This window comes from Molossus molossus, unplaced genomic scaffold (genome assembly GCF_014108415.1).
Source record: "Molossus molossus isolate mMolMol1 unplaced genomic scaffold, mMolMol1.p scaffold_m16_p_15, whole genome shotgun sequence".
Classification (NCBI taxonomy): Eukaryota; Metazoa; Chordata; class Mammalia; order Chiroptera; family Molossidae; genus Molossus; species Molossus molossus.
In genome coordinates this window covers 21,481,823-21,626,001 of record NW_023425350.1, presented here as the reverse complement: position 1 = coordinate 21,626,001, position 144,179 = coordinate 21,481,823, and the positions used below count along the sequence as shown (strand labels likewise).

The 144,179-nt window shown below is 43.0% G+C and overlaps 2 protein-coding genes, 1 long non-coding RNA gene, 1 other non-coding gene and 1 pseudogene across 11 annotated transcripts; 3 read left to right on the top strand and 2 right to left on the bottom strand.

The window, feature by feature from the left end:
• The first annotated feature begins 38,111 nt into the window (after window positions 1-38,111).
• FAM98A (family with sequence similarity 98 member A) lies at window positions 38,112-54,913 on the top strand. Its single transcript, XM_036263439.1, has 8 exons — window positions 38,112-38,251; window positions 41,330-41,478; window positions 43,883-44,017; window positions 47,672-47,856; window positions 48,858-48,938; window positions 49,500-49,616; window positions 52,874-53,041; window positions 53,130-54,913. The coding sequence occupies exons 1-8, from the start codon at window positions 38,199-38,201 to the stop codon at window positions 53,790-53,792; spliced, it is 1,551 nt and encodes a 516-aa protein (XP_036119332.1). The 5' UTR covers window positions 38,112-38,198; the 3' UTR covers window positions 53,793-54,913.
• On the bottom strand, window positions 44,934-45,039 carry LOC118631279. Its single transcript, XR_004959768.1, has one exon. It is a non-coding gene; the product is annotated as a U6 spliceosomal RNA (small nuclear RNA).
• Window positions 54,914-57,479: 2,566 nt separating the features above from the next.
• On the top strand, window positions 57,480-70,203 carry LOC118630521. Its single transcript, XR_004959663.1, has 3 exons — window positions 57,480-57,561; window positions 68,901-69,051; window positions 70,108-70,203. It is a non-coding gene; the product is annotated as an uncharacterized LOC118630521 (long non-coding RNA).
• On the bottom strand, window positions 68,367-143,775 carry RASGRP3 (RAS guanyl releasing protein 3). 8 transcript variants are annotated; one of them, XM_036262391.1, is made up of 19 exons: window positions 143,513-143,772; window positions 110,616-110,744; window positions 110,363-110,426; window positions 106,932-107,126; window positions 105,847-105,949; window positions 103,310-103,372; window positions 102,656-102,787; window positions 101,148-101,295; window positions 99,452-99,625; window positions 98,671-98,787; window positions 96,399-96,674; window positions 87,921-87,998; window positions 84,556-84,672; window positions 82,916-83,031; window positions 80,058-80,205; window positions 75,585-75,621; window positions 73,139-73,264; window positions 72,438-72,802; window positions 68,367-69,002 (listed from the first exon to the last, which is right to left on the bottom strand). In XM_036262391.1, exons 4-19 carry the CDS (start codon window positions 106,999-107,001, stop codon window positions 68,994-68,996), a joined length of 2,079 nt encoding a protein of 692 aa, XP_036118284.1. In that variant the 5' UTR covers window positions 107,002-107,126; window positions 110,363-110,426; window positions 110,616-110,744; window positions 143,513-143,772; the 3' UTR covers window positions 68,367-68,993. The 8 variants fall into 8 exon arrangements, with proteins under 8 accessions (XP_036118284.1, XP_036118286.1, XP_036118281.1 ...); XM_036262388.1 differs by lacking the exon at window positions 110,363-110,426 and having other exon boundaries at window positions 68,368-69,002; window positions 143,513-143,760; XM_036262394.1 differs by lacking the exon at window positions 110,363-110,426 and having other exon boundaries at window positions 68,368-69,002; window positions 84,556-84,669; window positions 143,513-143,760.
• On the top strand, window positions 83,207-84,071 carry LOC118631072 (annotated as a pseudogene).
• Window positions 143,776-144,179: the final 404 nt, after the last annotated feature.

Below are 144,179 nucleotides of genomic sequence, written 5' to 3'. Positions count from 1 at the left end.
ATGCAGTGGAAGCTGTCCACCCTGGTGGAGAGGGCTGTTTTTATCACTGCATTGTTCAGAATGCCTGGCACATGGTGATAATGAAAAGCAGGCTGACTTTGGTCCATTTTATTATTGTCTTTAAATTGCCATTATTGCCTTGGATCCAGTAATAAACAAGAAAATGAGGGGGAAATGTGGTTTTTCTGTTAATTCAAGGAGAGGGAAGAATGGAAAGAGAATGCAGTCATCATTAGGAAAGATAATGCCTATTTTACATGTCCTGATGGACAGAAATGCAAGGAATCCTTTCCATAGCAACAGAGGGGGGCCTTTGGTGAGTCCACCCCTCAAGACTCTTGTCCTTTGTTTTTCTGGGTTTCTGGCCTTATGCTTGAGATGACATTCTTTGTCCACTGTCTTCATGACTACATCTGAGATGGGCTGGGGAAAAATGCCTTCCCCAGCACTGCACATCTTTGGCAGCCTAATGCGTCATGTATCCATTCCTAACCCAGTCATTGGTCAGGAAACATGATTTGTAATGACTGGTTTAGTGGAACAAATAGGAGTGTGGGGTGGTGTGTATAATATCCCACAAACTGACTTATCAGAGGGAGAGGGAATGAGAAGTGGGTGATGGGTAGGCCAAAAAGCAAGGGGCCGGGGGTGATGTGTGACTGCTAAAAGTATTCTATGGAGAATATTTTAAGGAACAGATATCTACATGTATATCTTTACATGTAGATACAATGAAAACCAAATGGGGTTTACTCCAGACTGCATAATGTGTTACAATGGACCATATCTAATCAGGAAAGTTATATGTAATCACCCTAGATACTAAAATAGAAATAGATGGATATTTCCTGAATATAATATATATTATATATGTGTCAATATATTTTACATTATACATTGTATATATGTATAAATATGTAAAATAAACATTTTATATAGTATAAAACCATATGTGTATAGTTCTATTTCAATCCCAAAGCCAACATAACAGGACTAAAGGCAACCCTATTAAAGTGAATAATAAAACAAAGATTTCCACAATTGTTCAAGTCAATTCAATTAAACAAAAGAGGGGAAATACAGGATATAAAAATTGGAAAGGAGGTAAAATAATCATTAATTATACATGTATAACTGTGTATCTAAGAAAACCAAAAAAAATAGTAAAACCATTACAAATAATAAAGTAATTCTGTAAGGTGGCTAGTTACAAAACTAATGTACAGTTACTTATCAATAGCTTCACTCGTTCAAATAAGCAATTAGGAGTTAGAATGAAAAGAAAGTCTTCACTGGCAGTGCCCTCGGCTGTTCCCTGGGTCTGTCTCTGCTTCTACAGTGTTTGGACGGAACAGACCCAGCGACGTCCACCCTCCAACCTCTTTTCCAGTCACCACCTTTGGAGCAACCTCACCCATCCTCAGCCTCCAAGACCAGCCAACACCGTTTTTTGACCTTCACTCCTTATTGCGGAACAACCACTAGCTCCCATTGGTCAGAATTATTCCACGGAGGAGGAGGCTGCCAGCAGCCGCCTGGCCACCCTGCCTCTGGCCCCTGCGCCTACCTCTCTGGGGGCTTCTAGCTCCACCCAGCGACGGGCTCCGGGGGCGTGGCCACTGCTTCCCCGGTTGGTGGAGAAGAGCCAGGGCGCTGAGCATCTCTTAAACATGCAAAACCAGCGCGGTGGCCGCGTTCTCTTCCAGGACCCGCTGAGGCCTTCCCAAGATGAGTGGGTGACACTCAGGACGCCATGGACATCGCCATGGCCTTGGAGAGGAAGCTGAACCAGCCCTTGTGGACCTGCAGGCCTGGGTTCTGCCTGCACAGACCTCAGCGCGGTGGCTTCCTGGAGAACCACTTCCTGGAGGAGGAGGGGAAACTCATCAAGAAGGTGGGCGACACCTGACTCACCCGCAGGCTGGCCACCCCAGGCTGGGCTGAGGGAGTGTCTCTTCAAAGGCTCACCCTCAAGCAAGACTAGGAGGCTTTGGAGCCCAGAGGCCTTTGGGGGGACCCTCTGCATCCCCCTGGTGCCTGGCTTTCGCTTGAGCCTCTTTCTCACTGAAACCACTTGCCATTGTTTTAACCACCATGGAGCCCTCGCCCATGCATTTGACCAAGTGGAAACAATAAAGATTTTTGCAGGGGGGGGGGGGGGAACTTCCCTTAAAATAATAGAACATGTTGTATTTGTGGGAACAAATTTAAGAAATACATAAATCTATAGGAAAGAACTATAAAATGTTCACTGAGGTTAAAAAGACTTGAACAAGTGGAAAGATATATCAGATGCTTCACTAGGAATACTATCAGAAGGTGTCAAATCTTTGTAAATTAATCAAAATTTAACATACTACCCATTTTAAATACCAAAATAATTTTTAATTAGACACACAGATTCTAGTTGTCACTGAAAATTAAATGGCATGGAAAAGAGGAGCAATGAGGGTACACTTGCCCTGCCATGCTGGAATATTATGCAGCCATGCAGAAGAGAATTATTATGCAGAAGAGAATGCCAAGGATTTGTAGGTATTCTTCCAAGACATATTGTAAGGAGAGAAAGCAAGGGTCAAAATAACATCATAGTGTGCTACCAGGGGATTACTTATAAACCATCCTTTTATATACAAAAAAGCGCTTAGTAGGGAACTGGGTATCTAGGAAACAAAATGAAATATGACTATGAATAATGAGAATAGGCAAATGATAAGTTAGATGATTCAAGTCCTGAACTGTTGCAATACATATTTGCTTTTCCTTTTTTTTTATTTAATTAACTTATTTATTTTTGTTACAGATGTTTCTCCTTTTCCCCCCACTGATTCCCCCCCTCCTCCTCCCTCCCCGCCCTGTCCCCAGCTTTGTTGTCCATGTCCATTGTTCATGCATACATGCATACAAGTTCTGTGGTTTATCTCTCCCCCCTACTCCCTCTTCTGGGGATTGTCAGTCTGTACCCCACTTCCACATCTCTGGGACTACCCCGTTCCTCAGACTGTTATGTTCAATTTGCTTTTCTTTATTAATATATTATCCTACTTTTCACAGGAGGTTTTATTTTTTTCCCTACCTCCCTGAATATTTAATTTATTCATTTTGATTTTTCCAAGCTATACAATTTGATACTATACATTTTCTTCTGTGTGCAACTTTTTTAAAAGTTTTTTTCTTTATTGATTTTTAGGGAGAGGAAGAAAGAGGGAGAGAGAGATAGAAACATCAATGAGAGAGAACATCGATTGGCTGCCTCCTGCATTCCCCACACTGGGGATCAGGCCCACAACCTGGACATGTGCCGTGACCAGGAATCTAACTGGCGACCTCTTGGTGCATGGGTCGATGCTCAGTCACAGAGCCTCACCAGCTGGGCATCTGTGTGCAACTTTTGATATACTCCTTATTTTTTTACATAGTCCCTAACTTTTGATGTTAGTTTTCTCTAAGTAAACTATAATAGCTGTGTGATTTTCTCTTTGACCCAAGTTCAGAGACTTACTGCGTGACATAAAATTATTATAATTTAACCTTCTCTTTGAACTAACAATAAAGTGCTGTTTGTCCCTGCAGATGCAAGTCTGAGGGATGCAATAGTGTATATAAGCCCTAACCGCTGAACTTCACTTTTTGAAAAAGTTTCTAATTGCCACTGATTTTTCATCATCTGCATCTGTCTCATAAAGTCAGTTTTGATATATATGGGGCAGAATCTCTAGGGTAGTATACCATGGCTGGTTTTCTGCAAAATGAATTATTAAATCAAAGAACAAAACACTCATATCCTGAGTAATGACCACGTCCCCAGGCAATCCTCCTCATTGCTGTGGTTACCAGTGTCTTTGACCTGACAGCAGTATTATAAACACATCTATTATTTATAAGTCATTCACACAATGAACTGTAAATGGTTCTTTTTCACAGGCCCTTAGTTTGTTTTTGTTTTTTTAATCTCCATGACATTTAGCTCATTGATGGGGTGCAAAGAAGAAGCATCCCTAACCATTCCAGGAATGCATGGGGAGCGTTCTATGTGAACACTTGCTCCTGAAGTTTTTTATTATTTTATCCTCAGAGGATGATTTTTCACAGAGATGACACTTGAACAAAATTTCCCCAAATCCCCCTTTATGGATAATTTTTAACATGACTCCATAGACAAGAAACAGATTTAGATTTTATTTCTAATATTACCTTGGCAAGATAGGCTGGGATCCTGAATAAATCTCTTTTCAGACAGCACTTCAGAGTCCAAATAATACTCTGACATATTGGTTAAATGAATAAGTTAACACTGACAGGAATATAGATAAATAATGATAGATAGATAGATAGATAGATAGATAGATAGATAGATAGATAGATAGATAGATAGATAGATAGATAATTGCCAGACACCTGCAGGGCTTCCTTGAAATAGGCTCTGAAATTGTTTATCAACACAATAGCTCTGCAATCCTCAGATCAGCCTGTGCCTCTCAACTCTTGTTGGAGTTCCAAAAATACTGCTTTCTCTATCAATATATTAGCTCATTCTCCTTAAATGCCAGCTAAACATGTGGTTATAATTTCCAACTATTGTAATTTTTAATTTGTAAAAGGGCATTCTTGCCTCCCCCTCATCCTGGCCCTGTTGCTGGGGTCAAGGGGTCATTGGGTGTAGTTCAGGACTGTAAAGTGGACATTAAGATATTTCCCACCCTGTAATCATAGTCTAGTGAGGCCCATTCATGCCAGTTGCTCTTTATTGAAATACATAAAATTAGCACATGGAAAAATAGTCCAATCTTTTCAAAGCCCTTTAGTTATTTTCAAGTCTCATTAACAAGGCCCAACATAGCCAGCCACTGTTTATCATACATCCAAGAATTAAAAATGATATCTTAGCCTTGGCCGGTTTGGTTCAGTGGTTAGAGTGTCGGCCTGTGGTCCAGAGAGACCCGGGTTCTGTTCCTGCTAAGGGCGCGTACCTCAGATGCAGTTTGTCCTCCGCCCTGGTTGGGTCATGCAGGTGGCAGCCACCCGATGTGTCCCTTTCACGTCGATGTCTCTCTCTCTCTCTCTCTCTCTCTCTCCCTCCCTCCCTCCCTCCCTCCCTCTCTGTCTGAACAAAAAATGGAAAAAAAAAAATGTCCTTGGGTGAGGATAAAAAAAAAAAAATGATATCTTAGAAAGAAAAAAAAAAAACAGAAGAATGCATTCTGCTGATAATTTCTTAATGGTTAGATCTAATATTCAAATATAGGTTTTGTTTTGAAATAGTAAAACCTCATAAGAAAATAAACAAATGGTCAAACAAAATAAAAACCTATGTAGTTCAGAAAACAGCATTTCTTCATGAGCCAGTTCAAAAAGTAGCCAGTTTCTACGCAATTACTTTTTTCCACAGAACTAGGAATATGTTCTGGTCTTACTGGAGAATATCTGAGGGCAACTGGATACGATGTTTTCTCTACCTGTCTTGTGATGCTGTTAATAATAACTATCATTCATTCAGCTTGCACTTTTTTCTTTCTTCGAACAAATATACTTAACAATGTACCTTTGCCATCTCTCACCTGTGGATGAAAAAAGGAGCCACATACTAACCCTGACAAGCTCAGAGGAGGCCTGCATGGTGGCCTTACAGACTCAGAGACCGAAAGTAACCACACAGGATGGTCTGAAATTAAAACTTCTTAACTAAAATCCGCTCATGGTACACAGTCATGTCCTAGGCCAGTAACTTCCTTGACAAAGGTCAATCTTTTTACCTTATCTGAACCTGTCTATTTTCTTTTTTTGCATCTAAGAAAACATACCTGTAGAATGTCTGAGTATTCCCTTTTTTCCAGACCCCTCAGGGCACAATCTCCCACCAGAATAGAGACCACAGATATTCCTTTGACTATTTACCTTCCCCAGAGATTTCCTGCTTTGCTTTCTCCCGCCGTCTACCCAATCACCAATGTATTTTATCTAACCCCCTTACATCTTTGCTTTTGATCCTGATGTATGAAATAAGTGGTAAAACTGTCATTTTCTGGAGCATTTTCTCAATCTGTTTTCTCATCACAAGAAAAAACCCTTTTGTCACTATGTACAGTGATAAATCTTTTTCCTTTTTTTAATTGAATTTGTTGGGGTGACACTGGTTAACAAAATTATACAGGTTTCAGGCACACAATTCTACAACACATCATCTGTACACTGTATTGTGTGTTCACCACCCCAAGTCTCTGTCCATCACCATGTATCCCCACTATACCCTCCTCCACCTTCTTCACCCCTCTCTGGCCCCCACAATTACCACACGATTATATATGTACATTAATTTTTTTCTTTTCTTTTTTTTTTATCCTTACCTGAGGACATTTTTCCATTTTTTGTTCAGATAGAGTGGGAGAGAGAGAGAGAGAGAAACATCGACATGAAAGGGACACATCGAGTGGCCGCCACCTGCACGACCCAACCAGGGCCAGGGACAAACTGCAACCGAGGTATGTGCCCTTAGCGGGAACCGAACCCGGGTCTCTCTAACCGCTGAGCCAAACTGGTCAGGGCAATTTTTATCTTTTCTTTTACTCATCCCTCTACCCCCACCACACGGTCCTCCTCCCCCTCCCCCCCCCATAGCTGTCAAGCTGCTCTCTACCTAAGAGTCTATAACTTTTTAGTAGAAGGTTTGTCTTTGCCTTAAGCAAGCCCTGTCCAGTGTTGCTTGTACCTAGATTGACAGGCCTTTGAAATGAACTGTCACCTCCCTCAGGCAAGCACTTAATAACCATCCTGTAATTCAACCCCCACCTTGCTTTCTCCCGCCTCCTGCCAGCTTCCTTACTTCCCTCCTTAATTCCAAATGTATAAACGAAGCTGTAAAACTGTAATTCTCCAGAGCATTTGAGATCCTGCTTCCCAGCACAGGTCATCAGTTTCACTCAAATAAACTCTTATAAACATTCTCTGTGGGTTTGGACGTTCTGACATAGACAATAGGATAACTTACATCGCGCCACACTTTTTCCTGATAGATCGGTATCAGTCCCTTACTCTAGGTTAATACAAATTCAATATGACATATAATTAATTTTAGACATTTTAGCTAATAACCCACATCTAATAACCCACTCAAATATGCATCGGAATGCCGAAGAGTGAAAGTGACCATAGTGTAGGTACAACACTGAACCCATTCTAATTTCTCATTCATTTTAAAGCAAGTCATTTGCACACTTTAATAATTTATTAATAGAAATTAATTTCTTGTGACATGCTTCACAGCTAATTGTGATACATCTCTCTGTCAACACTGTAGTTAGGAACCACTCATGTGGCATATAGTAGGTACTCAAATTTTAATGTTATTTGATGAAAGTTATAGTTTTGCTTAAATTAAAATGAATCTTCAAATTGAATGGATGAGGAAGGAAGGAAGGAAGGAAGGAGGAAATAAGTCACTGTCATCAAAGCAATGGCTCAGCAGCCACAGGGACTGGAAGTTTGGGAACCCCTGAGGCAGCCCATCACACTGTTACAAATGTACTTCTTAAGCTGAACCAAAGCTTTTCTCCCTGAAGCTCCTACCACCCAGTGGTGCATGCTCTACTCTGCAGGCTCACAGAACTCACTCCTGCTCCTATGTGACATCCTAGACATAGCTAAAAACATCACACTCTCTCTCCTGGCTAACCATGGAAAGTTCTTTCAACACTTGCTCCCACACTGTGGTTTTTCAGTCTCCTCTCCTCTACTTTTCTTGTCCTCGTCTCCTTTCTTCGATGTTTCTCCTACATCTGGCCCCCCACTGAAGGTGCTGGCTTCCACAGCCTTGACTATGCCAACCTAAATAAAGATATAAACCGAGGCAAGCTTAACTACCAGAAATTGAGTTTGTTCAGGAATAGGGGAGGAATTACAATTCTGGAAATGTATGCTGTAGCAAGTTACAGGAGTCTTTTCAGAATTGGGGGTAGGCTGCATTTACGGGGGAAGTCCAGAGTCGAACCAGTAAGTGCATGGGCTTGAGGCTGGGAAGAGGTTCTTGGCAGACATTCACTGGTTTGGAGATGAATCTTGTTCTTCTGTAAATCAGGCATTTATGGGAAATCCGTCTCTCAGTTCTTTAAATTCCATTCTTCTGAGTGTGCATATGTGAGATTCCCCATTTCACAGCCTTGGGTTCCATTTTAGATTGAAACTCATTCGCAAATACTCAGAGTGGCCTTGTCATGCTGTTGGGCCAAAAAACTCATGTTCTCTTTTGTGCTTTGGTCCTTGCTATTGCTGCTCTCAGCCTACAGCGGTGATTTTCCACCTGTGTTCCTGGAAACCCTAGGACCAAGAGTCAGGAGTGAAAACTTCCCACATCCCTGCCTCAGCTAGAGCAACTAACTACACTCCTATCCAACTCTACATGAACGTTCACTTGAAAACATGGCTCTGGGAAAAAAAAATGATTTGGATTTTTGAATAGCAATGACCTAGAACAGAGGTGGAATAGAACAAGGATGTTCGGAAAACAGCAAGAACTCAGGGGTCAAAAAATCTATTCAGGTAAGAACACCTTGTCCCAGGAGCTCAGCTTCTTCTGAGCAATGTATCAACTTGAGAGGACTATAACACTTGCATTCAGAGACTGTTTCCACTGTTCTCTTTTCTCCAGTTTTATTGAGATATAACTGACATACAGCAGTGTATAAGTTTAAGTTGTACAGCATAATTATTTGACTTACATCTATCATGAAATGACTACAACAATAAGTTTACTTAACATCCATAATTTCATATAGATACGAAAAAAGAGAAAAAAAATTATCCTTGTGATGAGAACTCTTAGGATCTACTCTTTAACAACCTTCATGCATACCACAGAGCAATGTTAATTATAGTTATCATGTTGTACATTATATCCCTAACTTCTATTCTTCCTTTTATTTTTTATTTATTGATGAGAGAGAGAAACATTGATTTGTTGTTTCATTTATTTATGCATTCATTGGTTGATTCTTATATGTGCCCTGTCCAGGGATCAAACCTACAACCTCGGTGTGTCAGGACAATGCTCTAAGCAACTGACTAAGTCGGCCAGTGTCCTAACCTATTTTCAATAACAGGCAAGCTCATCCTCCCCACTAGTGAGCTCCTGCCTGGCACAACTGGGTGTAGCCAGTATAACCTCTCAGAAACTCCTTCTCTTTAACCTGACCCCTTCTCCTTTCTGCCCATCCACTTCTTTCTTTAATCATTACAGCCTTAGGACATCAGATTCCGGTCAGCATCAAATTGCCTTAAGAACCAAGCCCCAGATAATATCTTTTTTTTTTTTGTTAATGTTTTTATTGAATTTTTAGAAGGAGAAAAGGAGAGGGAAAGAGAGAGAAACATCAGTGTGAGAGAAAAACATTGATAAGCTGCCTCCCATATGCACCTTGACCAGGGACCAAACCCACAACCCAGGCAAGTGCCCTGACCAGGAATCAAACCTGCAACCTTTTTGTGCATGGGACAGCGCTCAACCTACTTAACCACACGGGCCAGGGATAAAGATTACATCTAGACTTCAGTTGTGTTTCAGCCCTAGGCCAATGAAAGCATAAAACCCTACTGACACACCCTCATGAAACCAGACAGAACAATGCTCTGGCTGACATCAGGGTCAGATGCAATGATTACTCCCTCCCCTGGTCCCATCCAATCAGGAGAGCCCATGACCCCACTCCTTCCATCATGACTAATGATTATTCTGCTATATAACTCACCTCCTGGAAGTCATCAGGTAGTCAGGTATTTGAGCACTAGCTTACCTGTAACTCTGGACTTGGCACCATTTCCTCAACTAATAAACCATTATTTTCTTGGCTGCAAACTTCTGTTGGCATTGGATTGAGCTTTGATGTGCACAGGCAAATGCACCCTAATCCACTTGGCTGGCATTAGGGCATAGAAAGGGCAATTCCATGGTATATGGGAAGGGTATTTCCACAAACAAGGGTTTGAGTCAGGGAAATGAGAAAACAGGGAGCAGAACAGACTTCAAACTACTCTCCTGCTTGTATCCTCAACCTCCTGACCCCTTGACTTTTCTTTCCTTTAAGTTGTACTTACTAGGTCAGATATATTGCATTTGGGGACCTCATTTTTTCATTAAAAAATGAAAAAACTTTTAACCTTGTTCCATTTGAAAATAAAGGAAAGCCTTATTTTAAATGAAGTTGGGCCCAGCCAGTGTGGCTCAGTGGTTGAGCGTCAACCCATGCACCAAGAGGTCACCAGTTCGATTCCCAGTCGGGGCACATGCCCAGGTTGTGGGCCCAGTCCTTAGTGGGGGGCATGCAGGAGGTGGCCAATCAATGTTCTCTCTCATCCATGTTTCTATCTCTCCCTCTCCCTTCCTGTCTCTCTAAAATCAAAGAAAAATTAATTAATTAATTAATTTAAAAAATGAAGTTGGGAGGCCAGAAGGGGGAGCCCTCAAGCTCCATCAGGTAGAGTCAATTAGACACCCCCAGGAAGAATGGTCAATTAACACCTCCAGAGGAAGACACTCCTTGTGAGTTGATTCTACTGTACTCTGCAGAAGGAAGATTTCCTGCCTTGCCCAGCAACTCAGCCAATGAGAAACCATCACCACCCTGAACTTTTGCACTTGCCTTCAAAACAACTCCTCCCAACTTCCTTCTTTTCCTCAATAAAGTTCTTCTCCTTTGATTGTTGCACTTGCCTAAAGTCATGGCTATAGTATGCTTGTCCCAAAATTAAATTCTCTGCTATATCTGAATAAACCCATGATAACTGGCTGTTTTATTTTTTAGGATAACAACTTGGAGTTTACACTCCCGTAGATGAGCTTATGGGCTAGCTTTTCTTTCCTTTTCCTTCCAGTTTTGAAGTAGTAGATTACAGTCCGTCTGTCAGCTTCCTCGCCTCCATTCACTCCTCAGCCTTCAGCAACTGTCCATCCCCTCCATTGCCCCCTAACTCATAAGACAGATAATCACTTCCTGGCCACCAAATCCACTCACACAGTACTCAGGAAAGGCCACGATACTTTTCTGTTTCAGTGTTGTTTATTTAGCCTTGTTTCGGAATTAGATAATACTGTCCATTTTCTTTCCCTCTAGAAATTCTCGCTTCCCAGAGTTCCTGAAATACTTTGTTCTGTTTAGTGCTTTTCAGTCCCTGATGCTTGATCCTCTTCCTTTCTCCCCACTCCAGGATTTCACCCCCCTCTGTCTCCTGCCCATAAGTCTCCTCGACTACAAATTCACTTCCTGTCTTGATCATCATATTTATTCCCTCAGATGTTACCACTATTATGACATTACTGGCTTCAAAATCAATATCATTCACTCAAGCAACTCCAAAGTCCAAAGCCATTTGTTTACCTGTCCACTAAATACCTACCTAAGTGTCCGACTGGCACAGCTAGCCCAACACCTCCAAACAGCATCTCTTCTACCGCCCTGAACTGCTCTTCTCCACATTCATATTATGTTGAAATAATACCATCCTCAGTTATCTACGTTGTAAAATGGGAGGAGGCCTTCACAGCTGTTACCCCCTCCCCACCAACCCCACATCAGGCAGTGAAATAGCACAGGAAAAACTCTCCATTTACTCTTTAGATGGCATTTATTCTTTTGAAGAATATGGGCCGAATGCCATTTCGTACACTTTTGCTTAGCATTCTGTTAGCTGGAATGGTATTTCAGAACCTTGGTTTTAACAGCTGTTGATGAAACACAAATTATATAACCACGGAATTAAATATGTAAATCAAATTTAAAAACCTATGTTTTACATCTTCTAACAGAGAAAAAGAATCATAGGCCAAACAGATGCTTTTCTTAAGACAGGGTTTGATTCTCTCCCATTTCTACTGAGTCTGATATAAATATCAGCATCCTTTATAATCAGTACTATTGATAGAAACCTAATAAGAAAACAGGGGAGGGGTATATTTAGCATTTATTTACTAAACTGTATTAAGAACAAGGACTATACATAGACCAGTCTCTGTAGATAGAGGCCATGAGCCATCTGCTGAATGAAACTGGAACAGAATCACAAACTCTCCTTGCATCTCTTTTAGACTATGATGGGAAATCCATCATAGCTAGAAGCAAAACTTTACAAATCCCTTTTCATTTCTTTGTCTTCCTAATTCTGTTATTCCCTGCCCCCAGGCTTTTCTCTCCACCCAATGAGCTAGGTGTGCCCCCTCCAAACCTCATTCTACCCCCAGCTAGCTCTTCGCCTCTCTCTACCCAACTCTTCCCTCTCCTCTAGCCTTTCTGGTTTGCTCTTTCTCTACGTTCCCCAAGTAGGAGTAATCCTAGAAGCCCAGAATCAGGCTGACAAAGACATAACTCTCCTTAGAAACTAAAGGTAGGAGGGTGTCTGTGTGAGCAAAGACATGGTTACCTTTAGCTAAAGAGTGAGAGAAGACTGAGAACGCTCATTCTCTACTAATAAACCTTGTTTCCACCACATTCATTTATGGCATGTAGCTGAATTATAACATCCTTCCCATCTGCCAATGAGTCCTAAGTCTGGAGGGAGGGAAAGAAAATTGGGTTCAGTGTATGTCTCCTCCATAAAAGTAATCTGCCTCTGTCATAGTTCTTGCACAGCTTTGCAGAGCTGTGGATACGCTGAGGAAACCCACCCGCATTTCCACCCACAATCAGACTGGAGGACAAGTTCCAGACCTACCCCCAGCAAAACAAACATTTAACCAGAGCGAATTATAAAAATGCAACCATATAAAATCTTCGGAAATTATTCTAAGGGCATACAGCAAATGAAGAAACATTAATTCAAAAAAATCTACTAAATCTTGGCAAGCACAGTGAGAGTCTGGTGTTAGAACCATGACCTGCTTCCCCAGCTCAGCAGGAGGACAGTTACAGGCTGGGTGGGAGGGGCCGGGTATATAGGGTTGTGCCCCAGTTCCTGCCCAGAGGCTATGCCATCCTCGGTGCCTGGGGCAAGGGTGCTGCCAGCACTGCCTGCTCCCTGTGGCAGAGGCCGGTGCCAGGTGAGTGCAGCTGAGAGGCTGCGGCTCCCTCCCTGCACCCACTCCCTCTCAGAGGGTGGAGGCTCCACCCCAAGCACAGCAGGCTGAGAATCCTGGGGTCCCCATCCCCCTCATCCACTCACAGGGTTGCAGTTCTGTGTCGGGAGAAACCATGCACTGCCCCTCTGGCACACAGCTCATGGGGGGCGGGGTGCACACTGAGAGAAGGCGACTGCCCTTAGCCCCAGCTTTGGACCAGTGACTCAGATTTGTCCGGCTGCAGAGAGACCACGGACAGATTACAAGCGAAATGTTAGTGTCTATTAAGACATTTCCCTGGGCTCTTAATTTCCCTAAGGAAGAATCCTCCCATTTCCTTTCTGAGGTACATCCACCTGTTCCAGTATTCTGGGGTCACGGGGTCTCCACCCTGTCTTAGAGCGTGTTTCCAGAGACCAAACGAGTTTCTGTGTGTGCAGGGGTGTTGCCCCTCTTCAGATTTTCCCCGCACCCCACCTTTATGGAGCCTGGTGTCTCTAAATTCTGACACTCCCACCTTGTGTGTGAGAGGATTCCCCTCCTCGACAGGAACGGCCCTCTCTCTGGTGCCTAGGCACCAGGCTCTTCGCTCGGGGGGTCAGGTGTCTACTCACTTTCCTGATTTATTGTCCCATTTTCCGGCAGATGAAGTAGCCTGGCCACTTCCCACCTGTCTCCTCTGCCAAGGAGGCCGGACAGCGAGGAGGCTGCCTCCCCACAGCCCAGCACCGGGCTCCCTGAGGGCCGCAGTTCTCACCTAGGAGATAGAGGCCGATCCTGAACCGGCTGCGGGAGGGTCCTCGCCCACCTCCCCTCCTTCCTGGAGCTGCAGGGCTCGTCCAGGACTCAGCACAGGTGCCTCACGCTGGCGTATAACAGGACTGGAGAAATCATGGTGAAAACACACACACAAAAAATTGTAATTACTTAGAGGCCGCTGAGATCACTAAAAATCCCAGAAATAGACACAAGTCATGAAACAACACCAGGGCCCTGGTTTGCAGAAATGTCCCGGTTTCCTAGAGCAGCCGAGAGAAACACGCAGGGCTTGGCTTGGGGGGGTTGCTGCGTTGCCCTGGCCTCTCCGCCTACATCCTCCTCTCTCCGTGGCTCTACTTGAGTGAATGATTTCTGTTGAAAAAAGAAATACATATATATGCGCAAGCTCCCAGTTTGTCCTTTCTTTTCCTCAGGATTTTTAGAAGGATAGGCATACCACTGTGACCCCAGGACACTGCCCCGAGGGACAGTGCCCCTTCTTCCCCTACATCTGCTTCTGAATCAGGACTTGCTGTTCCAAAAATGGATCCATACCTCCCCACCTCCCTTGGCCCCAGCACATTAGTGAGAAATTGATATTTATTAATGATTTCTTGAAGAAGCCTGGAAGCTGGGTTTACATTGAACACCTGTGGTCCGCTCGCCTCACACGTGTCCGCTCGCCTCACACGTATCCGCTCGCCTCACACGTATCCGCTCCCTCACACGTATCCGCTCCCTCACACGTATCCGCTCGCCTCACACGTATCCGCTCCCTCACACGTGTCCGCTCCCTCACACGTATCCGCTCCCTCACACGTATCCGCTCCCTCACACGTATCCGCTCCCTCACACGTATCCGCTCGCCTCACACGTGTCCGCTCCCTCACACGTATCCGCTCCCTCACACGTATCCGCTCGCCTCACACGTATCCGCTCCCTCACACGTGTCCGCTCCCTCACACGTATCCGCTCCCTCACACGTATCCGCTCCCTCACACGTATCCGCTCCCTCACACGTATCCGCTCGCCTCACACGTGTCCGCTCGCCTCACACGTATCCGCTCCCTCACACGTATCCGCTCCCTCACACGTATCCGCTCGCCTCACACGTATCCGCTCGCCTCACACGTGTCCGCTCGCCTCACACGTGTCCGCTCCCTCACACGTGTCCGCTCGCCTCACACGTGTCCGCTCCCCTCACACGTATCCGCTCCCTCACACGTGTCCGCTCGCCTCACACGTGTCCGCTCCCCTCACACGTATCCGCTCGCCTCACACGTATCCGCTCGCCTCACACGTGTCCGCTCCCCTCACACGTATCCGCTCCCTCACACGTGTCCGCTCCCTCACACGTGTCCGCTCGCCTCACACGTATCCGCTCCCTCACACGTATCCACTCACCCCTTGACCCAGAGGCCGTCTGTGGGGCATCTCCTTGGACAGGGGCTTCCGAGTGGGGCATCCACAGGAACTCTCTCTCACGCCACAGCCATGCATTTTGTTGTGGAATTTGCGTCTCTCGTGTTCCCTCCTCGTATGCTGCGCTTGCTGGGCTGCTCCGTCCTCGTTTCTTCCCCGCAGTTGCAGCTGCTGCTTCCTTCCTGACTCCGTCTCCTTCCCCCTTTCACACGCGCCCTCCTCTCCTCGCGGTGGAGGGGCGAGGGGCACGGCTGCGAGCACTAGGGAGCCGGCCGAAGGGCACGGGGCAGCCGCGCTGGAGGCGGGGTGCGGGGTGCTGGGTCGCAGGCTCCCAGGAGGCAGGGCGAGACTGGGTTCGGGGTGCAGGTGATTCGCTGAAGGGACGCGCTCGGGAAAGGCAAGCGGCGGAGCCGTGAACAGGAAAGAGCGAGCCAGCGAGGATGGGTCTCAGGCAGAGACGGACTCGGCCTCATCCGCAGGCAGAGGGCTCTGAGGCAGAAATCGCACCCAAGAGCAGTCTACTCTGAGGCCCTCTGAGTGAGAATCAGTCCTTGGCATCGGCTCTTCCCCAGTGGGGGTGTAGGGCTGAGTCCCAGGACAGTACTCTGCCAGGGCAGTCCTCTAGGGGCAGTAGTGAGCGCTGAGCAGTCGAGGGGGGGGATGTAGGGCTGAGTCCCAGGACAGTACTCTGCCAGGGCAGTCCTCTAGGGGCAGTAGTGAGCGCTGAGCAGTCGAGGGGGGGAGGTGTAGGGCTGAGTCCCAGGACAAGACTCTGCCAGGGCAGTCCTCTAGGGGCAGTAGTGAGCGCTGAGCAGTCGAGGGGGGGGATGTAGGGCTGAGTCCCAGGACAGCACTCTGCCAGGGCAGTCCTCTAGGGGCAGTAGTGAGCGCTGAGCAGTCGAGGGGGGGAGGTGTAGGGCTGAGTCCCAGGACAAGACTCTGCCAGGGCAGTCCTCTAGGGGCAGTAGTGAGCGCTGAGCAGTCGAGGGGGGGGATGTAGGGCTGAGTCCCAGGACAGTACTCTGCCAGGGCAGTCCTCTAGGGGCAGTACTGAGCGCTGAGCAGTCGAGGGGGGGAGGTGTAGTGCTGAGTCCCAGGACAAGACTCTGCCAGGGCAGTCCTCTAGGGGCAGTAGTGAGCGCTGAGCAGTCGAGGGGGGGGGGATGTAGGGCCGAGTCCCAGGACAGCACTCTGCCAGGGCAGTCCTCTAGGGGCAGTAGTGAGCGCTGAGCAGTCGAGGGGGGAGGTGTAGGGCTGAGTCCCAGGACAGTACTCTGCCAGGGCAGTCCTCTAGGGGCAGTAGTGAGCGCTGAGCAGTCGAGGGGGGGAGATGTAGGGCTGAGTCCCAGGACAGTACTCTGCCAGGGCAGTCCTCTAGGGGCAGTACTGAGCGCTGAGCAGTCGAGGGGGGGGGATATAGGGCTGAGTCCCAGGACAGTACTCTGCCAGGGCAGTCCTCTAGGGGCAGTAGTGAGCGCTGAGCAGTCGAGGGGGGGGGGGATGTAGGGCTGAGTCCCAGGACAGTACTCTGCCAGGGCAGTTCTCTAGGGGCAGTAGTGAGCGCTGAGCAGTCGAGGGGGGGAGGTGTAGGGCTGAGTCCCAGGACAAGACTCTGCCAGGGCAGTCCTCTAGGGGCAGTAGTGAGCGCTGAGCAGTCGAGGGGGGGGATGTAGGGCTGAGTCCCAGGACAGTACTCTGCCAGGGCAGTCCTCTAGGGGCAGTACTGAGCGCTGAGCAGTCGAGGGGGGGAGGTGTAGGGCTGAGTCCCAGGACAAGACTCTGCCAGGGCAGTCCTCTAGGGGCAGTAGTGAGCGCTGAGCAGTCGAGGGGGGGGGGATGTAGGGCTGAGTCCCAGGACAGTACTCTGCCAGGGCAGTCCTCTAGGGGCAGTAGTGAGCGCTGAGCAGTCGAGGGGGGGGGGATGTAGGGCCGAGTCCCAGGACAGCACTCTGCCAGGGCAGTCCTCTAGGGGCAGTAGTGAGCGCTGAGCAGTCGAGGGGGGGAGGTGTAGGGCTGAGTCCCAGGACAGTACTCTGCCAGGGCAGTCCTCTAGGGGCAGTAGTGAGCGCTGAGCAGTCGAGTGGGGGGATGTAGGGCTGAGTCCCAGGACAGTACTCTGCCAGGGCAGTCCTCTAGGGGGCAGTAGTGAGCGCTGAGCAGTCGAGGGGGGGGGATGTAGGGCTGAGTCCCAGGACAGCACTCTGCCAGGGCAGTCCTCTAGGGGCAGTAGTGAGCGCTGAGCAGTCGAGGGGGGGGGGGTGTAGGGCTGAGTCCCAGGACAGTACTCTGCCAGGGCAGTCCTCTAGGGGCAGTAGTGAGCACTGAGCAGTCGAGGGGGGGGGGATGTAGGGCTGAGTCCCAGGACAGTACTCTGCCAGGGCAGTCCTCTAGGGGGAAGTAGTGAGCGCTGAGCAGTCGAGGGGGGGTGGGTGTAGGGCTGAGTCCCAGGACAGTACTCTGCCAGGGCAGTCCTCTAGGGGCAGTAGTGAGCGCTGAGCAGTCGAGGGGGGGAGGTGTAGGGCTGAGTCCCAGGACAAGACTCTGCCAGGGCAGTCCTCTAGGGGCAGTAGTGAGCGCTGAGCAGTCGAGGGGGGGGGATGTAGGGCTGAGTCCCAGGACAGTACTCTGCCAGGGCAATCCTCTAGGGGCAGTAGTGAGCACTGAGCAGTCGACACTGGGGGGCGGGGGGGGGGGGGGGCAGTAAAGCGGGTCTGGCTGGGGCTCAGCACAGTCCGCTCCAGAAACCGACATTGATGGAGGCAGCTCTGCCTCTTTCGGTGATTACATGGCAGGCACTGTGCTCAAAAATATCCTTGCATTTTCTCATTTAATCCTCACAACAGTACAGAGGAAGAGGTAATCTTTTCCTCCTTTTGCTAATGTAGACTCTAAAGCTCAGAAACATGAAATAACATATGAGGTTACAGACAGTAAGAGACAGACCCTGGATTAAGATCTTAGCTGATTTACTCTAATGTCCCAGCTGTGAACCATTGTTTGGTCCTTATAATAACTCTATGAGATAAAAATGATATACCTAACTTACAAAGAAGTTTGATTTAATTCCATTAACGTACCTGTGCTTATGTACCTTGTACACAGTAGGCACTGATGACTGGCAGAGAAATAGGTTATCAAACAATGTGATAGAAAGATGCTCAATGTCATTAGCCATTAGGGAAATGCAAATCAAACCATATGAGCTACCGCCTCACACCCACTAACAGCTAAAATTTAAAAAGCACAGACAATAACAAGTGTTGGTGAGGATGTAGAGAAATTGGAATCCTCCTACACTACTGAAAGGATTGTAAGATGGTGCAGCCACTTGGGAACACAGATTGGCGGTTCCCCAAAATGTTAAACACGAAGTTACATATCAGAAATTCTACTCCGAGTTTTATACCCAAGAGAAATGAAAATATATGTCCACACAAAAAAATGTGTCCACAAATGTGCTTAATAGCATCCTTCATAATAGTCAAAAAGTGGAAACAACTCAAAGGTCCATCAGCTGATGAATGGATAGACAAAATGAGGTGAATGAAGAATTAATACATGCTACAACATGGATAAACCCTAAAAACATTATGCTTAGTGAAGAAGTCAGTCACAAAAGATACAACACTTGATTCCATTTACATAAGATGCCCAGAATAAACAAGTCCATAGAGGCAGAAAATAGATTAATGGTTGCCTAGAGCTGGTGAGGTAGGGGTGATACTACGGATGAATTACTTTTTGGGGGGGAGGTAATAAAATGTTCTAAAATTAGATAGTGGCAATAGTTACCCAACTCAGTGAATATACTAAAAATTATTGAACTTCCCTGGCTGGTTTGAGTCAGTGGTTAGAGCATCAGCCTGCGGTCCAGGAAGACCCGGGTTCGGTTCCCGCTAAGGGCATGTACCTCGGTTGCAGTTTGTCCCCGGCCCTGGTTGGGTTGTGTGGGTGGCAACCACTCAATGTGTCCCTTTCATGTCGATGTTTCTCTCTTTCTCTCTCTCCCTCCCACTCTATCTGAACAAAAAACAGAAAAATGTCCTCGGGTGAGGATAAAAATAAATAAATAAATAATTTTTTAAATTTTAAAAATAAAAATTATTGAACTGCATACTTTAAATGGGTGACCTCTGTGAATGAAAATTATACTTCAATAAAGCTATTTTAAATAATAAAACCATGATAGAAAAATGCACAAGTTTCTAAAGAAAATATCGATGAGGTGTATGGTGGGTGTCAGTAAGGATGATTTCAGCTGCAAATGACATAAAACCCAATTTAAGCTGGACGCAACAATAAGGGGGCTTATTACCTATATATCAAGGAGTCAGAAGGATGTTCCAGGGTGGTTAAGTTGACAACTCAGTGTCATCTTCAGGATTCCAACTGTTTCTCTCTTTCTGTTCTTCCTTCCTCAGACTATTGGCCTTTGCCCTCAGGCCTGTCCCTTCATGATCACAAGGTGGCTGCCACAGCTCCACATGTCACTTCCTGACCAGCCACATCCATGGACTAGAAGAAAGAATAATCCTTTTGGCTCCCTTTTTAAGAGTGAGATACACTTTCCCAGCAGACATTCCCTCATGTGTTGGTAATCTGATTGCATCACTTGATTATTCCTAAAAAAGTCACTGGTAAGGGGAACAGAATTATTACTAGTGGCTTAAACCAGTCAAGATTCAAACCCTGTGTACAAAAAGAGGCCCAGCTATCCATGATGCTAAAAAAAAAAAAAAAAAGCAGACTGTCATTCAGTGGAAAGAACGGAGGCTATGTGGAAGCAACCAACATCTGCCACCTGTGAAACGGGAAGCGATCCTGGTTAAGGCAACCCCCAGCTAAAGTCTGATGTGCTAGCAGAGATCTGGCAGATGGGGTGGGCCCAGGAAGGGATGCCTTGAAGCGCAGGCAGGGAGGCTTAGCGTTTGAGGAAAAGGAGACAGAGCAAGCAAAACCATGAAGGCCAGGAAGAGAATGGAAAACTCCGAGCCATTCACTGAAGTATAAAATGACAAAAGATGAGGTCGTGAGCCAGCAAGTAACAAGGTTTGTCTGTCTATAAGCAAAAGTTTATGAAAGTAGAAGAAAGAGGTCAAGCCTGCTTTGAATTTCTCTGTCAGAGAGGTTCAATAAATGACCAATGCTTCTCTAAGAAATCAAAATTAAAGTGGAAAAAATAAAACCAGCTCACAAGTTTAGATAGTAGCTTTACACTAATGCTTCTGTTCTTCCAAAGCGTTCTCTCTTTCCCGCGCCCCTCCCCCTCCCTCTCCCTCCCCACACCATCTCTCTCTTTTAGGCTTCGAAGGTCTGAAAGTCTGAACCAGACCAGACCTTCTGTACTTTGGGCAGTCTGTATTTACTGAGCTACCCACTTCCTGGAGTGGTTTGGGTGGAATGAGGCTCCTGCCATAAGAGATCCCATTGCAGGTGAACCTTTTGTCCCTAAAGCATTTTTGATGTAAGGTTCCCTGGCACGGCTATATATTCTTTAGCTCTGAATGCGTGCTTTAGGCTGGGAAATGAAGATGGCTTAGAGAAATGCAGAAGGAGAGATGAAGGGACCTGTCAGTGAAACTGAAGCCCATTTCCAGTGGGCATCCTTTGGACTCATGGTGCTCCTACAGAATACAGTTACTTATCTAAAAATTCATGAACTCAGGGGTGGTCTCCACTGCCCGCTCCCCCCAGAATGATGTAGTCTAATGAGCTGTGACTGGGATCCCACTCCTGACCTGGGGGGTATCTCTAACCAACTGTAGCACTGGTTCCCACTGAGTCTCATTGTGGCCTCATCACCTTCTGGGATCTTCACAGAGCCAAAAACTATTTGCCAGACTTGGTATAAAGGAGAAAATTAACTTTCTGTCCTATACTAGTCGAGTTTAGGCAGTGCCATCTGCAGGGATAGAGAGACAAGAGGGTGAGCATCAGCCATGCTATAATACGAGCCTCCCTGGTAAAGAAACTCCATTTACTGATGCAAAGGACGAGTGGTAACATAGCACCAGGCTGGGGGAGCTCTCTTCTGGTAGAGTGACTGGGAACCACTGCTTTTGACAATAGTGAGGATGACCCATCTTTGTCTTCTATGCCAAAAATGCCACTTCTGCCATAGTAGTAAGATGCTAAAACTAATTAAAATAGTACCCCAGGTCACTCCAGGTAACAATGCAATTGCATTTGAAAAATGGGGAAAGAAAGATATAAAAAAATTATTTCCAGGTTCCCCTCAAGAGAAAACATATAATCACTGAAAATTTCTAATTTAATAAAGAGAAAAAGCAATTGAAAGCATGTTTACAGCTCATATCCTGCCAAAGAGAACGAACTACTATGCACTTTAAAACTCTCCTTTCAGTGGGGGATTAGGTGCAATAAAGCCGAGCACATTTTGTCTCAACCAGGAAATAAAATGATCATCTGTTTATGTATCATTTATTTCACACAGAGGGCTCTGATTTTACAGAGCTATGAAGGAAGATAAAACCCATAAAACATACTCTACACTTTTATAGCTTAAAGATATGTGTCTCATACGGTGAGCCAACTATTTACAAACAAGCCTATCTCATTATCTTATTTTTTTCAGAGTAATTTTTTTTCCCCAAAATATGATTGATTTCCAGGGTAAATGAAGGTCAAATTCCAGTAAACCTTTAGGTATCTGAGCATAATCACTGTAATCAGAATTCCCCTTTTAGGAGGAAGATGTTCTTGGCACAGTCGTCTAATGCTGGGTGGAGGCTACCCTGAACTGACAGTAGAAACAAATTCTCCCCTACTCACCGACAGGGGAGGGAAGCATGGGACCAAAGGTCATAATTGGGAGTGAGAGGTGTTTTTTCCCAATTATACAAAACATTTCTTCTGGAATCAGCACTCATGTTAGGGGATAATTTGCTGAATCTTTGATCTTTTACCCTTTGGATTCTGTCAGTTTCATTCACCAGAGATTTATTTAATAATAAATCTATAATCCAGGCACAGGAGAGACAATGAGGTCCCACAAGGACCTTATTATCTGGGAGGGAAAGAGACAAGCAAACAGATGACTCCAATAGTCTGTTATGAGTAAAACAGATGGATAAGCCATGGTAGAGGAAGTGGATGAGGTCAACCCTGCTGGAGACAGGTGGGTGGTGGAGATACTTCAACAGAGTTGAAATGAGACAGTATGACTGTTATATACTAACATTTTATATCTGTTAACGAGGCTGTAAAAAAATATAGGCTACCTAAGTAAAAAAATGATGACTGTTTTCTTACAAAATCATATAGGAAAGTATTACCTACAAGAAACTATACACCTTGACCCAATTGTCATCATAGTCAGGTCTCTCATTCCTCCTTCTTTCCCTTCTCAGGATTCCTACCCTGGGGAGGATGGAGATCAGAATGTGATTACAATGATGAGGAAGGAGTAAACGTGTCAAGTATAAAGGAGAAAAGAAGCAAACTATATTCTCCCTTTCCTGACTTCCGATTTACCATCCTCCACAGCCTAAACTGGACAAAGAAAGATTTATCTTTAAATCAAGATTAGACATTTAACTGCGACATGGGACTGGAAAGCATCTTTGGTTATCTGAAAATGATGAGGAAAGTTATGGGAATGGCCTTAAATTTCATTCAAGGGCAAAGAAAAACTAGCCCCACAGAATAATAAAAGGAGACTAAAAAATAAAAATAAAACTGCTTCATGATTGAACTCCAAAGCGGTGCTCATTCAACATAAGAACTACAGCTGAAGTCCAAGAAAGGGAGGCAGGGAGGGGGGGACGGAAGGAAAAAAGAATGAAGGGGAGAAAGAGGAAGAAAAGAAAATTAGGAGAAAAGAGTTGAAAACCACAGTAAAGGAAAACTTCTAAAAAGTAGCATAAAAAGGAAAGTCAAATGGAAGGAGAAAAAAGATAAGAAAATTAGAGAATCAATCTAAGAATTCCAATATCCAACTAATAGGATTTCAAAATTAAAAGCAAGTGGGAGCCCTATGATTCAGCAATTCCACTTCTGGGTATATACTCCAAAAGAACTGAAAGCAGAAACTTGAGATATTTGTATACCCAGGTTCACAGCAGCATTATTCAAATGAGCCAAAAGATGGAGCAACCCGTGTCCATTGACAGGTTGATGGGTAAGCAAAATATGATACATACATACAATGGAATATTAGTAAGCCTTAAAATCAAATATTATTAAGCCACTTTTGCCTAAGAATTGTTTCCAGCTAAGGATAGTTAAAAAGAAGTAGATACAGCCCTGGCCGGTTTGGCTCAGCGGTTAGAGCATTGGCCCGTGGACCAGAGAGTCCTGGGTTAGGTTCCCACTAAGGGCATGTACCTCCCCCGCCTCGGGTTGGGGACGTGTGGGTAGCAACCACTCGATGTGTCTCTCTCACGTCGATGTTTCTCTCTCTCTCTCTTCCCCCTCTCTCCCTCCTGCTCTAACTGAAGATAAGTACAAAAATGTCCTCAGGTGAGGAGGAGGAGGAGGAGGAGAAGAAGATACAAGGAAAGTTCTCTGCCCTTCCCTTATTTGCCTAAAGACAGGACATACATTTGTAAAAACAGGACATAAATTTCTACGGGGAAGGACAGAAGTTAATCAATAGAGACAACTGTAGACTGCACTAGAGTAATCTACATAACAAGCCTTCCTAAAACTAGTCTTTATCTTCATTAATTTCCCCATATATTTGTCTTCCCACAATAATTTGCCACCCTAGAAAGTCAAAGTCCTTTTCTTTATTTCTTCCTTCTTTCCTCCCTCCCTCCCTCCCTCCCTCCCTCCCTCCCTCCCTCCCTTCCTTCCTTCCTTCCTTCCTTCCTTCCTTCCTTCCCTCCTTCCTTTCTCCTTACTGGAGGACATCTTTGCATTTATCTTCAGATAGAGCAGGAGGGAGGAAGAGAGAGAGAGAAACATCAATGTGAGAGAGACACATTGACTGGCTGACACCCACGCTTTGGGGTCGGGGACGAACTGTAACCGAGGTACATGCCCTTAGTAGGAACCGAACCTGGGGCTCTCTGGTCCACAGGCCGACGCTCTAATCGCTGAGCCAAACCGGCCAGGGCAAAGTCCTTTTCCTTTGTCTTGTCACTTACCTAAAAATGTATTGTTCTTTTTTTAAAAATATGTTTTTATTGATTTCAGAGAGAGGGAGAGAGAGATAGAAACATTGCTTGGCTGCCCCCGCATGCACCCCACTGGGGATTGATCCCACAGTGCTGGCATATGCCCTGCCTGGGAATCTAACCAATGACCTCCTTGTGCATGGAACAATGTTCCGATAGAACATTACCCTGATATGCCAAGGTTGCAGGTTTGATCCCTGATCAGGCAACAAACAAGAATCAACCAATGAATGAATAAATAAGTGGAACAACAGTCTGGCCGGTGTGGCTCAGTGGTTGAGCATCAACCCATGCACCAAGAGGTCACTGGTTTGATTCCCGGCCAGGGCACATGCCCAGGTTGTGGGCCAAATCCCCAGTGGGGGGCATGCAGGAGGTGGCCAATTGATGTTCTCTGTCATCGATGTTTCTATCTCTCCTTCTCCCTTCCTCTCTCTTGAACATCAATAAAGAAACAAAATTAAAAAAAAAAAAAAAAAAAGGAAGAAGAAGTCATGCCCTGGCTGGTTTGGCTCAGAAGTTAGAACATCGGCCCGCGGACCAGAGAGTCCTGGGTTCAGTGTCCGCTAAGGGCATGAACCTCGGTTACAGTTTGTCCCGGGGCCCTGGTTGGGGTTGTGTGGGTGGCAGCCACTCAATGTGTCTCTCTCTCATTGAAGTTTCTCTCTCTCTCTTCTTCCCTCTCTCCCTCCCACTCTATCTGAAGATAAATGCAAAAACGTCCTCAGGTGAGGATAAAAATAACAGAAGTCATTGACTATGAGATTATGAATGTCATTTCTGAAATAAAATTCCCATAAAACTAATGACAGTTTCAAAGCACATCTTGGATCTACAGAATTGTTTCATCTAAAACTTTCTTATGTGGCAAAGCCACATAACAGATCGTCTTATCTGAAAATAAATAAATACACACAGAGGCACTACTAACTGTCCTTCAGTGTTCTAACAAAGAACAGAGCCAGTTCAGTCCTTCCTAGACTAATAGCAAAGCTTCCTCCTTTGAGAGAAACAGATCTGAGTAAGTTCTTTCATAGCTGTAAACTAATTTTCTGATGACTTTATGGACAGAGCTGATGAGGACCTATACCTTCAATGCCATGATGCAGAAAACACATCTACTGAGAGGCAGAGGAGAGAGAACTTGATTCAAATGCAGACCATGAGAAGGTCCGAGTGTCGGAGGAGCTGCTTTGATACCCTGCAGACTGTGGGAGCAGATGCTGATACTGGCTCAGGAGAGTCGGCAAGGAAACATAAGTATAAAAGCGCAGTTATGCAAGACTGTTTGGAGGCCTCATGGTAGCAGAGAGAAGGGTCTTCAAAGCAGATCTACCAAGATAAGGCACCAAAGAAAAGTCTGAATTATAAGGGTCATCAGCTACAGAAGAAGCTGGAGACCTTGACATCGTTAGCAACCACTCTGACTAGGTCTTTCCCCTGTGTAACATATTTACTGGTGAATTTATAGTCATTATTCCCGATTCTTCCGATTAGGATTACATGGAAACTCTAACCCACCAGCTTGTCCTCCAGAAATCACCACCATAACATAAAAAAACAAGAGTGTACCTGTTCAGGCCAATTTAAAAATAAATCGCCATCTGCCACCTGCAGAAAAACCTCATTGGCCACAGAACCAAGAGACTATTCTAAAGCCATTTTTGAGTACCTAGGGCAGCAAAAGATAAAAACCGGCTCTCCCCATGGGCTCCGGGGCTCACAGTTATTAAAACAAAATACAAATGTTTCCACTTCATTAGAGTTTAGTCTACCCATCTTTTGTCTTTTCTAGATTCATGGGCACAGAATTAACTGGAAAATTATACTTTCTCTAAATTGTATCTTTTAGATTAAAAAAAATATATATATATATAGTACATCCAGTCCTCAGCAGAGACTAGAATGAGCCTATCTGGTGAGCCATCAAGTAGATAAAAACTTGTCAAGCAGGAAAGAATATTGTGGGTTGTTAGTGACTACAAACTAAAAACCGAAGAGTAGGAAAATTAAAAGCAAGAAACTAGACTTTCATCGTGTAAGTTAACTGCATTTTCATTTCCTATACCAAAGTGCCACCTAGGCCCCCAGCCCCCCTTCCCTCCCATGGCAGGAAGCACCACGGAGCTGGCCAATGAGAAACACTCGTCAAGGTCCACAGAGGTAAGACTTTATTCCTGCTACTGGCTGAGGTTTCACACTAAAGGGAATTCCAAGATCACAGAGCTCCTTTATTCCAGATCCATGGGGGCCCTGGCCGGATAGCTCATTTGGTTAGAGTGTCATCCCCATACACCAAGGTTGCAAGTTCGATCTCTGGTCAGGGCACATACAAGAAGCAACCAACAGATGCATAAATAAATGAAACAACAAATCTCAATCTCCCTCTCATCAATAAATTGAATTAAAAAAAAAAAGCTGTCTTAGAAAAAAGATCCATTGGAAGGAACATATGTTTGGGATTAAAATCAAGTAGGGTTGACTTTCTGGGGAGATTAGAAGATATTTCAGTTAACTAAAGTTTCTTAAAATCAATTATACTTTTCTTCAAAAGGAATAGGAAACTATCCTTTGTATATTTCTAAAATTTGTTATATTTTATAATGTTCAAATGATTTGGTCCTTCTTGAAGAGGATCAAGACATGCCACCCCAAAATATGCCACTGTGGCATAAAAATTATTGAGCTGAAGGTTGAGTTTCTAAAATCCCTCCTCCTCCTATGTAAGTTAATTGCAGAGACTCCCAAAAGAATTCAATTGTCATAATTTCCTTCCATGGGAGCAACTTGAATCTTCTTGGAGACTGGCACTCTAGATGTAGGTATCACATCCCAATAGACACTCCATACTATCATATCTCCCACCTATTCTCTTAGGAGCCCATTTATCTTTCCAAAGAAGTCGTGCATCTTCCATAAATGTCTTTTCTCCCACCCCTCTTCTAAGAAGTCATTTGTTTTCCCACTGCCTTTCTCCCCTTTCCTTCACCGTTTAAGAGAGTATACATGCCCCAAAGTCTAACCACCCCTTTGAGTTTTTCATCACTAAGAACTCCTATGTGTATTCATATTGCACTTGTGAGTAAACTGTGTTTGTTTTTTTCTCTTGCTGATGTGTCTTTTGTCAGTTTAATTTGCAGGCCCGGAGATTCTGAACATGAAAGGACAGAGGAAAAGTTTATTATCCCCTACATTTTTCAGACAGAGGTCCAATTCATTTGGGGATACACTCAGGGATTTCTTCTCAACAACATGAACTATGCAGATTTAAAAACTCCTGTCTCCTCTTGCATGCCCTGAAATCCGTCTCTGTCCTGTTTGGGCAGCACATGGCCTTGAATAGGTGTTTAGAGTTTCAGATGAGGAAAAGTTTTAAATTATGGCAGTTCTTTGAGGCACAACTTATCTAAGGGCAGACTGCCATATATATACATATATTTATATTTATATATATTTTTTTTTATTTGTTTTCATTCCTTACCCAAGAATATGAGAAAGAAAGAGTCACTGATGTGAGAGAAACATCGATCAGTTTGCCTCTCAGTTGCCTCCCATACTCCCCCCAACCAGGGATCAAACTTGCAACCCAGGTCTGTGCCCTGACAGGGAATCAAACTCGCAGCCTTTTGGTGTATGGGAGGACAGTCCAATCAACTGAGCCACCCAGCCAGGGCTGGGGGCAGATTGTCTTAAGTGAGCTATCATTTGAATGGTAGCTCTTTTCATATTGCAAGTAAAAGGCGGGCATGCAGCATGTAACCGAATCCAAGGACCCCCACCTAAGACTCTTTTGTATGTAGTCCTCAGGAGGAGAGGTTGAGCACTTTGCCCAAGACGCCTGGGTGGAGAGATACTTGAAGCCCCACAGTGATCTGGGTAGATCAGGGTGGTTTAGATAATAGTTCACTAGAAGGAAAAGACATCAAGATCCCTATAGTGGAATCACTACAGGGGAATCGGGAGTCTGGGCTGGTGGTCCAGGCTCAACTAAGAGGCAAAGTGTGGAAACTGACCCTGGTACTGAGTGGGGCTGAGTCTGGAGCCCCTCTGGATCCACTGAGGCACAGTATCATGATGTGGGAGAAACAGCTGAGCATGTCAATGAAAGCTTGGAGCCCAAGCCAGGACACCAAGCTTTGAAAGGATCTCTGCCAGGAAGGGCATCAGTGAAGGAATGGACAAGTGTTAATCCGCCAAATTATACGTTTCTCTTTGAAGGGTCTTTTTGCAGGACATGGCATTATTTTCTGAGGTCTTTGGAATATTATAATTTCCCTTTGTTTCCAAGGACAGATTTATATTAGCAGGAAACAAGTTAGCAATAATTATAAATATTCACAGAAACCTCTATATTGCACAGAAAAACAAGATTGAGAGTCTAATGAATGTTTCCAATGCTTTATCACGTTAGATTATTTGACCGCTTTGATGGCACAGAATGTTCTCTCTTCCCCAGAAGCTTCAGGACAGAGAGAACCTCTCTTTCTCTTCTTTTTGAATCTCTTCATTAATAGAAAGCCTTGCATTCACTAGAATTATAAGCAAAAAGCAGGCTATAGATATCAATTGTAGAAATGGATAGTCTTATTAATAGTGAAATAAAGAGACTATAGCATTAATTTTTTTGTTTCTGTTTTTACTTTTTTTTACTAGGTTGGAAATTTTAAGATTCCTTTTAGTGACATACAAGTCAGAAAAGCCATAAGATGTGTACATCACTTCTAAGCATTTTGAAAGAGAAAAATCATAGGCAAAATGAGATAGAACCTCTCCTAGAATTTTATTTCATTGATCCTACCCAAGTTTATCTTTGTTTGTTCTTTTATTTTTTTATTTTATTTTATTTTATTTTATTTTTTATTTTTATTTTTATTTTTTTTATCCTCACCCGAGGACATTTTCCCATTTTTTGTTCAGGTAGAGTGGGAGGGAGAGAGAGGAACAGAGAGAGAGAGAAACATCGATGCGAAAGGAACACATCCAGTGGTTGCCACCCGCACGACCGACCAGGGCCGGGGACAAACTGCAACCGAAGTACGCGCCCTTAGCGGGAACCGAACCCGGGTCTCTCCGGACCGCAGGCCAACGCTCTAACCGCTGAGCCAAACCGGCCAGGGCTGTTCTTTTATTTTTATATGAAGGAAGAAAGTATAAGAAGAGTGAGTTGTGAATACAATGTACCTTTATAAGCTCTGCATGTCTAGATAACTTAACTGAAGCTCTCTGAGCTGTTGCTTCATCCATAAAGATGAGAAAATGCCTCTACTCTTCAGGTTTTCTGAGTGGCTTTGTTATAATGTGTCAGCAAGATAACCAGAGACGCACAGCCAAATTGTAAAGGAGCCCTTTACTGTCGCCTGCGGGCTGCAGAGGGCACAGTCTCCCCTCAGATCAGCAGCCTTGATTCTTCTTGTCCCTCCAATTTTAAAGACAGAAGCCCCATCTTCCTTTTTCCCCCCTCCCTCCGAGGACCTGTACAATAGTGGGTGTGACAGCGATTACAGAAGTCAGAATTAGCATTATTCACCAGGCCCAGGAGTACCTGCAAATGTCTGCAATTACCGATACTGGAAACTGCAAATGCCTCCCAACACGTGGGGCAACTATAATCTTAGGCAAAACTCCTTTACTTCTAGGGGTGATTAACCTATTATTGGAAAAATATCAAGGAAGGCCCATTGATGATAAAAATGGAGTTGTTTAGTCGCCTTAGCCAAGGGGCCTACATAAGAATGGAATCTAGTCGCCTCGGGGCCCAGGTCAGCTTCTTCACTTCTCTCCTAACTTCCTGGCTACATCTCAGCTTCCCTCCATGCATCCTCTTCACCACTGTCCCTATGGCCAACGGGCTCAGTCTTTGTTCTCCGGTTTCCCAAGGCCAAATTCACAAAGGGGGAAAATGCTCAGTCCAGCTCATCTTTTCCAGTGAGGCTATAGATGTGGGGGGACATTATTCTTAAGTCATGTATTCTCATCTCATACAGTCAACTGCAGCTGCTGTGGGAGACACAAGATCATTTTGTTGTTGTTGGCTTAGCATGGGCAGAGAATATTCCAGCTGATGGGAAGGTGAGGAGGGCAGGCATATTCAATAGCTGAGAGCTAACAATACATTATTCTAAAACTCTGATTCATTAAAATATTTTAGCACTTGGATATTTGGGGGGGAAATGTTATGACTTTCAGCACTAAACAAACTCTGAGGTATCTTTTTTGTAACAGTGAAATAAAAGAAATGAAGCTCCATAAAATCAAATGAAAAGAAAAAGTCAAGGAAATTCAAACAATTTTGAGAATTTTAATCACTTCAGAATACTATAGTTTAAGGTTTCAAAGATAATATGATCATGGAACAAATAAACCACCACAACACTTATTGGAATAGATTTATATACACACACACACATACATATACACATATACATAGGTGTGTGTATGTGTGTGTGTGTATATATATATATATATATATATCCAGCACCAAACACTATTCCCTAATTTATAAATAATAATTGGGTTCCTCCAGTAAACAGCTAGAGAGAGGAGCACAGGAGTAGCTCAGGTCCTGGATCTTTATTAAATATGATGATACATAGTGCATACTCAGTAAATATTTGTTAAACACATTAATGAATCAATGCTTTGGTTTTCTTTTACTTTGGCAGAGTGAAGCAATTAGGCAGTTTTAACTAAAATGGACCCTAATGAAGAATGTTAAGAAGGTAAAAAAGGATGGGTTAAAATGCAAACAGAGGAGGGGGCTTTAACTAGGAAAGGACTGGCCATGGGGAGGAGAGGTAACAGGCATACAGTGAGCAAAGATGGGAGCTGTGCCCTGGTTTGAGTTTTTCTTGGTATGAATGAATTCACTAAAGAATGTTACTTCTGGGAAGAAAGCAGATGCTCGGGTTCCTTAGCAAGGCAATTTTCAGGAACCCGGGGCCCAGTCTCAAGGCATCTAGACAGAGACACCTAGGCCTTCTGGGGGACTGGCATGAATCCGGCAGTATCCCATCTAGCAAATAGCAGGGAGCTCCAAAAGTTGGGCCAGAGTATTTCAAAATGTCTCCACATGTCCAAAACTCATCTGACCATCTTCCTCCACAAATCTGGCTTTTCCTCATGGCTCTCTGCAGCAAGTGGACGGCATCGCCCTCCATTCAATCCCACAAAGGTCATCCCAGGTAGTCAACCCCCAATATTGCTCAACCATCCTATCCATATGTGACCATGATGCTGTGCAAGTTAGTCAATGGCAAAAAGTGATCCAGAAGAATACTTAGATTCTAAATGTAAAAAAAGATTAAACTCAAACTTAGTGATCTTCTAGTATGTATTTTTAAAATGAAAGAAAAGTTCATGTGTATGCTATGCAGTGTTTTGCTTTCCCCAAAATCTATTATTATATTGATAGAGTATCTTACAATAAACTATACCTCACAATCAAAGAAGTATTTTCGCACACAGGTCGGAGACTTACCGGGAAAGACACAGCCACCGGCTGGGATTTCCGGGAGGCACACCACCATGCCAAGGTCTACCCATTCCAAAATAGAATTACCTGTTTCCCTGATGCCAGACCTCATGGGGACTCCTTAACCTTGCCATCCAGGGTAAGCGAGTCACCTGGGAGACCTAATTTCCACATTGGACCCCTGGATCTTCCCGGCACAGGGCCGCAAGGGGTCTGACTCAACGACCTTCCCTTCTCTGCACCAGGAGTGCAGTGCTGGTAACTAGTAGCGCCAAAAAGATGCTGGGCTGGGACGGCCCGTTCACACAGGCCTAGAGGTCCTGAAGCCGGTGCCTAGGAGGCAAACTGCGCATGCGCACGCCACTGGGCCTCAGGGTCAGGGGGTGGCCCCTGGGACACTTCCGGGTTTGGGCCCGGAGGGGATACTCCGGTCCTAGGCAGGACCACCCGGGGCACCCGGGGCAGCCATAGCCCTGCCTGTTCAATTCATAAAGAAGGGAATTTGCAAGCACAGACAACAAAAACCCATGTGCTCTAAACTGAGAATCACGGAAATGGGTTCAGGTGGGACAGCAGCAGTGTTCATGGCCTGGGGCAGGACAGGTCACACAAATCAGGAAATCTCTTTCCTAAGTAAATATACTGCCCAGGACACATCCGCCCGGTGGACAGTCGCAGATTGTTCCTCTTCAGACAGTCCTCACGGGTGACACTCAGGTAGGAATCCGGTCTGTTCCCGCACAGCTCCTGAGATGGCTGCTAGTGCAGATGCTGTTCCCATACTACTGACATTGTCATCCAGATTTTCCGCTTCCAAGGTCACAATAATAAAGCAGGCGAAGAGCCCTGGCCGGTTTGGCTCAGCGGTTAGAGCATCAGCCTGCGGTCCAGAGAGACCCGGGTTCGGTTCCCGCTAAGGGCATGTACCTCGGTTGCAGTTTGTCCCCGGCCCTGGTCGGTCGTGTGGGTGGCGGCCACTCAGTGTGTCCCTTTCACGTCGATGTTTCTCTCTCTCTCTCTCTCTGTTCCTCTCTCTCCCTCCCACTCTACCTGAACAAAAAATGGAAAAATGTCCTCGGGTGAGGATAAAAAAAATTTAAAATAAAAAAATGGAAAAATGTCCTCGGGTGAGATAAATAAATAAATAAATAAAGTAGGCAAAGAAAATAAGGAAAACCTCTCCTCTCTCCCTGCCCCTTCATGTCTTTTTTTTTCCTCACCGGAGGGCAGTTTTGCATTTATCTTTAGATACAGCAGGAGGGAGGAAGTGAGAGAGAGGAACATCAATGTGAGAGAGACACATTGAGTGGCTGCCACCCACACGACCCCAACCAGGCCGGGGACAAACTTAAACCGAGGTACATGCCCTTAGTGGGAACTGAACCAAGACCCTGGTCTGCTGGCCAACACTCTAACCCTTGAGTCAAACCGGCCAGGGCCCACTCATGTCTTTAAGCCATTAAACAAGGCCTCTTGAGGTGTAAATTGTCTGTCATCCCCCTATAATAGTTTAAAAAAAAAAACAATCCTTGCAGTTTACCCTCTCTTTTCCTGCTTTAGGAATTAGGCCCTGTTTTCCTTTGAGCTAAATCAGAAGTCCACTTAAATGTCACTGCCCCAGAATATGCTGGTCAATATCTCTGAAAGTTTGTACAGTCATGATCTCTGCTTATAGTGAATTCTTTACCCAGTCTAGCTGAGTGCCTGGAAGTCAGTTTTTCACTGCTCAAGGATGCTTAAGGCGAGCCTTCAGCTTCAGGTATTTGCAGTATTTGCTCATAGGAACCCAAACATCTTCCCCATTAACCTCCGCAGATGTGTCTAAGTCCTTAGTGGGTGGCCATCACCTAGGTTCTTGTGTTTGGAGCTTCCTGTACTTATCTGCAAAATGAGGCTGGGTAAGCCATAGGGCGAAATGCTCAAGCTGGAACATATGAAAACTTCCTCAATCACTGTTTTTCAGAATGCTGCTCACAGCCTTAGTGACGCAGATTAATTTAGTGGCTGCCAACCAGCATTTTTAAATAAATGATCTAGAGTTTAAAAACAAATGAACAAAAACACAGCACAAAGTAAATTGCAATGGTCTCTATACCAGTAGCCTCAGCTATTACCTGGGGACTTATTAGAAATGCAAATTTGGCCCTGGTCGGTTTGGCTCAGCGGTTAGAGCGTCCGTCCGCCTGTGGTCCGGAGAGGCCCGGGTTCAGTTCCCGCTAAGGGCATGTACCTCGGTTGCAGTTTGTACCCGGCCCTTGTTGGTTGTGCGGGTGGCAGCCACTCGATGTGTCCCTTTCACATCGATGTTTCCCTCTCTCTCTCTTCCTCTCTCTCCCTCCCACTCTGTACAAAAAATGGAAAAATGTCCTCAGATGAGGATTAAAATAAATAAATAAATAAATAAAGAAAGAAAGAAAGAAAGAAAGAAATGCAAATTTGAACCCTGAACAGTTTGGTTCAGTGGATAAAGTGTTGGCCCTTGGACCAAAGAGTCGCGGGTTTGATTCCCGGTAAAGGGCACGTGCCTGGGTTTCAAGTTCGAGCCCTGACCGACCCCAGGTGGGGTCGTTCCGGAGGCAACCAATCTATGTGTCTCTCTCACATCCATGTTTCTCCCTCTCTCCCTCCCTTCCATTCTGTCTAAAACTCAATGGGAAAATATCCTCAGGAGAGGAGTAACAAAAAAAATAAAGAAATACAAATTTGAGCCCAGTCCCAAGTGAATTGAAACCTCTAGGGGTGGGGCCTGACAATCTGGGATTTAAAAAGCCTGCAGGTGATTGTGAAACACACAATTTGAAAACACTGGGCTCTATATAATTTAGCGTTTCTTAATCCCAGGAGAGATTTGAGAATTGAGAAAATTATTTCAGTGACTCTTTTTCTCACTCCTCTCAAGTATTTGATAGCTGGCATTTCACATACATAGGAGAGAGGCTAATTATTACAGACAATGGATGCGTTAGGGCACTAGGGCCTTAACTGTCTCCTGGAAGTGTTAAGAAGGGCTGGGCTAGAATGATGTTCCAAGGTTCTTTTCAGAGTCAAATTTAAGTGACTACCCAAATTCTCCAAAAGAAAGTAGTCCAACACAGGATTTGAATATACTTGTTTCTGCTTAACATATATTTTCTTCTTTTCTATTGTGTTTGTAAACAATGACCCTATTATGATAATAAAGAAATTAAGTAGCCCTGGCCAGTTTGGCTCAGTGGTAAGAGCGCTGGCCTGCAGTCTGGAGAGACCCGGGTTCAGTTCCCGCTAAGGGCACGTACAGTTTGTCCCGCTAAGGGTTGCCGTTTGTCCCCGGCCCTGATTGGGTCGTATGGGTGGCAACCATTCGATGTGTCCCGTCGATGTTTCTCTCTTTCTCTCTCCCTCCCACTCTATCTGAACAAAATACCGAAAAGTCCTCGGGTGAGGATAAAAAAAAAAGAAAAGAAATTAAGTATTAAGTATATGACTGTTATCAAGGATTGGAAACTAAGATTTGCAGAAGACATTCAAAATCAGTCTAATCATAATGGTCATATTGACAAGCTCTCCCTAGAATGATTTACAGCTTTTATTCTGCTCAAGTCTTTTTTTGTTCAAGGCACACTCCCAATCAGTAGCATCTCTCATCACACAATGCTGTGATTATTGTGGGGACCTTTGGAGGTAGAGAGCTTGAGAAGTGTCCCACAGGATTCTAACTCCCCACCAAAAAGGATCACTGCACTAGGATAAGAGACAAAGTTGCTAATAACAATCTAAATCAGCACAGAACATATCATCCTACCAAAATAGCCTAGTTTTAAATAGGCATTGACTGAGTTCCAGGATGATCCAAGAGCTCAGAGCATAATTCACTGTTGTATACTTATTCATTCCCTGCAAAGAATCGCTCTATTCTTTCAGAAGAAGGCAACGTCTGGTCAGGAGAAAGGGAAACCTTTATTGTCAATCAACTAATCAACATTTTTTTATGCCTATTGTACATGCATGCATGGTTTTATAGCAACTGGATAGAAAAGGTCAGAACATTTAGAAATCAACACAAAATTATAACACTAATAAATATTAAATTATGGAGGGCTTATTATAAAACCATCTGAGGTGATTTCAAGAAAAAGAGATCCCTCAACTGAACTCCAGGAAGGAAGACTTAAGACTCATCAGAGACAGGGCCCAGGACCCTGAATTTAAGAAAATTAATTTTAACAGTAGTCAGGAAACACATACTTTATGGAACAGGGAAGCCAAGCCAAGCCTTGAGCATGGGCTGGAATGTAAGCAAAGCAGCTGAGAGAGCAGAGGGCATCTGTGGACTTGCAGGAGAAGGAATGTTATCTGGGACAAGGTGCTAAGGAACACTGGCAGGTAGAGAATGCCTGCTTAAGGCAGTTAGAGAAGGCTTTCCCCAGGCTTCAAGACTGGGCAGGAGGAATCTGACAGAAGAATGAGGAAAAGGGGATTCCAGGGGAAAAAAAACCAACTTGCGTAAAAGTATACAGAGGAATAGAAGGGCAAGGTGTATTAAATGACTAGAAGTTCCATGTGACTAGAGAAGGGGATCAGGATATCCACTCCAAACTAAACCGCTTCGGCATATGGACTATTTCCTTCTTTTTTGGGTGTGGTTGGCAAATGGCACTAATTGGGCTTCTGTTATCTGTCTCCTTTGGTGTGGCTGGTAAATGGCACTAATTTGGCTTTCTGTTATCTGTCTCCTTTGGTGTGGTTGGCAAATGGGACTAATGTGGGTTTCTATTATCTGTCTCCCTAAGTAGGCTGATTTAAGCTATTTACCCTCTCTAGTTGGGGAGAAGTGAAAAACACTACTCTTAAATGTCCTTGGTTTAGGGAAGATAGGATTTACCAGGTGGCTGCAAACTGCTGTTTAACTGTCGTAGTTTCCCTACTCCACTTGTCCTAGAACTTTCCTAACTTCTCACTATCCTATAACATTATGACCCAGCGATCCACTTCTGGGAATATATCCAAAGAAACCTGAAACCCTAATTCAAAAGACTATATGCACCCCTATGTTCATTGCAGCACTATATACAATAGCCAAGATTTGGAAGCAGCCCAAGTGCCCATCCACTGATGGTACATTTACACAATGAAATACTACTCAGCTGTAAAAAAGAAAGAAATCTTACCCTTTGTGACAGCATGAATGGACCTGCAGAGTATTATGCTATGTGAAATAATCCAGTCAGAGAAAGACAAGTGGAATCTAATGACCAAAATAAACTAACAAACAAAATGGAAACAAACTCATTGACAGAGAACACAAAAATGTTTAAGAACTACAAAATAAAATCTACTGGTACCAATTAGAAAACTCTTTAATTAAATGCCTACACAATGCAACATTAAGCCAATTCATGGTTAAATATAATTTTCTAAATATGCCATCACTCTGAATACTATTTTTTTTACTTTTCAATCATTTCTATGCATATACCCAACCAACAACTGTCAAGAAATCATGAAAAAGCCATAGTGAATTGAATGTTACATCCAGCCAAATAGTGTCAAAAGAAACTGCAGTACAGCAAAAATAAATAAATAAATAAATTTATTCACTGTCTAAACTACGTGGGTTTAAATACACTCTATTCTTTTAGATATGGAGTGAAGCCCTCCTCTGCCCCACCCTTTGAACTATGATTCTTAGTCTGCGAAGGGCTTAAGAAGTGAGAGAATGCAAAAGGGAGAATGCAACAACTTTTTGAATACGCCCCTGGCAAAGGAAAGTTAACTCCTCCTTAATCCTGAAATACAGCTACTGCACCACAAGAAAATCAATACGCATTCATCTGCCGTTCTCGGCCCTGGTCCCGTTACCCCTCCGAAAGCTACGAATTTTCCCTTTCTCCATGACCCACAGCAAGGCTACAACTCGCAGGCAGGGTGCAGACGATCCCGGGCGCCACTCCCCGGAATCCAGACTGCTGCACAGGCCAACACCCACCCGCATCTAGAGACCCCCTGGCTCCTCCCCCGCCCGCCTCGCCCCAGCTTCGCACTTGCGTACACCAAATTCAGAGAGGTTAGAACGCTGCCCCCCTCGCCCGCCCCTTGCCTGTCCCCACGCCCAGCTGCCACGCAGCCAGTCCTCCTGCCCTTCTTTGGGATTCCAGCTTCACTATTCAGTAATACGCATGTGCAAGACTGTGCTGCCTGGCAATCCCTCAGCCGGCGGGGAAGGAGCGATAGGCGGGACCAAGTTTCTTGCGCACGCTCGGGACATGCGCAGTGCGGAGGCTGAGGCGCCAGACGTCGATTTGGAGGTTCCGGAGAGGCAGCGCATGCGCTAGTGTACGCGTTGCCGGCGAAGAGGGGAGCCTGACGACTCGGAAATTTGAATACCACTAGCATGGAGTGCGACCTCGTGGAGACTGACATCTTGGAGTCGCTGGAAGATCTAGGGTAAGAGTACCAGAGCCCGGGTCTCCCAGCCCCCACACTGCCGGCCCCCCGGGCACACCTCGTAAGTCCCAGGCGGAGACACCTGCCTCTCCACGCCGCACCCCGTGGCTCCTGGCTGTCGCCTCCCTAAGGCTCCGGGACCCCAATGCCACGTCCACTGTCTGCCGTACCGGGTCAGGGCTCTCCAAATGCGAATCCCTAGGCCTGCCCTGTGCTCCTTGCAGCCGAGTTAGCCGCAGTGTTTGTCAGTCATGCGTGTCATTGTCTGGGCACCGGTCCTCGCCAACCCCCTCTCTGAGCTTCTCGCCTTGCTCCCGATCCTCCTCTGTACCCCCTCGCTGCAGAGGTTGCCAAAGTTGATTCTGATTTCCTACTTGGCCTCCAAACTTCCTGTCTTGAGCCCCTGCTCCTACCCAACCCCACTTGTCTCAAGAAATCTCCTTTGCCCAGTCATCTCTGCATGCACCCAGGCTTCCCAAAGCCACATGTCTGCGCGCTGCATCCGTTCCGCGAGCTAGCTCACTTGTGCACCTAACCTGTCACCACCTCCGTGGGAAACACTGGCAGTTTCTCTCGACTCGGACACTCCTTGGAGCCATTATTAGCCCTTACTTACCCTTAGGGTCGTCTTCACCCACCAAATCCCGGCATGTTTGTTGTGCCTTTTGTCTCCCCTCCTGACAGTTAAACTAACCATAATTCATCTTATCTAGAAGTTGGAAATCAGTCGTCTTATCTCACTAGGTCACCCAGATCAGAGTATTCCATTAAAACTTGAAAACTTAGAACCTCTTAGTGGTTTGAGAAACAAATCGTATAATTAAATATTTGTCCAAAAAAAAAAAAAAAAGTACAGGTTTAGCTATTGTGTTTATAAAGAAACAAGTCCTTTATTACACCTTCCCCTAGGCTTTTGAATAACATGGAAACATTTGAGGGAAACCTTTCTTTAAGAAAGGACACTCTGAGGGTTCTCAAAGTCAGCTTGTCCTGGTATTAATTTTTAGGAAAGGAAGAGGCAGTGCTTATCACCTTTCCTTGCCAAAGTGAATTACCATTGTTCTTTTTTAACTTGCTGTGAATTTTCATGAATATTCCAGACTTTAGGGGGCTTATTTCTTTGAATAGAGCATAAGTAAAAGTGGTTCAGCAAAATGGACTCTTTTGGGTAGACATCTCAGATGAAATTGCTTGCTTACACATGAGGCTTTTCATTCAATAACTATTTTTGAGGAACACTTGTTTTATGGCAGTGTTAGGCTGAGCACTAACAGGTGCAAAGTGAGGTGGAAGAGAAGTTCACACTGTAGGAATATGCTGTGAGATTTGAGGAAGGTCCCTTTACTGCAAAAGGAAATGAAGTCCTAGAAGCTTCTTAGAAGTGATGCTTAAGATTAGTGTTGAAACAGCAGTAGGGTGAGAGGACAAGGTACACCTTATTTAAATGTAGTCATTCTGCATGGGTAGAGGTGACCTAACAGTTAGTGATGGATGCTGTGTCTTCCCTTTATTGTTCCTTTACCCTCTTTTAACCGTACTTTTTTTCTCTTGGGTACTGTAAGAGTAATTGTTACTGCAATAATTGTAATCAAATAATTAGTTAAGATGGGTTGTAATGTAAAACATGGGGTTTTCTGAAAACTTCGCTATAAATTCTAACCATACTACTTTGGTGGCACTCAATCATTAAAATTTAGTCTTAATTGATGTACACTTTTAAAGGGTTCACTGAGAAATATTAGAATCAGATGACTACCTTTTATTTCTAATTTGGTACACGGTAGGAATTCAATAACCACTTGTAAAATAAAAGAGCGAAATCTATTTTTTTTTTTTTTTTTATCCTCACCCGAGGATATTTTTCCATTTTTTGTACAGATAGAGTGGGAGGGAGAGAGAGAGAGAGAAACATCGACGTGAAGGGACACATCGAGTGGCTGCCACCCGCACGACCAACCAGGGCCGGGGACAAACTGCAACCGAAGTACATGCCCTTAGTGGGAACCGAACCGGGGTCTCTCCAGACCGCAGGCCGACGCTCTAACCGCTGAGCCAAACTGGCCAGGGCAAAAGAGCGAAATCTAAATGTGTAACACAGGAGAGATTTCTAAACCTAGTCTCTTTATTCCAGTATCTAATATGTGGTCTTAAATCTAGATGCCAGAGATATATAACCTCATTTTTCGTGTAACACTTTTTCCATTCACTTCAATGTATATACATATAATTATATTTTAAAAGGATCAAGCAATAAAATTTCTCTAACATCTCTATACCACTAAACATCAAATTATCTTAGTCATATTTAACATATCTTTAATAGCAGACTTTTTATTAATATTTCATTTAAAAGAAGATAAAGTAATCTCCTGAAGAATATATGTTTTAAAATTACTTTGAGAATGACAAAATCTTTAATTATAGCTATATCCTAGTTTGTGGTTTATTATTACTATTGCCTTTTAGGAATGTTTGATAATTTTTAAAAATTATATTTGAATCACTTTCAAAGGATTAGATTAAAGTTGTACTGGTTCACCCAAACATCAGCTTGCCAGCAATTATTAAATTAAACATGACATTTCTCTGGTACTAGTAGGTCTTACTAGTCTTAACTGTCATTAAATAATAGAAAAAGGAAATAAATGATTAATTGGAAAGCTTTTGCTTTTAAAGAAAGTCATAAAAAACCTAACTTAATTGATTTCTGGAAAAATATCAAGATAATCTAAGTTTTATTTCTGAAGTAGTATTAATCTGGCTTTAATACTGAATTCAGTTAAAGAAAGACAATAAATCTTTGTACAGTAGGAGCTTTCAGTAAGTGTATATAGAGGTTGACGTAAATATTTACCTATATTTTGAAGGGATGAAATGCAGTTACCATTTAGCTTATTTTTCTAATGGTTTAGTATAGTTCTAATTTTTTATTTATATTTGCAAGTTTAGAAATTGGTCATCATAACTTATCTTTATTAAACTATTGCTCAGTTATACAAATAATACATAAGTATATTGTCTGTAATATATTAGGTGTGATTTTATATTCTTCTGAAGTGTGGTTTCTTAACTCGCCAGTTACAAGGGTCCATTGTTAGAAGATGGCGCTCTGTCTCAGGCAGTCTCTGCTGGAGCCAATTCCCCTGAGTTTACCAAACTCTGTGCTTGGCTGGTGTCTGAATTAAGAGTGCTCTGTAAACTGGAGGAAAATGTGCAAGCAACTAACAGTAAGTAAACATTCCGTTTTAGGTGCAAAATAAAAAAATAAAATTTGGGTATTATCAGCGGAACTAAAGTTAAAACTTAAATTGCTCTGTAAATAAGAAATATGTAAAGCAACCGAACACTTTACCTCCATTGTCTTTAGAGAAAGGCGATTCAGAAGTTGAAAAACCAAAATATAGTCATGCAACAGTTAAACATTTGTGGAAATTGAAAAGACCCTGTTATTCAGACATGGAAAAATGGAGACAAATAGAACATGTATGAACTTTCCATTCTTTGTAAAACTTGACTTGTGAGATCTTAAATTGGTGGCTAGCACTAGGAATTAGGGTATTTTTCTTTTTTGGACTACCAGATTCTAGAAGTACATATGGCATGTAAAGTAAATGCATTGTAATTGTTATATGTAAGGAGAAAGAGAACACTTTATTAAGAAGTTTTCTGTATCATAAGAATTTATCACTAGATATACCACCACCAGATCCAACACGGTCAGATTTATGGCATTTAGAGCTGTTTTATATTTGCCAATTTTGTTATTGTTTTAGCAATAACAACTATTGTTTTGTTGATTTTGCAAGAAATGGGGGGATTGGAACCTGACACTCCACCACCTGGTTCCCTCCTACTATAGGTAAACCTATAATAGGAGACAAAGAAAAATGCCCACCTGTAACCCACCCTGAAGGAGAACTATACACATAATCCCATTTTCTTTTTCACAGAATTCCATTGTGAAGCACTCATGCTTGCATGTTTGGTATATTTAATGTTTATGTTAATTGCACCCAATTCTAATTTCTAAGGAGAGTATAGTACATCAGTAATAATAGCAGCAGCTTGTATTTATTGAGCACTTAATTATGTTCAAAGTACTTTACTGGTTAACTCATTTAAACCTCAGGGCAGTCCTAGGAGGCAGGTCACTTGATACATTAAATAAGCAAACACAATGGGGTTAAATACATCACCTGAGGTTATACAACCAGTGAGTGATAAAGGCAGGATTCAACCCCAGCAGTCACATTTGGGAGCCAGAGCTCTTAGCATTCATTGCCTTTGAGCATATTTCAGAGGTCGTAAGAACTTTTGAATAAACACCTGTGCTAGGTGGTGACTGTTTTTAACCTGGAACCCCTTTGTTCATTTGAAAACATTTTATAGATGCCAGTACATAAAACGTAAAAGTTTAGCTATTGTAAGTTGAAGTTGGAAGGGAGTACTTTCAGCACAACTCTCTCCTCATCCTCCCAGCTGCCTCTACAGGAGTTCTGTGGAACTCTGGTGCTCACAGAACACAGTTTGCAAAACACTGACAATACAGTCTTCCTGTTTTATAGATGAGAAAAAGGTCAAGGGTCTGTCCAAGGTTGTTAGTTAATTTTTGTCCCTCTGTGATATTGAATAGAGCCATCAGAATAGTAAAGAAAAAAGAGCATTGGTTTTCCTTGGTTCACCCAGTGAACTCTGTCCTTCGCATGTTAATGGGAATACAGAACTACAAGTCATGTTCAGTACCTACAAAGTTGGAAGCTAGAAATATCTGGCACAGACGAAACAACTGGATATTAGTAGTAATGAAGTGCTTCACATTGTGGATCACAGGGGAGATCATTAGTGCGATAGTACTTGGGAAGGTTTCATCAAGGAGCAACACCACTGGACTTGGATGGATAGGTGGGATTTGATAGAGGAGGGGAGGAGAGAGGGCATATCCATGACGGGGAATGACTGACATGAAGGCTCAGAAGTGGAAATTAGGCTGACCCAGGACAGCGATGAGACTGACCTGGCACAAATAGAGGGAATATTTGTGCAAGTGGTAGGTAACTACTTCAAACATAATGATTTCCTGGGAAGGGCCAAAGCAGAGAGGCTGTGAAGATGCCTTGGCTGGTGTTGCTCAGTGGTTAGAGTGCCGGCCCGCCCACCGAAGGGTCTTGGATTTGATTCCCTGTCAAGAGCACGTACCTGGGTTGCAGGCTCATGCCCAGGCCAGATCAGGGTGCTTGCAGGAGGCAACCAATCAACATTTCTCTCTCACATCCATGTCTCTCCCCCGCTCCCCTTTTCCCTCTCCCCCTCCTCCCCTCCCTTCCACTCTCTAAAAAAAAGAATCAGTGGAAAAAATATCCTTGGGTGAGCATTAGCAACAACAACAACAACAGAAGAATCTTTAAAGACAGAAAAATTAGACTAGGTGAGGTAGAAATTAGAAAGCCATTAAAGATTCTCAAATAAGAGAATAACCTAATGAAGGTAAGAAACAAAATTGTCAGTGGCGTGAGAAAGAATGAATCAGAAGAAAAAGGAACTTACGTTAGGAAAATCTTAACTTTCAGTGTGTGTGTGTTAATGGGAGAAACAGTCATTTTTATTAAGTAAGATTATTTTAATTCTTAAAAGGCCCAAATGAAGCTGAAGAATTCCAGCTTGAGGTGAGTGGGCTGCTAGGGGAGATGAACTGTCCCTATCTTTCACTGACTTCTGGGGATGTGACCAAGCGCCTTCTGGTTCAGAAGAACTGCCTCCTTTTGCTCAGTAAGTTCATGGCTACTAGAATGTAGCTATTATTTCCTATTTATGTTTTCTATGACTAATAAACTAGTTGTTGTTATTTTGTTTCGCTATGGATTTAATTCAGAATACTACTTATTTTAAAGAAAGCTTGATTACATTTCCAGCTTAGAAGCTCTTGGTGGGTCTGTGTACTGGTAGCAGAATTGTGTTGTGATTGCTCCTCTTATCATTTCACTGGTGGTACTCAGGCCGCTGTGCTCCACCTCTGTGACCACAGGTAGTGCTGGAGCCTTTTTCTCGTGTGATCACTGGACCGTAGCATTCGAGGCTGGAAGCACCTTTTAAAATAGGTGCTGGGAAAATAGTGTGGGATAATGAAGTTTGGGTTTTGTTTTTTCTAATTTAAAGTATTTTTGTCTTGTTGATGTTTCTTTGTGGTTGGTTGGTGTTTTTTTGTGGTTGGGTAATTGTTTAGGGGTGTTGGTTTTGTTTGTAAAGGTAAAATTTTCTGCAATAATATTTGCTTTGTTCCTGTACTAACTGATCATTGTGGGAAATAAATTATTATAAAAAGTTCTTTCCTTCCATGTTTTTCTATACTAACTACTGTTTCTCTCTTCACACTGAAAAACAGTAAGTAGATTCACAAATTTTGTTTGCTCCAATTAACTCAACCTATAGTCTTAACTCAGAATTTCTTTAGCCTTCTGAGACACATTTAGATTAAGCTTTGGTTAACTGAATAGTATAATTTTTATTATGACGAACACAAATCAGAGGATTTTAAAAATATTTGTCTTTACAATCGTACCATGGTTTCTAGAAACTGCTACAACTCTAATTTTGAAGGTTTAATTTAAAAATAATGTGTTCATGGCCATTATACTTAGGTAGTAATTATTCCAGAATCACTTTCTTTCTTTCTTTCTTTATTTTTTTAAATATGGAACACCTCACGAATTGGTATGTCATCCTGCACACGGACCATGCTAGTCCTTTCTGTATTGGTCCCGTTTTAGTGTATGTCCTGTCAAAGCGAGCACCAGAATCACTTTCTTAATTTCTCCTTTGTCAAATGATTGTTACTGGGGGGATATGCCCAGTAGCAGGATTAGATACTACGTTAGATACTGATATCACTGCATATATTTCTTGTGCAAGCATTCAGTAACCTTCAGATCGTGTGATTTCTGTAACGGGCTCAGCCACAGTGTGCTCAGTGATTCCTCCTTGGCGGCACTGTTTATCTTTACCAACACCTAATATTTGGCACTTAGAATGTGTTATCTTACATAGGAAGACAACAGCTGTGTGGAAAGGTTAGTAATAACCCTGAAGAGCAAATTCTTCCTTAGAGCTCAGAGTTTGCCTTTTTAGTGCTGATTCTTATCAAAACCACTCTGAATATAAATCTTTATAACATACCTTTAATTCTTTCTTCTTTATTAAGCACTGCACAGAACATGACTATTTTGGATTCAGGGTCAGTATTAATAGACTGTTTTAATGTGCTGTCACCTCAAAAGCTTTTCAAGAATATCCAACTATTTGCTCCTCAACTAAATGACTGCTATCTAAAGTTTACTCTGCTCTTTAGTTCTTCACACACTCACACATACACACTACTCACTTTCTCTTTACCTTGGCTGTTCCCCCTTTTCTACAATACTCCCCTTGATTTATTTCCTCTCTTCCATGCTAATGTTTATGTACATGTACTCATTCTCTACTTGCTCCGTCTGAATATTTCTCGTCTTCCCAAGTATCAGTTGTCAGATCTTGATGCTGTAATTTTACTTCTTCCAGCATCCTTACCTTACTGATTTGAATCTTTTATTACACTGTGTTATGAGGGGGAAAACATAAACCAGCCTCATTGAATTGTTCATAAAATAAAAGTCTTCCATTGAGTGGCTGCAAAACTCTCGTGTGTCAGGTTAAGAACTATTTTAGCTGTCATTGGGCTTTTTGGTTGTCAGAACATTTCCTTTAGGTAAAATAAGTCCTATTTAAGTTTCTAATAGATGAAGAACTATTCATCTTTTTATGTATTTATTCTTTCTTCCTCACTCAACTGTCAGTAGAGGTAATGTTTTTTGTTTGTTTTGTATTAAATAACCAGTCAGTGCCTTTCCCAGTACTTGGAATACATCAGCTACAGTTAATGCTTTTTGATGGTAATTGTATTGGTGAACTAATTTTGTGAATACCTGAGCCACGTTGTCCTAAATTTAGGGAACAAATTTATTAAATCATATAATATATGATTTTTCTAGAACAAGGGTTGGCAAACTCTTTCAAGGGCCAGATTATAAATATTTTTAGCTTCATGGCCCGTAAGGTCTCTGTCACAACTCTTAACTCTTCTGCTGTAGTGTGTAAGCAGTCATAGACGATAAGGAAGTAGATGACTGTGGCAGTGTTCCAATAAAACTTCGTTTATAAAAACAGTGATTATTTTCATGACAGTGCGGTTTTACTGGTTTGATCTTTTAACTTGTACAGTATGGAACACGTTCAGATTTTATCAAACCCATTTAGCATGACCTTTCCAGAAACTTAGCTGTATTTATTGTTCTAGAATAGGAATTGGCAGTGTTTCAGAAATGATCTGCCAAAATTATAATCCCTATACTTCTAGCATTACACCTTGGATATAGGAAATGAGATATTCAGGCTGATCATTCTTTTGTGCTTCTAAACTTAAGAGCCCAGAAAATGTCTTTTTTCAAAATTATCTTTCTAGTATCATCAGGGGGTTCTCACTTTGTCACATACCTGAAATCCTGAGATCCAAATGATTACTAATCATCTTTTATAAAAATGTAAATGCCCTTGGGAAGGTTAAAGGAATAAGATTGAATATTTATATCTTCACTTTAATTACCTGAAGCAGATTGCAGCCCTCATTATACCTGACTGAAATCAACACAGACAAGATGATACTGATACAAAAGGACTCTGCCAGGAAATCATTTGCAAGTTTTCTTGTTTTCTCGAGAGGGAACGAGAATGAAGACAGTAGGGGGAAGGGAATACTGAGAAGAAATATAGATGGAAGACCGGGGCTTATTTTGAACAGCCAGAGGGTACATTAGGCTACTGGAGACCATAAGAAAGGAACTTTTGGGAGGTTAGTGCCTTCCCCCTTCTCTTGTAAGTTAAAGTTGGACTACTTAAAAATGTTGTTTCACTCCAGTTCTAAACAGATTTCTTAAGTATTGGAAGGTAAGAGGAACAGATAGTTACATCACTGGTGCATGTCAGTGGTAAAAAGTTAAAAAAAAATAACCTTTTTAACTGTCAATGAAAAATTGCCAACTGCCACCTTTTGCACATTTGTCAACAGATGCCAACCCCTGTTCTGTAGGTTCCTTAATAGTGGAATACAAGAATCCAGATTTTTAGATGTGATCTACCTTGATCTTTTGGTTTCAAAGAAGACTCGCTTATTTTTAAATCAATTTTTAAATATATATTGGTTAAATACCTGAATTACAGAACCAGTTTATATGCTATATCATTTGAGGTAAAAATGGTTTTTCTTCCTTGTTTTTATCCATTCTTGCAGCTTTAAAAGTTACATATCATTAGGTCTATAGAGTTGTGACTCCAGACTTATGACTATTAACTGTAGCTGTATCTCATTTTGAAATCTTATTTTGTTTACTTCAGCATACCTCATCTCAGAACTAGAAGCTTCCAGAATGCTCTGTGTGAATACTCCTCCAAAAAAAGCTCAAGAAGGAGGCGGTAGTGAGGTCTTTCAAGAGTTGAAAGGCATATGTATTGCTCTAGGAATGTCCAAACCTCCAGCCAATATAACTATGTTCCAATTCTTCAGCGGGATTGAAAAAAAAGTAAGACCTTTAGTACCAGATTGTAGTGTATTAAAGGCATAGTCCTACATTTGTTTGAAATGAAGCAAGTTTATTTCTCTTAATGGGAACCTGATGTGCATATTATTAAGTAATTGTTACTAAATGAGTTTTGGGTTTTAAATCCTAGATGCCTTAAAGAGAAATTAGTATTTTAGTGTTTCTTTTAACATGTTAGCATGTTTCTTTTTCAAAAAGGAAACTTTACACTTTGATTTATAAACTGAAATAAGCTAGATATAATGTAAAAAGAATTAAGTCCTTATAAAAATGACTTATTGAACTTTAATGCAATTAATTTTTAAAGTCTATCAGTAAATGTTACCACCCTTCTCCCCATTGACTGGACAGAAAAGGATGTTAATGTTCTTGGTTTCTAATCCACTCACTTTGAGTTTTAGAAGTTTTGATTGACAAATTAGATTTCTTGACTGCTAACATAAATCTAGTATGTGAAAATAATTTATGCCACACATTATCTACAATGAAGAGATTTTTTATAATTTATTAGGAACAAGCAATTTTAATAAAAAAAATTAATGAATAAAAGAGAATGATATTTGTTATAGCAGAGTTACTCTCTGCATATCTGCTGGACTCTCTAAGAATTGGTACATTTGCATTGTGGGGCAGAGGGACACCGTGATGCACAAATCTGGCTGAACTCTACAGGGGAGCAGCAGTGTATCCATAGTTCCTATTTTCTGTGTGTTCATTCATCCATTCAGGAGATACCCATTAAGTGCCTACCATTCGCAGGCACTGTCGTAGGTGCAGTGAAGGGATCATGCTTCCATAGGCACATGAGGAGTGGGCCAGTGAGTGTCTTTATTGTGTGGGTCTTGTACATTTCAAAACATCCTCCACCTTTGCCTCTGTCAGGAATCTTCTTTTGATGGCAAGATATGATGGGACTTGGGAAGATGAGGAGGATATGTGTTACTTTTAGTTTGTTTATTCATTCATTTATGTTTTTGTGTCAGTTAAAGGAAACATTAGCAAAAGTTCCACCTAATCATGTGGGAAAGCCTTTATTGAAGAAGTCAATGGGACCCGCCCACTGGGTGAGTAGCGATCATCTGGAGTAAATTTGCAAGGAACCATCCATCTCTTTTATGATATTTATATCGACCCTTACAGTGGTGCTTTTTAAGTTATATTTTCTAATACGTAGTTTCCTAGGTAGACATCCTTAGAATCACTTTTGTGAATCTTAAGATTTATGCAGCATAATTTTATTTGTATAAGATTAGAAACACTTATCTCATAATCGTAAATATTTCACACAGCTGATTAAAATAAATAGAAGTTCAGTATGATGCATGTTTCTAATTGCCAAATGGGTTGCCTTCGAGCCAAAAACGTCATTGGGCTGAGCTTCACACAATGGATTATGGGAAAGCTAAATGAGAATTTTGTACTTTACATATTTTTATTATGTTTTGAGACATTATTTTGCATATCATTTCCTTAATCTATTATGGCTTCTATTATTATATTTATTAAATATATTTTATGCTAAGTGCTGGGCATCACTTATGAATGAAACAGGTAAAGTTTCTGCCCTTTTGGGACAGGGGTCAAGCAGACTTAAATTCTAACTCCTTAAAAAAATTTTGTTTCAGGAAAAGATAGAAGCAATTAACCAAGCCATAACCAATGAATATGAAGTTCGGAGAAAGCTGCTAATAAAACGTTTGGATGTCACTGTCCAGTCTTTTGGTTGGTCTGACCGAGCTAAGGTACACTTTGAATAATTTAAAAGAACAGAGTATTTATAGACTTGATCCTTAAGCATTCCTACTACAGTTTAGATGTAGAGGAGACTATAAGAGAAATGAAATACATAGGAAACATACACAAACCTTTCTTTAGTGAGTTGCTGAGTAGGAATTCTTTCAGCTATTTAGTAATAATGAAAACATTTATTTTTCAATTTTTTAATATTGTTCAAGAAAACAGTATGTTACAGACCCTACTGGAAGTACCCATTTGTGAGAGAAATGAAGAGAGTATCTGAAAATTACTAAAATAATAAAATTTTAAATTATTTTACTATAGTTTAAGCTAACAATTTCTTAGACTTAGAAGGACCAATATTATTATCTATAGAATTGGACAATAAGATTTATTTCAGCTTAAACGAGATAATCCAGGTAAAGGTCTTGGTCATTCAACAGGTATTTATTAAATACCTATTATGTAATCAGTAAGTGGGAATTAATGGGCACACTTGATTAATTTGACTGTCTTAGAACCCTGAAATGGAACTAAATCATGAATTTATATGGAGGTTGGTCCAGATGTTAGTATGAAATAGTGCATTCATTTTTGAAAATAGATTTTTCTCTGTATTTTAGTGAATTGACTCAGAAAATGTTTTTGTTTAGTTCTCCAACAATCTTGCTAATATGTTAGTTTCACAGACATCTTTAAACCTTAGTGAAGTCCTATTTGCTACTAAATTGTTGGATAGATATCTATTGGGATACAATATTGTGATGTTGGAAAGGGATCTTAGAGAACAGTCTTTTAACTCCACTCATTTTGCAACTAAAAAAATGGCAAACTAGATAAATGGGAGACTTTACATAATATCTCACAGCTAGTCAATAGCAGGAGTAAATTGACTGCTGTTTAGGAAATACGAATCTTTTCTTTCTTTTTTTTTTAATTTTTTTCTTTATTGGTTTTTTTAGAGAGAGATGGAAGCATTGATGAGAGAGAACATTGATTGGCCGCCTCCTGCATGCCTCTCACTGGGGTTTGGCCCACAGTCTGGGCATGTGCCCTGACTGGGAATCAAACCGGCTACCTCTTGGTACGTGGGTCGACGCTCAACCACTGAGCCACACTGGCTGGGCTACAAGTCCTTTCTTAAAGTATCTTTGATAAAAACAATCATTTCACTCTCAACATAGTAGATATAATTAAAAACCAATTACCTACAACTTTCAGCTAGAAAAACATAATGATTGATGAAAGTGCACTGACCAAGTCATTAACACTGTGGTTCTGGTCTTGACACACCATTAATGGACTTTAGAACTGGCACTCTAATACTCTGGGCTTCTGTTTACTCTCCTCATTTTTGACATCTTTAAAGTGCCATGTTTAACCTAGATGAATTTAAGATTCTGCTGAACTATAATATACAATGATTATGTGAAGTATATAAATATATTGAGGATAAAGAAAAACTATACAGCCCTGGCCGGTTTGGCTCAGCGGTTGGAGCGTCGGCCTGCGGTCCTGAGAGACCCGGGTTCGGTTCCCGCTAAGGGCACGTGCCTCGGTTGCAGTTTGTCCCCGGCCCTGGTCGGTTGTGCGGGTGGCGGCCACTCGATGTGTTCCTTTCACATCGATGTTTCTCTCTCTCTCTCTGTTCCTCTTTCTCCCTCCCACTCTACCTGAACAAAAAATGGAAAAATGTCCTCGGGTGAGGATAAAAAAGAAAAAGAAAAACTATACAAATTCCTTAACTTGAACAAATCTACTTTTTCATTTAATGGAATTTATGTACTGATAACCTCACTTTGAAACTTCATTTTAAATTACTTTATAGAAATTACTTTCATATGCACAGAGCAAACTTTTCATGTATAAAATTTATGCACTTATATCTCACTTTGAAATTGCATTTTAAGTCAGTTTCATTTGAAACATACGAAACCATTTTCTCAAAGGTGTTTGTTTCCATTCAACAAACATGGAGCACTTATTTAGATATAATAATGACTGTAAGAAAAATACATATAAGACATATTCAGGAAATATTCACCAAACTATGGAATGACAATCTTTTTATTCTTTTTATTATTAAATAAATTTTTTTAAAAAGTTAGCCCTGGCCAGTTTGACTCAGTGGTTAGAGTGTCAGCCCATGGACCGGAACGTCCCGGGTTTGGTTGCAGTTTGTCCTGGGCCCCAGTTGGGGTCTTGTGGGTGGCAACCACTTGATGTGTCTCTCTCACATTGATGTTTCTCTCTCTCTCTTCCTCCTTCTCTCCCTCTTGCTCTATCTGAAGATAAATGCAAAAGCGTCCTCAACTGAGGATAAAAAAAAGTCATAGATCATCCCATTGTCTTAACCACAATAGCTGTTTTCATTTTTAGTATCTTTGTTTATATATGTAATCATAGTAAATGTACCTTTTTATATTCTGTTTTGTCACATAATGTAATCAAACATTTACCATCAATATTTGAGTACCTATATATAACCAAAAGACTTACCAAATATTTTTGTTCTTGTAATTGTAGCTGTTGCTTTTTAAATTTAGTTGATAGGGGACTGTTGCTCTTTCCCAAAATATAGATTATTTTAATTTGCATTTATTGATTTCCATCTGGAAAAAATTTATCTAGGTCACCATTTTTTGAACTTATATTCTCTTGTGTGAACTTTCTCTTTATATTTTTTATATTTTGTGGTCTTGTGTTTGAAATAGAACTAAATGACTTGACCAAGTTATCTATTTCTCAGTGATTTGTCTTTCTTGTTAGAGTTAACCATAATCAATAACTTAGACTTCTACTAAATGGTTATGGTAGACCTTTGGTTCCTATTTATTATTTATATTAGAGGAAACTACTAAATGGGATCACTTTTGTACGAAATGTATCATGTTGTCATATTAACAACATAATTAGTACAAATTAGTCACAGCTAACATTTTTTTATCTCATAATAAGCAAAGATGGGAAAATTAAAATGCAAATCTTTTACCTTTTTTAGCACCACAGTCCAAAAGGGCCCCTTTACCCCCCTGGATAACCCCTCTCCTTTATCCCCAAAACATGCACAATCATTTATTGCAGTTGTGTAATATGGTTCTTGACTAGGTTGGAGCAATGGTGAGTATATAACTTTTTCATTCCCATCTAGAGCCTAGTAAATATTATCAGACATTTTGGAAATCTTTAACTTATTTGATAATGAGTGTTTCTATGTCATTTTGAAAACTGACATTTGTCTTTGAACACCTTCTTTCAACAGAGTCAAACAGAGAAATTAGCAAAGGTTTACCAACCAAAACGTTCAGTCTTATCTTCTAAAAGTACTATTTCTGTTGCTCATCTTTTGGCTGCAAGACAAGACTTGTCAAAGATTTTAAGCACAAGCAGTGGCTCTATAAGAGAAAAGACTGCCTGTGCCATCAATAAGGTGATTAGAGTACCTTTAACTTTCTTTCAAACACATTTATATCTGTTTACAAAATAAAATGGTTTAAAATGTCTTTCTTATCCCATAGGTGTTGATGGGCAGGGTGCCTGACAGAGGCGGTAGACCCAATGAGATTGAGCCTCCACCCCCAGAGATGCCACCATGGCAGAAGAGGCAAGATGGTCCCCAGCAGCAAGCAGGAGGCCGAGGAGGAGGGAGAGGTGGTTATGAACATTCCTCATACGGAGGACGAGGAGGTCATGAACAAGGAGGAGGGAGAGGTGGACGTGGTGGCTATGACCACGGTGGCCGAGGGGGAGGAAGAGGAAATAAGCATCAAGGAGGCTGGACAGATGGAGGGAGTGGAGGAGGAGGAGGTGGCTACCAAGATGGTTATCGAGATTCGGGCTTCCAGCCAGGTGGCTATCATGGTGGCCACAGTGGTGGTTATCAAGGCGGTGGTTATAGTGGCTTCCAAACATCCACTTACACAGGAAGTGGATACCAGGGTGGTGGATACCAGCAGGACAATAGATACCAAGAGGGCGGGCACCATGGTGATCGAGGCAGTGGTCGCGGAGGGAGAGGTGGAAGGGGAGGCAGAGGTGGAAGGGGAGGCCAGGGAGGAGGTTGGGGAGGACGGGGGAGCCAGAATTATCACCAAGGGGGACAGTTTGAACAGCACTTCCAGCATGGAGGTTATCAGTATAATCACTCTGGGTTTGGACAGGGAAGACATTATACTAGTTGAGGCTACAGAACCTTACTTTTTGCTAGAGCTCAAGTAATAGAAACTTAGTTTAAGAATCCTCAATCCAGTGTGGATTTTGAATGTGAGACCACAGGTGGCGGGCAGATTCTTGCCTGGCCCAAGCATTTGTAGGTCTTCATTCAATTCTGTTCGTTTTTTTAATGGACTTACATAATGCTGTTTATTTGAGAAACACATACAACATCTCTCCTTTGTATGAAGAATTTTTTTAAAGGTAATTAAAATTGCCTTTAATTGACCAGTAGACTAATTCCACAGTCGGAACACACATACTTTTTTTGAAGAAATTACTTGAATAAGTAGTTTTCATGTTTTCAATATACAGTTTTGAAAATGAGGATTCTCCTAGATTTTTTTAGATTTACAACTAGGAAAGCTTCCTCATATTAACAACTCATTTATATGTGTTTTCTTTATACTATTCTAATGTCTATTTTCCGAGCACAGTTTCTGTCCTGATTGGCTTTTTATTTGGAGAGGTTGTGCCACATTTGCTTCACGATAGAACTTTTAGGTCAGTTCCTATTAAATGAGCTCTTCTGCAGATAGCACATTCGGTAGCCTTATCCTCTTGATGGAATGTTATACCACAAGCTGAACTCTGAAAACCTTGAACACGGCCAAAATCCATCAAGATTATAAAAGCAACCTAAGTTGTGAATCTATAGTACATGTAGGTGTTTAGTTAAGTATAGTGATTCAAACTGACCTGCATTCATTCAAAACAAGTTCCTCCTTCAACCCTATTTTTACTTGAAATCTGCTAGAAGAAACAGCAAACTGAAATTTGTTTTATGCACGAGTTAATACCACTGGCTCAGCAAATACAAGTTAGTTTGCTTTGGGCAGGAGACTCTTTGTAACAGAAGAAATGCACTACAGAGAAAGAGGACAGATTTTTGCTTAGTGCAGGAGGCCCTTTATTATTGCTGCAGAAAACAAAAGCCTGGCTGAGTTGATGTTTTACATTCTTCTTTACTGAATTCTACATGATGCTTCTTGCTGGGTTTTTGTATACTTAAACATTGTCAAGCTGTGAAAGAAAATGGCTGGAGGTGTGCTTTGTGTGAAAGGTGAGCAATAAAGTATCTGTAAGTTCTCCCTGGTTTCGAGTTTTATTTTAGCGACTTTTTAAATGGAATTGTTCTGTATAATTGCTTCAAGCTTATGAGCTAAGGCCTGTGTCATGCCCCCACCCCCTGCCCCAATGATACTTGAGTGTTCCCTTAAAATGTAATTTGTAGTGAAAGATAACCTTTCCCTTAGAACCTTAAATAAATAAATAGCTGTTTCCAAATTTACCCTTTACTGTTATAGCTAAAACACGTCATTACTCATGTGGCCACTGGGTGTAGCTGTTGCTACACAATTTATTAGGCAAAGGTAAATTATGGCCCCAGTCTTTTAGGGATTTTGTTTTCTGTCCTTTCTCCATTCTTCCTAAGAACATGGGACATTTTTCTTAAAAGAAATAGATCAAAAACATAAATTTATATTTGTAAAAAATAGTATTTCCTTTTTCTACTAAATTGGGGTTTTTAGAATAAGGAATTGAGCCGTCTTACCATTAAAAATATTCTATTTACTGTTGAGTTAAGCACATTTGGATAGCTAAAACCATTTGAATGCCTCCCTTGATCATTTTGTTCATTTGACCTGTTAGTTAGATTTTTCAGCTAGCACTTACCTTTCTAAAATGTTCAAACTTGAAGATAATTTTTAAAACTTATCAAACCATTAAAGATTTTAAGTTCTGTCTTGAAAGTTTTGAGTTTTGGTCTCTGTGCTGTTATAATGTTTACTACGTATAGGAGTTTCTTATTAAACATAAAACTGCCCAGGTTTATCTTAAAATACTTTCATGTTAGCATTTGCTTTCATCTGTTTTGTAGCCTCAGACCCTGCAATATACCTAATGACCATGTTGCATTATTTTGACATATAATAAGGATTTCTGTGGTTAACAGATTGCTCTTCAAATATAAGCATGTAAGAAAGTAATAGATTTCTGCATGATGACTCTAAAATTTATATCTTCATTTTCTGCTTCAAACTAGAATTTTCACATTATGAAGCCATAAAAGAATTGTCTTTTAGTTTCTCTGTGACATAGATTATCTTCTTTAGAAATAGAATGTTTCAAACCACCAGTTAGTTTTGTTAAAGTAATAAATGTATTAGATTTTTAAAATAGAATATGTCTGTTGATCTTACATTCTTAACCTTAACTTGTAGTAAATAATAATGTACAGAGGTAGGGTATGTGGGAATTTCTTAGAGAAACAACATTATTAGGAGGAAGTTTTTGACCTGACATCTTAAGATACTGTCTCTCACACAGACAGACTGAAACAAACAGGACCCTTTGTTAGTGCTTTGTTTCCTCCCTGTGGCGGGAACTAGAACAGGATGTCAACACTATGAAGATTGCCAATGTTATGCCACTATCATTTTAATTTCTTGCTCTAGATCCAAAGACCAAACGATGTCTAACTGTGTGGGCACAGAATAAAGTCAATTCCTGCTGAGGGAAAGCATCTGAAATCATTAACTATTTCCCCACTGCCCAGTTCACTTATACACATTCTTATACTGAGATTCTTTTATTACTTTTTTTAGGTTGTGCTCTTCTTTCTGGATACTTTACGTATGTATCCTTTTGAAACGTATTTGTGGTCGACATAGCTTTTACATTATTTTTTTAAATATGTTTGTATTGATTTTATTTATTTTTTTTATCCTCATCCAAGAACATTTTTCCATTTTTTGTTCAGATAGAATGGGAGGGAGGGAGAGGAAGAGAGAGAGAGAGAGAAACATCGACGTGAAAGGAACACATCGAGTGGCTGCCACCCGCACGACCAACCAGGGCCGGGGACAAACTGCAACCGAGGTATATGCCCTTAGCGGGAACCGAACCCGGGTCTCTCTGGACCGCAGGCTGATGCTCTAACCACTGAGCCAAACCGGCCAGGGCTGTTTTTATTGATTTTAGAGAGGAAGGAAGGGAGAGAGTGAGAGAGAAACATGTCTCCTGTACACCCCCCGACTGGGAGGTCAGACCCACAGCCTGGGTGTGTGCCCTGGCCGGGAATCAAACCAGCACCCTTTCGGTGCGTGGGACAGTGCTCAACCAGCTGAGCTGAGAATGTGTTTTAAACGTGTGTACATAATCACATTTTCCTTAAATAATTTGTACTTTATTAATTTGTTTTTCTAACAGAAAAAGCCTTTTGTTTAGGTTTACCTAAATAGAAAAATGACAGTCATCACAGAAGAACGTTCTTTTTTTTTTTTTTTTTTATCCTCACCAGAGGACATTTTTTTTTTTCCATTTTTTGTTCAGGTAGAGTGGGAGGGAGAGAGAGGAACAGAGAGAGAGAGAGAGAGAAACATCGATGTGAAGGGACACATCGAGTGGCTGCCACCCACACAACCGACCAGGGCCGGGGACAAACTGCAACCGAGGTACATGCCCTTAGCGGGAACCGAACCCGGGTCTCTCAGGACCGCAGGCCGACGCTCTAACCGCTGAGCCAAACCGGCCAGGGCCAGAAGAACGTTCTGTAAAGCTTTTCCCCCGTGCTTTCCTTGTTTCTCTTGTGATTCTGATCACTAGAAATGTTTGTTTTGTTGTGCAGCTGTGCCTTCCTACATGTCCAGTCACTGGCTGAAGCAGGTGTGCATGGCAGTGTTTGAACTCATTTATTCGCCCCGGGTACTTTCAGTCTCCTGCAAAATTATGTTGGTAAGACACATTGCGTAAACCTAACTGTTGGCATGAGAACATCCCCACTAAATTATTCCCTGCCCACTATATATAAATGAAAAAGCCTGGAATTGGAGGGGAAATCGTGAGAAAAAGAGTTTTACAATGACCAGTATTTGGTTAAATTGTATTATACTTTCTTCAAGAAAAAGGCCTGCAGTTCAGTTCCATAAACACTTGGGTGCCTGCTACAGTCCAGGCGCTGTGCTGGGCATTTGAGGCACAAAGACAAATTAGAAAGTCCCTGCCTTGGAAAATGTCCAGTGGCAGAGCCAGAAACATAATTGTAGCATAATATAAAAAAATGTAAGCTGCCAGGGTATTAGGACGGCAGCGTTCAGTACTGCTCACCTGCGGTGGAAATTGGCAGGAAAGCTGGCAAGGGCACGGGCTGGCTAGGTAATAGAGGGCTCTGCATACCCTTCTAAATGTAGTCTTAGACCAGGGTCATGTACTTTGGTATGCCAAGGCATGGACGCATTTGGATTCTGTATAAATCATTGACTAATGAGTACAAAATAGATTTAAGGCAGGGGGCAAAGATTGGAATGAAAAGCATAGGGTTTAACCTAATGTATAATAATAGGGATGGAGAGGGGACAAATTTGGAAAATATTTAAGAGGTAAAACTACGGACTTACTGGTTGGCATAAGAATAAGACATTTAGTATGACTCCTGGTTTCTTTGTTTTGTAATTGAGTGGGTGACCATACCATTAATTGTAACCAAAATTAGGAAAAGGGGGAAAGGGTTGGGGGGATGAATGATTTCAGTCTTATCAAAAGGTATTTTAATCTATACCTCTAGCAATCACTGCATCAATGCTCTTTCTTATGAGGTACTTATGAGATGGTTGAGATCGGCTTTTCTGGGGAAAGGTATGAAAAGTACTGTCAAGTCCTCTGAGCAGATACATTTACTCCCAGTTATGCATAGCACCCAGCACAATCGAGACCTTAGCTAACACCATCTCTAATGTCTCCTCAGGCCTTGGGCCCTTTCTCAATAGATAACAGTTCAGGCGGGGTAGAAGGCCAATCACAAGTCAGCTACGCTAATGAACTACAGAGAAATCAGTTTCATTCTAACAACCTCCATTATCAGAAACTAATGAAAAAAAAAATCAAATGAAACAAAGTCAATCCCAACCTAAAAGGATGAGGGAGGGCTATTTTATAATCTTATTTATAATGATGATGAAGTAGAATGGTTTCAAGTCGTGGAACTGTTCTCTATGGTCTGTAAAGTGAGGGTACTAATTCCCACCTTGATAGAGTAGCTGTACAGATCAAGTGTGATAATCTGTAAAATGCCTACCACAACGTATAGTACATAATATGCTCTCACTTTCGTTGTTATCCATACAGGTAACTACTACTCAGCAACACCTTAAACAGGACCTTAGGAGAGTATGTTCCCTTCCTAATTCAAGTTTGGAACAAATGTTCCAAAGTGCATAGCACTCCGTACAACTTCAAAACAGCCTAAAATACCCTGATTGCCCACAGTTTGTCAAGGAGGCAAAGGGAATGAGTTGAAGATTAGGAGACTCACTGATCATTGGCTCATGTAACAGAATTCTTTCTATACCTCATTTGAATATTCCCTCTAGTTGGGCACCCCCCCCCCAAAAAAAAAACAACACAGTAAATAAGGTAGGATGATGCCTGGGTTTAGCATCGTGTTTTTATTCAAGTAGAATAAGCAATGATACACAAAGTCATTGCAAGAGATATGGTGCTTGGATGGATGGCTTTAAACCAGGGCATCAATTCCCAGATTCTTCCATAAGTACTCTTTCCCCAGATTAGCTGAGAAAATTTTACACAACAAAACACCACAAATTAATCTCACATCATCCTCTTGTGAGATGCCCCAGGGTGTAAAATCCTGAATGTGTCAAACAGACAAGTCCAAATACTGGTTCAAGGCAGCCTCCTTTAACATCTATTCAAAGCATTCTCGCCCTTTAAATCTCCTTATGTAAAAAATTGGCCTAAGGAGAGTCTGAGTTCAGAGCAACCAAAACCGTATATCTTAGTTGTACAACTCCTTTAAATACAACTCTTTTACAACAACTAAATCTATGAAAATACATTGGATAAAACAGATCAAATGTTAAATGACTTCTTTCAGATCCAGGGGTCTTTATGCAGTAAAGTGGTTAAAACTTATCAGATCATGTTATGAGATATTCCAGTCACAGTTGCTGCCCACTTCATTTTACAGCAAATAATAAACCTTTCTACATTTATGATAACATATTTTGTACATAAATTTAAAAGTGTAGTTGAGCAGAAGGGCTTAAAGAACACTAATTGGTAAATGTCTCAGGTGTGTCTGAGGGACATACATTATTTATCCACTGTCCTAGACCACAGATCTCTGCATATTGTACACCAGACAATGCCCTTTCGAAGATATAACCTCTCCTACCTTGTGAGTGTAAAGTCATCTTGGCTATAGGAAAAAATAAGAGCTATAGGGAAATTACTGGAAAAAGGACTGACTATATTAGGAGTTTTAAAATACTGGTTCTCACCCTAGCCGGTGTGGCTCAGTTGGTTGGGTGTCATCCCTCGCACTGGGAGGTTGCTGGTTCAATTCCCAGTCAAGGGCACATGCCTGGGTTGTGGGCTTGGGACATGCAGGAGGCAGCCAATCAGTAATGCACTCTCACATCGATGTTTCTCTCCCTCTCCCTTTCCCCTCCTCTCTCTCTCTAAATCAATAAAAACATAATTTTTTTAAAAAGAGAAAAACATAATTACTAAGAAAAGTCATCCAAAACATGGAAATAAGGCAAAAGATGACTGCATGTCCTTTGGCTGTGATTCTAGAGCAGCATCTCAAAGCTTGCTCAAGGCTCGGGATTTTCTAGAGCAGTGGTTTTCAGGGGCAGACCCACAGCAGCAGAAGCACCAGCACCATCTGACAACTTGTTAGAAATGCAAGTTCTCGTACGGAGGGCCCTGGAGAGTATTATGCTGAGCGAAATAAGCCAGTCAGAGAAAGACAAGTACCCCATGCTCTCACTTATGTGTGGAATCTGATGAACAAAATAAACTGACGAACAAAATAGATCCAGAGACATGGAAGCAGGGAACAGACCGATGAATCTCGGAGGGGAGAGGGAGGGGAATGGGATGAGATAAACTAAAGAACTTATATATACATAACCAATGGACACAGACAGTGGTGTGGTGAAGGTATTGGGGGGGGGCGGAGTGGGGTGGAGGAGGTCAATGGGAGAACAAAGAGAGACCTCTGTAATACTTTCAACAATAAAAATAAATTTTTTAAAAAGCAAGAGAAAAAAGAAATGCACGTTCTCAGCAGCTCCCGCCCCGCCACCCCACCCCACCCCCAGCCTACAAAATCACAAACTGTGGATAGGGCCCATCAATCTGTTTGTGAAAGACCTCCAGATGGTTCTGATGCATGGGCAGCGGTTCTTATTCAGGGGTAATTTTTCTCCACAGAGGACATTTGAAAATGTCTCAAGGCATTTTTGGTTGTCACAACGTAAGCAAGAAGAGAAAATGCTAGCTGACATCTTCCTCTGGTGGGCAGAGGCCAAGGATGCTGTTAAATCCCTGTAATGCATAGGACAGCTCCCACCCCTCCCCAACAGATCACTATCTGGACCTAAATGTCAATAGTGCAGAGATCACTTAATATACAATTTATTATGGATTAGGGCTCGATTGCTAACTTGAAGAAAACTTGATAGATGCTAGTGTTTTTATCTGGTAGATAGATAAAGTATTTCTGTGTAGTAGAGTAGATAACCCAAAGGTTATGGTTTGATCCCCCAATGGGATATCGTGTTAGGTATCTACTATGTAACAAAATATCCTAGAAATAGCTTAACACAACAATAAACATTTATTATTACCATGGTTTCTGTGGATTGAATGAATTCGTTTCTTGGAGAAACAGTTTTCATATGCTCTGTAACAGTGTTGCTTGGTTGGTTTGGTTTGGTTTTTTGTGTTTCGTTTGTTTTTGTTTTTTTTGTCTTTAGGTGAGAGGTTTTCTGACATTTGTTTAACTGTCTCTTTTTTCTTTAGTATGTCCTGGGTTTTTGTTTTATCTTAACTCTATTTTAATTTTGAGGTTTCATCCAAAATTTGTGGTAAGTTCATTTAGGGAAGGAGCCGAATAGTGTCTTAAAACAAGGGACATTAGTCTTATGTGCTAAGTTCTACAGGGAAGTTGAGTTAGCCTTTACATTTTGGCGGGATTGACAACGGTAGGAATTTCTTTTTCCCACCAAAAGGACTGGCACTCTACTATCCTAGCGACGAATCACTTCTTACAAATACTCCCTGTGTGTTCTGACTCTTCTGCTTCTCAGAACTGCACCAGGGTCAGGAAGAAGGAGCCTGCCGGCAGCGGGAATATTCATTTGGCTCAGTCAGCAGTTAGAGCGTCGGCCTGCGGTCCAGAGAGAGCCGGGTTCGGTTCCCGCTAAGGGCATGTACCTCGGTTGCAGTTTGTCCCCGGCCCTGGTTGGGTCATGCAGGTGGCAACCAGTTGATGTGTTCCTTTCACGTCGATGTTTCTCTCTCTCTTTTCTCTCTCTCCCTCCCGTTGTATCTGAACAAAAAATGGAAGAATGTCCTCGTGTGAGGATAAAAAAGAAAAGTAAATATTTTTGTTTGAGGTCCAAGTACTGTCTAGACTTCCGCAGGCAGATTTTAGAGGCAGCTGGAGAAAGCTATTTCCTGGTGAGCCTTAAATTCCAAGACGTTTCCTATCATTACCACCTTGAATGGCTGTAAAATAAATGACATACTTTGGATTTTAAAAGTCAACTTTTGCCTGGATAGCGTGGCTCAGTGGTTGATGTCGACCCATGCATCAAGAGGTCACCGGTTCGATTCTTGGTCAAGGCACATGCCCAGGTTGTGGGCCAGGCCCCCAGTGGGGGGCGTGCAGGAGGCAGCCAATCAGTGTTCTCTCTCATCAGTGTTTCTATCTCTTTCTCCCTCTCCCTTCTTCTCTCTCTAAACAGAAAGAAAGAAAAGACTTCTAAAAAAAATTATTTTTTTCTTCTTGTCCCCCTGTAGTAAACTAAGTTCTTTCAAGAGCTAGCCTCTTAATTAGATTTATTTTTGCCCTACTTTTCTCTAAGCTCATTTACGTTTTACCCACTTGGTTTCTTTATTTTGCCTTCCTGTCTTCAACCAGAGTGAGAGCAACTGATGTTAGAAACAGACCAGAACTGGGCTTCTGTGGAGACGGCGGTAGGTAAACACAGTATCGCCTCCTCCCACAACCACATCAGAATTACAACGAAACCACACAACCACCATCATTCAGAACCACCTGACACCGAGCTGAATGGCAGTCCTACAACAACGAATTAAAGCAGCAGCCACATCCAGACTGATAGGAGGGGCGGAGGCGGACGGGCTGGTCCCACACCCACGTGTGGCGGATAAAATCAGGAGGACACCTCGGCTGGGAAGGTCCTCCCTGAGGATTGAGGGGTCCCTGTCCCACACCAGGTGCCCTGCTCAGGGTTCCAGTGCCAGGAAGAGAATCCCCATAACTTCTGGCTGGAAAACCAGCGGGAACTGAGGCTCAGGGAAGCTGAGGCGGCTGGAGCCCCAGGCAGCTCCTTAAAGGGCCCGCGCACGGACTTACTCAGACACGCTCCTTCTGGGCTCCAGTGTTAGGGAGGCAGCTTGAAAGGCACCAGAGATATACTGGGGAAGAACTGAGTTGTTTGGCATCTGGCAAGAGCTGGAAACCCGGACAGACTTGCTGGTGGAGGCCGTTGTTCTTTTGGTGAGCCCTTTCCCCAAGGGGCACCATATCCGGGATTCCAGCAACCTGGCTCACACTGTTTGCTCCGCCCTGGTGATTCCCTGAGGCACCGCCCCACCCAACTTTCAGGCCCACCCAACCTGTTTCCAGTGGCTTTACCATAGGATTGGCCTCTCTTGGCTCCTGCTTCAGATTTTCCGAAATTCTCTTAAACAAGCAGCATCTGGCCTCATACCTCTCGCTAAGTTGCCCCAGGCCAGCACTAGAAGCAGCCAGCCTTGGTTCACCGCTTGGCTTTGCCTGGGCACCTCCAAGCCCAGCACAAGAAGCAGCCATCTGCAGATTACTTTGTAGCTTATGCCTGGTGGCTCTGGGTAGAACACAGGCAGTGGCTGACCCCAAAGCCAGTACACCCAGTGGACAGCTTCTGACCATATTGAAGCACCACCACCCAACCACCTCCACAAACGACACATTAAAGGTGTGGACTCAGTGGGTACCGGAGCCCTGCTGAAGTAAGTCTTGCTCTGTGTGGTGGGCCCGGTACAGCTGATCATCCAAGGTAGTCAGAGGTCGGTGGGCACAACCAGTTCTTGCAGCTGATCAGCCTGAGTAAATCCCTCCCATTAATGTGCCAACAGCAGTCAAGACTCAATTACAACAGAAGGGTATACAGTCCACACTAGGGGTGCACCTTGAGAGCCCAGATGGGGTGATCAGGGAGGCTGTGCCACTGAACCCTCCAGGGCACCTGCTACAACAGGCCACCCTAGGAAGCCTAGGAGACATAGCAGCTCTACCTAATACATAGGAACCAACACAAGGAGGCAGCCAAAATGAAGAGACAAACATGTCCCAAATGAAAGAACAGAACAAAACTATAGGAAAAGAACTAAACAAAATGGAGATAAGCAATCTAACAGATGCAGAGTTCAAAACACTGGTTATAAGGATGCTCAGGGAACTTAGTGAGGACTTCAAGAGCATAAAAAAGGACCAGTCAGAAATGAAGGAAGCACTAACTGAAATAAATAATAATTTGCAGGGAATCAATAGTAGAATAGGTAAGGCCAAGAAGCAAACCATTGCTATGGAATATAAGGAAGCAAAAAACACCCAATCAGAATAGCAAAAAGAAAAAAGAATTTTAAAAAATGAGGATAGTATAAGGAGCATCTGGGACAACTTCAAGTGTACCAACATTCTCATCATGGGGTTGCCAGAAGAAGAAGAGAGCAAGCAAAAAATTGAAAACCTATTTGAAAAAAATCATGACAGAAAACTTCCCTAACTTGGTGAAGGAAACAGACATGTAAGTCTAGGAAACACAGAGTGTCCCAAACAAGGTCCACACCAAGATACATCATCATCAAAATGCCAAACGTTAAAGACAAAGAGAATCTTAAAAGCAGCAAGAGAAAAGCAGTTAGTTACCTACAAGGGAGTTCCCATAAGACTGTCAGATGATTTCTCAAAAGAAACTTTACAGGCCAGAAAGGAGTGGCAAGGAATATTCAAAGTGATGAAAAGCAAGGACCTACAACCTCTATCCTGCAAAGCTATCATTTAGAATCGATGGACATATCAAGAGTTTCCCAGACAAGAAAAAGCTAAAGGAGTTCATCACCACCAAACCAGTATTATATGAAATGTTGAAGGGTCTCCTTGAAGAAGAAGAAGATCAAAAATATGAATGAATAATAAAATGGAAATAAATACATATCTATCAATGATTGACTCTACAAACAAAATGAGCAAGCAAAACAAACAGACTCATAGATACAGAGAACTTCTTGTTGGTTGCCAGATGGGAGGAGAGTTGGGGGGGTGGGCGAAAAAGATGAATGGATTAAGAAGTACAAAGCTGTTGTTAGACTGATGAACCTCAAAGGGAAAGCAGTAAGGGGGTGAAAAGAGATAAACCAAAGAACTTATATGCCTATATGCATAACCAATAGACACAGACAATAGTGGGGGGAAAGAGAAGGCAAGAGGGGGCAGGAGCAGGGAGGAGGGAGTCAATGGGGGAGAAAGAAAACTGATCAGAACTAACTCTACACGCTCATAGTGCCAGGAATAAAAAATTAAAAAAAAAAAAAACTCATTTGAATATTTCTCATTTTTACTTTTTTAAAAAAACAAATCTTGTTTGCCCAGCTGGTGTGACTCAGTGGTTGAGCATTAACCCATGCACCAGGAGGTCTCCAGTTTGATTCCCAGTCAGGACATATGCCCAGGTTGTGGGCCCGATCTCCACTGTGAGGCATGCAGGAGGCAGCCAATCAGTGTTCTCTCTCATTGATGTTTCTATCTCTTGCTCCCTCTCCTTTCTCTCTCTAAAATCAATAAATAAAAATTATTTTCAGAACTAATTAAATCTTATTTGACACAAAACTGAAATGCTACATTAAGAGCTCCCAAAGTACACAGCCATGTGTCACATAGAGCCTGAGATCTTAAAGACAGTTTTAGAGTAGAACCCTGCTTAATTGCAAAATAATATTCACTACCTTAAAAGGTCTTTACAATGTACTTTTGTTGTTGTTGTTCATCTTCACCTGGTTATTTCTTCATTAATTTTTAGATAGAGTGAAAGGAAGGGTGTTGGGGAGAGCAAGAGAGAGACATCGATGTGAGAGAGACACATCAATCAGTTGCCTCCCACACTACCCCAGCAGGGTAGGGGATGGAACCTGCAACCTAGGTATGTGCCCCTGACTGGGAATCGAACCCACCACCCTTTGGTCTGCTGGCCGACGCTCTAACCGCTGAACCAAACTGGCTACAATGTACTTTTACATGTATTATTTGACTTGGTCTTTATAACAACTCTATGAGGTAGTTGAGGAAGGTGGTGAAATCTCTCTTTTTCAAATAAGGACACTGAGGCTCAAATAGATGTACATGATTTTTCCAGGATCTCATGACTCTAGTGGACAAAGATGGAATTTAATTCTGGCTGTGGATTGAATGCCAAAGGTACACTGTGGTAATCTCATCTGACTAAAAGTACCTCCTCAGACATTCTAGAGTCTTGTATATTTTGGCAAAATCAATGTGTTTATTTTAGGAATGGAATACCACACTCCTACCATCAATGACATCTCTCTTCTATAAGAGTCCTGCATTATTAAATAGCAAACCCCTCAGACTTTAGGAGAGACTCTGTTACTACAGAAATCTGGGGCATAATTGCTCCAGGAGGCAGCCACTCAACCTAAATCATTCAAATACCAATTAGGACCACCCTCTGGTTCAGGCAGATTTAAAAAGCATCAACCCAAGTTGTACATCCTTCAATGAACACCTAGTTGCATCATCTAACATACGCTCTCCTGGTACCTAATAATATTCACTACTAAGAGTTTTGTTTTTGCTTTTCACCTAAAAGGTGACCATGATCATCAAAACCACAAAAGGAAGGTCTGGAGGAATATCCTCCTGCTCCATCATGAGTTTGCCTATTTTTATTTGTTTTGCTGATTATGAGAAATTGATAGATTGGAAACATCACAGTCACCATTGGTTGTTAATGATAATCAAAATTATAAAGTTGCTCATTATGAACTCAAATTTCTGCAAATAATCGTAATGTGTGTGTATACATATTTAAATACTTAGACACACATATAGTTTATATATGTATGTACACATATATGTTTATTTTTTTGTTTGTGTTCATTGTTTACTCCAGGTACATTTAATGTCTTTGTCACAGGAAGGCTGTCAATATAAAATTCTTCTTATATGTGAAAACTCAAAAATATCCCATACTGAGTAGCATGATAGAATAGCTCTGAAAAGAAACAGTCCAACATTTATTAACAAGTTTCTTCCTGAATTTTCTTAAATTAAAAAAACAAACAAACACAAGAAAGTTTGCTTGCACTTAAATTGCCATTTTCTGTTTTAATTTTGTTAACATGTCTTTCATTGCATTTATGAATAGGCATAGATAGTATATATACATAGAACCAACACTGGAGGGTGGCCGTTTGTCTTGCTTCCGTGCGGTGAGTGAGTTCTATTACTTGGCATAGTCACCGCTCCCTCAACCAATAGCTTCATTTAATTTTCAGTATCTCTGCAAATGGATCTCGGAATCACACAATTAAGTCAGTTCTAGAAAACTTGGAACTGTATTTTAAGCAACCATCTTGCTTTCATGCCCACGGGCTCTCAGCTCTTGAGGGTAGAGACCAGGCATGGCTTGTCTTTGTGCATCTAGCACAGGGCCTGCCCAGAGCAGGTGCTCAGCAGATGCTTGCTGAGCAGAACTGTCTTCAATGACCTAATGGAAAAGGAGAACGGCATTTCTTGACTGACCTGACTGCTCCAAATAGAAATGAATTCAGCCTTCCATGGAATATATATACACTTAAACTCCCAAGTGTAGACCAGTGTACTTTCGTGAGCACAGTTTCTGGCAGGTAACATGGTAGGTTATTACCCTCATCCACAGGCTCAATCCCATCTCGACTTCTGAACATCTTGAACCAAGTGCTCTCTCCTCTCATCATGTAACAAACAGGTCCACGTGTAGTTATTTTTGGCCAAAGGATGATATTTAAAATATTGATACTCTACATAAGATTTTTAATGAAATGGTGTTCATCAAAGTGGTTTGTGATGATTCGCTTTCTATGGCTCTTCTTTAAGGATGGATGGCAATTTCTTGGGAAGAGCATAAGAGTTCTCTTTCACAACCAAACTTTTTCCTTTTTAACACACAAAATGCTTAGAACTATTTTGAGTTTTTAAAAATTGCTGGTTGTTTCCCATTTCTCTACATGGTTTGTTTTCTTCTAAGTTTTATCCCCAAAGATTTGAATTGATTTTTTAATTGTTATTCACATTTCTTAACAGCAGTCTTTAATAGAAGTCTTGAGAAAGATGGTTAACTCTGCTCAGGTAGAACAGGATAGTTAATTTTCAACTTATAGTATTTATAATTTATGGCAATTATAAATATTAGGAGAGTTTTTATGGCTGTGTCATAGTTTCCTAGAGTTACAGAATTGGTAAGACTTACGTGATATATAAATGTGTGACTTATTACACATCCTAATAGCAACCATGTAATAAACAACAACAATGTAAACAGCTTCTCCTTGCAACAGAGGGTCATTAGAAAAAGTAATGTATTCCAGGATCTGAAGAGTATCCCTTGCCCCTCAAGAAAGTGTTAAGTCCTGGTCCCATCCATAACGCACACAAAAACCCTCAAAAATCAACTTCTCATTAAACATTCCCCCCAAAAAGTTTATAAAAATACAGAAGTAATATTCTCACGAAAAAAGCGAAGTCTGAGTTGAGAGAGGAAGTATCAAGTACATGCACAAAGCTTTCATTTCACCCGTATATGAATGGCTCTCGAGAAAGACACGTGAGAAAACCACCAACTACTTAACACCCGTCTTCTGGCACTAGGGGCAGGGGAGGAGGAAATAAATAGTTCATCAGGTGAATCCTCTGTCCCATAGTCCACTCATGGAGTCCCATGGTGTCACAGGCAGTAAACGTCCAAATATCTTTACAGGTAACTTCCTGAGAGTTGCACTGTTCCTCGGAGTTTCTCATCTTGCTCCTCCTGGATGCCAGCATTATTGCCTTCAGTGTCCCCAGGCTGAAGTCAGCCATCCTGCAATACAAATCAGAACCCGTTGAATGGCTGCGTCTCATTGAACAAAGTAAGTGTTCCTACAACGCTGTTCATTTGAGGGAACATTTCAAATGATCAGTACCTGTACTCTCAAGATTGAGAGGGAATTAAAAGAGCATGTACCCATCCAATACATGAAATCTTAAAGGCTGCCATACAGAGTCCAATAAGGATGCTTCCTATACCCCTCCCCGGAGGGTGCTCCACAAAGCGTTGGTCCCTGAAATACCTCTTGCTGAAGTTTCCCTCTTAGAAGTTCACAATATAAATTAGTATTAGGGCGCTGAGAAGATTTATAAGGGAAAAAGATATATGTCTATACTGGAATATATAGAAAAACATATTTAACTTTGTTTAGTCCAGCATTCCCTAATCCTTCTATATTTGCTAATTATTTTAGTTAGCAGAAGATAATAATAATAATAAAAAAAAGAAAGATTACAAGAAAATATACATATTCTTACTGCCAAGAGAGTAATCTTGACCTGTTCTTGCCATCCAAGGGCTCAGTGATCATTGGTGAAATAATATCCACCACCACAGAAAATGTTCAGACCCTTATATTTTTAAATGAATGTAAATCCTACGACTCCGCTGAAGGAAGAATACAGATTATAAACCCAAAGGCCTTCTTTGTCATTTTACTTATAGGACTCCAAGTATCATCTGAACCTAAGTAGTAAATGTGTAGATAATTGTTCTAAAGCCATTCATCGGTCTTGCCTGGCAGAAAAACTCTTAAATTTGAAAACTCCTTTGTCTGGTCTCACCCACTGGTATAATTTTGTCACATTTTTTTTCTGCTTGCCTTTTCCCTAAACAAGGGTAAATGTCTTCTCATTTGTTGTTGATTTGGATGAGGGTAAAACTGTACACCATATGCATTTTAGACAAGAACATACTGTCTTCTTTCATTAGCACAAATGAAATTAAGTACTAGGGGTCAGTGAGCATCTCTTTGTTTTATGAGATCAGAAAATAAAAAGGGTAAGGGAACACCTGAATATAGAAGTCCAATTTTTAAAGAATAAAGTACATAAAATAAAACACACACACAGAGATCTTTGTTTCTGTTTCCTTGCAGAGAATGAAGATCAGGAAATCTTAGGACGTGGCTGTCCTATGCCTAATAGGCTGTGAATTTTTCCGAGCCCAGAGCAAGGTTTAAGCAACAGAAGTGAGTTCTTAGCTTGTTTCACTATTTGTTGAACAAATACCTGTACTCATCTGAATTTAAAGATGGTCTCAGGTGGGCACCACCTCAGAGCTCTGGTTGGGCATCCTGCCACCCTACCCGTAGCTCTTCTCCTGAGATTTCACTGACAGCCACGCTGTCCGTGGACACAGCCTCTGCAGCTGAAGTGGCACGTGGGGAGACCAGCACAATTTCAGGCATCATCCAAAAATCGACCGCAGCGATTTCTTGCTATTTTTGGATCTCAGATCCCCTTACTACGCTCTCCCCCCAAATGGGCATATGTCCATATATAATTTTACATAAAATATAATGGACTTCCATGAACTCCCTGAAGCCTTTCTTGAGACCCCAAGTTAAGATCCCTTGCCCTAGGGTATCTTCCTCTGTCCCCAAATCATGAAATGGGTCTTACTCACTTTAATAGTCCCAGCTTGAACTATGTCGGGCCATTACAAGAAGTGGTGGATAGGACTGAAAGATTTGCCAAGAAGATTAGTAAGGGAAATATTAAAAATAAAGTTGGCACCCTGGCCGGTTTGGCTCAGTGGTTAGAGCGTCAGCCTACGGTCCAGAGAGACCCGGGTTCAGTTCCTGCTAAGGGCATGTACCTCAGTTGCAGTTTGTCCCTGGCCCTGGTTGGGTCATGCGGGTGGCAGCCACTCGATGTGTCCCTTTCACGTCGATGTTTCTCTCTCTCTCTCTTCCTCTCTCTCCATCCCACTCTGTCTGAACAAAAAATGAAAAAATGTCCTCGGATGAGGATAAAAAAATAATAAAGTTGGTATTGCAAATCTATAGGGACATAGAGTGAGTGAGTTGGTTGCCTAGGGCTGGGGTTGGTGGGGGCGATGGGACGTGACAGCTGATGGGTGCAGAGTTTCTCTTTGGAATGATATAAAAGTTCTCAAGTCAGACTGTAGTGACAGTCGTGCAATGTGGTGAATACACTTAGAACCATTGATGTATACACTTTAAGTGGGTAATTTTATAGTATGTAAATTATATCTGAATAAAGCTGTCTTTAAAAGCTGGTGTTATAAGAAAGGAAAACAATGGCTCTACACGAACTTACAATGAACTTCGTATGACTGAAGATAGGTGTGGCCTCTTTCTTAATTGTCTTCATTGACGAAGGAACTATAGGAATTTTGGTTAAAGGTCACTGGAATTTTTCTCATCATGGGAAACTATGGAGACTGCGTGCGTAGGTCTCCTGAAGAGGTGGAATGTGGAGGACCACCCACAAGACTAAAGAGCACTGGCTTGATCCAATAGGATCTCTGCCTAACCCAATGGCATTGCTTTGAAGCTTAGGAATATGACACCAATTTCCCCAAAATTCTTTTTCTTAATACACTATGAACTGTTGAGCAATAAATTTATCTAAGCCATCTTGAATCCATTTATATTTTCAGCTTGTTCTAACAAATTCCGTATGCTTCCCAATTTGTTTTGGATGATTTGAGTGTAATTTCTGTGTGGAGGCAGAGCCTGGTATAGTGAACCTTGAGGTCCCCATGTCTCTGATTCTCACCACTCCCTGAGGCTGTCTTACCCCTTTTTAAATAGGGGTAAGAGTGTTTACCTCTCCTTTATCTACCATCTTTCACTTCTACTGCCTCCTAATTCTAACTTGGAAACCTAAGCTGACTGTTTGAGTACACTGGTATAATGAATATACACAATAGTCATGGGTCCCCAGGACAGCATTCAGTACACAGACATGGCCACCTTCACTAAGTTTTAGGACTCATCCAGTTTATTTTTCCCCCTTTGTTTTTGTTTTTGTTTTTTTAGAGAGAGAGAGGAAGGGAGAGGGAGAGAAAGATAGAAACATCGATGAGAGAGAATATCGATTGGCCGCCTCCTGCATGCCCCCCACTGGGGATCAGGCCCACAACCTGGGCATGTGCCCTGACTGGGAATTGAACAGGTGACCTCTTGGTGCAGGGGTCGATGTTCAACCACTGAGCCACGCCAGCCGGGCTCATCCCGTTCATTTTTACACATGATGAAACTGAGATGCAAAGAGAAGACACCATTTTGCCCAGGGTCATATAACCAGCCAATGACAAGACTGAAAAAGTGATAGGTCTTGATTCCCAACCATTCTGCTTTCAAAACTACCAGGGTGCCTCCTAGACCTCCCGTAACACTTATCCCCACCCCTGTCAGCTTCTCATCTGATTTTATCTGTGGTTTGACCCAGCACTGACCTCCCCATCCTGTCTGGTCTCATCCACATCTGCTTCATCCTGGTCAGGTTCAAACTCGGTGCCCCGGTCCACAACATCCACGCCGGCCTGTACCCTGGGCTTCTCGTTTTCCCACTTGGCAAAGCCTTTGTCCTTTGCTGCTTTGTCATGGAACTTGGATTTCATTTTGGGAAAGGTGTGAGACCCTGTGTCCTCCCAGCCAGCCTCTGACCACACAGGCTCCGTCTGAGTGGCCTGGCTGGTGGTGGCCCGCTGCAGCCTCACGGAGATCTTGCGAGAGGAGCCTGTGACCAGTGTGATGGCTCTGCTGTCCAGGTCTTGGTGTCCAGCAGCAACACCAGGGAACTCAAATACCTCATCCTGCACTGGAATTGGAAAGATTATCGTGATTATTTGGCATCTGACTGCTTCATAGCAAACCATCCAAGTTGGTGCAAACAACAGGATTCTGACAGGTAAGGTCCCAGCGCAACATACCAGAGGCAGAATAAATGGGCTGCAGGTGATTGCGTGTTAGTGAGACCTGAAAGCAGAGAGAAGTGAGGGGGACTCAGGGCTGAAGCCACTGCTGCTCACCCTGGAGAAAGCCGTGGTGTTGATAATGACTCTGACCAGGTTTAGATCCAGAACCCACCCGCAGCCCAGGTGTGGGCAGGTGAGCAGAGGGAAATCGCCGTAGGAAAGAAAGTAGAAGGCGTTACCTGGGGGCAATGAGGGGCTTCCGGGCAGCGACCCATGACCACTGCCCAAGGAGGGGGCCCTGGCAAATCTCCTGCAGGCCAGAACCAGGAGGTCTTTGCACTGTTTGTGACAGTTGGCTCCACAATCTGAAAAATCCCAAAGTTATCACAAATGATTAGTGGGATCCGAGTGCCTCTGGTGCTGACTGAGCCTCCCGCTGAGCTGTTTGCCCTCCTCTCCCCCATCCTCAAATCTGTATTGCATCTCGGAGCCTGGCTCAGCCCGCAGTGTGCCTAGGAAGGAGCTGAATAGGGCCAGTGGGACACGCCGCCTTCCTGGAATTCCTCAAGTTCTCCTCTATTTGTTCAGATTGTTCTACACAAGTCGTCGGTGTGCGGGGGAGCCAACAAGCAGGGGCGAGGCTGAGTGGCCTTTGCCCCCGAGGAAATGCAAGTCACGGGGGTCTGAGGTTCTTTCCCAGGCCAAGGTGGCTTCCCCACAAAGGGGCCCCCTGAGCCGGGATGAGGGCGAGAAGCCGCAGCTTCGAGTATCCCCCAGGACCAACTACTGACGCTGACCACTTACAGGGAGGGGTCCCTCCATTCAGTATTTGTCTGCATGTTTATTCTCCATTTCCCAAAACCGTTTCCAGGGCAAGTGATTATATCTTCTGCCTCCTTTCTTTGCACAGAAACTAAAAGCAGAGTGGGCATATGCTCAATAAATGTGATCGAGATTTGACGATGGCATTGGAATGGCAGGCAGCAGATTCCGTGAAGTTTCCCGTTAGGGTGGTTTACTTAAAAAAGGAGAATATTAATTGCTACTTGGCATAGAACTTTTTGGCCACTTTGGAAGATAGCTAACAATTATGTCATCTGATGTGAGTCCTACGTGTCCCTTAGATTCACTGAGCAGATAGGATCATTTTTAATTAATTAATTAATTAATTAATTAAATTATTTATTTACGTATTATTTTTAGCCTCACCAGAGGACATTTTTCCATTTTTTGTTCATATAGAGTGGGAGGGAGAGAGAGAGAAACATCGATGTGAAAGGGACACATCGAGTGGCTGCCATCCACACGACCCAACCAGGGCTGGGGACAAACTGCAACCGAGGTACGTGCCCTTAGCGGGAACCAAACCCAGGTCTCTCTGGACTGCAGGCCAATGCTCTAACCACTGAGCAAAACGGCCAGGGCATATAGGATCATTTTAAAGACAATATTTCTTTCTTACTATCAGAGGACCTAATGATTTCCAATACCTATTTTCCTCCAAATGGTCTTGTTTCAAATGGTCTTGTAATGATATCATAGAAAGATCAAGTTGTAATGATACGTTCAGTCTATTTTAGTTTTTTCACTTTCTGTGCCTTTAAGAGAAAATACTGTATGTACAAAGATGATCTAAGAGTTTAACTAATACGCATTTTCCTAAGTGTGTGTGTGTGTGTGTGTGTGTGTGTGTGTGTGTTTTAGGGTACGGGGGACAGAAACCAGGATAGAACTACCGAGCAGTAAGATATTGCAGAGTTTTTGCTACTTGAAAGTAAAAGTCCAAGATACATGAAGACACTCATACAAAGAACTAAAGGGAAGAATCTAGTTTTGAGCCCTAAAAGGTGCTCCCACAGAGATTCGGGAAAGCACTCTGTTCATGCAAAATCAGGGCCGAATACTGAAAGGTGGCTGAAGAAAAAGGCATCACAAGGGACCAACAGGAATCTGAAGGCATCCTGTGATCAAGATGTTTCCTTTTGCAATTTTATTATATTTCTCAAGCGCATGATCAGATTCTTAAAAGAACTCATATAACGAGTCTACATGAAATATTCAACAATCTCTTAAATACCAAGAATGCGAAATAAGCATATGTGCACAAGCAGCACTTACTGGTCCTAAATGCCTAGTAATTTGCATGGGTATGGCTTTCATCACATACGTATTTATTCCGTTGTTTATAGCTTTTAATTGAATGGGGGAGCTCTGCAAATGAATTCATTGAAAGGGACAAAAGTAAGTTTTCAAGTTTCTCTTCTTTTCTCACCATCACCTGTGATTTAGGAGAGAAGGGAATAGCGGTGTGCGAATGGAAAGCAGTGTGTACGTATTGCATGTGTGTGTGTCCTGCCCCTGCAGGATCAAGTTCTCACAACCCAGCATTGTCCCGGAATTCCCACCGTATCCGTGTGCTGGTGAGTGTGAGCAGGACCTCGTAGGGAAGGGGCTGGATGTCTGTAGTTGATAGGGGTGGTGTGCTTCCTCTTCTGACCAGCTTTAACAACCCAGCCTGGGCTCTGCAGAACTCCGGGAGTCCTTTCCTGGACACGTGAACTCTCCAGTGGCCCCAGAGACCCAAGTTCTCCATGATGCCAAGAGTTTTTGTGGTTTCATCAGACACATTGGGTTCTTGTCCCAAATGTCACATTTAAAAATGTTAAGACAGTCACATTGATTTACCTTTGCACTTGTATCCTTGCTTGATTATACCCCAGAGCTGTAACAAAAGACAAAGGGATGTCAGGGAATCTGAGGAAAAATCTGGAAAGAAAACAAGGCCACAGAGGAGGAAGTCCTGGGAAGCGTGGTGACTAGTGGCGCACAAACAGGATGTAGCTGCCCTGACACCCTTCCTGTCAGATAGAAGAGCCGTCCCAGCCCGCTCCAGCTGGGGTGATAACAGGAATGCGGCTTCCCTTTTCTATCTGGGAGCCAAAGGGAGCTGGGATGGGAAACCGACATCGGTGCGTTTATGGGTCCTTAACATCTGCGCTCTCAGCAAAGTTTATGGGGGAGACGTTCTCTGGCTTCGCCTTTCATTTTAATCACACTCTGCTCTCAGTGCCCATTGTGGGAAACGAAGCAACCCAAGCGGTGCACATCCCACGAAAGCATTTATCATTTACTAGGTTCTTTTCCGAGTAGCGTTGGTACTTTGAAAGAACACAGAAGAGGAAAGGATCTAGTATTTATTCATGTATTCATTCTCTGCATGTGCTCAGCCTGTGGCCTGTGCCTGGGCTCGGGGAGGCGGGAGATGCACAAAAGGCTCAGACTCAGCCAACCAAGAAGCGGGACCCAGGAAGTGACAAATGTCCCTGGAGAGATGCGAAGGCCCAGGCAGTTCCGGGCACCATCCTGGTGCTGGTGTCTGTGCCCTCCGGACACACTGAACACTTTGTGAAGAAGGGGCCTTCCCGCATTCTTTCTGATGCCTTTCACACCACTTGCGTGTGGGTGCCAGGGACCCCAGAAACATACAGTGTGGATGAATGAAACAGGCTTCGCTTAAGCTGGGGAAGCTCATTCCAAACCTTTTCATGGTTAGGTTAGGAGACTGATCCCTAGTTAATAAGATAATTTTGAAAGAAGCAGGGCCGGTGGCCTACTGGGGCTGATGAGGTGCCACTCACAATGCACTGCAGGGGAGCGGCGCCCTGAGCGTGGGCATTAAGCCCTACACAAGACAAGAATAAGCAGCCACCAATGTGACGTGGGTCAAGGGCATTACAAAGGCTGCTCCCCAGTGGAGAGGGATTCCTTTGAGCCTGAAAAGCTACTTGGTTCTTCAGACACATTCTGAGGGTGCAAATGCCTCCTGGGCCAGGGCAACCTCTTACCTTGGGGACGAGGAGGGTTATTAAGACAAGGCCTCAGGTGCCGGGAGGAGACCAGACAGCAAAAGGAGTGGGTGGTCGGTAGCGACTTCATGTCAGAGCCTTAAGCACCAGTCAAGATAATTTTGTTTACTTTTTTATAACAGGTAAGTGTGATGATCCAGGAAATTAAGTAATTTGCAAGGTTCCAGATCTGGGAGACTTTGTAGTGATAAGAATATCAGTGGGCCTTTGGCAACAGTAATAACAGTAATAACAATGAGAGCTGAGGTGGACTGAACTACTATGGGAAAAGCAGTTTTAAGCTCTGTATATTAACTCATCCAATGCTCTAATATTCTTATGGGATAGGAAATAAGAATTTCCTCATTTTTACAGATGAAGAGACTGAGCTACCGAGCGGGGAAGTCACTCTGCAAGGTCTCATAGCTAGTAAGTAGGGAACGAAGAACGTGTCACTTGAGAGAAAGACAGGAAGCCGTTGCTCCTGGGTGTTGGGTGTGTGAGCAGAAGCCACTAATTTAGGACAAGAAAGGATAAGGTTTGGGAAGCATCCTAATATCCGGATATGGCACATTATTAGCGTAACTGCAGGAACTGCTGAAAAAGACGCGGTCAAGCCTGAGTCCTCACAGGGGAGGAAGTTGGGACACTGCTTTGGAAGGTTTACTGAATGACCGGGAGACAACGCCGCGCAGGAGGGGCTCTGGTCAGCGCCCCAGCCAAGGACAGCAGAGGGGGGCCTCACGGAGATGTGTGTAGTGCTTCCCACAGGCCTTTGAGTGCAGACCTCAGGCTGCTGTAGCATTTGGAGGATTTATTGTGGTGTAAGGAACACTGGACTGGGACTCAGGAGACCTGGAGATGAGTCACTGACCTGCTGCTAAAGAGCCATACTACCTTAGGGAAGTCACTTAACTTCTCCAGACCTTCAAATGAGGGAATTAGCAAACCTCTTTCAGTTCTGGAATTCTAATTGTAAAATCAGTGTATTTCAAGTAGTGTCTGTTTGTCCTCTGTACCCTTAAAACAGAATTTATTTCAAAAGCAGGTAGTCCGGGTACTGATAAGTGGTTCCCTGCATTCCCCTACAGTGCCTTTCAATGATATAGAATTATATTTACAAATCTCTTTGAAACCAATGGAGTTGTTTTTTTTTTTCTTTATTGCTTTTAGAGAGAGAAGAAGGAAGAAGGAGAGAGAGACAGAAACATTGCTGAGAGAGAACATCAATTGGCCACTTCCCGCATGGCCCCACTGGGGATTAGCCCACAACCTGGGCATGTGCCCTGACCAGGAATCAAACTGGCGACCTCTTGGTGCGTGGGTTCATGCTCAACCACTGAGCCACACCAGCCAGGCAATGGAGTTTTTTTGTTTGTTTGTTTTAATGTTTGTTTGTTTTAATGTTTGTGAGTAAAGAGCCAATGAAATTGTACCAATGATTAAATATGTTTTGAAAAATAAAAAAGGACTATTAAAACTTTGAGTTAATTTCCATTAAACTCCAAAAGTATCAAGGAACACTAAAATACATTACATCTATATCTATCTATATCTATCTATCTATCTATATTTCTGAGGTATGTGACATGCATCTGTCTGATATCATGTGATCATCATAACAATATAACAGGTAAGTATTAACCCCCTTTACACACAGGAAAACAGAGAGACGGTCCATAACTTGGTCAAGAACAAAGAGTTAGTATAAGGGACAGAACTGAGATTCGAAGTCAGGGCTCATCGGGAACCGAGTGCCAGCAAACTGGTTCTGATGAGTTGGGGAGAGTATGGATGCTCCCCAGAAACACTACCTTGTTGCTTCTACAGAACCGGTGCCTCCATGAAAGGCAGAGACATCCAGAAGGACTGGCGAGCAGAGACCAGCTCTGAGCTTTGTAAGGGCCTCAACTCTCACACCACACCAACCACAGACCTCTCAGCCTGACTTTTGGCTGTGCTGTGCCAGGCCTGACAGGTTCACTGGCCCCGCTCTGCAGAAGAGAGCGACAGGTGGCCTCAGCCCACGGCAGTATTTTTCAGGTGGCAACACATGCAGAAATGCCCAGCAGAAGAGAGAAACATGAAGAGGGAGACATCTTTATTTCATGATCCAGCAGGCAGGCAGTGCCGTCCCAGTGGTGAAGCTGATAGAAGAAGCTCTCCTTCCCTGGGGTGGATGGAGAGAGCTTGTTTGCCTGGCCTTGCTCTTGACCACGTCAGCTGCTGTGACCACTTGGGGCCATCGTGGAGGTAATCACTGACTCTTACTTACCCCTTGTCAGAGGGGCGTGTGCTTAAACACAAACTCCTGCCTTGGGGCCCCTCAGAGCTGGGATGGGAAATGTAATTTAGTAGAGTATATACTGCCAGCTGTGAATTACATATGGGTCCACAGCTGGATATGAAGCTAACGTAACCGAGCTCTGGCATCTGGTAGAGGAGCAATAGTCACCTGCTGGGCCACCCTCACCGAGAGTGGGTGTCAACTAGAAGACATCCAGGGCCCAAGAGTCTTTGTTTAATACCAGGACCAAAGCTGACCTTAAGTTGCCAAAGGATGATCAAACGTGGGGAAGTGAAGTGTGCAGTCTTTGTTTGTCACTGTGGTGTAGGCAGAGTACAGGGTTCAGTCAGAACACCTGTGTCTGAGTCCCAGCTCTGGTCACTCTTGTAGGTACTCCTGGGAAACTTGGGTTATCCTCTCTGGACTGCCTGTGTTCATAAGCAAGTGGGGAGAGTAAAATGCCCATGTCACAGCTAGTCCTGAGGGGTAAGTACACTAATGTCTATGGAAGTAGTTCATTACTGTCAAGTGCCGGGTGAATGTTATTTATTATTATATCCATCTTCTCTCTAAAAATATATATTTTTTACTTTTTGAGTTATAAATTATTGAGCCATGCCATGATGAATTTTTGGTGACTGACGCCATATGAAATAAGAACTGGGAGGAACCGGCTAAGATGAATGCTCTCCTTAATTGCACCACTTATGCGTATTCGTGATGAATGCCAGGGCTCATTGGGTGGAATGCTTCCCTGGCAGGGATTAAGTAGAGAAATTGCTCACAGAGTTAACAGGCTGACCAGTCTTCCCTGTTCTGGCAGGCCCTGCATTCCTAGAAAGAACATAACTATACCTGCAGATCTTGCTTTTGTTTTTCATTTAAATTTTGATTTCAGGGAGCCCTCATGCTTTACCGCTGCTCTAAAGCAGTCAAAGGATTCCGTTTAGTGTATCCCTTTCCGACCTTCTCAGAATGCCGCACACATAACTACAGACAAGAGAAGAGAAGAGAAGACCGACTTACAAATCCCGCACAGTGTTCGCAGAAGGTTGGCTTGAGATAGGTCATCTCCTGGAAATTATGGATAAATCCTGGTCCCATTTTACAGTGTAGTTGGGACTTAGCTCTCAGGAAGTAAGCCATCATTTCATCTTTACTAATTAGGCCATCCCTGTGAAGAGAATCAAAGAAGGGAGGGATCTTTGAATACCATATTGCAACGTGGTCGCCACACTTGAATCATTTACCCCCAAACCTTTGTGGTCAAAAGCAGGTGAGGAAGGTTCACTTCTCTGTTACATCTGAAGGGAGGAGAGCACCTCTCATAGGCTTGACGTACCAAAGGCTTTCTTAGCAAGTGGAAGGGGTGTGTGCGTGTGTGTGTGTGTGTGTGTATGTGTGTGTGTGTCCCGTGCACTGCAGCACAGAAAGTCTCCTTTATTACCATATAGGAGATTCCATAAAGACATCTCCTTTCTAGCCCTTGCCTCACAATACATTTGCAAGGATCCAGCTGCTAGATGAAGGCAGGAAACTGATCATTGGACCCCCCATTCTCATAATTATTCAGTCTGATGTCATCCAGGCCACGGCCACGGGTAATCCTCTCTTGGAGTCATCCTGTCTCAGAGGAAGTCATGCTCCCATCCCCCACTTCCAGCCTCCCCAGGTTCTGCTCCCTCTCTTCACCCACTATGCCTCTGTTTACAAATATGCTCAGGGCTTCCCTCCTAACAATGTCTTTCCTCGATCCTGCTGCCATCTCCTGCACTTATCTTTTCTCGTTTTTCTCTTACTCCAAGAGTTTTCAAAAAGAGTCTTCATTAGACATTTTTCCGTTCCTTCTGTTGCTCCTTACTCCCTATAATCAGGATTCTAACCCTGCCATTCTACTGAAACTGTCAAGTGACATCCTCAAGTAGCCTCTTCTCATGCCTGGAGCTTGTTGACCTGCTGGCGGCATGTGACACGGGGACAGGTTTCCTCCCTTTTGACACTATCTCCTCCGTGGACCCGTGTTCCCCTCCCTGGTTTCCCTCTCTTTTCACAACCCTCCTTCTGCGGCTCTTCCGCAGGATCCACGTCTTTCGTTTAGCTTCTACCTGTGGGGAGAGGAGCCACCCAAGTCGCATTCCTCAGGCCCCATGTGGCTCACATGCCTGGGACTCCGGCTTACCCCCCTGGGCGGGAGACGTCCCGTCTACCTCTCCAGCCCTGGCTCCTCCTGAATCTTGGGGCCACATCTTCAGCAACTTGCTAGACTCTCTTCCTGGATGGTCCGCTTTCTCTCTAAATCAACACATCTGACTGTCTGACCAAAGAAATCATGTAAGCCACGAGTACTTCAAACCTTCACTTTTGGGGGGAAAAAATGTTATACATCTGCTGGGCAGTCTCAGTTCCATTTAAAGAAGCAGCAGAGAAAAGAAATGAAGACTGGGAAGTGATTTTAAATTCATGTTCTATGTACTCAAGGAAACAAAGAGAAGAAGTGGGCAGTTTTCAGTAACTTAAATTTTATTTTGTAAAGGAAGTTTATGTTTTTAGTAATTTAACCCATTTAAAAACTATTTTTTGTTCTAGATATACAATAAAGATAAGTTAAGATTTTAAGACACATATAATAAATACCAAGGCTCTCCTTGATATGTTGAATTACTTACAGATTTAATTTTTTAAAATATGTTTTTATTTATTTTTTAGAGAGAGAGGAAGGGAGAAAGAGATAGAAACATGGATGTGGGAGAGAAACATGGATCATCTGCCTCCTGCACACCCCCTACTGGGGATCAAGCCAAAACCCTGGCATGTGCCCTGATTGGGAATTGAACTGGGACCTTTCAGTCCATGGACCATGCACTATCCCCAAGCCACACCAGCTGGGCCAGATTTAATTTTTTTTAAATTCTTATAACCAACAGAAATATTAGAGGTTTTTAATATGATATAATATGAACATTTCACCAATATAAACCCAGCATTTCATTATAGATGATTTTAAAACTCTGAACTAATCTCATACAATTAAAAATTAAGCAAATTATTAATGCCAGACTTTTTTTGGCAATTATTTTTTAATCATTTTTTGAATAAGCTGGGTTTTAGCCTTTAAATGTATTTAATGTCTCAGGAATTATTTGAAGATAAAGAGAAATATATTTTTTGTTTATAAAAACAACCTTTGAGCTATGAAGAAAAAAAAAAAATGCCCAGCTGGTGTGGCTCAGTGGTTGAGCGTCAACCCATGCGCCAAGAGGTCGCCAGTTTGATTCCCGGTCAGGGCACATGCCCAGGTTGTGGGCCGGATCCCCAGTGGGGGGCATGCAGGAGGCAGCCAGTCAATGTTCTCTCTCTTTCTCCCTCTCCATTCCTCTCTCTCTAAAATCAATAAAGAAAAAAAAAAAAAGGAAGCATAGATACTTCTTGCCTATTTGCAGCCATAACCTACTCTAATAATGACCACAAGTAATCCAACAAAAAGAAAGAAAAAATCTTACTTTCTTAGTGAGTTTGAAGATTGCCTGCAGGTTTACTGATGCAGAGGACTGTAGCAGGCCAACTCTAACACTATTTCTCTACCTTTCTCGTTGGAGGTTTTGGGGTTGATGAACTAGCTGAACAGTAGAAAGAATGTGGGAAATGGAGAGCTGAGCTAATTTAAAGTGGGTGTTTATACTTAGCACGGATGATATGATCTGTCCTACGATTCCATCCCACCAGTCATGTTCATGGTCACCAAGAAAAAAATGCAGTGAAGAGTTAGAGTCATCAATGCACTAGGGTGGAAGCTGTCAAGATGTAATTGAACAATTTCCTCACTCTCCTCTGATAGTAGTTTTCTGCTTCAGGACATTACATTAACATACACAATGAAAACTTACTGATCTTTGTCCAGCACACAGAAGGAGTCCAAGAAGGGGAAATTGGCAGCTATACTTTCAAAGTCCTCTTGGGAGATGTACCCATCATGGTCATAGTCATAGTTTCTAAAAACAGACTGCAGAGGAAAGACAAATATTTATTAAATGACCACTAATAAGTCAGGCTCTGAACTTATTACTGGGAAAGCAGAGTTAACTAACATATTCTTCTTTCCATCAAGGAGCTTAGAATCTCATGAGAGATAAGAAAATCAAGAGCCTTTATGGTATAACAAGGTAAGTGCAACGCTAATGATAAACAGCGTTACGGGGTGGGGTGAGGGTGGGGGTGGATTTTAAAAGTTTTCCTGGAGAAAGTGAGGTCTAAACTGAGACCTCGGGGTTGAGCAAGAGTTAGGCTTGGTGGGTTCACAATAGAAAATGGAGCTATAAAAGGTGAAATTATTTCAAAACTTAAAGTATACTTTTAATGTGATTCCAGTAAAAATCCCAACGGGAATTTGTTTTAAATGAACAAACTAATTCTAAAGTTCAAGCAGAAGGGAACACACTGAGAATAGCCTAAAACTGTTTGAGATGTCTTGGTTCCGCAGTCCCCGCAGAAATGCCCGGGGACCACAGATAGCATCCCTGCCACCGAGGGGCAGCAGCCACAGCCCCAGGCTGAGACAGGGTCTGGGCCAGAGTCTGCCAGCGATGAATCGAGGAACGGATGCCACACAGGCCCCACATGCCCGCTGGCAACCGCCGCCGAAACCAGGGAAAAGAAGGCACGGGAGGCTATGTCCAGCCGGGGTCTTTGGCGGGTTACAGGGGTTACAAGGCTCACTGCCCAGAAATCTAAGAATATCCTCTTTGTCATCACAAAATCAGATGTCAGGCCCAGCTTCAGATCCCTACGTAGTTTTGGGGAAAACCAAGATCAAGGATTTATCTCAGCTGGCAGCTGCTGAGAAATTCCAAGTTCAAGGTGAAGCTGGCTCAGACATTCAAGAAAACACGCAGACTCCGGCTGTACGAGAGGAGGTGAGGAGGAAGAGGCTGATGAAGCAGGTGTGTGGAAGTTAAGGTCAGAGAATCGGTCATGTCACAAGCAAGCGTTTCCATTGTCCCCACATTGGCACTGCCACCCCTCTTTCCATATGGAAAACGCTGACAGAGCCTTGTCCTTCGTTAAGTGATGTTTCCTACCTCAATGGCATCGTGCTGTCGTGAGACAGACCCCCAGATGCCTACAGCAAGAGCAGCCGTCCAACGTACAAGACCTGACTGCTCTCAGCTAACCAGTGTACAGAGCGTGTTATAGTGACCCGTGTGGGTTTGAATGAGTCAGTTCCCCAAACAGTCCCTCAAGCTGCAGGGGTCATGACAGAGGTGTCAAGTGCTGGAGAAAGAAAGGAATCCAAAGTATCCAAGGGTGAGAACAAGTGAGAACAGACTGAGGAGAGGGGGAAAGAGGGTCTTTCTCGGAGATTCTGCCCCAGAGGCTAATGCCAGGTAGAGCTAAGAGTCTGCTGAATTGCTCCTACCGGCCGGGGGTCTGTTTCCATGGATTCCTGATTCCTGGGCAACCAAAGGCTATTGTGGAAAGAGAAAGGGGCCTTCTAGTGCTCACTTTTAACACTCCTTCAACCACGTACCTCAACTAATTTCCTTATGTGCTTGTTGATGACTGTGGGGTCCGGCTTTGGCATCACGCCCGATGCCCACTCCAGGGGCACCACAGGCTTGGTGGGTGTAGTCGGGGAGGTAGGCTGCTGACAGAAAACACACACATTTGTCAACTTTACCTGGGGCCTTGAACAATTAGGACCAGGGACACTGAGAAAGACATATACATTTTGTATATTAATATCCCCAGTAAAATCTTTATGTTTAGAGCACTTAAATGTTTTGAAAACAAACATCTTTTGTCAATGGAATCTGATCTGTAACAAAATACATGTTGGAATGGTGCATTTGTTCAGTAGCAATCTAGAGTCTATTATTTTAAATAGGAAACAATAATTGCTCTCCCAGCCCATCCAAAAATCTCAGCCAAGTTCCCCAAATATTACTAACACATCCTTGAACCCCTATATAACAATCCATGCAGATTTTTGTATAATACAAAATATATAGAATACCAGTTACCTAATTCTTTAGTACTTGGTGTTAGTGATAAGTTAGTAGGTGTGTACAGTAGATGGTTACCAGTGGTTGGCCAAGTTTATGTCCTTATATGGCATCTCTCTTAATACACTTAATCACTTCTGACCTTTTGTTGAATCATTAGGTCTCTCTAGCCCTCTTTTGTTAACTTTCTAAATAGGTTCTTCCATGCTCTTGCAAGGCATTTTCACTTAATAATGGGGACAAGATGTTGGCGATAACGCGTAACATGTTTACGCAACACAAGTGAAAAACACAGTCCTATTGGGAGACCAGCCAAGAGTGCTGTTCAATTTACATCCTCTCCCTGGGACCCCCCATAATGTAAATATTTTGGCTGGTGCATGCATGCAAACTTGTATTCACAGGTGTTTTTTGTTTTGTTTTGTTTTTTATACTAAACTGGGAATAAACATTTTTGCAAGAGGAATTGAGAAGTAACTGTACTGATTTAAGCCCCTAAGAATGTTGTGAGGCGGGTGTTGCTGGCATCCTGTGGGCTATAAACAGGACCAAAAATTACCTGCCATCTGGATACAGTCACTCCCACAGACCATTGCTCACACGCACAAACACACCTCTACACATTATGGCTTGTTCTATCAAGCTTTTTATTTTGTTGATCTGATGAAGGATAAACCCATGCTCCCCAAACTGTAGAGCAAGGTACCCTGCCCACAGTACTGTAAAGAACTCAGAGGGGTACCAAAAGATATTTCAAATTTCAAGGGACAGTGATAACCAGTAGTTGTCAAACACCACACAAACTACCAGCTTGAAATAGTTCATGGGTCACCCCTTAGATAGTGCCACATTGCTTTCAATGATATATATTCCCAAAGCAAAAAATAAACGTGGAACAAGAAATAAGGGTGGCAGTAGCCAATCTGATTCCAAGATTTGAGAGACTGTACAGTGTCCAATAGGCACACACATCCATTCATAAGGAATTGTGGTTATGAGTGAAATAAAAAAAAAAATGTTTTTATTTCAATGTCTGTGTAATACATTTTTTCAGGTGGGTACTACATTGTTAAACATAAATATTAAGTTGTTTGGACTTAACTATTCTATAAGTACAACTGTTAAGTATTTTGTTTGACCTTGAGGTCGTGTGAAAACTCTGAGACCCAAAGTAAAACACGAACTAATGAAGCCCCGAGCGTCCCACTCTGGACAGGAAGGCTCGCGGTGTGGGTGTGGGCTCGTGGGGTATCATCCTGACTCCCGCTTGGCTCCGGAGGTCAGCACTGGTCAAACACCAAGCACAGCATAGGATGGCCTTCCATTAGAGAAAAGACCGAAAGGGATTGGGAAATGTGTTTTATAGACTCACAGGATTTTAGCGCTTGGAAGGGGTTGTGGAAGTTTCTGCTCTGACAAGAAGACCTTTCCATGTTTGATGGAAATGTCTTCCCAAATCAGCAAGAGAAAGTATCCCGATAGTAAAGTAAATCAAGAGCACAAATCAGGCAAGTGTGCTAAGCGGTCGAGCCGGCCCCACAGGGGCGCTGGGAAAAGGTCCTGCAGCCTGGGTAGGGAGCGTGAGGCCCAACCCCAGTTCTCCCCCTTACTGAAGACCTGTGCCCACTAGACTGGGTGTACTCAACAGAGTTAGCGAGAAAACATGTACAGGATGCCTGCAAGGCATCCAAAGACCACAGGTAGCAACAGGCACCTGGTCGTGGGGAAAGGAAGGCGGTGGGGGTGGGAGATGGGTGCGCATGCGCAGTACAGCCGACCACACCCGGGCCAGCTGCGCAGCATCAATGCTACGGGATGAGGGAGGGGCTTACAAGTCCCCACCCCCCTTCGCCCTTCAGTCAGGTTGGGTTTTTCTCTAGCTCCCTCTGAGTATGATTACTTTCAGGAATTCGGGTCCCCACTCCTCCCTTGGTCTCTGCGGTATCTTCCCACATGGTTCCGATCTGCGGTGCCCCCAGGGGATGGGGCATTGGGACTGGCAGGAGCTGAAGTGCTGATGAAGCCACCGCACTCACTATTTTAAGGATGGATGCCCAGTCAGCTGACAGAGACTCGTCCACGCCCTCCCAGGGCCAGAGAGCAGCGCTCATAGTCATGCTGCCTCTTTCTGTCTCACTGCAGAATCAACAGTAGGTATTAATAGCTGGACAGACTTCGGGTCTAGACTTGCTGGCAGTGTGCCACAGTTCACTGGTAAGATAAGCATGAGGTCTTCATTAAATAACGCATCTCAGGATATTGGTATAAGAAGCAACCGCAGACACTTCTTCCTCATCCTCATTGTAAATTTCAAATTCAAATTCACCTAGATATTTTTTTATTGGTGCAAAACACACCTAAGGTATAGTCCACTTGCTAAAAGTGATGAATAGTGTTCATTCAGTAATGCATTTTCCTCAGTCTCATTATATAATGTTTCTTTACTAAGAGTCAGCCCTCAATTACATGTGACACTATCCAATGTAATATTAAAATTCTGAGCTGAGTCAATCATTAGTAGAGAAATTCGTGAGTTATGATCAGGGTATTTCAAACTTATTAAATCTAATTTATGTTGAATGAGATTTTTTAAAAGCCTGCAAAGGTCTAAATGATTTTTATCATTAAGATGGGTTATAGCTTGCTTTTTTTGGTCCTATATGTAGATGAGCTCTCCAAGGGGACACAACCCATAGAAGATCAATAGGAACATAGAATAATTGCAAATGACGTTCTTTATAGCCTATGTTAAGAAATCATTGTCAAACTGTCATGGGTAAGATGTTTCATTGCTTAAAGGGAATAATATAGGTTTTTTAATTCTTCAGTCTTTAGATCATAAAGCACCATGGTGTTGGGCACCGATCCTCAGAGAGAAAGCAACACCTACCGATTTAGAATTTCTAGGCTCCAGCACCAGTGACAGTTTATAAATATCATCTTCTGTGTGATAGAGGTCCAGTGAAAGCTACAAGAAATTAAAATGGATAAATAATTATGTTGGCTCATATTTATTCATTTACTTGAATTGCTGAAATGCTTTTCAAACTTAATGTTTAAGTCAATGTCTAATCATTTTGAGTAAGTGCGGAACAGTACAAAGACGGCATGCCGTGGTAGAAAATGAAATCGAAAAGAGAAAAAGTTAAACCTCGCATGGTCATTAGCATCAACAAGAACCATTGACCCAATTCCTCAATAATACTTATTGAGCAGCTTCTAAGTGCTAAGCACTGAGCTGGAGGTAAGGCATCCTTGATGTTAAAAAGCAGGGCCAGATGCATAAAAGAAGACCTGTAAATGTAGTCATTCTGGCAGGTGTGAAATGATTAGGTTTCTATTATTTTAGGGCCTTGTGCTAAGTCCTGGTGATATAAAAAGGTATAAAATCATTCCTGCCCTGACAACTTATTGGAATAAATAGAACCTGAACACACAAAAGTCTTCATATCAACAAAGGCAACACCTGCTAAATGTGAAATAAGTTGTCCCGCCCTAAGTGCTATACAAATTGTTCAGGGAGACGGTATAAAACATGAGGGAGAGGTTTTGGGGGTGGGTGAGTCTGAGTTCAAATGCTGAGCCACTGGTTAACTCTGTGACCTTGAGCCAGTTATTGCCTTCTGATACTCAGTTTTCACATCTGTTAAATGGGCATGATCATAAAAGTCCCCGCTGAATTGAATTTTTATCAAGATCAAATGGAATAATGCATATAAAGTACTTCACACAGGACCTGGGACATAGTAAAATCTAAGAAATGTAATTTAGTGTTGTTGATGTTATTGCTGTTAATATAGCTGTTACTACTAATATTATGATTATGTGTAGGGGCCACCAAAGACAGAAATGATCAAGACTGATTCACACAGGAACTTGTGAATTAGGGCCTACTTGGGAGGACTTGGACAGAGGAAGAGGGAGAGAAAGATCAGGGTAGGCAGGAACAACGAGATCAAGATTGGAGAGCATAAATACAATCCAGAAAACCTAAAACACATGGTCCCATTTACCGGGAACAAAAGAGTCATGAGACTTAAAATAAGCCTGATAATTCTCACTCATGCCCTTCCATGTTAAGACACCCAACTAATCACACCAGGTCATCAACAATGAAGGTAATCAAAGGCCTGTCCTTTCTTTGACCACTGAGGCATGGGAAATTTCCTCTAATATACATTTTTTGTAAAGATAAGGCATAATGTGTATGGGTATGGAGAGAAGGGGAAGAGAAAGAAGGAGGAAGCAAAAGAAAATTCAGAGGCAAAAAAAAAAAGTCTTTCAATGATGTATCTTCTTGTTCTTGCTTATTTAAAAAAGAAATTGACATTATAAAATGTCATGTTTGAATCATTCATTCAGTCAACAAATATTTATTAATCACTTAATATGGGCCAGGGACTATTCCAGTCACCGTTCTAGCTACTAAACACAACATTTAAATTAAGAATTTCATGCATCAGGTCATATATTTCTTCATCCCGATTCTGTCACCTAAAGTGTTTTTCCAAACATAATAAAATCGACTTTCCTGTAAAATTGTCCCCGCATTATTTCAGATCATGAAAGTCCTGCTCACAAAGCAAGTGCACTGTGTCCACCTTCCCTTGAACAGCGGTCACTCGCATCTCCAGGGGCCCCCTGTGTGCAGGACAGGACCATCCCTGTTTCACAGATGCCTTAAGGAAGCAGCCGCTACACAAAGTGAAGTGGGATGCACAAGGAGACTCTTCTCAAGAGGATATTAAATTGTATATTGATCACACATGATAATGGATGATACACAAGCTTTGTTCCCATCTATAATTTTATCTGGTACCATAATTCAATTTAGATATATTGCATAGGATGTGTCAACAACCAATAATAACCAAATACACTCCATGAACCTACTTGGGTGAGCCTGAAAGTGATATCTGGTTAGCAATATTGGCATAACGATGTCTTACTTGGAAAACAGGTCTTTGCCGATGTGACTGACTTGGGTGTCTTGTTAGGCAGACAACGAGGGAAGTTTGTGTTAATGAGGGGACTCCAACACTGGATCTCTGGGGTAGGGAATGGTGTAGTCTCTGATGAATGGGAGGCAGCGTCCACTGAGCTAGGACAAACTGTGGTCAGTCTGACAACTGCCATGTCTTCTGATTTGTCAAAAGAAGTCAGAAATCTGAAGTTTTGTATGAAATGTCTCAAATTTTGTTGTTGTTAATCCTTACTCGAGGATATTTTTCTATTGATTTTTAGATAGATTGGAAGGGAGGGGGGAGGGAGAAAGACACATCAATTTGAGAGAGACACATTGATTGATTGCCTCCCGCACATGCCCTGACCAGGGCCGGCGTTTGAACCTGCAATCCAGGTCGCAGCCTTGACCTGAAATGGAACCCTTTGGTCTGCGGGACAACGCTCTAACCACTGAGCAAAGCTGGCTGGGGCAAATGTCTTACTTTTTAAACACTGGCAAAACTAATAACAAAAAAATGTTATGATTCCATGTGAGCCAAATAAAACACATGTGCTGTGGGCAGGTGCTCACCAGCTCATAATGCTACAACAGAAGACAGTGCTGGTCCCCAAACCTCATGAAACAGACCATGCATCTAGCTTTTCCACCTCTGTAAGCTCTGTCCCAGCAGGTGGCCTCGCACCGGGAATGCTCCATACACAGAAGGAAAACAAAGTGACGTCTTCCTTCTGAATTCCTGGTTAAGAGTTAAACAGTCAATAATATTGCAGTAACTATGCATAGTGCCAGTTGGGGACTAGAAGTATCAGGGGGAGCCCTTTGTAAAGTATAGGATTGTCTAACCATTAGGCCGTACACCTGAAACTAATACAAAATAATATTGAATATAAACTGTAATTGAAAAAATTTTTTAAATAAGTAAACTAAGTAAATTACTTTTTTAAAAAGAGTTAATTTGGACTTTGATGAGCATGTTCCTGTCCTCCTGACTAGGCCTCTAACCCCTGTTGCTGGAGATGAGTTGACAGCAGTACCAGACATTCAGCAAGAAATTCAAATAACCACACACTGAGCGGGGGAGATGCACTCTCAAAGGGCACAGAACATCCTTGGGTATTTTCATATGCCAAGTGGACAGATATTTGTACCTGTGATGGAAATATTTTGATCTCCCAATAGTTGCCCTCCATTTATTAGTGACAGTGTGAACATGGGCAAGCCATTAACCTTCGTGAGTCTCGGCCCCCTGCTCTATAAAATGGAAATCATAAATAAGAGCCCTCCCAGAACTGCTGCAAAGATTAAATGAGCTAGTGTGTGTCCAATGAGGCTTGTTTAGAGGGCCACACGGATGGGGACTGCAGGGTTTGGTTTCCAGTCAGGCAGCAGCCGAATGCCACTGTACCCATCAGTGAACATAGCTGCGCTCTGGGACACCCCTGCCAACTCTGCTTTCCCAGCCAAGGTCCTATGCCAGTGGTTCTCAACCTTCCTAATGCCGCGACCCTTTAACACAGCTCCTCACGTTGGATGTGGGCATCTCTGCACGTGGGCGGACCCGCGTGGAGATGGACAGAGGAGCGGTGTCTCGGTTCCTAAGACCATCGGAAATATGTGTTTTCTGATGGTCTTAGGCGACCCCTGTGAAAGGGTCGTTCAACTCCCAGAAGGGTCGCAACCCACAGGTTGAGAACCACTGTACATGCTTCTTCAGCTCTGCTGGGCTTTACCGCCCTACACAAAAAGACCTGTTCGACTTCCTATACCGTTTTTATGATACAGGCAGCCTGTCAATGGGATTGCAAGAATATTTGCTTGTGTGCAATATACTTTAAGTTTGGTTATTTCTGAAAAACGTTCCGAGTCACCATTTCAAGTCGCTGCATCTACACCTAAGCCTGTCGGCAGGGGTGGTGGTGGATTCAGTGTGGACGGTAGGACCTGCGTGGCCAGGACCGGAGAACTGTGACATAAAACGCACTTGGTCATCAAACTCTCTCCACTCACCATTTTTGCAGCTTTTTTTCCTTATGAGACTGTAAAAATACAGGGGCTTTCCAGTTATTTGCATAGACTCAGAATGGTAAAAGTAACTGATAAATCTAAAAATATTATGAAAAGCATCAGACTATTTTGTAGGCCATGAAACAAGAAGCGTCAGCTTTTAAAGCTCCTGGTTTGTGACTGGGGATCACAGTTAAAAAAAATCAAAAAGTCTTCTCCAGATCTTCCCTGAGGAGGAGAACAGTCTCAACGCCAGCAGTCTGGTGGTACGGTCCTTCTTCATGTGCCCGGGGCCATTCCGGGGCCAGACTTATAGTGATCAAAATGGCTTGCGCAGTCCCTGCCCTCACAGAGTTTGTTCTGTAATCAACTCCTCCTTTGTAGATCCACGAAGGAGAGAGATTACTCAATTTTTATGGATGCAAAATAAAATAAATGTCAATGGTTATTTCCACATTGTAGAGTAAATGTCCGAGAGAGAGAGAGAGAGAGAGAGAGAGAGAGAGAGAGAGAGAGAGAGAGCGCGACCAAGCTGGGATTTAGAAGTTTGCCATTTGCAAGTCCTCTGTCCTTTTTTTCTTAATCCTCACTCCAGGACATTTTTCCATTTTTTTTGTTCAGATAGAGTGGGAGGGAGAGAGTGGAAGAGAAAGAGAGAGAGAAACATCGACATGAAAGGGACACATCAAGTAGCCGCCACTCACACGACCCAACCAGGGCCGGGGACAAGCTGCAACCGAGGTACATGCCCTTAGTGGGAACTGAACCCGGGTCTCTCGGGACCACAGGCCGACGCTCTCACCACTGAGCCAAACCGGCCAGGGCAAGCCTTCTGTCCTTTACACATCTCAGTTTCTTTATTATAAAAGAGGAAGGGGCTGGGCTGATGTTATGCTCGCTGCCTGACCAGGCACTGCATCAAAGGGCTTGTAAGACTCTACCAAGAACATGTGTGTGAAAAGTGCCGGGAAACTGCAGCCAGTTATTACAGAAGGTTCACGCATTGCTGTGCAGCCCACTGCACAGAACAGGCATTTAGTAAGTGTTGACTAACTGAAGACTTTTCATGTTCCGTCTCCCGGGACCCTCAATCATACATGCGCATCTTCCCTGGGGCCGCGTTCAGAAGCAGTCACTTCAGGCAGAAACCTAATCCAGAGTCTTGGGGCAAAGTGGATCCCCCTTTAAAAGATGGGCTAGAGCCCTGGCCAGTTTGGCTCAGCGGTTAGAGCGTCGGCCTGTGGACCAAGGAGTCCTGGGTTTGATTCTGGCCAAGGGCACATACCTCGGTTTTGGTTCAGTCCCTGGCTCTGGTTGGGGTCATTTGGGAAGCAACCAATCAATGTCTCTCTCTCTCTCTCTCTCTCTCTCTCTGTCTCCCACTCTATCTGAAGATAAATGGAAAAATATCTTTGGGTAAGATTTAAAACAACAACAAAAAAAAGATGCGCTTACAGATGCCTTGGGTAACTGAACTGTAGTCAGTACCATGGTTCTAGTCCCACTAGGGAGATGCCTCACGACATGCCCACCGGGCTCTGGTGAGACCTCTACGGAGGTTACCCCGCCTGTAGCCAGGAAAAACGAATGTACACCCCAGTGCCTCATTCTGCTGGTTGTGGAGACAGAGGAAGGATCTTGGCTTCCAGTAGAAACTGGTTGATGATCGGTGCTCCTACGAGGGACTGTGCCCTCCTAAGGAGTCTCTGGCCGGGATCACGGAATCACATTGACACTTGTTCCTCTTCTCAAGGCCCAACGTTCCTTACACCTAGAATCCTAGAAGTTTAGAGCTGGGAGAGACCTCACAAATGAGGATGAAACCCTTTCGGAAAAGTCCAAGGTCAAGGCTCATTAGCAAGGAGACAAAGCTAAGCAATTGCGGAGGCAGGGTTCCAAGTCAGAACGTCCACCTAGGATGTTGCCGCCACACTATACTGTATAACACTGCCATTATTGGGTGTGGGGCATGGTGGCGTCTCAATGTCCCTTCTGTGGGAGACACAGAGAGAGAGTGAGAGAGAGTGAGTTGGCATCATTTTCTTTTTTCTTTTCTTCCCAGCAAAAAAGTTATTTCTTAGCTTTTATTTCGACAATTCAGATTTTCTATTTGTATCCCAAAAGTGTCATCCCAAAATTTTTGCTCCTCCGAAGATCTGTCGTGATGTTGCTCACTGCATTTAAAACTCAAAATAGGCCCTGGCCGGTTTGGCTCAGCGGTTGGAGCATCGGCCTGCGGTGCAGAGAGACCCAGGTTCGGTTCCCGCTAAGGGCATGTACCTCAGTTGCAGTTTGTCCCCGGCCCTGGTTGGTCGTGCGGGTGGCGGCCACTCGATGTGTCCCTTCACATCGATGTTTCCCTCTCTCTCTCTTCCTCTCTCTCCCTCCCGCTCTATCTGAGCAAAAAATGGAAAAATGTCCTCGGGTGAGGATAAAAAAAAAAAACAAAAAAAAAAACTCAAAATAGCCCTGGCCGGTATTGCTCAGTGGTTAGAGCGTTGGCCTGCAGTCTGGAGACACCTGGGTTCGGTTCCCATTAAGGGCACGTACCTTGGTTGCGGTCTGTCCCCGGCCCTGGTTGGGTTGTATGGGTGGCAACCACTCGATGTGTCCCTTTCACATCGATGTTTCTCTCTCTCTCTCTCTCCCTCCCACTCTATTTGAACAAACTATCGAAAAATGTCCTTGGGTAAGGATTAAAAAATAAATAAATAAATAAATAAATAAATAAAACTCAAAATAATTTTTCTACTCCATCATTATCTTTGCCTGGGTGAGAAACTGTCCTGAGCATGGGCCTCTGCTCTGGACATTGTCCTCCACATCACCGAGACAGCTGGACACAAGCGGTGACACCTAGGCTGGCCCGCAGACGTCACCTGTGTCTGTGGGTTTGTCGCCTGTTTGAAGCTGCCACTCTGGGCACTTATTCATGGAAACAGATTTACAAAGCAAATGATCAATTAACGCAGGTGCCAGGATTACCGTGACATTTCTTTTTCACCCGATAGAGAATGTCTGTCTGTTTACTGTGTCACACAAACTCAGCCCCAAGGGATTTGTGTTTCTGTGTGTTGGCTACTTCTGCTTTATACTAAAGGTGTAGCTGGCATCATTGTGTACACTTAAGGTTTCTCTTCTTTGGTAAACAAGTGTGTGCTCTAGGAACAGTTGGAGAGAAGGTCTAGGAACCACACTCTGTTCCAGTGCTGTCGTCCTAGGGCACTGGGCTCTCAGACGCTCAGAAGGGGTATTGTTTTTATTTTCCAGGGCCACTGAAGGAAAACGGTCGACTCGGTATTGCAGATGGTTCAGATGTTACAGTTAAAAACCTAAACGGGGAAGTTGCTCCCCCACTAGCAAGGGTGAGAGCGTCTGGTTCTGCTCCGCCCCCGACCAATAGGCAGCCGATGGTAAAGTTCTCTTCTACACACCTGTTGTGTCTGAAGGTGCTGGGATCTAGATACCAGCTAGAGGTTGTGTCACAAATGCTCCAAAATACAAATGGTAGGACAACCCTCATACAGCATTTAATTCACCTATTGAGCTCCTAAGTGTGCCAGGTTTTGTGAGAGGAGCCGGGGACCTGTGCTGTGTAAGTCAGGCAAATGGGAAAAACCGAGTGCCAAGGGATCCCTCCCGGAGTTAAGAAGGCATGGCGTGCAAGGACCAACGTGGATGAAGCATTTGTGCTTTGGGGGGAGCAGAGAATGCTCCAGAAAGAGACACTTTTGAACTGGGGCTAGTCACAGGGATGGGTTGGGAGGGGACTTTCCAAGAAAGTGCCAGACCAGGAAGCAGAAGGCAGCAGGGCGTGGCGCAGTGTAAGAAGTCTGCTAGGCCCCAAAGGCAGCTGTGATGCAGGACCGGCTGGTGACAAACACGGCCAGTCAGACAATGGATCCTGCTGGGCCCCCAGTATCAGGCTGGGAACTGCATCTCGGGGTTTGGGGAGGCTGGTGGTGAGGGGAGATCACAAAGGAGGTTCTTGCCTTGCTCCAGGCCTCCACGACAGCCGCGCAGTGAGGACAAGGAGAAGCAGGTGAGTTGAGGACATGTAGAAAGAGGTGATTTGTTACTGTGATGAAGGAGAGTGAGGGGCTGAAGCCGGCCCTGGAGGGCCTCTCTAAGAAAGCTAGAAACTGGATCTGCAGGCCAGAAACCCGGCTCCTCAAAGCAAGGGGAGATTTCTTTGCTCTGAGGTTAGAGTCTTAAGTCAAGTGGTTATGGGTACAGGGTCCCCTCCCCTCAACCTTTGAGAGTTCTCCCTATCTATTGACCCTGAATTCAACCTCCTCCCTGCACCCCCAGTGAATTGCAGGCACATGTCTTTCTGCATCCCCTGGGACATGAGGTGCAGAAGAGTTATTAGCACAAACCCCGGTCCCTTGGACTCACGGTGAGCAGGTTGATCAAATCCATGTTGGGCTCTAAGTGGTGGGAGGCGTTCTGCAGGGAGACCAGTTCACTCAGGGTGACGGAGAGCTGGTGCATTTTCACAATGTTCACTTTGTTCTCCTCTGTCCAGTCTGGGAAAATGACATGGACTGCTATCAAGTCTTTCAAGTGCACGCCAAGGATGGGGATTTTGAAGCCGGCGCAGTCGGCAAAGGCCTTGCGGTAATTACAGTAATTGCCGTTGGAGGAGACCAGCTCTGTCATTTCGTTCCAGTTCTGGGAACAGATGGAAAAGAAGAATTTTCAGACAGCCTTCCCATCTGCCCACCCCTCGGCCTGCAGTGCGTGGCTAGGACATTCCTCAGCTACTGAGAGAAGTTTTAACAGCAGCAATGTTGATGCAAGGAACTATTAAACAGGAAAAAGAAAGAAAAATGTACGAGGCCTGGCTATGAGTTGGACAGCCTGTTCCAGTGTGCGAGAACATGCCAACAGCCCACACCTCTGCCTGCCTACTCGGGGAGCTGGGATGTGAAATATCATGTATACATAAGTATTTCACAATTAATGAAAACATTATGGCCCACAAATACAAGCATGTATTTTATTATATTTAACTATGTAGTATGTTAAAATTTCCTAGAAAAATATTCCAAGAAAGCTGTATTTGAGATTTCTTCCTTGCAGGTTAATCTAGGATGGGTGGGAATGTCTCACTGAGGTGTGAGACAGCTGAGGTTTTGAACTCTGCGACCTTGAGCAGGTCACTTCCCATTTTAGGGCCTTAGTCTCCTTTCCCATAGGAAAGAGGAGTTCAAATACACAGTTTTTTAAAGGCAGACTGGTGGTTCCAAGCCTCTTTGAACTTCTGTTGAATTCATATTCTTCACAAGGGAGAAGACTGCAATAATGTCAACATGAAACATTTTTAATAAAAAATGTGTTTTGTTCTTTGCTTGCTATTCAGTACAAAGCAAAAGGAAAATGAAACACATAGTGGCCCACCCTACTTGGAATGCGTTTAGTGTTTGAGGTCAGACAGCGGAGCTTCTGTGGTTTACATCCTCCTGTTTATGTGGACAAGTTATTATCAGTTGCCTAACAGCAACCAGACCTCTAATAGACACTAATTTTGATCAGTCTACTCTTCCCCAAGGCAGCCCATGTGATTCAGATGGAGCTGTTTCCATCCTCAGGTCCAAGGATGGGTCCTGATTTACCATCATCACAAGTCTACCCTTCCGGTTTGTGATTGGTTCAGAAACACAGAGGTAAGCCAATCAATACATTGTATTCTTCTGGCAACTGTTATTGGGCATGTGACTTGAGATGGTGCAATCCGTCTAAAAAGAAGGTCTTTAATGCCATTGGGGCATGGCTAAAGAGACACGTTTTCTCTGCCTCTACCTTTCATGACCAAGAGACCGTGATTTTCTGCAGAGAGCCCAACCAGGAGGGAAGCCAGTCTGATGAAACAACAAAACAAAACAACAACTGAATCTCAAGAAGGTAGAGCAGAGCTCTGATTAGCCATGCCTGAAGTCAGCCCTGCCTCTGGACTTCCAGAAATGTGAGAAGATATCCCTCTCCTTCTTTTTTAAGTAACTTCAAGAGTTTTTAAAAACTTACAGTTGAAAGTGCCCTTCTGATACAGCAAAGTATGCTCTTACAAGGAAATCTTTTCATAAGAATAAAATGTGTTTTTTTTGTTCAGTGGGAGAAATATTATTATAGTTGTCTGGAAATAAATATGGCAGAAAGCTTGATTTGGAAAATAATCATTTAAAAAATATATATATACTTTTATTCCTGACACATCAGCACTGAATCCGAGGAATTTCTAGACAAGGCCTATGTCTCCCCCTTACCTTGTATCTTCTGCTGAGTTGGACACAATGCATGAATAGAGCAGGTGTTCAGTGATTTCATTTGAGGAGGGGAGGATAGGGATGATTTCTGTCTTATTCTCCTGGTACCCCCTGTGTGTATCACAGTGCCTATCACATAGGAAGCAACCAATACAGACTTGCTGAACATTTACAACGACAACATGCAGTGGTGTTCAAGGGATTCTTGTTCAAACACTTGCCACCACCTCCAGTCTGTTTTCCAAGGAGCACGTCCATTCCCTTCTGTTTTACCCCCCACGTGTAACCTACTATTGTCTAAGAAGAAAACGCCCCTCTCTGCGGGACATTTGTTAAGAGTATCCTACCCCTAAAGACTTTACAAATGAATTTTTTACTTGGGATGAGAATCCAATCCACCGTACCTTTGTAACTTCGGAAGAAAGATGAGAATGGGTCTCTTTGAGGCGTGATATGGAGCTGTGACTAAGGCCGCCCACCACTGCCATCAGGGTGTTAAAGTTTTTGAGCTGAAGGAGCTTCTGCAATAAAACATGTTAACATCAATACTTTGTAACAATGTTTGAATTATCCTGAACTTTCTGAATTACAGGTGAATGCATACACAATTTAATAACAAAGACCTAGAAAAAATAGTATCAATTTAAAATGAAATGCAAATAAAATTCACTAGAAAAACATATCAATCATTTCACAGAAAAATAGCTACATTAAGTGCTTTTAGGTGTTAGCAATAAAGAGCAATCTTCTTGCATCGGAGAAGTAGGATTCATTCATTAGACATTTATGAGTAGTTTAATTGTCCTGTGTATTATGAACCCCAAATTTCCCCCAATGACTTTTCTCTCTTTTTTTAAAATTAATTAATTAATTTATTTATTTTATCCTCACCCGTGGACATTTTTCCATTTTTTGTTCAGATAGAGTGGGAGGGAGGGAGAGAGAAACATCGATATGAAAGGGTCACATCGAGTGGTTGCCACCCGCATGACCCAACCAGGGCCGGGGACAAACTGCAACCAAGGTACGCGCCCTTAATGAGAACCGAACCCGGGTCTCTCTGGACCACAGGCCAACGCTCTAACCACTGAGCTAAACTGGCAGGGCCCCATGACTTTTCTCAATAGAGTGCATGAACATCTAGAATTCTTTAAGAACTCCAGTCCAATCACCAGATATACATACCTTGGCAACATTGATAAACTTTGTGATGACTTCTGCCCTTTGCTGGGGGCTTGGTTTGCTAAGAACCATCAGCTGGACCCACTTAGAGATTCCATTAAATAGAGCTATAGACCTCTCCAGGGTCGGGTTGTTCTCCAGGCAGCCGTGGATAACATAGCTTTGGTAGTCAGTGAACTAGTAAGAGAGTGAATTATAATGAAGTCTTTGCAAAACCAGAAATCACAATGTTGCATAAAAGAGGTGAGATATTGTTTTGTAACAACATAACCATTTCTTACATTTCGCATTTCAATGGCATCTTACAAATTTAAATATACATGTACCTTTAGCACGTTATTTTGCTGCATTTCACACCCCATACACTCATTACACATGACAGTGTTGGGGGGCAAGGAGGGGGTAAGACTCCAAGTCACATTCCAGTGAATTCGAAATTGCTGGTCATAGTATTCACCTGGGGCATTTACTAAAATAGTGGTTTCTGGGAACACCCCAGACCTAAAGGATCAGTATTTCCAGAGGAAGAAACGAAGAATCTCCATTTTTCATCCACGACTGATAATTCCAGTAGTCAGGCAAGTTTGAGATACAATGACATACATTAAAAAAGAAGAAATGAATACATGGAAGTAGGGTACAGACTGACAAACCTCAGAGGGAGGGGCGTGGGGGGATGGGAAGAGATAAACCAAAGAACTTGTATGCATATATGCACAAACAATGGACACAGACAATAGTTTGGGGAAAGCAGGAGGGGGTGGGGGCAGGGAGGAGGGGGTCACCGGGAGTAAAAAGGGGAACATCTGTAATACTTTCAACAGTTCAGATTAAATAAGGAAGAAATGAATATAACGATTTCAAAGTTTGTCAAGTTTTTTCAAGCAGGGGTGTCTCTCACAGCCTGCCTGCGGGGAGTCAGCAAGGACCTCTCCAAGTAGGATTACTCGGTGAAAAGAATCAGTCTTTCAGAAATCCATATTTCTACCCTCATGTTCTTCTCTGCAAGCAATAATGTACTGCCTTCCCCAGCGTGGTGGAAGAGAAGGAGGGGGAGGGGCTGCAGCCTGGAGCTCAGTGAGAGCGACACAAAGACGCTTGTGAACCCAGCGGAAATAGCAAAACAAGTGGGTGGTGGGGAGGTAGCCAGTAAGGGACTAGAGTCAGAGGGAAGAAAAGATGTGGAGGAGGACAGCGCTCAAGACAGAGTGGGAAAGAAGCTTCACTCAGGACCTCCATGCCTGGGAAACAAACACGGATGCTCAGAGTCTCCTCAGAGCCTACAATCCCTACTTTCAGCCTACACCCATCCTGAGACATTTCTCCAAATCCCAACCGAAATGACTGTTTCTTCCCCCGAACAAAGGGCCTAGCAAAACACGCTCGCTTGGGAGAAGTCAACGGACCTCAATGCACGTTGAATGGTTAACTCTCCGCCGCGTATTCAGAAAGTCATGCTTCAATCGTATGAAAGGGGACATTGAAAATGCAGCGACAGAAATATAGCTCCTGAGTCATACAATAAAGACAGGATAATATTTATTTTTGGTGGAAAGGGATTGTTCCTGTGAATTAAGGGCACTTTTCCAACAGCGCCCAGTGACAGAGGCCGCCAACACTTCCGAGTACGAGAACGGGCGCTTGGGCAAGCTGGCCGGGAGGCTGTTATCCTTGGAAGAATAAATGTTAAATTTCTTACTGAGATCCTTCGAAAAGATTTATGCTCCAGAAAAGTGAGATGCTCGGCCAATTCAATGGGCTCCAGATGGTCAAACAGCAGACAGGCTTTTCCCTTCTTGGACACTTTTTTCCTCTGTGTGACTCTTCTCATCCAGTCGTAGGAAGGTCTTTAAAAGAAGAGCGGAGTCTGGTCAGTGTGCCAAAGGCCTGTTTCACTCCATGGGAGTTATTAACCTACTGACTCTGTTACTCTTGGCATGCCTCCAGGGGCTTATGCAAAATACACACCCTGTCCCGAGGATCTGAAGAGGAAACCACTGACCCATGGCCAATAGACATAAACTTGGAGTTGTTTTCCCAGACAGGGTGGATTTGCACCGATCCATCCAGAATCTCTTACTTGGTCTTTCTTAGAGCCAGTAAGGTTTGGATCATAAGGGAGAGATCAGGGCTAGGTATATAAATTTGGGAGTTTATCAGTATATAGATAGTGATTTAAGGCACATGGGAACCACTAAGAACTGGTTCTCACACTTCAGCAAGATGTGGATAATCTGAAAAGTCTGTTATAAAAGCAGGAGTCTGGACCTCACTGCCAGAGATTCTGATTTACAGGGAATGAACCCGAATAATCTGTTTGTTTGTTTGTTTGTTTGTTTGATTTTTTGGTACGTGCCCCTAGCGGGAACCGAATCCAGGTCCACAGGCCAATGTGCCAACTGCTGAGCCAAACCGGCCAGGGCCGAATAATCTGTATTTTTAACAACATCCCTAATGATTCCCGGATCACTCACTGTTGATCACTCTTGAAGAAGTGTTCCAGGAAAATGGGCTAGAATAAGAAGGCCTGGGACACGAGAGCATGTATCTGCAAGATGGAAACCCACACTTAAGGGCACAAAATAGTTTGCTCTGTGCAGAGTTAACTGGTTGATATAGAACCCTAGCCTAATTTACACCGTGTTCCTAATAACTGAGCTAACTCGTTCATGGCACAACTATGGTCAACAGTGGGACAGCCTCAGGCTTATCTCAGAAGTACCACAATACAGGGCTTCTCAAACCTGAATGAGCATATGAATCACCTGGAGATCTTATTTAAATGTAGTTTCCAATTCAGTAGGTTTAGGGTGGGGCGTGAGAGTCAGTAACTCTATTGAGCCCCAGGTCATGTCAGTGTCACCTATCCATAGACCACACTATGAGTGGCAAGGGCATAGGAGACATTAACTAGATTTTAGTAAATACTGAGCATCAGTTGTGCCAAATGTTTTGCATGCTGTCTTATGCACTTACTGGATGATGAAGATAAGCCCATGAGAAAGGTACTGTTCCCATTTTACAAATAAAGAAATTGAAGCTGGGAGAGATGAGCTATGCGCAGCGGTACTCAACGCAGCACGACTTTCTCAAAGGAGCACACCTGGATTCTGAAATGGCATGGACTGAGGTCTAGTGGGGTGGTCCCCGGGCCCTCCCCCAAGCAGCAGACTCATCATGGTTGTAAGAAGAGTGTGCCATCCTTACATGCTCGATATGTCAATGAGGCTGATGTGTTTTTCATATCCTAGTTGACTCGCTACTTCTCGGAATTCTTCAGTCATACGGATCAAACCAAGGTCCAAATTAAACTCTGCAGGAAATTTCAGAATCCAGTACCTGAAAGGCATCAAATATTTTTGACAACCGGAAGATTCCAAGTGGGACCTCTGTGTAAGCCATAGTATCATCCTATAGATTACATTTAACAAAGAACCCAGAACCACACCCCCCAATTAGCTATCTCCTGTCCCACCCATCACATTGAGTCTCACTCTTGCCCTTCAGTCAAGGGCCCAAGTTCACTCCCATGCTGACTTTCTTTCCAGCTCTCTCCAGAGGGAACCCTTTCTGTCAACACATGGCCAGTGGGCGGGACTGTGCACGAGGGAGTAGAAAATAGAATGTCCTCTAAGAGATGGTTTTATTCCCGCATCACATGTACCACTGCTTGAGCTCTAGTCCCAAAGAAAGGTAAATTCTACCCCCAAGAACGGAGGGGGGCCAATTTTAGCGAGTTCAGTAAAAGGGAATCTGAGTGGGTTGTATTGCCAAACCAGATCTGTTGTTCGGGGAAAAGGGAAGTGTCAATCATTCCAGAGGCAGAAACCACAAGGCAGTTACATTTGTGAGCATATTTACCTCATGAAGTAGCAGATCTTCAGTCGGAATTCATCGCAGCTCTCTCCACTGGCGTTTCGATACGTGCACTGGTTAAAGAAAAGCTCGCGATTTGCTTCCTTTACATACCTCTGCGGCTGTTTGGTCCACGCAGAGGAATTCCTGATAAGAGGGCCCTACTGGGGACATGTGGCTGATGTGGACGTTCAGATGGTGAGGGAAGTGGGTTCTGATGTCAGCATGGAATAGTTCATTGCTCTGGGATGTCCTCGTTTGGTATGGAAGAGAAGCCACTTATAAAATTTGTTCTGGCCCTGGCCGGTTTGGCTCAGCGGTTAGAGCGTCGGCCTGCGGTCCTGAGAGACCCAGGTTCGGTTCCCGCTAAGGGCGCGTACCTCGGTTGCAGTTTGTCCCCGGCCCTGGTCGGTTGTGCGGGTGACAGCCACTCGATGTGTTCCTTTCACATCGATGTTTCTCTCTCTCTCTCTGTTCCTCTCTCTCCCTCCCACTCTACCTGAGCAAAAAATGGAAAAATGTCCTCGGGTGAGGATAAAAAAATAAAATAAACTTTGTTCTGTCCTCCTGAGCACTTACCAAGTGATGATTGTCAACCATAATTACAAATATACTACCAATGAGAGATCATTTAAAATTGGTAGCACAGCCCAGGTCAGTTTCGCTCAGCGGTTAGAGTGTCGGCCCGCAGACCAAAGAGTCATGGGTTTGATTCCAGTCAAGGGCACATACCTCAGTTGCAGTTTGGTCCCCGGCCCTGGTCGGGGTCATGCGGGAGGCAACCAGTCGATGTGTGTCTCTCTCCCTCCCTCCCACTCTATCTGAAGATAAATAGAAAAATATCTTCAGGTGAGGATTAAAAAAAAAACAAAAAACTGTATATATATATGGTACATCCCCTGGCCAGTGTAGCTCAGTTGGTTGCAGTGTCATCAATCCCATGCACCAAGAGGTCACGGGTTTGACTCCCGGCCAAGGCGTGTGCCCGGGGTGCAGGCTTACCCCCTGGAAGGGAGCACTCACTCCCTCTCCCCTCCTCTCCCTTTAAAGTCAATAAAGACACTGCTAAAGAAATGGTGTACATAGAAGCACCATTTTAGCCAAAAAATATTTGTAGTTAGGATTAATGCCTTATATATATACTCTAATTTCTTTAGTATTTTAAAATGTCATTTGCAGGTAAATTGATACACAGGGTGTGTTGTAGTTTATTTTGAAATCTATTTTTATTCACACTCTTTTAAAAACAATATTTACTGAGCTCCTGCTGTAGGCCAGGCACCGTGGGCACGCAACAGTGAGTGATTTAAAGGGAGGAACATCGAAAGGTATCAGGTCCCAGGCTGTCAACTGTGTACAGTCTGTACTTTCATTAGATTTTACTGTGTCTAAATACCCATTTAAATTTGTGCTTCATATCATCAGCAGACATACTAATGATCAGAATGCTGTTTGGGGCACATTCGGACAGTGTTTGGATCCTGAGGAGAGATGGGACAGATGGAGTCCATTCTATCCATCCTTCCCCATGCGACACCCTCAGTGGTGGGACCCGTGGAAGCTTTGGACCACTGGGAACCAGGATCCGACTCACCTCCAGGGACCTCTGTTCAGGGTGAATGTCCCCTGACCCTCTCCATCATCCCCTTCTGCCCCGAGGTCGTGGGAGGATGGAGGAACAATGTGGAAAGTGGGGGAGCTTGAAGTGAGCAGGTAGAAACCCCACCCGGCCCCAGCGACACTCCATGGACCCGCCCCTCCCAGGCTCCCTGCTCCGTTGGGCTTCTCACCCACCTGCAGGGCCCCCTGGGCTGGAAGCAGGCAAAGTCTGCAGGAGCCCATGTTAGCAACTATATAATACACATTGGATGTCGGGGAGCGAAGCTGACTTAGAAATGTGAGACCGTTTTACTGTTTCAGTCCTTCGCTTCACCCACCTTTTAGGGCTGCAGTGTGGACAACAGCCGATGAACTGCTAAAAGCCCATATAGAATGTTTTTTTTCCCTCTTATGTCAGAAGGAAATCCAAAATTAACATCGATCAACACATTACGATAAACCTGCTAGAATGTTCTTTGTGTCTTGCCAGAAAGGGAAGATGTAAAAGCTTAGGTGGTATTTGTGCCTGAGCCAGATCATATTACTTTGGCTGGCATTTCTGAATGTCTAAATCATGCTGACATCATGGTCCACCATGCTGACATCCTAAAAGGAATGAAGTAGGTCCTGAATCAGTGTGAAATATTCCTTCCTTGTACTAACAGCAGCAATGTCAACGGCGGGTTAGAGACATTCCGCCTCCAGCTCCTGTTTCATTTTATATCTAATGATTATTTTCAAGTCGAGCCAGCACATCCAGATGGATAGTCAACTATTTGGTCCATCACCCAGATGTTTTGTCTAGACATCTAAATATATTCACAAAACAGCTGGTTAGCTGACTGAAGATTATTTATTCATCTTAATTTACTGGCTCTGGTTAGACACTCTATCCACATAAATACAGAACTTGATTTATGATTACATAGGAGTTGAAAAGATATATGCAGAGAAGTTTTTCGGCCAGTTCAGTGGAAGATAAATACCATCGGTGCATCAGTAGAACTATTCTTGGCAAATAACTATTGTTCAGCTCTCCATTGTCATCTGTTAAAAAATAAAATAAAATGAGGGGTGAGGAGGTAACAGTACTACTCTCTCTTTTTCTAATATCAGTAGAGAAATATTGGTGTCAAAAGTTTCTCATAGACTCAATTATCATTTCCTCCTACGTCTCCTGGTATTTTCTTGCAAGTTAAGTGGGCAGGTTTCACTCCCTCATCTGATTTAAGGTTGCCAGGATTTAACAAGTAAAAATCCAGGACCCTTAGTGAAATTTGAATTAAGGTAAATCACGAATAATTTTCTAGTAGAAGTCTGCCCCATGCATTATTTGGGATAAAACTTATACTAAAAATGTGGTTTATCTGAAATTCAAATTTAACTGATCATCCTGTATTTTATCTGGCAACCCCGCTCTGGTTTAACTCTTCCTTTAAAATCAATTCAACTCCTGTGTGACTGTGCAAGGAATAATCCAAAATGCTGTGGTAGGTACAGAAACAACATAAGCATACAGCTGTCAAGTTTACAACCCAGGAAGAGGTATAAGACATAAATGCACACAGACACAGCAGCAGATTGTCCTACCCACACCTGTCTAAGCCAGAGACCAAGAGATGATCACAGCAGCATGTACCACGTGCCGTAAGAAAGTTACAAAGACTGTGGGAGGGTGGAGGGAACATTCCTGACAGGTGACATTAGGAATGGTATGAACATTGGAGATGACATCTGAGATGAACCCTGAAGCGGAATTTCAGTGAAAGGGGCATGACAAAGGCATGCAGGTAGAAAGAGGCAGGAATGTTCCAGAAACATGAAGTGGACAGTATGGCTAGTGGATTAGCTGTGGGCAATAGAGGGAAAGGCATGCAAAGAGCAGTGGTACTAGGGAGACAGAATGGGGTCAATCCAAAAGGCCTTAGGCACCAAGACATGAACATTGAATTCTGATCTACAGCAACACTTGCGTTTGATCAGGAGCAAGGGATAGTATCAAAATATATGAAGGGGGAAAGGCTCATACCAAACATCTCAATGCAGGTGCTCAGCAGTTCATCTAATGTTGCTGCTTTCCCAAGTCCACTTGACCCCATGGTTATTTAGCCGTTGTCAAAAAACTAGAGACATTTTCAGCATCAAACAGACCATCTCCATAATCATGCAAGTTGGTGATATTTTGCCTAGTGGTAGTCTCTGTCCTTAGTTACACTTCAAGACTCTAAAGAAACAAAAAGAAAGTTATCAGACTAGAGTTCACACCCGATTAAAGCATCACTTCCCTACCCAAAAAGATAATGGCTTTCTACAGGAAAAGTATCAGCCATAATGATGGCAAAGTACTTGCTAAGCTATCCCTTATTGTGTATGGTGCTGAGACCACAGAGATGTTCTCTATTAAATACCATCCCATTCTGCAGCTGAAATTTTTTTGGAAACATTTTCTTCATGTTCATAAGTGATGAAATATCCAAGAATATTATAAACATGACTTGGTTTAATATTATGAGTATATAGAGGAAGATACACACACACACACACACTTTTTTTTTTAATCCGTACCTGAGGATATTTTTTCCATTGCTATTTAGAGAGAGTGGAAGGGAGGGAGGGAGAGGGGAGAATGGTGGGGAAAGAAACATCAACATGAGAGAGACACGTAGATTGGTTGTGTCCCACATGCACCCCCACTGGGGTCAGGAATGAACCTGCAACTCAGGTACGCCATGCCCTTGACCAGGAATCAAACCCGGGACACTTTGGTGCACGCTCCAATGATAAGCCAAACCAGCCAGGGCAAGGAAGATAAAGTTATAAGCACTATCCTCAGTGATCATATACATGTTCAAAAACTGGTTGAAAAAAATCTTGTTTGCCTAAGTTCTCCAATAGTAACGCTATTATATTTTTTTTAATTAAAAAAATTTAATTACAGTTAACATACAATAGTATATTAGTTTCAGATGTACAACATAGTGATTAGACATGTAAACACCTTATGAAATGATTACCCTGATAAGTCTAGTGCCCATCTAACACCACACATAGTTATTACAATAGTATTATTGTATTCCCTTTGTTGTACTGTACATCCCTGTGATTTTTGTAATTGGCAATTTTTACATCTTAATACCTTCTTTTTTTTTTTACCCATTTCCCCAACCTTCCTCCTATCTAGCAACCACCAAAAATGTTCTCTGTATCTATGAGTTTGGTTCTGTTTTGTTTGTTCTTTTTTTGTTGTTGTTACATAGATTCCACATATAAGTGAAATCATATGGTATCTGTCTTTGTCTGACATATTTAACTTAGTATAATACCCTCTAGATCCATCCATGTTGTCACAAATGGTAAGATCTCATTCTTTTTTATGGCTGAACAATATTCCATCAACACTATTATACTTATTAGTAAAAATATGAACAATCTATTAAGCATCCACATTATATACCAGGCATTATACCAAAGTCTTTACATGTATTATCCAACTTGAACTTCATAATATCCCTGTGAGGTAGTAATTATTATTCTCAGTTTACAGATGAGGTCATGGGATTCACAGAGATTCAGCAACTTGCCCAAAACTACACAAGTATTATTAACGTCCAGAATCAAGACTCTATTATAAAATCAAACTTTTGGGTTCCCTTTTTCCCTTTTATTATTTACCCCAGTGTGTTATCATAAGCTGTCATAATTTTGCCCCGTAATATGCTGTGAAGATATTACTCTTCCACACCATCTCAGAAAGAGAATATAAACCAGATTATCTGTCACAGAGATAAGAACAACGTGGACAGCTTGTTTTGCAGCACTCGGGAAAACGGGATTGGAAACCACCTCTCAGAGTTGCTTATACTGAGAGTATCCCTGTTGGAAGCACACCATCATTCTATTTTACAGAGCGAGTTCTTAATGCTGGGTCCATAGAGGGCTTGGAAAAGTCCAGATGTCATCATGATGTAAGATAGCTACCCACTTTGGACAAGGTGGCCACTGGGAGTCATCTTATAAACGGTTTGAAGTCAATGTCTATTTTACTCTTGAAATTTATTTAAGCAACTGGTAGTCATTGAATGCTTGACAGGTACAAGGCCCCGGGCTAGGCATCGAGGCTGGATGGGGAACAAAGCATGGTCTCATTCCTGCTGCAGTGGGCTCGCGGTCCATTTCAGTAAGACCCCATGAAGGAATAGGGAAAAACCCCAATGTCCATCTGCACGGTTGTATTTACTCAATGGGACCGCTGGAGAGAGACATTTGAGTGAGTCTGTGTTCACCAGGCACATAACTCTGGAGGAAACTTATTTATTGTGCATTATTTTTGAGTAAGAACCATATTCTCATGCTGAAGGTGCCACTCTCAGAGCGTAAAAAAAGGCTTATTTCACACGTGAAATAAAAATAACAGAAACACTGAATCGATATTCTCTCACTTCTGGGGAATATTAAGGTTGTCTGGAACCACCCATTACATTACTTAACCAGGTCGCCTTACTGGTAAGGTCTTTCCTGGCCACCTACTAAAACAACACCTCTTCCCCCACGCCCGGCTCCCACTTGGCGTGTCCTACCTCACTTTCTGGAGTTATTTTTCTTCTTAACACATATATCTGCATTTGACATATTGCATATTTTACTTGTTATTTGGGTTTTAAAAAACTGTTTCTCCAGCACTATAAACAGAAGTTCCATGAACTCAGGGATTTTTGTGGGTTTTTCTCCCCTGGTGTATTCCTCAACTCCTAAAATTTTGTCTCAGATGTGGACGATACTCCAAAAAACATCTGCTAAATTAATGAATGGGTGGATCAATAGATGTAGGAATAAAAGAAAAACTGCAAAAAATTTGTTTTTGAATATGTATATATTTGTCTGAATGTGTACGATGCATTTTAAGAGCTGATTTTCTAGTCGGTTTTACTAACTTAAATCAGCTTTTCGTAAACATCACCAGGACAGACATTTCTGCCAGCTTTTTAGACTTACTAGGAACTGACCTTCGTTCTAATGCAAACGTGGTACCTTTTCCAGGACATTTGGGGCAGCACTTCTCTAGTTTCCCGAGTGTAAATCTTGTCAAAGTCAAGATTGGACAACTGACAAGTTTATCTTTGTGTATAGACAGACTTTTTTTTTTTTTTATCTTGTACACTCTTGATGCTGAATACTAGATTTGTTACTAAAACCAAACAGCCTGGATTAACGAAACTAGTTTCTCAGGTCAAATCCAAAATTATTCAGCCAAGCTGTATGGAGAAGTTGTTGACCTTCCACAAGGGGTTAGAAATAACCTGCTACCAAAACTCTGTCACTATGTTTGGAGTTATATTTGTGATCTGCAAAGAAGCCAGCACAGGAGAGCCAGGTGGGCTTGGTGATCCCGTTACAATCTGTTGCTATAATAAGGAGATGTGTCCGTGTCCTTGCTTAGCATTCTGTCGCCTGCACATTTACCTGAGATCGCATTTCACACATGGGGACACTCTTCTCCACAACTGCTGTTTTGAAAGTAAAGCTCCTTTATTGTAAGGGAACATACAGGCATCATGTGAAGTAGACAGTAAGAGAGAAAAGGGGAAAGCTGTTACCGTTATATCACCATCCAAAAATAACTTATTTGTATCATGACACGTTTGTTTGTTTTTCTAGGCGTCTTTGTTTCGTCGAGTTTCTTACATGATCTACAACAGTTTGAAGAAATGCGTACCTATTGGTTTCACACAGATTTCCAGGTCTGAAAGAATTTTAAGGGCAGTTATCATCATTGGAAACTGCTTTGGGAATGTAGTCTGCAGTCCTGGCTTATCCAATTTAATCAGTAACTACTTTGGAGAACCTGATAAAAGAACAGAAGAAAAAAAAAAAAAATCCCCAGTCAGAGTTAAATAATAGAAACCCAAAGGAGTCTACCTTGTGTTAAAGCATTTCCAAAAACCTTGAAATATACATGTTTTTAGAGATTTTTCTCTAAACTTCACCCATAAAATTAATTAAGAAAGAGAAAACATTCAAAACAGTTAGTAGGTGACTTGATATTTTAGAAGTCAAGCAGTTTGTTTTTCTCTAAATCAGCCTATTAAAAACCTACAAATGTTGTAAAACTGAAGCTTATATACATAGTGTAAAATATTACTTTAGTCCAATAAGACTTATATCAGTGGGTTACTCATGAAGAATTTCCAAACACTGACTTGGGATGTTAGTAAATCTCTGAAACAGTTTGTTGTGGTGATCCTCAAACTCTGGTTCTAAATCACTCCTGACCATCTCAGCGTGAATGTCAATCTTATTTTAGTCCACGTTGTTTAGTCTCCCAGTGGTTTAGGAGTTACTTTCATGTTGCTATGTCCTCTCCGGCTGCAATGGAAATGATTGCTCCCCAGCAAAGACATTTTCTCATGAAATTTCCCCAGGGATTGAATCATTTCTAATAAAGAAGTTCTCACTTCAAAAGGGTAATAGAATTCTGTTGGGTGTGATTTCCGAAGGCCATGATATGTTCATGCAACAAAAAAACATTCATTAACATTACTGGTGAAGCCTCTAGCTTCACAAAAACCCTTGTGAGGTTGCCTAGGACAATAAGAAGTGTGCTCCCAATGTTAGAAGAAGCCAGTGCAGTGCAACTATTTATTAACAGATATAAATGAGCACCTCAGGCTCTTGACGCAGAATGTGTCGAGTTCTAAAAAATTAGATTTCAACATAAAGATAACCGAACGAAAAAAGTTCTACTTTCCTCTGAGTAAAATGTTATTAATGCTGCGTATGTACTAGACTGTTAAAAGTGCTAGCGAGGAAGCACAGAAAGGGTACCCAACACGTGGCCTGCAAAACACGGTGTGCTCAGGGAACGTGTCTCCCTTCGCCTGCTCTGGCCCTTCCTTTTAAGTTGAGGACTTAAAAGGCTTTTAAGTTGAGGACTTAAGTTGCAATAGAAGATTCATGCTTCGAAGTGACAGGAAGAGAGGCAGTCATTTAGAGAGGGAAAAGGAAACGGGAGGGGACATTGTGACGTAGAGCACCCAGGAGCGGGCTGGCGGCCTGGTCAGCAACAGAATCCCAGCCCTGCAAGTCCTCCAGCCAGAGGAAGGTAACGGCTGTCAGAGATGCTGTGGACTACATTCCCAGACTGTGTCTAGGAAGCATGCCAAAATGACAGCAAAGGTTCCTCCTGGCTCTAGGGTTGCAGAATTTATAAGGCGAAATATTACATCTAAAAAGTATTCAACAAATGTTGGCCCTTCCAAAGATTGTCTTATCTGTAGCATTATCTTTCTTTTTATCCTCACCCGAGGACATTTTTCCATTTTTTGTTCAGATAGAGTGGGAGGGAGAGAGAGGAAGAGGGAGAGAGAGGAAGAGAGAGAGAGAGAGAAACATCGGCGTGAAAGGGACACATCGAGTGGCTGCCAGCCACATGACCAACCAGGGCCGGGGACAAACTGCAACCGAAGTCCGTGCCCTTAGCGGGAACCAAACTCCGGTCTCTCTGGACCGCAGGCCGATGCTCTAACCGCTGAGCCAAACCGGCCAGGGTTATAGCATTATCTTCATTCCAAGAAAACAAACAAACAAAAACCTTTGAAAATTCTTTTCCCCTAATGTCAGATATTGTCTTTATACAAAAATGACCATATCTATGTCTTGACATTCACATGACCTTCAAATGGAGACAAGGGGATTTCTCTAAATGCCTAAATCCTATGTGAAATGGGAGGTAAATATTACAAACCTTTAAGCCTTAAGGATTAATGACTAAGGTGTCACATCCTTTGCTGTTCTGGCAACATTCAAGCTTAATCTCCCTTTCTAACCACAGACATGAGATTTTTACAAGTCATGTGATTATATTCTCTGAAACTCCATAGGAGAATCGAGATTATTGAGTTTAGTAAGAGAAATGATAACAAAATTCTGAAAGATAATTCATTTGACAAATACTTACTATGGTTCTATTAGACACCAGTCACTAAGCAAGGTACAGGAGCGGCTGGCCAAGGAGGTGGGGTGAGCAGAGAGAAAACTGAAGTGGTGAGCAAGACAGACACAATCCTTGCCCTTAGATCCTCACAAAGAATTAAACAAATACTTACAATAACATATCCTGCGAGGGGCAGGGCCCTAATGTAGTCTAGGAGCCAGAGGAGTTGAAGCTGGGCAAAGAGTGGGTGGGAAGGTGACAATTAAGGAAAGTTGGAAGGTATTTCGAGTGACTGAAGTATCAAATGTGATGCGACATGAGACTAAAGTTAGTACAGTAGCTCATGAACAGTATTGTAAGCTATATTAAGGAGTCTAGGCTTTATCTGAAGCACAATGGAAAACCATTTTTTTAAAGGTGAGGAGAGGGGCATGACCATATCTGGATTTTTTAAAGATCCCTCTAGCTGCAGTATGGAGAAGCGATTAGTCAAGACCCACGCTAATGATGGGGAAACCAGTTAGTCAATGACAGCCATTCAGACAAGAGATGATGGTTATCTAAGCCAGACTGTGGCAATGGAGATGGAGAGGAATGGTTGGTTATTAAGTATATTTTGAAGCTAGAGCCAACAAGATTTGCTGATTTGTTTGCCAGGGGGCGATGATCAGAAAGGAGGAATCAAGGATAATTTCCAGATTTCTAGCTAGACATTTGGTGGTTGATAGAGCCATTCCATAACCCAGCTAAAACTGCAAAATAGAGAGGGAAGGGAGGTGTAGGAAGTTCATGGGAGTTAAATGATGAGTTCACTTTTGGACATGTTGCATTAGAGATGTCTAAGACATACAAGGGGAAATGTTGAGTTAGCTTCTAGATACCTGTTACAGATTTCTGAGTTGACACCTGAGTATGTGTAAGTGCTAAGAACCAGTGCAAAGGGAAATTGAAGGGACAGGAGAAGAGAAATTTATCTTGTAACAAGGCCCCTTGGAGGACAGGAGTGATGAACCCATGCACAGTGGCGGGGTTTACCTTGGATAGAGGTGGAGTCACCTCTTTTAATAACAATAGGAAAGAGAAAAAATGGGCACAGATATGCAATTTGGCCTTTTGATAGCAGAAATCAAGAAAGTTCCTGTCTAAGCAGAAACTTTTAAAATTTACTGTAACAAGAAGGAGACAAGGTCATCTAGTAGAAGGTCTGATGGGAAGAGGTCAGAGGTTTATCAAGAGGAGAAAATATACAAAAGATGTTGTGAAAAACAAGAACAGAAAAAAGAAGCTAGAAGTACTGGGACTGTTTCCATCCAGAGTCGAAGGCTAATGTTCCCCTTCTTCAGGAGTTTGAGGGGAAGTTTTGTGTTCCTTGTTCCTTGGGAGATATTCCTCACACGTGTCAAGTTTCTGAGCTTCTTTAGGGAAACTTTTCTGGAATAACTTATTTGGCAAGTTCCTTCTGTATGGAGCAGGCAGTCCTGAGTTTCTGCTGTGACAGTCTGGTTTCATGAGTAAGAACACATGGTTTCCACAAGGATGAGGCTCAGAGCTAGAGCACACCAGGCACGTGCTAGGTGGTGTCCTCAGAGGGCCCGAGTCCCGCTCCCACTTCACCTAGCTTTGCTGGGAATGGTGAAGAGGAAGACAGACCCTACCGGACATGAAAACGCGAAGAAATCATTTACCTCCCACCCTTTGCCTTGCTCCAGAATGTTTCATTCCGGCAGCTACCACCTCAGCCACCATCCCATGTTCCCCACCTTCCCCTTCCTGCCCAGGCTTCCTGTATCTCTGCCCCACCCCCACCCAACTCACCCTCTCCAATGCCCTCGTCTGTTGTCTTGAAAAAGGCCATAAATCACAAGATTCATTACCATTTCTTCTCAGTTCACTCTCCACATTTGGTATTCTTTGGTTGTTTCTGCATCGATCTTGTTTCAACTTTAATTCCCCTCTCATTTCTTTCAATGTCACCTCTCAGTTCTTTGGATTTCTCTTTCTATTTTATGTCCTTTAATAAGTTACTTTTCTCAGCATGCTCTGTCACAGTCTCACTGTCATCACTGTCAAAGCGGTTTCTATGACAAACCGACTGGAATAATATGAACTTAGGAAATGAGCCCAATGGTTACAGCAAACTTAAAATGCTGTAAACAGGTCATAATGATGACCCAGAGAATAAGTTCCTATTTATGGGAAGTGGAGCAATATCCCCAAAGTTTAGTTAACAATTACAATATGGGGTAGCCCCGGATAATACTGCATTTCTCAACTCTATAAGCAATTTTTTTTTTCATTATTGTCTTGGAGGGGTTTGTTAAATGAGGGTTTCTTGGGTTTTTAATTTATTTTTCCTACAAAGAGCTTTTACTAAATCATTGGAGCATTAATTATAGTAATCAATAGTCTCTACAAATACTACTTGCTGGTGGCATGCAAGATGATAGACATAAGGTTGGAAAAATTACCTCTGTTATGTTTAAATCTTATAATGCCCAGAAAGCTAAGTATTATTCCATGTACTGCCTGGATGAGTAGACTGAAGCCTACAGGGTTAACATATATGTTCATATCATGTTACTTGTCTGCAAAGCCAGGGCTATCTGACTCCCCAAATTTAAATGTTTTCCACTATCCACACAAATTTCAGCTATTATTAAGGCTTGCCTATTAGATCAACGTCTAGGCATTGTCTAGAACAAATGTTTACTATTCCCTAAGCATTCTATCACAGGCCCTATTGTCTGAAAATGAATAACCATCATTATTACAGCAAGCTTGGCAATTCAGGGACTCGCTGGTACCAAACACTGAACAGAAGTCAATAACCCACTCAGAGCTCATCCCACAAGACCTCCTTGCATATTCTGGTGAACAATTAAGTAACGCAGTTAGGCTGTATTTTATTTATTTTTTCTTGGTTACTGGGATTTCACTTTGGCAACCAAACTAACATATTTCCAGCTATCTGACATAAGTTCAATGAGAAAAGAAAGTCTCACAGAACTCTAGCAGCAAATACCGTGGGATTCCAAAGTCCCTCCAAGGAGCTCTTTTCCTAGCACTTGGCTGAGCTTGACATGGAAGAGAAGCGAGGTGTATACGTATTACACACTCGCAATCAGGTAGTTTCCCGATGGACACGTTCAACCGCATGGGAGAGTTATGACCTACTATGGCAACTTCACTGTTCAAATTGTAAACAGCACCCCAAAATAAGGCCCCAAACTAAGACAGGTTCAGCTCAGAAGGAGATGATGGTGATGATGACGCCAGTCATTGCGCTGAGCACTTTACCCAGTGAACTCTGGGAGTCTAGGCTCCACCCCAGAAATCCAGCAATAAATAAAATGCAGCTGAACCATGTTACTTAACTGATTACCAAAAAAATGCAAGGAGGGCTTGTGAGATGAGCTCCGAATCGGTTATTAATTTCCGTTCAGCCCTCGGTAGCAGCACAAACACGCTCATGCCTTATGTGCTCACCATGAGCAAGAAGACATTTTCAGTAACAGTCCCAAGTAAATAAAACTCTTCGGCATCCTCCCACCGGGACCAGATGACAATCTCAGAGGATAAAATCTGCACAAAGAGGCTCCAAGGGGATGAAAACTCCACCGAGAAAGCCTCTCAGGAACCAGAGAATGCGAGCAGAAGGCACAGCCCAGAATACAGTCTCCCTCGCATCTACATCACTGCGTGCCGGGGTGGATGCGGCCTGTCTCTGAAACACCAGAAGAGGGTTTAAAATCCTGAGTTCTAAATTGCTATGAGGGAGAGCAGCAAGAAGCACTAACAGTGAAAGACTGCTGTCAAGAGTATCTCCGTGCTCCCAGAGAGAGGCATGGATTTGGGGAAGGCCAGTGATTACTGACTACCTGCCTATTCAGTGTTCGGCACTGTGCTCTGGGCTGGAGATGTCAAGAGTTTGCTCTCAAGGCCCACGTCACCATGTGGGAGACAGATTTTAAACTGGTTATTATACAACAATGAGACTGTTACTCCAGTGTCAGAGACGCGCGGCCGGCGTGTTACGAGAGCACAGACACGGGACCGAGTTCAGCCAGAGATTGAGGAAGGCTTCGTGAAAGAGAAGACACCTGATAGTATTACGTTTTATGGATCACAAAACTAAACCAGAACATACCAGCTAAATTCAGGATGTCAGCCAGTGCAGTGGCTGGAAATAGCTGAGCAGGACTTCAGAACTGGGCATGAAATAGACACCATCAGTCTGCCATCAAGAGACATCATCACAAGAAAAAAGAATGAGAACACACGTAAGATAATATTTAGAACAGAAGCTGATGAGAGTGAAATGACTGGGATCAGACAGGACAATACAAATTCTGGCCTGTCGTTGGATTTGAAAACAAAAAACAAAAAAAAACATAAGTAATGGATGCACTATGAAAAACACAGGGGCTATACAATACTGCTTTATTATTATAATCATTATTCATTTGATTGTCAAATTTCACTATTGATAGTGATAAGCTTTAAAAGCTAAATTTCTTACCAAACTTTTATGCTAATTTTTGTAAGCATAGCTACTTGAAGGTGTAATATTAATTTCCCGTTTATGTTATCATCGAAGTGAAAACATTTTGCTCTTGTTTAAAAACCAGTAGGTTTATAGCACTCTTATGGCATGGTACAGTCTCGGTTTGAAATTACTCCTGAAGCAGGGATTTGGAGCTGGACTTTTTATTGGAACCCATCAAAAGTAAAGTATGGGACCCTGGCCAGTTTTGCTTAGTGGTTAGAGCATCGGCCCTCGGACCAATGTGTTGTGGGTTCGATTCTGGTCAAGGGCACGTACCTTGGTTCTGGTTCGTACCCAGCTCTGGTCAGGGTGGCACCGGAGGCCACCAGTCGATGTGGCTCTCTCACATCGACGTTTCTCTCTCTCTCCCTCCCTCTTCCCACTCTATCTGAAGATAAATGGGGAAAAAATGTCCTCAGGTGAGGATTAAAAAAAAAGTAAAGGATAGGAACAAAAAATGTTTTAAAAAATATTTTTGTATTCCCAATTACATTTACACAACTTGAAGCCCATGATTAGAAGGCTCCGTCTTAGGACTTTGTCATTCTCTTTTATTTAAGATGTTTCTCCTACAGCAAATGTTTCTTTCTTTCTCAAAAAGGAAAACAAATCTCAAGAGGCGGTGATATTTCTCTACCTTCCACCTAAGTCATTAATTTCACCTTACTCCTAAAAAGAAAACACAGTACATGCCAACAAAAGAGAAAACTTAAGTAACTAGAAAATGTCAGTAGTCTCTTAGGTCTCAGTCATCTTCTTCAAGGTTCACTTTCATCACTTCTAACATCAGAGAAATAATATTACTCTGCCTTCCTCATCAGAAAATAAAAATTCATTTGTAAAAGGATCTAAGAGCATAAAGCACAATGAAAAAGGAAGTCCTAAAATTATGAAATGTTGCAAACTAACCTTGTAAATTGTCTATTCAGAAGTTAGAATACAGGGTAGGGTAAAAGTAGGTTTATGGTCGTTTGTATGGAAAATAGTACAATAATTAATGGATAATAATACAAGAACAAACTGTGTTTCACATACTGCCAATTGTAAACTGGCTTTGGCCACACCCTGCACATTCCCAGTTAGAACAATATCTACGATGGAAGCAGATGCGCATATAGAGGACAAGGAGGATGTGAGGCTCTTTCAGAAATGCTGAGAAGAACTTTTGGAATTCTCAGAAAGCTTAGATGTTGACAGTACTGGTTCCTAATGCGCCAAATGAGCCTTCAGAAATCGTGTACCTCCTAGATACATGAATCCAATAGGCATTTTTTAAAACTATCGTGGATCCAGAGAGATAAAGGAGGAGAAAGGAAGATAACTTTTCATAGTCAGAGGAGGAGAAGGCCCGGGAATGTGGTTTTCACTGGCACAATTATAAAAGCAGGGAGGAATGAACTAATCGGAACTAAATTGTTAGCAATTTCAGTAAACCTGAGGTGTCTTTTCTGGCCAAACACAAGAGCAAACAAAAGCACGGGCGCTCTAGAGGCTATTTCTCCCGTCTCCCCATCCTTCTCAGCCAGAGTTTGCCGGCCTGTTCCAGCCCTCTTCAGACCAAAACCCAGCTCCATCCAACTCTGCCTCTGCCCCAGCCCACACATCAGCACAGCTGCTCTGGCGGAAGTCACGTCAGTGCTCAGCAGCACTGACCATACTCTTGCTAAAAGTTTATCCTTGAATGGTTTTCCTGGCAACTTCTCTCCCCTGGCTTTCCTCCTCCACCCGGGGTCACACCTTCTCAGCCTTGGGTGCAGACTCCTGTCCTGCTGCTGGGGGCTTGCAGGTCTCTGTGCCTTCCCCTCTCACCTCGCTCTCTGCAGTAAACTCACCTACAACCATCACTTCAACCACCACCTCATGTGGGCGACCCCAGACCAAACCAAGGCCAGCCGCGTGGTGCACTGACGAGGATGGAGTGGGGTCTGGGGATGGGCAGACTTGGGATGGTGTGCTAGCTCTGCTACTACTGATGTGTGACTTTGGGCAACGTTCACTTAACGGTCGGGTAAGTTTTCATGATCATACCATCGTATGTTGCTAATGGAAATGTAAACTGATACAGCCACTTTGAAGGAAAATGGTTTGGCAGCTCCTCAAAAACTTCAACATACAGTTACCATACGATCCAGCAAATTTACTCTTAGGTATATACCCAAGAAAATCGAAAACTTATGTTCACACAAAAACTTGCCTACAAATGTTCCTAGCGGTATTATTCACAATAGCCCCTAAATGGAGACAACCCAGATGGCCTTAACTGATGAGTGGATAAACAAAATGAGGTATATCTATACAATGAAATATTATTCAACCATAAAAAAAGAAGCAAGTACTGACACATGCTGCAACGTGGACGAGCTTTGAAACCACTGTGCTAAGTGAAGGAAGCCAGATGTAAAGGCCTTGTCATATATTGTATGATTCCATTTACATGAAATGTTCAGAATAGGTAAATCTATAGAGACAGAAAATAAGTCAGTGGTTGACAGGGGCTGAGGGAAATGGGGTACAGGAAGTGACTGCACAGCTCAGGGTTCATTTTTGGGATGATGAAGGAGTCTGGAATTTGATAGTGGTGGAGGTACAACTTTGTGAATGTATTAAAAGTCACTGAACTGTACAGTTTAAAGGGTATGGTATATGATTAAATCAATCTGAAATTTTATTTTTTTTTATCCTCACCTGAGGACATTTTTCCATTTTTTGTACAGATAGAGTGGGAGGGAGAGAGAGGAAGAGAGAGAGAGAGAAACATCGACGTGAAAGGGACACATCGAGTGGCTGCCATCCGCACAACCAACCAGGGCCGGGGACAAACTGCAACCGAAGTACGTGCCCTTAGCGGGAACCGAACCCGGGTCTCTCTGTACCTCAGGACGACGCTCTAACCGCTGAGCCAAACCGGCCAGGGCTGAAATTTTTTATTTAATGAAAAATCTGTCCTCTTCACTTTCCTGAACTGCTATATATCCTATACTTCCTTCCTTGAATCCTCAACCTGCCTCCCAATATTCTATGCCAGAAACTTGGGACTCACCCTAGATTTCCTAGTACCTCCTTTCACCCTCTCCCCATATCCAAGTCTGGTCGTCTCCCTCCCAAATGCTTCTCAGATGCCTCTCCACCTCTTCCTCTCCATTGCCACTCCTGGGTTCAGAGCAACTGTCCTGCCCCTGCCCCTGATCCACCGCAGTGCTTACTTATAAGGCTTCGAAATTAACTCTCACCTCCTGGTTATCTCTACTAGTGCCAAATCAATCTTTCCGAATTATCAGATTGATCATGTGGCCCCCGTTTTCAAAACTCTTTCACCTTCCCTATTGAAATCTAAAGTCCTTGAATAGCTTACAAAGCCCTAATGCATGGCCCCCGCTGTCTGCGCACCCGGCCCCTCGCTCTTCTGTATTCGCCGTTGCTCTCCTCCGCCACGTTATATTGTAAAATGAATGTTTTTACATAGTGCCCCTGTAAAATGGAGTGAATGTTTGTGTGCCCCCAAAACTCATACATTAAAATCCTTATAATCCCCAATGTTATGGTACTTGGAGAAGGAGCCTTTGGGAGATAATTAAGTCATGAAGGTTGTTTGCTGTTGAGGACACCCGGTCTACGGTATTTTTGTTATAGCAGCCTAAACTAAGGCATCATGCTTTGCACATATTGCTTGTTTTTTGCACAAATGTCTGCCCTCCCCCCAATATGTCTGCTTGGCAATCACATACTCACTTCTCAGATACCTACTTGAATTCTCCTCCTCCCTCCCAGCTCTTCCAGGCAGACTTTGGCACTCAACATACCGACTTCCTTTGGGCTTTGCGTGATTTGCACCACAGAATGGTTCAGCTTCCCCAGTAATTTCTTGAGAACCAGAGCTTGTCTTTTGTATTTCTAGTCCCCAGTACAGAAGCGTGTCTGATATCTTTATACGGTTATCTTTCTCTGCCATCTCACTTTTCCGACATGGTCGTCAAACTTCGAATGTGTTTTTCTTCTCCAATTTTCTTTTCTGATCTTATTCTTGTCTTGAATTGTTTCATTTGATTACTGAATAAATTTACTCCATTTATATTAACATGCCCGTAATGGAATTTCAAGACATGCTTCCAGATTTGGGGTATTATGGATTTATGTTAAAGAAAATAAAAATACACTGAATACTTTTCCTAGTCATGTTATCTTCTATTTCATAAACACTTTTTTTTTCCTGTGCCAGTCACTGTGCTTAACACCGTGGCAGAGGTACAAGTATCCACCAGGCACAGATTAGGATCTCAGAGGGCTTAGGATCTACAGAGGGGACACACACGAGCAGAAATTAGGGTAAAGAGCATTATGAAAGAGTCATGAGAGAAGTAAAAACAACTCTGACTCATGGAACTGAGATATTTCGAAGCATGAGTGGGGTTGCTCTGAGCTGAGAGAACACTGCGTGCGGAGAAAATGACAGAGAGGGGCAGGGAGGGGTGGGGAAGCGGGAATGCTAACAGAAGGATGAAGTCTTAAAACTGGAATAAAAGTATACATGTGTTGTTCTTTCACTCACCCAACAGTGAGAGAGGGAAAGAGGAACCACCATTTTTCTGAGCATCACAATTAAAAGCTTCTGTGAAGGTCCACGTAACATTATCCAATGTAGCTCTTTCCGTGACTCCATATAGACTTCACACATTTCACTCATTTAATGAGTTCTCTTCTGAGTACAGCTTAATGTTAAGCACCTGAAATCGAGTGCCAGACCATTGGGATCCATTTCGACTCTTGCACTTTTTAGCTGTATGGCAAGTTATTTAATCTGTGTCTTTGTATCTTTATCTCTATTGTAGGATAATAATAGAATCTATGTAGTAGGATTGTTGTGAGAATTAAATGAGTTAACACAGGTAAAGTGCTTATTAACTGGTACATAGTATATTCTCAAAAAGTGTTACCATTATTGTAACTAACCAGGAGGTGCCCTCTACCGAACGGGTGAAATAATTTCTATGTACATCATCTCTCTCAAACTCATAAGCCACATATATTCCATCTACATATACTCATAATACAAAAGAAATGAAGGAAGGAGGAAAGAGAGGGAAAGAGGGAGGGATGGAGAGAGAGAGAGAAAGAGAAGGGAAAATGAGGGGGAGGAGAAGGAAGCATAGGCTGAAAATTTGACCTATAAAGTGAGAGCTAGCTTAAATTCCATTTCTACTATGTCTTAGTCCCATGTTTTCTTTCTTTCTTTCTTTCTTTCTTTCTTTCTTTCTTTCTTTCTTTCTTTCTTTCTTTCTTTTGTATGTGTATGTTTACCAACTGGTTCAGAAGTGTTTTATTATTATTATTATCTTTATTGTTAAATGTATTACAGATGTTCTTCATTTTTCCCCCATTGATCCCCTCCTCCCCACTCTTGCCCCCCTACTGCCTTTTCCCACACTACTGTCTGTGTCCATTGGTCATGCATATAAGTTCTTTGGTTTATCTCTTCCCATCCCCCCAACCTACTTCCCCTTGAGGTTTGTCAGTCCAGCAACCAATTTGTACTTCTTAATCCCTTCACCCATTCCCCCAACCTCCCTCCCATCTGGCAACCAACAAAATGTTCTCTGTATCTATGAGAATGTTTCTGTTCTGCCTGTTCATTTTGTTTGTAGATTCCATTGTCGACAGATACGTATTCATTGCCATTTTGTTTGTTCATATATTTTATCTTTTTCTTCAAAAAGACCCTTCAACATTTAGTATAATAACGGTTTGGTGGTGAACTTTTTTAACTTTTCCTTGTCTGGGAAACTCTCTATATGGCCATGGATTCTAAATGACAGCTTTTCAGGATAGAGTAATCTTGGTTGTAGGTTCTTGCTTTTCATCACTCTGAATATTTCTTGCCACTCCCTTCTGGCCTGCAAAGTTTCTTTTGAGAAATCAGCTGACAGCCTTATGGGAACTCCCTTGTAGGTAACTAACAGGTTTTCTCTTGCTGCTTTTAAGATTCTCTCTTTGTCTTGAACCTTTTGCATTTTGATGATAATGTGTCTTGGTGTGGGCCTCTTGGGGTTCATCTTGTTTGGGACTCTCTGTGCTTCCTGGACTTGTATGTCTGTTTCCTTCACCAAGTTAGGGAAGTTTTCTGCCATTATTGTTTCAAATAGGTTTTCGATTTCTTGTTCTCTCTCTTCTCCTTCTGGCACCCCCAAGATGCGAATGTTGGCACGCTTGAAGTTGTCCCAGAGGCTCCTTACACTATTCTCATTTTTTGGATTCTTTTTTCTTTTTGCTGTTCTGATTGGGTGTTTTTTACTTCCTTAGATTCCAAATCGATGGTTTGCTTCTTGGCTTTACCCACTCTACTATTGAATCTGTGTAAATTATTCTTTATTTCAGTTAGTGCCTCCTTCATTTCTGACTGGTCCTTTTTTAGGCCCTTGAGACCCTCACTAAGTTCGCTGAGGTCTCACTAAGTTCATTGATCATCCTTATAAGCAGTATTTTGAACTCAGCATCTATTAGGTTGCTTATCTCCATTTCGCTTAGTTCTTTTCCTGTAGTTTTGTTCTGTTCTTTCATTTGGGACCTGTTTCTTTGTCTCCTCATTTTGGCTGCCTCCCTGTGTTTGTTTCAGTGTATTACTTAAAGAGCTGTATGGGGCTAGCTGAGACCAGATGCTGCTTGTTTGAAAGAATTTAGGAAAACCTGAAGCAGGGTCCAAGACAGACCAATCCTATGGTTAAGCAACTGGCAACAGCTTGAGTGGGCCTGAAAGTTGGGTGGGCCTGAAAGTTGGGTGGGGTGGGGCGGGGCCTCAGGGAGTCAGCAGGGCGAGGCTACCAGTGTGAGCCAGGTTGCTGGAGTCCCAGATATGGCGACTGTCTGCCGCCCCAGGGAAGGGCTCACCAAAGGAACAAAGGCCTCTGACAGCACGTTTGTCCCGGAGAAAGCCCCCTCTCCAGCCCTCACTCCAGTGCCAAACAGCTCAGTTCTTCCCTGTATGTCTCTGGCGCCCCTCGAGCTGCCTCCCCTCCGAGCTTAGAGGGAGAGAGTCCGATAAGTTCATGCGCGGTCCCTTTAAGGAGCTGCCTGGGGCTCCAGCGGCCTCAGCCTCCCTGAGCCTCAGTTCCTGCTGGTTTTTCCAGCCAGAAGTTATGGGGACTCTCTTCCTGGCACTGGGACCCTGAGCGGGGCACCTGGTGTGGGATGGGGACCCCTCAGTCCTCAGGAAGGACCTTCCTAGCCGAAGTATCCTCCTTATTTTTATCCACCACACGTGGGTGTGGGACCAGCCCATCCGCCTCCTCCCCTCCTATCAGTCTGGATGTGGCTGCTGCTTTAATCCCGTAGTTGTAGGACTGCCATTCAGCTCGATTTCAGGTGGTTCTGAATGATGGTTGTTCTGTAGTTTAGTTGTAACTTTGATGTGGTTGTGGGAGGACATGATACCGCCTTTACCTACCCGCCGTCTTGACCGGAAGTCCAGTCCCATGCTTTCTTAAATAAAGATTCTATAATCAGCTTCATACTCAGTAGTATTTATTATTTGGGGAGGCTAAAATTAGCAGTATATACACATACAACTCAACCTATTCTATTGTATATATATTTAATCCCCACCTGAGAATATTTTTTCCATTGATTTTTAGATAGAGTGGAAGGGAGAGAGGGAGGAAAGGAGAGAGAGAGAAACATCAATGTGAGAGAGACACGTTGATTGGTTGCCTCCCGCATGACCCTGACCAGTTCAGGGGATCGAACTTGCAACCCAGGTACATACCCTTGACCAGAATCAAACCAGAGAACCTTTAGCCTGAGGGCCGATGCTCTAACCACTGAGCAACTGGCCAGGACTTCAATTATATTTTTATTGCTCAGTTGCCATCTATTTTTTATCATAAGTACTTAAGGGGATACAAAGATACCTACATATCCCCAGAAAGGAGGCAGGAGATTTCAGTAGATACATATAGAATGCCAGTGGCATCTCATGTGTACCAATGAGCCAGGAGTGGGACCTCAGTGCTGACATGGCATTCATTCTTCGGGGGAAGGAACATACATGCATGCCAGGTGATTGATGTCCCTAAATTCAATTCTTGAGAGTGAACAGTACACAAAAACATTTCCAAGAAAAGTTTTGCTGGTGGATCTAGTCACAATAAGGATGTTGAGAAGTTGAAATAGTAAGTGAAACCAAGCTGGGCACTAAAATTAGAACAATTGCCTCCTTGGCTTCTGTGGTAATTTGTGGGGATTTCACAAATCCGCATGTTCACACAGTCTGAAACCCTTGCCAGTCTTTAACTCACCACAATATCTCATCTCCAGTGGCTTCTTTTCAACACGCTTCTAATTTCTAGTCTGGGAAACGGAGCATGCTTTCCTTGATTTAATTATCTTAGCACTTTTTAACTATTGATCACGAAACATGAACATATTCACCACACGCTTAGGTGAAAGAATACTTCTTCACTACTAAATGCAGTACAAATTATTGTTGCATTTTTAAAGCAGAAAAATACAAATGGAAATGTTTAAACCTCCTACTAAGTTATTACTATATAATCATGTAGTAGTAATACTTGGTTTCAGAGATAAAGGCAAAAAGTCACCATAAAGAGATCAATGACTGGGAAAAAGTACTGAACTATCTGAAACAGTATCTAGACGGAAAAATCAAAGACACTGGAGACCCAAAATGTATTACTTTCATGCATCTAAGCAGTGTGAAAGGAGCCCAGGTTTCGTTAGAGTGTTTTTGTTTCTCAAATAGTATAGTTTCTTTTCCAAGATTTAAGTGTGTTTTTAAATATGGAAGTCTCCAACATACTGTGTACAAAGTGCCAAACATCTACTTCATAAAAACTAGAAAATGCCTATGTCCTCTAGATGCATCCAAAGCTCCGTATCTTTGCTACAATACGGAACAATCGGAATCATTCCAGTGGGTTTTTCGTTGAGGATCACGTTCAAGCTGACTGCACAGATGCCACGTGCTGGACATCAGCAAATTCTCACGTGGACGCACTGTGGGTCCCAACACAAAGTCATGCTCCCATCATAACCCAAGAACTCTGGCTCTGACAATGAAATATAATTTAAATACAGCCAGTGGTGGTGCAACATCATAAATACTGTTCTCAGGTGCCCTTTCTTCTTTACGTTGTTCTCTTTATCTAAGAAAACCTATTTAAAGACACACAAATTGTAAACCACAAGTCCTGTTTCTTTCCCCTCCAAAGTGGAGGTGATGCACATGAACACGTTTTTCCTCCCTCACAGTCCACAGGTGAAGAAACGGTGACCTCTTGGGAGGAGATCTAGCCCAAGGATGTTATTTTCTGTGAGGTTCGCATAAAATTGGCTCTCACCAAATTTCAAAGAGATTTAAAGTAGTTGCAAAAATATGCAAATCTAGCCCTGGCCGGTTTGGCTCAGCGGTTAGAGCGTCGGCCTGCGGTCCTGAGAGACCCGGGTTCAGTTCCCGCTAAGGGCATGTACCTTGGTTGCAGTTTGTCCCCGGCCCTGGTCGGTTGTGCGGGTGGCAGCCACTCTATGTGTTCCTTTCACATGGATGTTTCTCTCTCTCTCTCCCTCCCACTCTACCTGAACAAAAAATGGAAAAATGTCCTCGGGTGAGGATTAAAAAAAAAAAAAAAAAATATGCAAATCTAGCCCTGGCCAGTTTTGCTCAGTGGTTGGAGTGTTAGCCTGAGGACCAAAGGGTCGTGGGTTCGATTCCCGATCAAAGGCATGTGCCTGGGTTGCAAGTTCAATCCCTGGCCCTGGTTGGGGTCATGTGAGAGTCAATCAGTTTATGTCTCTCTCTCTCCCTCTTCCTCTCTCTCTCCCTCCCTCCCTCCCTGCCTCCCTCCCTTCCACTGTATCTAAAAATCAATGGAAAAAATATCCTTTGGTGAGGATTAACAACAACAAATATGTACATATATATATACACACAAATCTAGTTTTTCACATTAAGAATCCAGTTTTCTGGATTCTTGCTGAAAAATCAAATCTGCCACTTCTAGGGCTGCATCCCAGTGAGGCAGATGAAGCTTAGGAGTCACTACCTCCCTGTTCCCCAAATTCCCCGCCACCCTCTTATCGTCTCCCCAAACTGAGGTCACGTGTCATTGCCATTTATCATCCTGACTGTGTGCCTTTTCTTTTTTTAGTAGATTTAAGAGGAAAGTGAGATATTGCGTGTCCCAGACACAGAACTTCTGTTGTCCCCAGTCCATTTCACCCATCATGGTGTCTTCTTGGCCCTGCAGATATTTACATCTGTGAGTGAGCCCCAACCCCAGATTTATCAGGCTGCTTGCTGACATTACAGATGCCAAGTAAAAGCTAAGGTGGACTCTTCAATGAGCCAGACTTCAAAATGTCATTATTTGTGGACTGGACAAGGAAGAATCAGCTGCAGGGCCTTTTGGCATATTCTTGTTCAAAAAGTAGGTTCCAATTGCAAGACAAACTTGACCTCTTGCTCAAGCAAGAAAGTAAGTTTGGGGATTTCCATAGCATTTGTCAAGCTTGATTAGGCTAATCTGTTATTACTTATTTATATTTATAACATGATTAAAATGTCTAGATTACCTCCAAGCTTTGTTTTTTTTCCTGATTTTTGTGTTTTTCTTTTACAGAAAAGTTCTTGTAATCAATAAAATAGGTGTCCACCAATGATTTTCAAAGAGCATAGGACATGGTGCCAATACCCTCACAACACTTGAATTTGTATATTCTGGAAAGCTTAAGGGAAAATAGAGTGTACACTGGGCAATCTACTAAAAAAATATGTACCTACTCGTGCTTAGAGGCAAATTTCGAGTTTCCACAAACTACAGTATCTGGTTTCACTCTCTCCCACTTCCTCTCTCTGTTGCTCTGGATTTGTTGACTGCAACCAGGGACAGCTACTCCTCCATGTCAGGCTCAAGTAAACACAGGTACTCATGACTGTTGGCTTTTCAGGGTAATTTCTAGCACTCAGATAATGAGCCACTTGGATAATTAGTGACTACACAAGCTGAGCTGGTATTCTTCCTTTGTTGTTGTTTATCACGCTAAAGGGAGAAACCAGAGACCAGGGGAGGGTTTCTTACTGGCCAGGGCATTTGCAAGGGTTTGCCTCTAAACACCTGGATTCATCAGGTCACTCTCTGGCTGACATCTGGGTCCCGAACCCTGTCTGTTCATCTACTGTCACATGGAACCCTACTTATTTTGTAGGTTATCTCTGGTCACGCAAAGTTTGACTTTCCTTTTTAAATCTTCCAGAAAAGACCTGTGCATGCCCCCTATCCCCAGTCTAACCCCACTCCCTCAGCATCAGCGGGCTTGAGATTCTGCCGCTGGTCTCCAGGTCTGGGATCAAACAGGTTACAAAGTACAGCTCCCATGGTCCTTGTCTTCACATTTCACCTATATCAGTCGGTGGCAGCTTTTTAAAAAGAGGGATAAGGATGAAGTAGGTGATTTTAAAGAAGCAAATACTTCCCACATTTCCAGTGGTTTGTTTAGGGCTTGGATGGCTCCAATCTTAACACTGGGGAGAGGTTTCTCTACTTTACAAAATGGGATTGTTGTCTTCAGGAAAATACCTGCCTCTTATTAAATGCTTGAGAGAAATTCAAGGAGCCCCCTGAGTTCAGAGGAGCCACCTGCACAGATCTCAAAGGGTCTGTGAACCACGACTGAAACACACAAGGACTGAATGCCCCAGGAGGTTTCAGAAGACAAAGGGGAATCAGTATTTCCTGAGGTTCCACCATCCAACGTCATTTTTATACCTTAAAAAAGACAGACTTGCCCAATGCCAAAGAAGAGAAAAAATGCATCATTCCCTGTTTCTCGATATCTGCTTTTTCGACTCACATAAATTTGAGATACTAAAATTTTTACCCCCTCTCAAGAGTCCATGAGCAACCGCAAACTGAACATTCAATTTGAAAACAGAAAAGTTTCCTCTTTGCAGAGGCATCTCTGACCCTGTCAAGATCTAAAGATGCTCCCTTGACTCCTCCCCTTGGAGTCGTTGCCTTGGCCATTTCCTTCGCCTGTTACCCTGCAGCACCTTGGCCAGCCGCGTCTGGCCAAGGGCCACTGTTCTGCGTGGTCCACCCGCTTCGCCTGGTACTAACCACGGGGCAGGGCGGTGAAGAGGAGGGTGCTGAGGCCGCACAGACAATCAATTATACAATTCTTTTTTGTTGTTGTTAATCCTCACCAAGGATATTTTTCCATTGATTTTTATTTTATTTTTTTTAATTTTTAGATAAAGTGGAAGGGAGGAGGGAGGGAGAGACACACACACACACACACACACACACACACACATCGATTTGTTGGCTCCCACACAACCCTGACCAGGGCTGGGGATGAAACCTGCAACCCAGGTATGTGGTCTTGACCGGGAATCGAACCTGAGACGCCTCGGTTCCCAGGCCAAAGCTCTAACCGCTGACCCAAACCAGCCAGGGCAACAATGATATAATTCTATTGATCTCATAAAAATACCGTCATATGGTATTCTTCAAATAAGACTTATAGCAATGAAAATAACTGACGTTTTGTCGGTTCACAAACCACAAGAGTTCAGACACGGGTGCAATGCAGTCCTCAGACTAAGGAAACTGATAGCGCATGTGATCTCTACACCATCTCGTACAGGGTTTTATGTGTATTGAATGTTTCTCTTCAAAGGAGATTAGAAAGCAATAATCTAACTCCAGCCTAGAAAATAATTCTGTAAAAGAGAGTTAACGATATTATTTCTATGTTATCAAGAAGAAAATTGGAACACAAAGAAATTTAGTGTTTTTTTCAATTCATTAATCAGTCAACAAATACTTATTTTTAATTTAATTTAATTTTTAAATTATTATTATTATTATTATTATTTTTCCCCTCACTCGAGGACACTTTTGCATTTATCTTGAGATAGAGCAAGAGGGAGAGAGGGAAGAAGAGAGAGCGAGAAACATCGATGTGAGAGAGACACATCAAGTGGTTGCCACCCACACGACCCCAACCAGGGCCAGGGATGAACTGCAACTGTTGTACGTGCCCTTAGCGGGAACCAAATCTGGGTCTCTCTGGTCTGCGGGCTGACGCTCTAACAGCTCAGCCAAACCGGTCAGGGCTACTTTTTTTTTTTTTTAATTTTTGCATTTACCTTCAGATAGAATGGGAGGGAGAGAGGGAGGAAGAGAGAGAGAAACATCAATGTGAGAGGGACACATCGAGTGGTTGCCACCCGCACTACCCAACCAGGGCCGGGGACAAACTGCAACCAAGGTACACACCCTTAGCGGGAACTGAACCTGGGTCTCTCTGGTCCACAGGCCAATGCTCTAACCGCTAAGCCAAACCGGCCACAACAAGCACTTATTAAATATTATATTTTTTCCTTGTGTCTTCCAGGTGGTGTTTAAATGTTAACTTTTAATTTAATTAAAATTATGATTCTAACAGCAAAAGAATCCAATCTTGATCTTGGTGACAAGAAAAATGTCTTTTGTAGGCCCAGTATCCAAATAGGCCTTTATTGACTCAATAAATATTGACTGAGCACACGCCTCTACCTTCCAAACACTATGCCAGGGCCTGGGTATCCAGGGGTGGACGAGCAGACCTGTACAGGGGAGTGTACAGCTTAATGAAGAAAACCAACATCAAGTAAGTAGACAGACAAATCAATGTATAATTACAAATTGTTGTAAGAGCTATGGATGAAAACCCACACAGGATTCTAGGACAGAGAATGAATACCAGATCTCTTCGTCAACAACAAACATTCGAGCAAATGCATCTTCCCAGATACCATCTCAGCCTGATTTCCAGCGCTTGAGCCAGTTGGCAGGATGACCGTGGCGGAATATGACTTAGTTTAAAACATTTCAAAGCTCTCTGCTAAACATATTTCACGCTCTAATGACATATGTTGACCTTTGTCTTATTTCTGTGTCAATTGCTTCTAGTTTCATTTTATTTTTTCTGTTTATCATAAACTGCCCCACCCCTTGCTTTTTTGCAATATGTGAATAAAGAGTTTCTCTTTTGTGAGAACATTTTACCTACTTTTCTGTGCCCGAGTATTGGCTCATCTTAATTCAGGATGACCCTGCATAGAATGCATTGCCTTTCTTTCTTTCCCTTTCTTTCTTTCTTTCTTTCTTTCTTTCTTTCTTTCTTTCTTTCTTTCTTTCTTTCTTTCTCTCTCTTCCTTCTCTTCCTTCTTTTCTTTCTTTCTTCTCTCTCTCTCTCTCTCTCTCTCTCTCTCTCTCTCTTTCTTTATTACAGACGTTTCTCCTTTTTTTCCCTATTGACACCTTCCTCCCAACCCCGGCCCCCCCGCCCAAGCATTATTGCCTATGTCCTTGTTTACACATATAAGTGTGTAAGTTCTATGGTTTATCTCTTCTCTCTCCCCACATTCACCTCTTCTGAGGTTTGTCAGTCTGTACCCCACTTCCATGTCTCTGGGTCTATTTTGTTCCTCAGCTTGTTTTGTTCATTATATTCCACAAATAAGAGAGATTATGTGATACTTGTCTTTCTCTGACTGGCTTATTTCGCTCAGCATAATACTCTCCAGGTCCCTCTATGTCATCTCAAAGGATAAGAGATCTTTCTCTTTTCCAGCTGCATAGTGTTCCATTGTGTATATGTACCACAGCTTTTTTATCCACTCATCTATTGATGGACACTTGAACTGTTTCCAGATCTTAGCAATTGTAAATAGCACTGCGATGAACGTAGAGGTACATATATTCTTTCTGATTGGTGTTTCAGGCTTCTTAGGATGTATTCCTAGAAGTGGGATCACTGGGTCAAATGCAGTTCAATTTATAATTTTTTGAGGAGACACCATATTGTTTTCCACAGTGGCTGCACCAGTCTGCATTCCCACCAGCAGTGTACTAGATTATAATTGCCAACGATACATCAGATAAGGGATTAATTTCCAAAATATATAGACCACTCATACAACTCAACAAAAGGAAGACAAAGAACCTAATTAAAAAACAGGAGAGGACTGCCCTGGCTGGTTTGGCTCAGCGGTTAGCGCGTTGGCCTGCAGTCCAGAGAGACCCGGGTTCAGTTCCTGCTAAGGGCATGTACCTCGGTTGCAGTTTGTCCCCGGCCCTGGTTGGCTCATGTGGGTAGCAACCACTCAATGTGTCCCTTTCACATCGATGTTTCTCTCTCTCTCTCCCTCCCACTCTACCTGAACAAAATATCGAAAAATGTCCTCGGGTGACGATTAAAAAAAAAAAAACAGGAGAGGACCTAAATAGACACCTCTCCAAACAGGACATACAAATGGCCAAGAGACATATGAAAAAATATTCCATGTCACTAATCATCAGAGAGATGCAAAGTTTTTACTTTTAAATCATCTACTACATCGTATCCTCACTCTGCAGAGCAGTTGCAGGCAGGGAGTGATGCTCGAGGCAAAACTACTAGAAGAGATTTGCTCTCCTGCAGCTCTATCACTGCCAGAAAACTCACACGTTGTCGGTTTCTTCAGCTGATATTTAATTAGCATTTACTGAGAGGCACATGGCTTTGGCAGGTAAATACTTGACACTGTGACAAAGGCTGTTTTGTCATAGGTGTGGCTGCTCCATATGGCAAAAACCTTTGGGGATCAAGGTTCTCAAACAGCTTCTCATTTTTATAAATAACAGTAAGAATCAGCCATGACTTGTGTTCTTCCTTCTTGAATCACAGACTTTCCTTTTGGCGAAATAAATGTACAAGTTAAATTTCTCTTATATAAAATGTAAATTCTACATAAAGAAACACTGAACTCTGGTTAATGATGTATATAATGAAGTGTTCAGGAACGACGTGTACTGCTGATTGCAACTTATTTTGAAGGGAAAAAAGATGAGCCAATGAATGGATGAGAAATGTATAAACGGACAGATGTGTGAAAAAGCAACTAGAATAAATTAATAGTAAAATTGAATACAGATATTCACTATACATTCAGAACATTTTCATTATATATTGTAAAACAAAATTCTTCCTTTATTTTAAATTTCCTCTTTGAAACCTTTAATGTTAGGGATCCAATGAACAAATTATGTCCATTAACCTTTATGATTTTATGACTATTGACTACATGTAACCTGAAGAGGGCTCAGTTATCAGTCTGTTCAAGTGGCTCCTCTCTGTCTCCTTTAGCAATTTTAGATGTTATTCTCTCAACATTTTCCAATTTGTGTTAATGATTTTCTTAACGTGGAGAAATCAAAATTACTTTAAATATTCCAAGTCTCAAAGTGTTGTTTGAGGATAATGGAAAAATATTTTTGGATTTGTGTCTAATAGTCTCTGGCAACTAAATTGCTTTTCAAGGAATCTCTACAGTACAGTTAATGGCAGATTCATATGCTGATTATAAAAGTTAAAACCTCCAAATTTTCCTCAACTCCCTCCTCTCCTTCACTCCCTATCTAATTGATCTCAAGAACTATTGATTTTGTTTTTTAAAATATTCTGAATATTCTTCCACCCTCTCCACTACCATTGACTTGATCCTTTTATACCCAGTTCAAATGTCACCAACCCTAGAGAACCTCCCCTAGGTCATCCTGATACAGTCGTCTTCATAGATGATTTCCATAGAACTCTGTACAAACCTCTTTTATAGAACAAATATGTGTGTACTCTAAGATGATTGTTATAATAATTTTTTAAATATTGATCTGTAATCTGCTTAACTAGGTGGTAATATCCTGTAGGGTAAAATCTATGCCGTCACTCATGTTTGTGCAATATGTAGTACAAAGCCTCTTTTTGAAAATACTTGCCAAATGAATCAAATAAAAAAAAAATACCTGAAGAGTATTATGCTAAGTGAAATAAGCCAGTCAGAGAAAGACAAGTATCACATGATCTCACTTATTTGTGGAATATAATGAACAAAATAAGCTGATGAAAAAAATAGACCCAGAGGCATAGAAGTAGGGTTCAGACTGACAAAGCTTAGAGCAGCGGTTCTCAACCTGTGGGTCGCTACCTCTTTGGGGGTCAAACGACCCTTTCATAGGGGTCGCCTAAGACGTAACAGTAGCAAAATTAGTTATGAAGTAGCAACGAAAATAATTGTATGGTTGGGGGTCACCACAACATGAGGAACTGTATTAAAAGGTCGTGGCATTAGGAAGGTTGAGAACCACTGCCTTAGAGGAAGGGGGTACGGGCGGGGGGAGGGAAGAGATAAACCAAAGAACTTATATGTATATAAACATAACCAATGGACATAGACAACAATGCAGTGGTGGTGGTGGGGGTGATCTGAAACAGGGTGTCAATGGGGAAAAAGGGAGAAATATCTGTAACAAAAATAAATTAATTTAAATAAAAAATATAAAAAAAAATACTAAGATTTTTTTCCCTTTACTTTGTTACTAAGTGTAAATTGTTGGCTTCCACATAAGGGGGTCCCACAAACTAGATTGTATATACTGAGGTTTTTTTATTTGTTTGTTTGTTTGTTTGTTTTTTTGTTATCCTCACCCGAGGATATTTTTCCATTTTTTGTACAGATAGAGTGGGAGGGAGAGAGAGGAAGGAAAGAGAGAGAGAAACATCGATGTGAAAGGGACACATCGAGTGGCTGCCACCCGCACGACCCAATCAGGGCCGGGGACAAACTGCAACCAAAGTACGTGCCCTTAGCGGGAACCGAACCTGGGTCTCTCCGGACCGCAGGCCGACGCTCTAACCACTGAACCAAACCGGCCAGGGCTATACTGAGGTTTTAATAGCTTTTGGTGTAGCAGAATTTCCAAATGTGAGGATGAAAAAACTTAAAACGATTTCTCCAACATATTAGCCTCTCTTCCGCAAGCTTGGTATGAGCTAGCATTCCAAATGGTTGCAGAATTTTATGCACGACACAATTCTCACTCATCCTTCTAGTTGGAAAAGATAAAGCCCCAATCCTTACACAACAATGCCACCATCACTGGCTTAAGTCAAGCAAAGTTCTTGCAGCTTCCAACGTGAGGATAGAAGCAGCATTTCTTAGAAAACATAGGGAATTAAAACAGCGTGAGATACGTTCCACTGGTCCTGCTTCCAGGTCTCTTGGCCCTTTTATCTATTTGTAATCACCCCCCGAGAAACAATCTATGAAGTAAGGGGGACTGCCCCACTTGGTGCCAACATTAAGTCACTTCTTGTAAACACCAGATATAACTTAATGCAAATTGTCACTGCTGGTTCATCAGGTCCTAGTCATGGTCTTTTCTATCTATGTCATCATTTGAGATAGAGTAATGATTTTTGAGTGTTGCCAGAGGCTTAGCTTTATAAAAACACCCTGCCCAAGGTGCAGAGCACCACCGTTGCCAGAACACCTCAACCATGGGAACTGGATGAGTGTTTTCTGGGTAGGGGCTAAGAGGAGACTGCAAGATGCGGTCATGACTCCACAGATCCTGGGGTGTTTCTTTGTCCAACAGCAGCCTTCTAATGAAAGTGGGTATGTACTGGGCATGACATCATGTCAATTGCTTGACAGGGACAGCAGAATCCAGACTCCACACAATGGCTGTCTTTTGCATAGTGAGCATCGGTTTTTTTGTTGTTTGTTTTTTATCCTCACCCGAGGACTTTTTTTTTTTTTTTTGCATTTATCTTCAGATAGAGTGGGAGGGAGAGAGGGAGGAAGAGAGAGAAACATCGACATGAGAGAGACATATCAAGTGGTTGCCACCTGACCCCAACTGGGGTCAAGGACAAATTGCAACCGAGGTACGTGCCCATAGTGGGAACCGAACCCGGGTCTCTCTGGTCCGCAGGCCAATGCTCTAACGGCTGAGCCAAACCAGCCAGGGAGTAAGCATCAGTTTTTAACACAAACATAGTGTGGTTGGAACAGAAAAGACATGCACTTGTTTCCAGGCAGATTAGGGCCAGAACCCTGGCTTCGCTACTGCTGGCTTGGGACTCAACCCGCTCAGAAATTTCGTTCCCACTTCTGCAACAGTGTCAACAACACTGTCTACCTCGGAAGCTGTGAAAACAAACCCCAGCTTCTTTCCTCTGCCACCAGCAGACTCAGTTTGAACGCCTACCACAGAAGCAAAGTGGAGACAGACTCATCGGCCTCAGAGCGACCGGGGAGAGAAAGCCCCGGGAAATCTCCAGCACCACCATTGGAACCGATCGCTGTTCTCGCCATAAAAAACAGCGATCTCTAAAACATCCTGTCAACCCGTATGCTTATGAATAGCAGGCATTCCACACATAGATGAAATACTTTCTACTTTGAAGAAGTGAAACTGAAGTAGAGCTGAATCCCAAGTCAGTCAAATTGAACCTAAGATATGAGTTTTCCAGAACCAAATACGGAAATTATACTCAGTTCTTCTATTTTAAAATCATTTTTAAAATTCTTAAGTAATTTATAGCTCCAGAAATCTGTATGAACCTGAGACTTGAGGACATTATTCCTTGATACAGGGTGACTGGAAAAGGACATTTGTTCTTTCCAGCTCCTTGATTCCAGGTGTAAGGAGTTTTGGCAAATCAGGTCAGTTGGTTTTACAGTGTGTAAATTCCTCAAAAAAAAACACCAAAATCCCTAGTGCTATCTTCTCAAAGTGAACTTATGTAAAAGACCAAACAAACCAACCAACCTCAGGTCAGCCCATTTTGAATTACTGGACAAAAGGAAAAATATTACTTTCTCAAAGCAAAATACAGGAAAAACTCGATGACCTTCCTTCCTTCCTTCCTTCCTTCCTTCCTTCCTTCCTTCCTTCCTTCCTTCCTTCCTTCCTTCCTTCCTTTTTCTTTCTTTCTAATATAAAGTCTGACTCCATGGCAGAGTCCTGGCCTCTTTGCCTGCATTCTCCAGCTCATTACCTTCCTTTCGTCCAGCTCACCAATTGCTAAGGTCTCTACCACAGTACAGAAACCTCAGAGGGGAAAAAAGAGAAGCAATTAAAAATCACTTACACACACTCAAAGGCAGTTCTTGTTTGCAATGTTTTTCTGCTTCGTGAATTTGCATGTCGTCTCTGCGAAGCAGCCGTGCTCATCTTCCGTGTCCTTTGATTTTAGTGCACATGCTGCCGAAGCCAACACTTGTCTGCATTTTTAAACTAAGCAGCAGCTAAGGACTTGCTAAAATGAACTTCTGGAATTCACTATGTACTTAACTTGTTCCATATTATTGCCCCTTTACTAGCTCTCTGTCAACGACTGTCCCTAGAACATGTTCAGAGATGCAACTCTGAGTACACTTACAATGCTAAAGCAAACCAATGGAATAATGACCCATGTGAGGGCCTTGGGACATTTTGTGGGCTGGAAACAGATCTACTGAAACCAATACTAAGTATAAGGATAGAGCAGCTGTTGACAAATAGGGAAGCCTTCAGAAAAAAAGTCTGATCACAGAGAAATTTCAAAGATGTTGGGATATCTGCAGCTACCTAAATCATTTATATATTTAGTTGAATTCTCCACTTACAATGGAGGCATCAAAGCATATCTGATTTCAAATTCTGCACACTATTATCTAGAAACCTTTAGCCAACCATCTCATTTTCTTTCTTCCTTTTTAAATTTTCTTTTCCCTTTTGTTCTCTTGAAAGGTGCAGATTATTACAGCAGTCAGTAAGAAAAATGCTCTTTGAATCAGTTCATGAATTAAATGTTTTCCAGGACTTTTTAAAAATATATACTTTTCATTGATTTTTAGAGAGAGAAGAGAGAGGGAGAAACATCGATGTGAGAGCGAAACACGGATCGGCTGCCTCCTGCATGGCCCTACTGGGGACTGAGCCTGCCACCCAGGCACGTGCCCTGACCAGGGGTTGAACTGGCGACATTTTGATGCTCAGAACGATGCAACTGAGCCACACTGGCCAGGGTTTTCAGGATTTCTTAAATTCAAAGAAGGCTACCTTTCACATTCATACTCCAAAAAAGCTACTTTAGGGAGACATACGGTAATAGCCACTGTTATCATAAAGCTGTTCACTCGCTTCCACTCCCCCTGTCCCCGCTGCGCCACACCTCCAAGCCCTGGCCATGACGACGTTCAGCGCACCATGACATCATCTGCGTCGTGCACTGTCATTTGACGACTTTGCCAACATGCTGACAATGCTTTTGTAAAATGAACCAGATTGCCACAGCAGACCACTGACTAGAAGTGAAGATTTCCAGTTATTTCAACAAGCTAAGACTCTCAGTTGTGGGCAGAAACGGTCACAGTGGACACGGTTCCCATGGGCACAGGGGTTCTGTAACCCGGCAGAACTTCCAAGAAGGCTAATGGTTTGTTGGGTAAGAGGAGTGCTGGACATCAGGTCACGTTTTTTGTTTTTGGGTTTTTTTGGGGGGGGTATCTAAATAAAAACCCGATTTCTTCTAAAGTTGAATATTACATCATGCTGTAGTTGGTATGACTCCAACTTAACCACATTGGGTCTGCAGGGGAAGAAAATACTACTAAGTCCCTTTCAAAATATTACCCTAAGCAAATACTACTGTGTCCGTGACTAAGCTGACCCTGTTTCCGAAGCTGACGTCAAGTATCCACAGACTTGGAAATACCGTCATTGACATGCATGAAATGGCCTACCGTGAAATCAGTCATTCATTTAGCTTTTGTCTGTCAGAAGGTAATCCAGATGGCAGCACTTCTGATCACACAGGACAGTTTCATAGATCCATTCAGCGCTAGAAGACTGGGCACTTAGAGCCGTGCCAGTTGCTGGTTCCATGACCGCGGACAAGTCGCTCCCTTTCTCTCCCTCTGTTTTCTCACTGGAGACAAGGGTGACGCTAGCCTGTCTCTTTCATAGGCTTGTAGCAAAGTGCAAAACAAAAAAACAAAAAAGCCTCATACCAGAAAATTCCCATATGGATGTAGGAGTGTGTTTGCTTGATACCATAGATGGGCTCAAAGAAGAGCAAAGCACAGTGAACCGACACACCACAGACTCCAGAGATGCTACTGCGATCACCCCAAACAGCAAATAAAACCAGACTTCCAAATCCACAGAACAGTGAAACTGTGACCCAGACAGCTAAGCAACCCCGAGAAACAGATATGAGCGTTTCACATAAAGGGAGAGCGGGACCCCAGGGAGTTAACTATTTGGGAACAGGTTCTTTGGGACACACAGTCTGGCAAAAGCCAACAAAACAAGCCCTGCATCGCAAAGCTTATTTCCTCACCCTCCCAAGAAAATAATCAAACACAATTTATGTGTTTGCTTCAAACACAGCTCTGAGGTATGACCTGTGGACTCTTCTGTGATTTCGGGTCCCCCGTAGGGATCTCCATAGAACACCCAACAAGCGATCCCCAGCAGGAACCGGGGGTCATTTCCAGACTCTGTTGCTGACGACTCTCGAGTTCTTAGTTTTAGAAACATCGGGCAGGTGAGAAGTGGGTTGAAAACACCCTTTTCTTGCTCTCAACAGCTAGATCTTCAAAACGCGCCACCGTGTCATAACGGCCTTGAGAGAACGCTGGTAACTTTCCCAAAGACATCCATGAATGGGCCACGCACTTCATTTTCCTCCTGCCTGACCAAAAACCCCTCTGCTACTCATCAATTACTCAGGGCTCTTCCTCATTGCCAGCCCTGACCTGACATTGGGCCACATGGAGAAATACGGGGAGCCCAATAATGTTGTTTGCAGGGTTCAAGAAGTAGGTTTCTCTAAGGGCTCTGTGTCTGGCTGATGACTCGGAAAAGCCTCAGGTTCATGGCTCACAAGTGAGAGGGCACGTAGAGGGGTGACAGGTAGAGGACAGGGAGAGGGGTGACAGGTAGAGGGCAGGTAGAGGGGGGACAGGTAGAGGACAGGGAGAGGGGTGACAGGTAGAGGACAGGGAGAGGGGTGACAGGTAGAGGGGTGACAGGTAGAGGGGTGACGCGTGCGACTGGAAAGGCAAGCACAGGCAGCCTCCCAGTCAGCAGAGAAAAGCGCGTCTCTCCTCCCTCCCCTGTCACATCCTGTCCCCCCGCAACCCTCCCTCGAAGCTCAGAACAACAAAAAGAGCAGAGGGAGGGACTGCATAGCTTCTGTTCATAAACAACAACAACCCATGCGGACAGCCCACCTTCCAGGCCCAGTCACAAGAAACCAGTCTGATAACAGTTTATCACCACCACGCAGGTTGTTTGGGGCGGGGCAGGGGCGGAGCGGCTGTCCCCCAAAGGAAAAGGAGTGACAGGAAGAGCCGAGGAAAGGGCCAGAGGGGCAGTGAGAGCCTTGGGTCCCAGGGTGACAATCCAGCTCTCCGTTGCTGTTCTTACCAATGTGAGGGCCGTCACTGAACCGCTGTCAGGAGAAAACACGCGGCCAGTCACTGACGTTATTCAGCCTGGGCTCCGCTGTCACAGGGGAAACCTCACCCTTCCTGCCATGCAGAGTTCAAAAGGGTCCTCGCACACATCGTGTGTCTCACTGTATTGGGCTGAAATGGTCTCATTTGCATTTTGTGAGCTTCTACATTTAAATATGTGAGATGAGCAGATACATCCCACTTTTTGTTTCTAAAGTACACTGGTTCTGGAGTCTGACTTAGGTACCACTTTGCCTGTGTTCAATACAGCTGAGCGAGCGGCTGGGGGTGCTCCGAGCTCCAGTGTCTCTAACTACAAAACCAGAATAAAGACACAGAGCACATAGGGCTATCGTGAGTGTTATATAAAAATAGAGCCCTTGCTGGTTTTGCTCAGTGGTTAGAGCATCGACCTGTGGTCCAGAGAGACCTGGGTTCGGTTCCCGCTAAGGGTACATATCTCGGTTGCAGTTTGTCCCCGGCCCTGATTGGGTCGTGCAGGTGGCAGCTACTTGATGTGTCCCTTTCACATCTATGTTTCTTTCTCTCTCTCATCCTCTCTCTCTCCCCCACTCTGTCTGAACAAAAAATGGAAAAATGTCCTTGGGTGAGGATAAAAAAAAATAGATGCACTGCTTAGCATGTCATCTGGCAGGGGACGCGCACAGTGAGTGTAAGTTAAAGGATTAGTGTTAATGTTCTGATGGGAAAATAGCAGAAGCCTTGCTCCTAACTAGCACTGGGACCCAGGTAAATTTGCTCCAATACCCTCGTCTTCCTAAGAAGGTGTTAAATTGTGCATTCTTTGATTCCTGTCCAGACCGAAAGTCTTTGACTTGACATACTATGTCTGTGTAAAATACTTATCTTTATGATTCTGTTATTAATATTCTTAAATCTTTATTGTTGCAAGTATTACAGATATCCCTCCTTTCTTCTCCCACTGACACCCTCCTCCCCACCCCGCCCCCACCCCCGCCCGCCTTCACTGCACTGTTGTCTGGTCCATTGGTTATGCCGATATGCATATAAATTCTTTGGTTTATCTAGTTTATCTGTTATTAATATTTTGAAAGTCAAGGGCTCTCTGGGTTTTTCAAAATAATCTCTGGGCTTTCCAAATGTCAACACTTGAATAATTCAAAGGACACCCTGCCATGTAGACTCCTCATTTCATAAGTGGGTGACTCTAATACTGCAGAGACACAATCTCACCCGAAAGTCCTTTTCCACTATCAGCCTGTGGGAAAGCGAAACTGTACCAGAAGCAAACTCCCTAAAGAAGGACCCACTCACCGCCGACGCCTGCAGCCAGACGGGGAAGTCACTGGCCACATGCCTGCAGGCTGACCCAGGGACCTCACACAAATGCCATAAACAGGAACAAAGACGTTGGAAACGTTCTTTCTCATCGAACACTCTAGGTTTGGTGGATTCTTCCACACTTTCAGGAAAAGAAGGGAGGGAATGTCCCCATGCCAGACGAGCCCTTTTCTGAGATATTCTGAGAAATATCTATCCCTTCCTAGATATTTGGCTGATGTAGGACTCAAGACCAGCCGTGTTGGGGTAAACTGTGGCAGAACCAGCGCGCTCTGGGTCATTTTCGATCCATTCTCCACGTGCAACATGGAGAGGTGATAGCAGAGCGGGAGAAGTCCTTCCTCCAGCAGGGGACGGAAATTGCAAGAAAAATGTACAACCTGAGCACACAGGGCAGGCCATCAGTCACCTGGGGATAGGCTTCAGGGTGCCCTGGGCTTGTCACAAGTCCAATAACTATTTGTTAACAATTCATTTTGATACAGCCACTCTCTGGCCCGCTCCCCAATATCTAGGCAATCCAGAAAAAAGGCACTTACGGGGCTAGACCCCCACCAATACATCATCAATCCAGGGTTCTTCCCTCTCCCTCTCCCCTTTCTTCCTAAGCATTCTTTCTGTGACGACCATGAGAAGACAGGAGTCCCCAAACGACAGCTCTGTTCCGGAACAGGGCCTGCTGGGGCTTCTCCAGCGGGCGCGCCATTGTTGCCCAGTGGACCAGAGCAAGAACAGGGTTCCCCAGAGCTGTGCGTCAGCTTCAGGCGACAGTTTTAGAATCCAGGACATACAGTCAGGGAGGCAAGACTCGGAGCATCGTGACCCCGCCAACTTTCCCTCATCTAAACTAAGGAAGACCAGGGGCAGCTAAACATTGTAGCTTTCAAGTAAGGAAGGTGAAGAAAGCTAAAAATTACCTTTCAATGACTTAGCATACCTGAAATCTAAATATGTTTTTTAATCTAAATCTACATACTATTTTGTTAGTTTTCTGTATTGCAGATTTTTATACCTAAATAAGATAGTCTTCAAAATGGACAAGGAATGGTCAAGTCAAACATACAATAAATAAGTTAATTCTCAAAACACTCCTTTTCAAGTTGCAATGGTAAAACTGACTACAATCAAAGCTCAACCCACTTCAGTAGCTGCTCTCATTCATGATCTGAATCTTGGCTTTGAATTTTAACCTCACAAACCATAAAAATCCCAGACACCAGGAAATAAACCTGCTGTTTTCTAGAGAGGAGTCAAGCAAGGTGCCCCATTCATCCTTAAAATTATAAAACAACATTGCTAAAAATATCAGATTCTAAAAAAATTTTGTTTAAAAAAATTTTTTAAATGGCCATTAATCACAGGTACAAATAAAATACCTCCTTTTGTGCCAGAGGAAAACAAAAATCAAAATGAAAAATTGTCAGTGGTTTGCAACATACACACACACGCACACACACACGCACACACGAAAGTTCTCCAGTTACTTACGGGGCGGTTGGTCGCGGTGCGCCCCGCCTGTCCAGCTGCCAAGTGCCGGAGCCCCGCGAGCTGCTGTTTCCTTCCAGCCGGGGCTCTGTGTCTTAATCAGTCACATGCGCCTCCTGATAAATACTGCCGCCGTGCCAGGAGGTCAGAAACTGAAGATCTTTATTCTCCTAATTCGCAAACCTTCTCTTAACCCCTGAGCTGGCTCAGCCCTTTCATTACCATACATTCCACTGTGTGTTTTCTTTTAGCGACCAGCCCTGAACAGCGGGTCAGTCACACTGCAGGGCAGGTCACTGCAGAGTGGAGAGTGGATGTGTTTGGCGGGGACGGGGGTGGGGTGGGGAACGGGCAGTCCCTGTGCGCTCGGGATCTCACTCGTGTTCACTGGGCTCCGGAGCAGCGAGAAGGAGGAACACAGCCTGGCACAGCAGGTGGAGACTGCTCCTCCCTCCAGGTGCCCGGGAGGACATCAATCTGTCACTCCATCTTGGTTTCACTTTCTCAGCATCCCAGCCTTCCATCTGTTGGAAGAGCCACAGGACAGGGTGGACTGTTCTGAGGAAGGCAGACCAACAGTTTAAGAATGCTTAGGTTTAATTTCGACACAGCGGGGCTGCTGTGCCAAGTGATGTGGTGGATAAATGTGTAAGGGGGTTAATGCCGGTTC

What these genes read in the sequence shown, in the direction of transcription:
- FAM98A (XM_036263439.1), top strand. Translation starts at nt 38,199, where the DNA reads ATGGAGTGCGACCTCGTGGAGACTGACATCTTGGAGTCGCTGGAAGAT. An exon ending in GAACTGCCTCCTTTTGCTCA is followed by an intron (nt 44,018 to 47,671) that starts GTAAGTTCATGG and finishes TGTTTACTTCAG; the next exon opens with CATACCTCATCTCAGAACTA. An exon ending in GTTGGTCTGACCGAGCTAAG is followed by an intron (nt 49,617 to 52,873) that starts GTACACTTTGAA and finishes TTCTTTCAACAG; the next exon opens with AGTCAAACAGAGAAATTAGC.
- RASGRP3 (XM_036262393.1), bottom strand. Translation starts at nt 107,001, where the DNA reads ATGGGGTCAAGTGGACTTGGGAAAGCAGCAACATTAGATGAACTGCTG. An exon ending in TTTCTTCCGAAGTTACAAAG is followed by an intron (nt 96,675 to 98,670) that starts GTACGGTGGATT and finishes ATCTGTTCCCAG; the next exon opens with AACTGGAACGAAATGACAGA. An exon ending in TGTGTGCTGGACAAAGATCA is followed by an intron (nt 80,206 to 82,915) that starts GTAAGTTTTCAT and finishes TTCTCTTCACAG; the next exon opens with GGATGGCCTAATTAGTAAAG.